The following is a 144179-nucleotide window of genomic DNA, read 5'->3' as shown; positions in this document are numbered from 1 at the left end:
TGGGCATAGAACCATCTAGTCTTTAAAAAACCTCAAATAAGGATTGTGATAGAGGAGAGTCCCAATTTCACCTAACAATCACCTTAAGGCAATTTCCACCAATAAAACAAAGGAGTGAGGCTCACAAGAAGGACTCTGTAGGGAGCGCAAAACTAAAAGAAGGTCCCCGGTAGGTACTATTGAATGGATCACCGTTCTCCTCAGGTGAAAACTCCATAAGAGATGTGAAACCAAAGGTTTTAATAGAAGAATGGAAGGACCCCTAAAAGCTTTGATACCTGCCCACTGACTATACAGGGTGGAGAAAACTGAGAGTTCCAACTTAACAAAAAATTCCGTAAGAACTCAAGAATACTACCCCCTTCACCAGTGATTAGATGAAGACCTTTGTAGGAACACCACTTAAAAATATTTCCTCAGTGCCTTTCGTAGACCCTAAGAATATTATCCTTCTAAGAATGTTAAATAGAGGCACCAATTTCAGGGGAATAGCCTAAGGAAATAAGCATTTGCATATTCAAGCAACATATTGGTGAGCCAGATAGAACAGTTTGGTACTGTTAGAAATGGGATCTCTGGTTGGCTGAGGCTTGAGCCAAAGCCAGGCAGAAACCACCACTCTAGTCAGGGCAAGGGAGTTACACGCCAAAGATAACCCCTGCTCACCCCCTTGGTAGCTTGGCACCAGCAGTCAGGCTTATACCGGAGGCAATGTGTAAAGCATTTGCGCAACACACACACAGCAACAACATCCCAGGCCCCCCCACAAAAGGAACTCCACACAAGGTTATATATAAAAATAGCCTTTGTATTCTCAAAACACATCAGAATATTAATCACAGGATGTACATTGTGCCAACTTGGCATGGACAATATTTACAAGGGATTATGTACACCTGACAGGGCCACATGGACCACTGTCAGGATCAGCACTTGGTAGAGAAAAAGTAAAATAGATAACTTGGAAAAGTGAACTAAATTAGACAAGTAAAATAGGTCATGGAACGTACAGCCAGTAAACACTGATCATCACTGCACTATACTACATTCTGTGACATGAAATCCATCATAGACAGTATCCCACAAGTCTAACTATATTAGACCATAACCACCTAAGTAAACCTTACACTAGGGGCGCAAATCACACAGGGAAGTATAATCTCCCCAACATACACCTAAACAGGTAAAACAACCTCCTATGCATAAATCATATCTAGAGGCATCAACCACAGGGAGCGCAAAACATAGTATACACAGTACATTTCCTAACACCCCAAGCATTAGCACATGAATCACATTAGGGCATGCGCCCTATAAATGTAACAACCCCCCCTGGCCAACTGGCCATCTAGGAAGGGGCTCAAATGCCCTATGTCCACACAGTCAGGGCTGCTGCCTAAGCGGCGAAAGTCCAGGTTGTGCCATTGCGCCAAGACCTAAACGTGGCAGCTGCCCAATACTTCCTGGGCAGCTGAGAACAAGAACTGGGGCCTAAACGCTGCAGCTGGCACTAAGTGCTGAGCATCTGGGGAAGGCCAAAGTAGGGGCAAAGGAGTGTGACTCACTCCTGAGTCCAAGAGAACATGTCCCTAGGAAGAAAAACCTAAACGGTGCAGCTGCCCACTACTATCTGGGCAGCTGTGAAATCAAACTGCGGCAGGGGCTCTTACTGGCCCTTAGAACATTGTGCCAAAACATGGGAGCCCTCTAGGCTTTGAATCATCACATGCCCATCGTTGGAGCCCTTAGGCTCTGGGCAATGGTGGGGCCTGGATCTGCCCCTGGGACACTCTGGCCCTACAAGGAATAATTGCTCCCATCGATGGAGCGCCATGGCTCTGGGGGGAACACAGGCCCCCGGGACCTCAGTACCCCCACGGGCCTTCAGGACAAAAAGATAGCTATCAGTGGAGCGGCCCGCTGCCATCCAAGGCTGCTCTGAAACAGGGCACCACTCTGGTGCCTGCGGGGGTCCCTTCCCTCAATTTAGCACCTTCGCAATAGCCATGCGGCTCTGAAAAGAAGCCGCCATCGGGGCGGCCCCCACTGCGTGCCGTGGTGCACATGTGACCTTCCCCCCGCCCCAGCCTTCTCAGCTTACCGGCTCTCAGCGGGGAAAAAAACTCCTCTCTTGTAGTTGCGGCGGGGGCAGTCACCGGCAATTGCCTCATGCCCCACCCGCAGGAAATCCTCTACGGCTCTGGTGGTGCTCTCCCTCCTCATGGGAACCCCGCTGTCTTCATGCGCCAGTCTTCACTCGGTCCCCCATCTCGGGACCGGGAATTAGGGTGGAACCGCAGGACTCCGGGCCAACTCCTTTTCCGGGGCTCCCTCCTGGTCATGGGAGCCCTGCAATGCTCGCGCCTCTTCCGACTTCCTCCAGCCCAGCCGCCGGCCCCGCCCATGTCGCAGGCAAGTTTGCCAGACTTCTGGGCGGCCGCGGCTGGGCAGCAGCAGTGTTTCCCGGCAGAGAACAATGGGTAGGCTCCCTCAAAGTAAAAAATAAAAGTAGAAATGGGGTGGGCACCCACTAAGGCTCATTAACACGGGGTGGGCATCCGTACTATAAATAATTAAAGAGCGGGATGGCACCCGTAATAAGGCGCAAATAAGCAGGGGAGGCACCCGCGTTAGGAACATAAAGGGCAGGAGCGCTTCCCTCAGTGGAAATGACAGCGCTCTGCCCATAAATCGAGATGAAGCACTCCCTAGGCGCTAGGGGGTACAGAGACCATCAAGCCCTCCCAGGAATGACCCCTATGGAAAGAAGTGGGACCAGCAACAAACACGGCATCACAGGACAAGGCTTTTAGGGAAAGGAAAGTCAGGCCAGGCAGAAGGGCCCCCAGAAAGAAGTACTCCAGCAATCCAGGTGCTGGGCAGGGCCCAGGGAGGCAAGCCTTCCCCTGGACCCCAGCAGCAGCACTCCCCTGGTAGATTCAAGTCAGGAAACAAGAACATTTTCATGGGATCAGAGCCCCTCTTTTATACACAGGAATCCTTTGTTGTCAAAGGTGCAGGCAAGGGGCGAACCAGACGCAACTTATTCTTGAGCAATTTGTTTTGCTCAGCCTCTCTGCCTATTCACTGGATGGGTCAGGGACATCAGACACACCACAGGGGGTGGAGCCAGCATTGGGGAGGGAAGGCCCAGCCCTATTCAGGTCCCAGGTGCACTCCTCCCTCCCATCAACATGCAGATCTCTCCATTCACCATCGGGGCAGACCAATCCTGACTCCTGGAGCCAGGCACACCAGCCAGCTCCAGACAATCACAAGCCAGACAGTCAATTCACATTCACTGCACAGACATGCCAACTTCTAGAAGTATTCAACAACAAGGGGTGGTGATGGACAGAGTTTCTGAATTAAGCAGAATACTCTCACCCAGTCAAGAGATCAGGGCTAGATCCAACACCGTTTTTTTAGCTCACTGCACCATCCCAGTTCAGAACCTGGCTATATGCAAATTAGTCTCTTCCTGTCCCAGTGTATGATGGGAACAGGGCAAACCAAACTACCAAGCCAATTCTTACACTGGGAAGGAAACAAGCTTCCGGGGACCGGTTTCTGGCATTTCAGCCGTCGTCGGCCCGGCTTGCTTGAATCCTGATGGTGCAATGAGCAAGGGACTCACATCTGAGTATACCCTTCCACGCTTAGGGTGGACAAAATATTTAACAACAAGGGGTGGTGATGGACAGAGTTTCTGAATTAAGCAGAATACTCTCACCCAGTCAAGAGATCAGGGCTAGATCCAACACCGTTTTTTAGCTCACTGCACCATCCCAGTTCAGAACCTGGCTATATGCAAATTAGTCTGTTCCTGTCCCAGTGCATGATGGGAACAGGGCAAACCAAACTACCAAGCCAATTCTTACACTGGGAAGGAAACAAGCTTCCGGGGACCGGTTTCTGGCATTTCAGCCGTCGTCGGCCCGGCTTGCTTGAATCCTGATGGTGCAATGAGCAAGGGACTCACATCTGAGTATACCCTTCCACGCTTAGGGTGGACAAAATATTTAACAACAAGGGGTGGTGATGGACAGAGTTTCTGAATTAAGCAGAATACTCTCACCCAGTCAAGAGATCAGGGCTAGATCCAACACCGTTTTTTAGCTCACTGCACCATCCCAGTTCAGAACCTAGCTATATGCAAATTAGTCTGTTCCTGTCCCAGTGCATGATGGGAACAGGGCAAACCAAACTACCAAGCCAATTCTTACACTGGGAAGGAAACAAGCTTCCGGGGACCGGTTTCTGGCATTTCAGCCGTCGTCGGCCCGGCTTGCTTGAATCCTGATGGTGCAGTGAGCAAGGGACTCACATCTGAGTATACCCTTCCACGCTTAGGGTGGACAAAATATTTAACAACAAGGGGTGGTGATGGACAGAGTTTCTGAATTAAGCAGAATACTCTCACCCAGTCAAGAGAACAGGGCTAGATCCAACACCGTTTTTTAGCTCACTGCACCATCCCAGTTCAGAACCTGGCTATATGCAAATTAGTCTGTTCCTGTCCCAGTGCATGATGGGAACAGGGCAAACCAAACTACCAAGCCAATTCTTACACTGGGAAGGAAACAAGCTTCCGGGGACCGGTTTCTGGCATTTCAGCCGTCGTCGGCCCGGCTTGCTTGAATCCTGATGGTGCAATGAGCAAGGGACTCACATCTGAGTATACCCTTCCACGCTTAGGGTGGACAAAATATTTAACAACAAGGGGTGGTGATGGACAGAGGTCCCCGGTAGCTTGTCTCCTTTCTGGTGAAGAATTGGCTTGGTAGTTTGGTCTGCCCTGTTCCCATGATGCACTGGGCCAGGGACAGACTAATTTGCATATAGCCAGGTTCTGAGCTGGGATGGGGCAGTGAGCTAAATAACGGTGATGGATCAAGCCCTGATCTTTGGACTGGGTAAGAGTGGTCTGCTTAATTCAGACACTCTGTTCATCACCACCCCCTTTTCTGAATCATTTTGTCCACCATAAGCGTGGAAGGGTATACTCAGACATGAGTCCCTTGCTCACTGCTCCATCAGGATTCAAGCAAGCCGGGCCGACGAGGCTCAAATGCCAGAAACCGGTCCCCGGTAGCTTGTCTCCTTTCTGGTGAAGAATTGGCTTGGTAGTTTGGTCTGCCCTGTTCCCATGATGCACTGGGCCAGGGACAGACTAATTTGCATATAGCCAGGTTCTGAGCTGGGATGGGGCAGTGAGCTAAATAACGGTGATGGATCAAGCCCTGATCTTTGGACTGGGTAAGAGTGGTCTGCTTAATTCAGACACTCTGTTCATCACCACCCCCTTTTATGAATCATTTTGTCCACCATAAGCGTGGAAGTGTATACTCAGACATGAGTCCCTTGCTCACTGCTCCATCAGGATTCAAGCAAGCCGGGCCGACGAGGCTGAAATGCCAGAAACCGGTCCCCGGTAGCTTGTCTCCTTTCTGGTGAAGAATTGGCTTGGTAGTTTGGTCTGCCCTGTTCCCATGATGCACTGGGCCAGGGACATACTAATTTGCATATAGCCAGGTTCTGAGCTGGGATGGGGCAGTGAGCTAAATAACGGTGATGGATCAAGCCCTGATCTTTGGACTGGGTAAGAGTGGTCTGCTTAATTCAGACACTCTGTTCATCACCACCCCCTTTTCTGAATCATTTTGTCCACCATAAGCGTGGAAGGGTATACTCAGACATGAGTCCCTTGCTCACTGCTCCATCAGGATTCAAGCAAGCCGGGCCGACGAGGCTGAAATGCCAGAAACCGGTCCCCGGTAGCTTGTCTCCTTTCTGGTGAAGAATTGGCTTGGTAGTTTGGTCTGCCCTGTTCCCATGATGCACTGGGCCAGGGACAGACTAATTTGCATGTAGCCAGGTTCTGAGCTGGGATGGGGCAGTGAGCTAAATAACGGTGATGGATCAAGCCCTGATCTTTGGACTGGGTAAGAGTGGTCTGCTTAATTCAGACACTCTGTTCATCACCACCCCCTTTTCTGAATCAACTTCTAGAAGTGGCACTTCCACACTAGACACATTAAATCCGCGCACATCATCGCGCAGCATTTAATCATACGAGTCTGCACATACCAAACTCGACCCTGCACTCCCCACACAACAGGAACTACCATGGACACACATATCACCCATGCATTCCTCTGGGAGGGCAGGCCAATCTCACACATGCACTCAGAGAGCGCACGCTCTTTACACTGGGACACACTGTCAAAGTGCGCAAAGATCAGAAATCACTATAATTATGTAATATTAAAAGGCAAAAAGTTCAGGGGTAAACCTGCCAGAAGGTCCAAGTCCAACAGGTCCCTTGAACCCAACTGTAGCTGAAGGCAGGGGACCCTGCCTTGATGGATTCACATTTGCGTAGCAAGGAAGATGAGCAGATAACAGGGCTGAGACTCATCCTGAAGCCATCGTCAGAAGGGTAAGAGACCACATCTTATCCTTAGTCCCCAGCATTTTGGGTATGGCAAACTGAGAAGAAGCACAAAAAGTTCAACAGAGCGCCCTGCCACTGACAAAAATCTGGCATGTTACCTATTGTATCATGTGTCCGAACTGAGTAGTCACAGGTTGGCCTCGAGGCGTTCCCTCGGAGGTCACTTTTTTATAGTTAGCAAGCTAAGAAGGATGAATATTGTTTATCGCTTGGACCACCGAGCATGACACAGATGGCACGCTTGTCCCCTGGGTGTGATACAGGGTTGAGGCCTCACCGCTTGGACCGCTGGGCATGACACAAATGGTACGCATGGGCCCGAGTATGGTAAAAACAGCTGATATCTGAAAGAAGAGAGAGGAGATGTTAGCTTGGACAGTTTGCGTGACACCGATGGTATGTTAGGTCCCTGGACATGGGGTGCAATTTGGATGTTAGGAAAATATTTGGATCTGGGATCTCAGGTGTAGCTTGAGTTTGGGCAAGAGGGGCCTGTAGTTCTTCAAGTTATTCCTTTCCTTCACAAAAAGAATTGTTGTTTTCTTACTCCAGGAGCCAATATTCATAGACTATCGGGATCACTTAGTCCCGTGTACCTAGCAGGACTTCCGCTAGTCACAAAATAGCATTATTTTCCCTTTGTCAGTTTTGTTCTCATTGTCTTTTTGAAATTATTGCAAGGTATTTGATTTTGCAATGATGTGATGCTGTGGTGCTGGTTTATTAATGCAACTGCATAATGTCTGAATGTTGACTTTTGTTGCTGTCTCAATGTGCTATATGATGGTGTTTTCACAATCGTTATTCCATATCACAGTAAATTCTGCTATTTGCTGCTAAATTTCATTATGTTTTAATGATTGCACTTTCTTGTAGGTTGTGACCCTTCATAATCATTGCTACTTGTGTTTGTGAATTGCACATATTGATGCATCTGTAAAAAGCGTAGAGCTCATAGTAAGTAGTTAGAACCAGCAATTCCTGTGTATAATCTTTTCTCATGACCAGAGTAGGACCGAACAATTCCCAAAAACCTAGAAAACCTAGGGTGTATTTGACACTTAAAAAGTACCCAACTAATCATGGTTTGAACATTTAAAAACATGCAAACCAGGTTCCCCACACAAGCCAAACCACTTAACAAGTATTGCCATGAATGGCACGCACACACTAAGGCATATGCATTTCCCTGGCAAAAAGAAGGATCCTTTGACACAAACATAATCGAATGACTGTAGGGAGGGTTCTCCGGGGTGAGGTTATTGTAAAGGGCTTGTTCATTATCTTTGACCACAATTTAAATACATTTCTTTTGGGTGGGGAGCATTGTGGAAAAAAGACAAAAAAATATTGTCCGATATGCAAGAATTACGGCAAACACGGTCATGGCAGAATAACAAACTTTTATTAAGACAGGCGAGTTAATAATCTTGACTTGGAATGTGAACGGGCTAAGAACAAAGAGAAGGCGACAAAAAATCTTTGAATATCTTAAAATAATAAAGATCAATATTATTATATTGCAAGAAACCCACCTTCTTAATGAAGAGTGGTTTGAAATCATAAAACGTGAAAAATGGGTTGGGAACATTGTTTGTACAAACCAATCTTGTAGTATCAAGGGAATATCAATTATCATTAAAAAATCATCGAATTTCACATTATTAGAGGGATGTGCAGATTAAAGAGGCAGATGGGCTTTAGCTAACATCAAGTTGGGAAATAGTTTTTTCTCTGTGGTTGGGTACTATGGCCCCAACACAGATGATTCTGCACCACTTTAGTCCCTTTATACGCAGCTAATAACAACGTCCACGCCACTCATATTAGGTGGTGACTTTAACATCTAATTAGATCCTAAAAATGATAGGCACCCACCTGGCAGAGCTTTGAATCTTCCCAAAAAGGCATTTGGGGCTGGTTGATATTTAGAAAACCAAAGGGGACCATAGTAATAGATACACCTACAGGAATCACAAATATGGCCATGCATCTAGAATGTAATTCTTTTTAATTGATAAACTTTTAAGGAAAAAGGTGAAAAAAGTGTTCCACTTGCCCGCCCACCTCCCAGACCACTCTTTAGTCCAGCTAGAGATATGTTATAATCTCTTGCAGGGCTAGAAAAGGTGGGCATTAGATCATACTCTTTTTCAAGACCACCAAGTTATAGACAAGATAAGAGATACAACAGCAAACTACTTTAAAGATAACATCAATGGAGAAACATCTAGCCATGTAATTTGGGCGCTTATAAAGCTGTGCTTAGAGGGGTCCTAATTGGTCTAGCAATAAGTAGTAACAAGGAGAAAAGGCTTAAAATCACTCAGTTAGAGGTTTGATATACTGGAAAATAGGTGAGGTGGGAAGCATCAATTTTGAAGGAAGAACAAAGCAAAGCAATGGGAGAAATATTAAAAAAGAACTACGACCTAGCACTCTACTTGGAGGATAGGGTAAGGAAGAGGTAGATCGCCAGTTGTTTATCAAACTATGAGTATGGGGAAAATAGCGGAAAACTCCTAGCGTGGAAGCTTAAAACTGGCTCAAACAGAAATAAAATTATGTCAATATATAAGGGCAGCGAAGGGGCAAAAGTAGAAGATAGGGCAGGCATAGAAGAAGCTTTCGTAGATTTCTTCAGTCACTATATGAGGAACACCTTTCGCCTTCAGCTTCAGCAGTGGACCTCTACTTAAGAGACTCACAAATTCCTAAGCTGGTTGCAGATTGCTGCAAATTATTAAATGCAGTTATCACAGCGGAAGATGTTATGGAGGCGATAAACAGTGTGAAAAGAGGAAAGGCTGCTGGCCCTGATGTTATCCCAAATGAGCTTTACTTAGCTCTAAAGGAATCCTTAGCCCCTAAATTAGCGGACCTCTTTCACACTATCTATTTAGGAGGTTCCCCGCTTCCCAAAAATTGGAATGAGGCGACACTTAGCTTAATTTAAAAACCTGGCAAAGATCCCCTTAAATGAGAGTCGGATAGGCCCATATCGCTTCTAAACAACGACAATCGATATTGCAGTTCAGGAAAAGTCCCCTCTTGCAGTTCTTACTTTTAATGCTGATAAAGCATTTGACCACGTGAATTGGTCATTTCTGCAGGAAGTTATCCTTCACTACGGTCTAGGGGAAAATATCTCAAGAGCAATAGCGAATATAGCTCCTGTGGCAAAAATACTTATTAATGGTCGCTTATCAAAAGGTTTTCAGATCAAAAGGGGTACTAGACAGGGATGCCCGCTCCCCCCCCACCTTTTTAACCTCTACATAGAACCTTTAGCTAACATGATAAAGAGGTCTCATGAAATCACTCCTTTAAAATTCAATGGATGGAATTTGAAAGTGACATTATATGAAGATGACCCAATGATTTATACAAGCGACCTGAATAAATCCCTCAACAGTATAACAAGGCTATTAACAGACTTTGGGAGAATCTCTGGTTACAAAATTAACCATCAAAAGACTGAGGCCATGCATTGGAACACGATCACGCCGATGATAGAATCTAAAAACAAAATCAAATACTTGGGGATAAAAGTTCCCAAAAATATTGATGAAATTGCCCAAGTAAATTTGGACTTAAAAGTTAAAGAGATGAGGAAGTTATTAAAATCTTGGAGCTGTTTATCCCTTACTTTTATAGGGAGAGGCAAAGTTATCAAAATGGCTATTCTGCCAAAGTTTACTTTTGTACTTAACGCTATTCCTTTGTGGAGTTTAAATCACACTGGATAAAAAAGATTCAGAGCGAAATACATGACTTCCTCTGGATCTCTAGAGGAGTAAGGATAGCCTGGAAAAAGCTTTGCCAAAAGAAAAATCGAGTGGGTATGCCGGTCCAGACCTTATGATGTACTATAGAGCCTTTCACTTTGAGAATATTAGGAATCTTTTCGACCATATGAACTTTACTTTGCTTATTGGGAAGCAGTAACTGATCATGACCATTGTGTCTATAAGTTTGGCCACCCTAAGTACTTAAAAAAATTTAATTAAAGGTACCGGGGTCAGCGTACAAACTATGTTACAAGATAAGGAAAATATAGAAGTTTCCGTACTACAATCCACTAGCACCAATATGGAATTCACCGGGAGCACCTACTGTGTTGAACATGGCCTGAGCCAGGCTGAACTGGTTTATGTATGCCAGAGGAACTTTGTTTGTACCAAATTCAAAGGAAAATGTGGTATAAATATTGGGGCCCTGACTTCAGAACTTCAGATTACTGCTGGACCAAGGAAACTACCAGGAAGAAGAACTGAAAGAGCTGTCGGGAGGAGCACTGCCCCCTTGCAGTTGTTGCTTTGTTGGGTTGGCCTGCAGTTGCTGATTCTGTCTTGGGCAGGGAAAGGACTGGACTGTTCTTTCTGCATACTAAGTTTCTCCAAGGGCTTGATGTAGAGCTTGTCTCCTGTTCGATGTCTCAGGGAAATGAAAGACTTGAACATCTTCAGGGTACCAGCTTCTGGAACTGGCGGTTTCAGCCACCTCAGAAGAGAAAGGTAACCAAAACACCGTCAACGATGCTTCTGCCGGCTCCTGGACTTGAAGGTACTGCAAATGGCACTTTGCTGCCACTGAGCCGCTGCTTGCACCATGACCCTTGGGCACTGCACCCCGCATCCCCTCACTTCACACAGTTGCCCTGATATCTCTGACGATGCTGTGACATCGTGACTGGTGCTGGTGACTGCTCCATGACCTGTGGACATCGCTCGTGGAGAATACAGAGCACCATTGTGCTTTGCGGCGCAGCCCTTGTATCACCGACATCGCCACTCCAAACTGACATCGGTGCGACTGCCTGTACCGTGGTTTGGGGACAGTGCTCATAAGTTACAGGACACACCACCCCAACCTACACCGCAGCCTTGGCCCTTTTACGGCAGTGCCATCGACTCCATTTTGTCAACCTACACCACTGTCTGCACTGTGACAAGGGCCCGACGAGTCCTGCACCTACTTCAAGAACTGACGTCTGACGATGCCACTCCTAAGGAGCTAACAGTAAGGTACAACTCCCTGCATCTCCAAGGGTATTGGTACTGTACTTGAACCACTGTCACAATTCGCAGACCAATACCTCAAACCATTAACGCAAAAGACACCCACTTACTTGAGAGACACGAGAGATCTGCTCAACCTCTTACGGGACATCAACTATTCAGAGGAGAGTATGATTCTGGTGGGGCTAGATGTAGAGAGCCTCTACACTAGCCTCCCTCAACAAAAAACCTTGGATACTCTGGAAACACTCGTTTTTAATATGGATTGGCATTATAAGACTCCCAGACACTTTGTACTTGAGTGCTGCAGGCTGGCCCTTACAGAAAATTATTTCCAATACAACGACACCTTGTACCAACAGTGCCATGGAACCTCGATGGGGAGCACATTCGCACCAAGTGTAGCGGGGCTCTACGTCAGTAATTTTGAGGAGGAGCATATCAACAACGCAAATAACCCCTACCAAAAAAGGATATTATTCTGGCGGCGTTATATAGATGATATCATCTTGATTTGGGAAGGTGACATGGTCAGCCTCAAAAACTTCCACTCATGGATTAACACAAGAGATGAATGCCTCAATTTCACTTACATAGCTGACAAACAGAAGCTTGATATTTTGGACATTACCATCTATGCTGAGAATTACACTTTGCAAACCAAAACCTAATTTAAACCGACAGCAAAGAATAGCTTACTTTCGTACCAGAGTTTTCATCCCCGTCCCCTCAGGGAAAATCTTCCCTATAGTCAATTTTTAAGACTACGAAGAAATTGCAGTAAGACAAAAGAATAAAAAAAGCAAGCAGATGAGCTATGTGAAAAACTAAAAGATCGTGACTACCCCCAAAGTGTTATCAATAAATGCAAGAAAAGGGCAAGGAATCAAAATAGGGATAGTCTATTGGAACCAGCACCAAGTGAGCCCGAAGCAGATCTTATGACATGTGTAACCACATACAGCACTGCGACAAACAAAGTAAAAAAGATCATTAACAAGAATTGGAGAATCCTTACTTCTGCAAATATAGATTGGCCTATACCAAGGTTCGCCAATAAAAGGACACGTAACCTTAAAGATATGCTGGTACATACAAGACCACCTCCAAAAAAACACTTAGCAGTCCCAGCTATGGGATCAACGTACAGTAACTGGACATTTTCCCTGCGGATCATGTTCAGTCTGCCCACTAACCAAGACAGTGAAAGAAGTGCAACTGCTACCAGATTTGAAATGGACAATGAGGAACCATACCAACTGCAATACAAGTGATGTGATCTATATGATCACATGGCCTTGTGCAAAGCGCTATATTGGAACGACGTGCAGAAAGGTGAAACAGCGCATCTGCAAGCACCGCAGTAATGTCAAATGCAGAAAGAGTACCACCAAAATGTCAACCCATTACCTAGAGGCTGGCCATACCATTGAGGAGCTAAATTGGATTGTTTTAGAAACCCTCAGCAATAAGGACCACAATGCAGAGAAAATCCTTTTTGAGAAGGAACAAAGGTGGGTCCACAGAGTAGAAACTGACTCACAGGGATTGAATGATAACATCCCCTGGTTGAATCTAATAAAATGAGAATAAAACTGCCAAATTATAAAGACTTTGAGGTGCCATAATTGTGAATTGTCACCACTTACTGTATGTACATTTACAGCATTTTTCTGATACATTAAAAATCTCTTATTATTTGGCCTTAAAACCTGTGCCACTCCGGGAATATATGTTAATTACAATTTATTCATCAATTAGATCACTTCATTTATTCGTCTCAATTGCCTTGAATTTGGTCCTCTTCTGACTTCTTAATAACAGAACCGGAAAACAGACTTCCGCTCGTAACCACCAGTCTCTCCTCTATTGCTAACTCCAATCCAATATATCACGGCACCCGGAACAGGTTCCGTCACCCGGGCCCAGAGTGGTGGTGTCAGCACAAGTCGCGACCAGGATGAGACCGCAGGTAGCGGATGGACAGTACAACGCCGACGAAAAACCATAACGTATAATCGTCACCCCTGTTTTTCTCAATCTGTGCCCATTATTTCAGTAGGCCTCCGTGACACACTAGGAACCCGTTGAGGCACGTAATACAAATCACTGAAGGTATGTGCGTCATCCCATTGGGATTGCTGTTACCGCGATTTACCCAGTTCTCACATGCACTAATGCCGCTCCTTCACGCACATTTTAATCAAGGCACATGCGGTAATATGCAGTTAGGGGCTACATACACTAAGATACATTTCTTTAGTAAATTGTTAAGAAAATGAACGTTAAATTCATAGAGTGATGAGCACAATTTAATTTAAAAAAAGACACATCACATTACGTTATTTGCACCTTTGAAATGAAATGAGAGGCATTAATGCACCATACAGACAAATTGAGATTAAGTAGAAGAGTGTCACCTATAGAATGAGTAGAGAAATGTTGCCATGTTTCATTTCACAATATACTTTTTGAAAACCCAGCCCCATCAGTGAGCATACCTGATGAGTGAGAGACTTGATCTTTGCCATGACTTTGTGTTTTCACCTGAAGTATTGCCATTTTACAGTTGCTGAGCTAGAATGAGCTTTTTTAAAGAAAACAGAACCTTCAGTACACGAGTCCGTTTTAATATTCCCTCCCCTTGATTGTTTACGAATTCTGTTTTGCAGGTACTTTGTGACCTAACTCTGAGAAGGACTAATATATCCTTCCCGTCACCTCTCCATATCAGTGGACAAACCTCTTATAGGAAACAACACCATCAGAGATGCCCTCGGTCTCTACACACTATGCACTTTGGTCCGGAAGAAAGCCCACTCGACCTACCTAGGCAACCAAGGTCTGAAACATGTCGACGTATTTTAACCACTAATTCCAGTGTGTGGGAGCCCTAATAACTCTCTTAACACACGTTCATAACTTTTTAACCTTAACTCGAATCCAGACCCATTAAAGACTATTCTCTGGCTGTACGAGTTTTTAATTCTTAGCTTAACACCTCACAAATCACTGATCACTACTGCTTTTAACCAAGGGAAAACCTCCGGCTGGAGGATGCATAACTACTAACCCCATGATTATGCAAACACGTGATCAATTAGCGGAGAATAAAGATATACCGCTTTCTTTCCAACAAAAAACACGTGCATGAGGGTTTTTTATTTGGGACATATCGGTACACGACCTGCATACCCTGGTTATGCAGGACAAGTTATCCTTCCCTACTTGATCTTTATGATTCGAAACCAAGGACGCTGAAAGGATCACGTCTTCCTTCTCCCTCCACAATAGATTTTTTGGTCTTACTTATACCTCATTGAGGTCCTAACCACCACCAGAAAGTGTAGGTAGATCCCTTTATTGGTCCATAAGAATTGCCATCATTAGAATTAAGGCAAGAAACATGTTGACCTTTTTACAGTAGCACACATCCACACATACCTTACCATGGGAGGGTGCGTTTTTCGTTTTTAACCAGGGTAGTGGCCACACTGCATTAAAATTGTTCTGAGTGGACAACTATTCCCTGTTTTAATTCACGCTCACACCACATCACCACCTACACTCATATTACACATTAGGGCACTTACACGCACTGCACCCAGCGACTAACGGAATAAAGATCTCCGCCAAGTAGGCCCGATCACGGGCGCCTCATCAGGTATTGCAGCACCAACCCGAGTAGGAGCAGACCCAATGATGAAGCAAGACGACTGCTTGTTGGGTGTGTGAGGGTCTATTTCCATCAAGGAGGAATCCTGTCTGCTGAACCATTTGTACACCCACACAAAAGGGCACACATATCACGATCATTGACCTCTACCTCCGTTTCTCATTAGGAACTTCATACCTTGGTTTGCTATATTATGTTTGGGGCATGCATGTTGGACCTTTGAAATAAAAGCCCACCGTTTCCCCTCTTTGGAATAATAAATAATGTAGCATCCACGGTACCATCCCCATAAACACTTACTGGACCTACAGACGAATCAGATGTTCACCGAGGAAGACATGCATCAAAAGAACCTCTGACTAAACTCTTGTTCAGGCACAGGGCACATGAAGCTAAGCAAGGTTTTTCTTCCCTGCATTTGCCCAGCTGACCACTTCCAACGGGACCTGCCCTTGACCCTGCTTTTGACATCTGCTGGAGTGAGTCTTTTCCCCCAAGAGCTGTCCTCAGGGTCCTGGACTCTTGGCTGGTGTCAAAGTGTACTCCTAACAAATCCTGAAACCTGGGACATAAAAACCTTTTTGGTCAGAGAATGGGAACAAACCTGCTAAGATAATCAGACAAAGGTGTGTTGCCACTAGGTCATTTATTATTGTAGCCCGGCTCGGAGCTTTCTTGCAGCAGCAAATCCTTATCAGTGGAAACTCGGGGGAGCAGTCCTACCCTGCTGGAAGAACCTAAGCTCCATAATAAAATGTGATGTGGTCAGAATGCAGAAATCTTCACTGGGAGAAGATACCAATGGTATCTGACTGATGTAAGGATTTTCCTGGGAGCGAAATTCAACCTTTTTTCACTTTGAGTGTTTCCTGCCTACAAAAATGGTTTCACCTGAAGCATGTCTGACTGCTATCCAACATCATGGAACACTCCTCAGCCACAGCCTGCTGCTTGCCCCAGTGAAGATTTCGGACTATAATTTCAGAGAGTAAGGTCAAAGCTAAAACTTCCGACGAGGTCGATCCTTGTCACTGTATCCGAGCTGCGCTCCATTGCTGTCTGCATTAACTTGCGAGTAAGTACTGGTCAAGGGCAACCACAAAACAGTGATTCACATTTTGGTGCTGTCATATGTCCGGTTGTCCTCATTGGATTGTTGTTATTTTGGTGTTGTTTTGTTTATTATCCCCCAAACCATCCTCTGCCATGCTGGGCCTGTGCTGAGGATGGCTGCAAGCTGTCTAGTGCTCCCCCATGGGCCGCCCCTCTACATGATCCCAACAGGAATTGGAGTAGAAATGCTTCGCTGCCACCTCTGCCCTTCTCCGTCGGTGATCTGATGACATCGGGGCACAAGCTGAGCGCCACCGTAATCAGATCTGGCCAGAGGCACTGGAAGCCATTTGCTTCCAGCGCCTTGCAAAGAAGGAGGTGTTGCAGAGTGCAAAGAGGCTCTGGGGGAAAGGAAAGAGTTTTTCCTGTCCCCCGCTGTCTCTTTGCAGGGCATTCTTGCTGCACAATAGCGGGTGGGATCTAGATTGTGCAGCAGGAAAGCACCCATTAGCATGAGGGATGTTTATTAGCAATGCTTGTGTAGGGGAATGGCCCCTTGAGCAAAAATCATCTCCCAATAACTTGGAAAATGTTTTGCCCATATTCTACCAGTTGGGAGCCAATTGGCCATATTTTCAGGCCCATCTGTCCCCAGGGGGGTAGAAAGCCACTAGACACCAGCGATTCACTTATTTGAATGTTAGGGAGCGATGCTTTGGGTAAAGGTCACTCACAATTCTGGGGGCAATATTGGCTGTTTTCTGCCCCCCCTCCCACTCCCCCGGGACGGATCAGCCATATTTCTCAGGCACATTTGTCCGTAAGGGGGGCAGAAAGCTACTAGACACAAGGGATTTTTTTTTTATTGATATGTCTGGGAGCGGCCTCTAGGACAAGGGTTGCATCCCATTAAGGGGACAATATTTTGGCCATTTTCTGCCTCGGCCCTGGGGCATTGGCCATATTTACAGGCCCATCTGCATCCAAGAGGGGTAGAAAACCCCTAGACACTAGGGACGATGTTATTGATATGTCAGGGAGCGACCCTTGGGCAATGGTTACTCCCATTTTTGGGGCAAAATGTGGCCATTTTTGGCCCCTCCCTTTGGGCAGATCACCCCCATTTGTTGGCCCATCTACCCCCAAGGGGGTCGAAAAACACTAGACACCATTGAAAATATCTGGGTGTGTGTGAACTGGAGTTTGGCTGATGGTCTTTTTGTAATGGTGTTTTTGCTGGCTGTGTGTTCACTGGCATTTGGCTGATGGTATGTTTGAACTGGGGATTTAGCTGTCAGTGTGTGTGGCTTGCATTTTTGTGGTGGTGTGTGTGAGGTGGTGTTTGGCTGGGGTAAGGGTCACTCTGCCCCTGCAGTCAGACTTCAATGTTTTTTTATTAATATTAACTGTTTTATTTCCTGTTATCATTTGTGTTTCTGAGTGTCATGTTTTATTTCTCTTTATTATTCTAGTACAACATTTTTGATCTTCTTTGTGGCGACTCCTGCTTGTGGTTTTGGCACTGGAAGATCTGCAATTTGTCTAGGTGTCATGTGTTTGGCAGGAAAACTTTTTTGTACTATTTACTTCCAGCCTCCCTGTTCACTAAAGTGTGCAACATATATATGTTACCATACTGTACGAGCCTCGTCTTCATTACTACAATCTTTCTATTGGAGGAGCAGTAGCTTGGGTGTTGGCATCAGCGATGTGATCAGTGATTTCATCACTGATTTCCTTTAACATGTCACATATTGGTAATCAATATTTTGTCTATAATATTTATGTTGGCCAGTATAGCATCCAGAGTATTCCTGTACTATACCTTGTCCGAGGGTCCTTCACTCACCTGCTTGAATCATACTGTTTCTTTTTATATCCTCAGGATCTGACTGGACTTCTGGACATGTCTGAACCAAGGGGACTTTGATTCCAGGCACTTGACGCCCAATCCTGGGGTCCTGATCCTCGCCTGAAATAAAACAACATTAAAATCAGTAGAATAGACCCACCAGCTGCACTGGACAAGAAGCCCCTTCAGTCCCAGTGACACTGTCTGCATCCTAAAAGCAGGAGGAAAATAGCATTTTTTTTAACAAAATGGAGAAAAACTGCTTAGAATAGTACCCAGTAATCTCATTTTGAGCAGTTATTCCACAATTTAGGGAGGAAAAACTAGCACTGACCAGAGTTTGCAGTGGCGATACTGGCCAGTACACTGAACTCAAACGGCCCACTATCTCCTTTCAAAACTCCATTCATGTTGTACGGAAGCAGTAAGTATTCCTCATTAATGTGCAGAATTGTTTAGGGATATCTCTAAAGCATATGTGCCTGGATCTCAAGGGCTCCTCCCACACTCACTGGCTTTGCACAGCCTGGATTTAACATAATGTTTTAATTTCAATGGATCATGGGTTACCATTTCCTAGTGAGTTATGTGAGTTGGTAATGACACAAATTTCTTTTGTCAACAGCCTCTTTAAGACTTATATTTATACAGCGCATAAACTACCCTGAGGCCTCGCAGCGCTGGTAGCTAGAATCAGAGAAGCAACAGAGCAAGTGCTAGCAGATGGTTCCAAACAGATGAGTTTTTAAAAGCTTTCTAAATGCCAACAGATTATTATTCTTTCGGAGGGTAAGGAGAAGGGAATTCCAAATTTTTGCGGCATTGAAAGAGAACAAGCGACCACCCCAACGGGCCTTGTTTATTTTGTTGGATGTGGCCAAGTGTAATGAGCTAGAACGCAAAGCTCTGTGGGGGTGGTAGGGAGTGACTAGAGGGTGCATTATAACTGGGCCAGTCCTCCATATAGCTTTCTAGGTCAAACACATAGCTTTAAACTGTATCCTGGCTGCAATAGGGAGCCAATGCAGTTTCTTCAGAGCAGGTTTGGCGGACCGCCAGGGTGGTATTTGGTAAAGTAATCGGGCTGCACAATTCTGGTTGACCTGAAGCTTGTGAATTGCAGCCTGAGGGGCTCCCAAATAGAGAGCATTACCATAGTCCAGGCGAGAGAGAATCAAGGCCTGAACCATGATTCTCCTCGCCTGAAACGGAAGTAAAGGGAGAATCTTCCTTAACATTCTCATCAGACCATAACAGGTATATGAGGTTCTGGTGGCCGGAAAAGTAAAATCAAGGGAACTGTCCAACCAAATTCCCAGGCTCTTTATCTGTGTCTTGGGGGAGGGGAGGGGTCCCAGACAAGTTGGCCATAGAGGGGCGAGAATGTTGGGCGATGGATTGCCTAGCAACATGATTTCTGTTTTATCCCCATTTAGTCTGAGGCAGGAGAGCTCCATCCATCCGGCTACTGCCTCTAGACAGGGACCCAAAGTGCTAGACGACTCCTCAGCTTGGTTTAATGAAACCACAAGCTGGGTGTCATCTGCATAGGTGACAATTCTAATGCCAAATGGATGGACTAACTCCGCCAGAGGCCTCATATAAACATTGAAAAGTGTGGGGCTCAGGGCAGAGCCCTGAGGAACCCCACAGCTGAGTGGCTGCTTGGTGGAAACAGCCTCTCCCTCAAAGACCTGAAAGAAGCGTTCGTTAAGAAAGGAGACAGGCCATGTCAGCGCTGCGCTCGACACACCCATGCCACTGCGTCGATGTACTAAAATGGCATGGTTAACCGTGTCGAACGCAGCACTGAGATCTAACAGAATAATGGCTGCCTACCCTGCCCGGTCCAGTAGACTCCTTGTTTCCTCTGTCACTGCCAACAGGGCTGTCTCAGTCCCTTGTTGGGGACGGAAACCCGTATGAGAAGCACACAGCAGGTTATTAGATTCTAAATACTAAACTAAGATGTTATTTATGTGCTTCTCAGCCAGTTTGCTCATCCAGGGTAAGAGGGAAATAGGACGATAGTTGGATAAATTGCAATGATCCAGATTGGGCTTCTTTAAGAGAGCCCTGACCAGTGCACATTTCCATGATGTAGGGACTACGCCCGAGGCAATAGAGGTGTTGAGGACATCAAGGATAGCTGGACGAATCAAGTCAATGACTGACATGAGATACTGTGGAGGTGCTGGGTCAATAGGGGAGCCTATAGTGACTTTGGGGATTATTTTATCCAAAGAAACAATATCTAAGGGGGTGAATTGTTCCAGCATACAAGTGGCTGGAATATTGGGACTAACTATTGCAGCTGCATCTAGCTCAGAATTATCACGGGCAAACGTGGCATAGATAGTTTGGATCTTCTGGTATAAGAAAGTTGCTAGATTATTGCAACGTACAAGAGCTCCTTCTGATGGTACTGCTTCTTGGGGGGGCGGTGATCAGCGATTTAGCTATCTGAAAGATTTCCTTAGGTGAGTTGGCGGCTGTATTAATTTTTGTTTCATAGAAGAGAGCTTGTGCGGCTTGATTTCGGTTTTGTATAGCCTAATTGTTGTTCTGTATTCTGCCTTCCTGCACTGGGAACGGTCTTGTCTCTAGTTCCTCTCTAGCCTGCGGCAAGATTGTTTTAGGTCCCTCAGTTTGGGTGTGAACCATGGGGCTCCTTTTTGCCTGTTTATGCAATGCATTGATTCCTTAGGAAGGACAAGGTCCAGGGAGTTTTGGATCCAGTTGTTAAAATTACTACTGGCGGTGTTGGGATTAGAAACCTTCAGGGGTTTAAGGTCAGCGAGGACAGATTCCCATTGAGTGGAGGAGAGTTTGGACTACTTTCTACCCCACTGTTTTTTAGGATCTTGGACCGATAAAGATCTCCCAGTTACCCAGGTCAAATTTATTAGGTAATGATCTGTCCAGGGAAGGGGAAAGGGCATTTCAGTGGTCAGGGTTTCGATGTTACTAAACACATGATCTAGGAGATGACCTTTATTGTGTGTTGGAGAAAACCCTTTTTGTACCAAGTCAATCGCTTGGAGGCTCAACCGGAGATTATTGGCTGAGAGATCAAGAGTTATCTAAATGTAGATTTAGATCACCCAGCACAGTGAAGTTGGCTGAGGTAAGCGCTAAATTAGCAGCTAGGTCAACAAGGTTCGAAACAAACTGACCTAAGGCTCCTGGCGGTCGGTAAATTAAGAGACCTGAAAGGGTGTTTATCGGGGAGAATTCTAACGAAAAAGACATACTTTCACAGTCTGAGTGAGTGGTAGAGATATTACGACACTTATATAGATCTTTATAAATAATGGCTAGACCGCCTCTTCTACCTGTAGTGTGGTCGGCTCTCTTTATTGTGTAGCCTTGGGGGACTGCCCACACAATAGCTTCCAGTTGGAGCCAAGTCTCTGTGAGAAAAAGTACGTCTGGCTTAAGTTCTTCTATTAATAGAGCTATCTCAGTGCAATGTTTCGGCAGTGATCTGCAGTTAAGAAGGAACATTTTCCATAAGCTGTAATTGAAGGGTCTGCCAGTGGTAATGGGTGACAGCTTCCAATTACAGTATGTGCAATGGGTCATAGCGTCAGTAAGGCACATAGAGTGTAAGCATTTTGAATTGACTTAAGGTCTTAACTCGCATAGGCGTGAGGGGTCATAGGTAATTAGACTCCCGGCCACAAGACCAGGGTTTACGGCCCCTGGACCCTTATGCATCAGTTTAATACGCACAACAGCCTGTTTCAAGATGCAGTGCAGGTTTCTTCTGAATACCCAGTCAGGTGTAGCTTCAATTTCTAAATAGCAGGTCTTATAGTATCTTCATCAGGTAAAAAGGGATTGAGATAAAACATAATTCATTACATGATGTTACCTTTGTTCTTCAGTGGCTTCTTTATTGAATGCAACTTCACATTTTCACACCTGAAATAGACACAGGCACATTAGAACTAGATCAAGTCTAGATTTAAAAAGGACATTTATTAGCTGTATTAGCATTTATTAACAGTTATTAGCTTGATGTGAAGCCTGACCTCAGTGAATGGCAGGGCTGTCAGGTTGAACCTTAGTCATGCACAGCACTTGCCTGAGTCATTTCTGAAGGGAAGGGATACCTGTTGTGTCCTGCCTTGGGGAGGGGGCTCATTTGGAACTGTGGGGGCAGTCAAAGAGTGGGGCTACATCAGAAGGTGCTCTGGAAGGTTGCTCATATATAAAATGTAAAGGTAATGTTCTGCTTATGTCCTGTTATTTTATTCACTTTGTAATTTTTGTTACAGTATTTTTATGTTATGTGTATGAACAGTAGGCAAGAACCTTAATTAGCTAAATATACCAAAACACAAAAAAAAATATATAAAGCATCAAAGATATTAATTTTCTAATGATTCTTTTTTCATTTCATTTACATTATTTTGAGGTTCATTATGTTTGGAAAATATAAATAAGCATGTAAAAACAATCTAAATTAACTGTGAATATCATAAAACCCAAATACAAGCTAAATAGCAGGGTGGGACTCAAAGATGCATGTTTGGATGTGTTCACATCTGTGAGGCATTCACAAGAGGGCCCTGAAGACGGATGTATGTCAGTACAACGCGATCTTTTAGATCGCGGTACATGACAATGCTGCCATTACAACGCAAGTCGTTACAACGACTTGCGTTGTAGGGCGTGGATTGTGGAATATTATAATTTTATATTCCAACACCAGTCCACGTAACAGTAGGGGAGGTGTTGGAATATACAATTCCAATATTCTTTATGCAACAGCGCCATCCAGCGCAAGTCGTATTAACGACTTGCGTTGTAATGGCATCGTTGTAAAGGCAACGCAGTGTTTTCACCGCGTTGTTAACGATGTTCCCCCTGAAGACATACATGAATCTTTCACCCACTTAATGAGACTAGGAAGAAGTATCACTGACACCGGGGAGCAGCGAGACATCGGTGGCAAGGTTTGCCTTGTACTTTTAAGCCCGCCCACAAAAGAAACAAATGAGGACAGGATGTGCTTGAAACGCTGGCAACATAGCGCTGTCTTCCTGGGTTTGATCAGTGTCCTTGATACAACTTCCTTGCCTGAAGTGCCGGATAGGTAGCTCGGACTATCAGACTGACGGATAGCACTTCCCTTGCTTGACTTTAACATTGCTGGTTGGGGTATAAACAGTTAGCAAGCTGCACTTCACTCACTCTAATGACCAAGAAGGTCCCACAGTCTGTCAGGGCTTGAAGCGCCGGAGAGATCCTCTTTCCTCACTTGAAATGGCAGGCAGAGCAGTTTGAAGGGGCATTCAGCAAAGTATACCAACCCTATGTAAGCCTTCTAGCCAATAATGTAGCATGCAGAATGTATAAATGTGGAACATATAATAATTTAAGGTGGGCATTTTCCTGCTGTAACTAGCCACTAAAAACAATTTCACTAAAGAGGGCTGTACCTCTTTCTGTGAGGTAAACTACTAAATACAAATTGAACAATATTTTTACTAACTTTGATTTGAAGAAAGCTATAAAGTAAATCCAACTACTGTTTTTAATATATATTTAAAATAAAACTAAAATGGTATAAATTAGTTTTAGATAATATAAAGGAAAAGTAAAGTATAAAAAGTAAGACTTTGCCTGCCTGAAGCTCCAGTTGGCTAATTAGCATTACTCTGTCTGCAACCACACCCCTCGTCATAGCTTTCTCATTGATGAGGTGTAAAAGTTAACCTTAGATCAGAAACAAAGACTTAGACCATCTGGCAGGATGATCTGCGTGTGAATTATTTTACTAATTATTTCTCAGGAAAGCCAGATGGGTTCAGAACGAAGCCTGCCCCTTTTCACACTTAAGTGTAAAGTGTGAACTACGAAAGGGCGGAGTATTTTGATCCCAGGTCCAACTGTAGCTAGTCTTGATCTATTTGAGTGCAGAGGAAGCTCACCTCAGGTCAGTTTGGCGCGACTCTGGAGGAAAGATCTGCTTATTTCCTTAGAAACACCTCAGGTTATGCCATCAGCCATCTCCAGAGGCAGAAAGTTTGCCATTTTGATTTTCTATGATAATTGTTCTTGGAAATTACCCTCTCTGCAGGGTAATCCCCAAACATTTTGCCTACCTCCTCCTACTTTTTGCGGGATATTTGTTTGTTGGGTTTAGAACTCTGTGTACTTTACCACCACTAACCAGTGCTAAAGTGCTTGTGTTTTCTCCCTAAAACATGGTCAAATTGGTTTATACCCAATTGCCATATTTATTGTACTTGTAATTCTCTTTTTGAGTGGTATACCATACACCCAGGGCCTGTAAATGTAAATACTACCAGTGGGCCTGAATCACTATGTGTCACTCACTTAAGTAGTTCACCCACTTAAGTAGCCCTCATAAACATGTCCTAGGCCTGCTGTTGCAGTGCCATAATGCCATGTTGACTTGGCATTTAATCCCCTTGCCGAACATTAAACTCCCCTTTAATTCCATCTCTAAGACAGGTCCTACGTAGCCTAGAGGGCAGGGTAATATGTAATTAAAATGTAGAACATGTACTTTTAAGTTTTACATATCCAGGTAGTGAAAAACTGCCAAGTTTGTTTTTCAGTATAGTGAGGCCTACCCTTCTTTTAGGATAACATTGGGGATTCCTTATTACATTTAATACACTGTAATTCCTAAATGAGTGGAGGTTGATATGTCATGTTTGGTACTATGGACTTGTAATGAGAAACCCTCTTTAATGGTAAAGTCGATTTTATCACTACAATTTCAAAAATGCCACTTTTAGAAAATGTCAATTTTCCTGCCCTTAGCCCTTTGTGCCTGCCGCCAGCCTTGGGTCATATGCCTGGGTGTAGCTGACAGTTAGGACTTTGTGAATTCCTCTTAGAAACCAGAGCTACAAAAGAAACATCTGAAAAAAGCATTTAATTTAATTGAATGGAGATATATCAAAGGTGTTCTTGCGTACTGCTTTTCCACTACAGATTGTACATTTATTAAGAAACTAACTACATTGTTAGATTATGCTTATAGTCGTCTTAAGTAAGTGTGATCAAAGCGCTGCTCTTATGGAATATTTGCAGATATGTTTGTGATTTTAATGTTTTCTTTCTAATGTGATAACTATTTTAATATATTTGATACAATAAACATGCATTCATTTAGACAGTAAGGCAATAGTAGGATTAGCAGAGCCTAAATCAGTCAATAACTGGCTTGAAGGGTTGTCGTGGGGCTGAGCACAACCCCACTTGCACTTGAGTAGGCTACGCCCTGTCTCCTCAAAATAGCCTTAATGACCCTGCATTGTCAATGCAGCCAGATTGGTGCCAGGACAGAGAAGACAGGGACATTCCAGAACTTTAAGTTTTCCAGAAACATCTCCCACTTTCTAGGAGTAGGGCACAATGGTATAAATATAGGACTGTCTGACCACTCTTCAGTTCACTACTAGACCTCTGGAAGGACTTTCAGAGGACTACCTGCTGCTGTGACCTACTGTGCACTGTACTAGAGCTCTGCTGTACATGGACAGGCTCATTTGCTGCATGGAGCATGCCTTGAATCCTCAGAGGCCAGCCCTGCTCTTGAGCCCTGCATCTTCACCTGCACCTAAGACTTCCAAAAGCGACTCCTAGGGCTAGTGTGCTGGCCTCCTGTTCTGAGACACATGAACACAACAGGCTCCCACCATCTTGAGCCCAGACCTGGACCCAGCCTGAGGTAGTCCTGAACACCAATGAAGTCTCCATCCACTCTTGGGCCCTTGATTGTGGTGCTAAAGGCCTCCAGATGACCATATTCCAAAAGTGCGAAAAGGCACAATTACGCCAAAAAGTGATCTGAGAACCAGGTGGAGACAGTCACCAACCTGCTTACCTATCTGCTCATCGTGCATCACTGGTTGGATTGACTTTGCAGCTTCTCCCGCTAAAGACTTCTCTGTAGCAACAAATCTGTTTCTGCAGCTGCTTCACCAAAGTGGTATTTTTCTTCGGCACAACTTTCTGCTTCGCCCCGCTGGAGATTTTTGACTTTCATCTTGATGACTAAGGGCCCGATTATGATGCTATCTGGAAAGGCTCCGAATGGCATCCGATTCGGTAGCATCCGAATCAGAAACCTTGTTTCTGACCAACTCAGACATATTTCGGAACAACCGATCATGATGTCTGGAAGTCGTTTGAACTGTCCGACTCGGTTCCGAGTAACATGTTGGTCGGAACTGACATGTACAGGTCTACGGGCTGCTTTTCCGGATGAACAATTAGGATGTAGGATTCGGACAGCCCTTCCAAATCGGTTGTCTGGCACAGATCAGCTGTCGAAATCGGACTTTGGGGGCCTGTAGCAGGCCTCCCTTCACCCGGGGCCCTCTGATTCAGGGCCTTGGGGGTACCCATGGGTCCTCCCTTTCCCTGCATGCAGAGTGTGGCAGGCACCATGGGTGCCTGCCACCAGGTGCAAGGTTTTCCCCAACCACCCCTTTTTTCAATGAGAGCCTTTGTCTCCATTAGTAGCAGAGGCTCTCATTGGAGTCAATGGTTGTCCAACCATAAGGTGTTTGTACTCACCATAATCAGTCGGTTGGACTTCTCGAACCTGAGTCTTTTGGAAAGCATTCAAGATCCGTTTCAATTGGACTGCTTTCCAGAAGACATTGTAATCAACCCCAAAGGTAAGGATCTTCACCATGTATTCTCTCCACGGCTATCCATGATGAAGCTCTCTGCTTGGAAACTTCTACGGCCTAGCCCCACTGAGCTTCTACCTTCTCAGATACTTTTTCTTCAAGAAAATGCTGCGTCCAAAGGTTAGCTCTGATCGGGCACAATCCACTTCGTATATTCCGTCCTCCATCATGGCCGACCTTAGTTTTTGACTTTGCCCTAGCCGAGCATGACAGGATGCCCACGGTTGGCGATTTTCCTTTTATTTGCTATACTGAACATTAAACTTTAATAAATCATAACTCTGGTGATACTGATTGGATTTCCGTTATTTTATTGTCAAATTATTTATTACAATTAACTCTATTTTTCAAAAATGCTTAGGGATTTTCCTTGTGTTGTGTTTTCACTTTATTAATGTTTGTATGCGCGATAATTAATTTAGCATTGCCTCTAAGTTAAGCCTGAATGCTTTTTTTGCCAAGCTACCCAGGCCTAAGAACAGGTACATTTGATAAGTTTGTGGGGCTCTCCCTGACAGGTATTGTGTCTATTGCTTGACCAGGGCTCACACCCCAGTCAACCAACAACCCAATTTCATGGTGTGTAATAAGGCAAATAGGATGTGCTGCAAAAGTGAAACATTTGCTCTTGCATCTCATCTTGTGGGTATTCAGGAGAGTATCTTCTATTTGTGTCCTCCTTGGAGACCTGAAGGGTTGAACCTGCTCTAAATGTACTGAAGACTGAAAAGTGAATTCCCAGGGTCATTTGGCTGAACTCCTGCATGTCTACAGGGGCATCGAATACTACAAGAGGTATTTACCTGAAGTGTGTGCTGACCAGTTACAACCTGACTCTCAATGGGCCCTACTAGGGGTCCCTACTGAAGTGCTGCCTAAGGTCTTGGTAATTGACCAACAACAACTGCTCCAAAAAGAAGAGAAAGTTGGCTCTTAAAATATTTTTAACCTTCAAAGACTATCTTCCAAATTACTTGACTTTGGCGGGCAAAACATCAGCTCGGTCCCACTCAGAGCATTTTACCACCTGCAAAATTTCGATTTCAAAATCTTCACCATGAAAATGTGGGCAAAGTATCCAGATGCTGAAAGGACTTCAGAAGATGAGAAATTAGATTTTTTTTTTGCACAGGATTTTTCTGCCAAACCAACATCTTCATTGGGACTTCATTCCATAACTATCCGACTTGGAGAGGACTTAAGCAGATGCAGTCTTTAACCTTGCACTGCTTAATACTTTTGACCTCCATAACAAAGGAAGGAAAAACCTTTACCTGGATAACCTCCTGATGAATAAAATCTAAGCCCCAGTATGGTTGGCTTTAAATTGCACCTAGGTCCAGACCAACTGTGAAGAGTGACTACTGATAATAATGAAACGCTGCTCCTTTTTCTTGGCAGTCTTATGCCTCAAACAATTAAAAAATAATATCTTCAGTTTCCCTAATGGGTATTTGATCATATTTTATCTTTTTTTTACCCAACAATTTGTCTTGATTTTCAGAAATTAGCTGTAGGAGTTTTATTGTGTTGTTTCGACTTTTATATGTTTTGGTAATGCTAGATATTATTCATACTTTTACCGGAGTTGTGCCTGGCTGCCCCATGCCGTTGTCACCAGAGAAAAGTTCAGATTTATTTTCTTAAACTTATTTGTTGGACCTGACAATGTGAAGGACGTATCTCCTGGGAAGTACTCACATCTCCCCAATTAATAACTCATGTTCTTACGGCAGACTTTCAGGGCCTGAAGCATTGACAGGATGTGCTTTTCTGGCTTGGAATTCCAGTAAAAAAGAAAACATGTGACATGCTCTCCTCTGACGAGTTACAGGCTGGACAACGACAACTCCCCCAGTGGCCCATTTTGAGGGGAATGTTCTCGTGCCCACTCTGAAATGGAAAATATATCTTCTTGTCCAATGTGACAGACAACTGATCCCCGAAAAACTCGTACCCACAGAAGGAATTAAAATTAAAAGCATCTCCATTATATTTGAATGTCCAGGGATCTTGCTAAAGTGGTCAGCTTTCCAGGTTAATGGACTGCATGATGTTTTTTCTTCAGTGGATAGGTTGGGTAACGACTTAGCACTGTGACATCCCCTAGGTGATAAGTGTTGCACTTTAAAAATACGCTAAAGAAATATTAACACATTATTTCATTGCGGGTCACAACATAGGGGTCGATTCCGATCTGGGTCGGAAAGCACTCCGACTGCTCCAGATCCGGGGTGTTTTGCGACCAATCCGGACTCCTGCAGTCTGACCATGCGAGTACGATGCAGTCGGGCTCGGTTCGGTTGGACTCCCATAGAAGCCAATGGGAGCCGGTCATACAATACATACATGGGCTCCCATTGACTAAATGGATACGTCGCGGACAAGTGTGCCCCCTACAGTGGGTACGTTTTGGTGCCATCCGCACCGTACATGCCTATGTTGGGGAGATTCATGGGTCTCCCCCTGTGTCTGAGTCGTAAGGCTAAGGGTAACAGGGGGTCCGAGGCGGACCGCCAAAGCCCAACACCGGGAGCTATTGTGAGCCGGACGCTCCGACTCGATCCGGCTGTCCGAATCGAGCATCGTACTAGCTTGGTCGTGAATCGTCTCCATTGCCCACCACGGTTTGCTTGTGACCGAGTCGTACGGACCGGTTCAGACCTGGAATTGTCTCGTACAGAGATTTGGCGGTTCTTTGCATCGTACTTCGTCATCCAGACCCGTGTATGACTTGGACGGAAATTCAGTCTCCGAATCGGATCCGCTAATGCCAAACCCGATTCGGTGCCCTTCCGACCGAGATTGGAATCGGCCCCTTAGTGGGTGAGTTCAGTAGACGGCTCTATTACAGTAATGGGTGCAGCGTGATGTTGTCCACCATCCCCCTTACTCCTAAGTTCAAGAGGAGTGTATACAGAGGAGATCTCAAATAGAGAAAAGCAGGATTTCTCACAAGTTTATTTTCATCTCTAGGTAGTTCCTCTGTATTGGAGAATCCCCACAATCCTGCCGCGTCAAGGGCTGAACCCAGTGCCTTGGCCTCATATATTGGAGCACTGGTGTAATAGGTTTGGTTTTGAAGTACAATATTCATTGAGTTATGCACCCAAGATCTAGTGCCAATATCTCAGGGTCCTCAAATTAATTTCAATGATCCAATCAGGAGTGAAAAAGTTGTCTTTGGTGGCTTTATGATACTGCTAAAAGCATATGATTTAGGAATAACTGAAACGTGGATGAGTTTGGTTGGAATTATTTCATAATATAAAAATATGTTTTTAATAAGATTTGATCCTGTGCTTGTATTTAATGACTTCTATAGTGTTGCATGATGGTGGGGCATTGTGAATGGCTTCAGAATTTCTTGAGTTGACCATCAGCCCTTCTTTCATGAAGGCACAGCAAAAAAACGTGGGTTCTTATTCATGAAAAGTGTTGCATCACTAATTAAAAAGAGTGATGTGTCACTTTTCATTGCACCATCCTCTTTGTTGTACTATGACACTCAATTATTATAATTTTTTTTTTTTTGCAGAGTTTTATATAGCGCGAACTAGACCCGAACCGAATCAGGTATCAGAGCGCTTTACATATTTTTCCAGTTACGTTACATTTTCCAGTTACTTTCATTTTAGGCACGGGGAGATTAAGTGATTTGCCCAGAATCACAGGAGATTTTGGCGTCGTTACCGAGACTCGAACCCAGATCCCCAGGTCCGAGGTCGAGCGCCCTAGCTGTTAGGCCAACTCCTCTCCCCTCCTCTCTCAATGACGCGTGGAGTCAACAGATACGTTTCGAATCCTGACATATCTGATGACGTAATAATGAAACACTGCTGGAGTGCGTCTGGAAACGAACGCAACTCCAGTAATGGTGTCAGCACACATGGGCAAGTCCCATATGAAAAGCCCTGTCTCAGTCCTTACGCCTGCTTAAAGCAGGCTTATGAATTTGATGCAGTGAAGTCGAAGAATGGTGCAGTTAAATCTCATAGATTTTACTGCGCCACTTCAATGAGCATTTTTTGCGTGGGAACGCCCAGAATACATATATTTTACCTGATGCAGGTATAATATAGTGCACAGCTTTACAAAGTGACACATCTGCCTAGATGCATCACTTTGTAAATAGGGGGCAGTGTGGTGGGTTTTTAACGCTGCCGCAGCTCCACAAAAAACTGACGCAAATGGCAGCATAGGGCCTCATAAATAAAGGCCCCGATCTGCAGTTTGAAGATGGAACACTTCTTCCAGAGCAGCAGTCCAGCAGGATGCACTTTTGGTAGCAGTACATCAGTACTTCTTCCTGGCAGAGTTCTTTACAGGTCCAGTAGTGTACTGTCTTGGTTGGGTCAGAGACACTGAACTTATATCCAGTTGGGTGAGCAGTTAAAATATCAAAAATAAAATATCGACCTACACTAATATCGAGGTGACAATATCAAAGGGACAGAATATCGATGTTAAGAATATCAATGGATAGAATATCGACCCTTTGGTAAGTAATATCGATTTTTTTTATATCGATATAAGTAATATTGAAGTTAGTAATATTGATATCAAATATATCGATGTTACTAATATCGATGTTACTTATATCGATATTTGTATTATTGTTATGTTTTTTATTCTGAATTTAATATATATGTGCTATATGTGTGTTGTTTAGTGTTCTGCTGGTCTAAAAATATATGTATACAATTTTTATATGTAAATGTTTATTTAAGTTAATTTGTGTTTTAGTACGGTAGCGGGTTGTGGGTTTATGGGGGAATATTGGGGGAAGTAATTTAATTGTAATTAAGCAATAATTTATGTTCATTAATTGGTATTGATAATTATATTATTGTTAATTAATTATTCATTGCTAATTAATTGTTATGAATTGGTAATTAATTTGTATTAATTGATTAATTGATAAATATGTTAAGTGTATTATTTTAATATTGGAGTGTGTTGTGCGTTTGTATGGGATTAGCGTTGGAAATAATTTAAATCTAATTAAGTAATCAATAAGTGTATTGTTGGGTATTGATTAATAATTTATTGGATATTAATTGGTAATTATTTCAAATTAATTTGGTGGGGTTTTGAAAAGTAATTTATTGTTGTTTTATCATTAATTGGTAATTAAATATTATTAAATATTCTTTGATATTTTGTTATGAATATATTAATTAGTAATTAATAAATGATAATTAATGTTTAATGATTATTATTTTTGGGTATAAAAAAGTATCTAATTGTTCAATGTTTATTATTTGGTAATTATTATTTATTAATTAGTATTTATTGGTATTCATTATTAATTTATTGTTAATTAGTTATTCATTGCTAACTATGTTTTTCATAATTATTTATTGGTATTTGTAAATAGCTTAGAGTTATTTAATAATTTATTAATTAATTAATTAATTAATTAAAAAATATATATTATTTATAAGCATGCTATTTTTAACTTCTAAGCTATTTAACACTTTCCCTACTGTTGCACTCTATGGAGTTGGAATAGTAATGTTGACCCTTACGCTATCCAACACTTTCCCTACTGTTGCACTCTCTGGAGTTGTAATAGTAATTTTTACCCCAACGCTATCCAACACTTTCCCTACTGTTGCACTCTCTGGAGTGGGAACTGTCATTTTTACCCCTACGCTATCCAACACATTCCCTACTGTTGCACTCCAACACTTTCCCTACTGTTGCACTCTCTGGAGTTAAAATTGTAATTTTTACCCCTACGCTATCCAACACTTTTCCTACTGTTGTTTTTTTGGATTTGAAATAGTAGTTTTATTCCCTCTGATAGTTAATATTTTTTGTATTCATTTAGTTAATATAGTATATAATTGATTTAAAAAATATTAAAAATTATTTTTTATTTTATGTTATTATACATAATTATTTAATTTGTATTTATGTTATTATGTTATGTGTATAGATGTACTAGTAATTTATAATATTTTTTAATAATTAATAAGTTATTTAAATAATTATTAAAACTGCTTAAGTAAGAATATATATTATATATTATATGTATATGTTTAATTCATGTTTTATTAAATTATATATATTACTTATGAATTTTAAACACTATAAAATATGTATCACTCTTTATTTTATTTATAAGTATTATATAGTTTATTTTACATATTTTTTTAACTAAAAAAATTATTTTTTTTAAAATGATATTTTTGACATCAATATTTTTTTAAAGACATTTTTGTACTTACCATGTTGTAGATAGGATGTCGATATTCTTGACATCGATATTCTTAGTCCGATAATTTTGTAGGTTGATTTTTTGACCTTCGATATTTTGTCAGTGATCCATCCAGTTGTGCCTTTGAAATTGGAGTGACTTCAAAGAATGGTATTTGCAGTGCACAGAGGTCCTTTCTTCCCAGTCATGGCTCCAGACTATCATTAGGGGGTAATAAGCCCTTTCTGTGGTAACAGGACACTGCATATTCACATGTAAGTGTCAGCCCCTCCCTACCTTCCTGCCGGGGAAGTGCCATCAGAATGCATTTGAGTATTCAGACACATCATCATCATCACTGATGCTGTGTAGGGTGGCTAGGAAGCAGCAGTGATGTCGAGTAGGTTAAAATATTGTGACTAATATTCATCAACCATTGTGGGCTTGATATGGTTTATTAAATAGTGTTTTGGAACACCCCCACCTCTGATGATTTTCTAAAATTGAGTCACTTGTATTGATGTAGTGCTAGGGGTGTTGAAAAAATTATGATGGACCAGCTCTCAGGGTCAAGTGCAGGTTGATGGTAGCTGACAATGAGATCCAACTTTGAGAACCACTGGGCCCAGAAGAGCTATGGATCCATAGAGTGAGGGCGATAGATAGAGTGAGGGCGATAGATAGAGTGAGGGCGATGGATAGATAGATAGATAGATAGAGTGAGGGTGATAGATAGACAGATAGAGTGAGGGCGATAGATAGAGTGAGGGCGATAGTTAGATAGAGTGAGGGCGATAGATAGATAGAGTGAGGGTGATAGATAGATAGATAGATAGATAGATAGATAGATAGATAGATAGATAGATAGATAGATAGATAGATAGATAGATAGATAGATAGATAGATAGATAGATAGATAGATAGATAGATAGATAGATAGATAGATAGATAGATAGATAGATAGATAGATAAATAGAGAGAGGGCAATAGATAGACAGATAAATAGATAGATAGATTGATAGATTGATAGATAGATAGATAGATAGATAGATAGATAGATAGATAGATAGATAGATAGATAGATAGATAGATAGATAGATAGATAGATAGATAGATAGATAGATAGAGTGAGGGCGATAGACAGATAGATAGAGTTCGGGCGATAGATAGATTGATAGATAGATAGATAGATAGATTGATAGACAGATAGATAGATAGATTGACGGTGATAGAAACAGTGTGCTGGGGGAAGAGAGTGCACAGTTAGTGCCAGACAGGCAGGGGGTGTTAATTAAGTCCCTTGTGAGGAAGAGCCTGTTGAGGTCACTCAGTGTGGCATCCCATGACAGGGAAGAAAACACAGGAACATTATTGATTGCAAGTAACCCCCTCCCACATTCTGCATGTCTCCTCCCCAATCTCTCCCTGCCCCCTGTGGCTTCTGCTTCACAAAGGAAGAAAGACAAAAGCAAGAGTGTGGGAGGGGGCAAGGGGCGTGCTTTACAGATGGGTGCAGTGAATGGTGAGCGCTCAGAATAAGTGAACGAGAAGGGAATCATATGAGAAGGGGGGACACAGGAGTGACACAAGAAACAGAACTAGAAAATGGGATTTAATGAGTGAAACGGTATAAAATAAAGGAAGGGAAAGAGAAACACAGTAGTAAGCAAACAGATAAACTGACATAGAATGAAATAGAATGAGAGAATGGATGAAGTCAGGTGACGATAAATATAAATAGTTGGAGAGAAACACAGAGGAGGAAAAACTGTCAAGAGAAGTAGAGACGGGAAAGGAACAGAAGGGGATCGACTGAAAACGAGAACGCTACGAGCAAAACAGTTTAAGTAAATATCTTAAAAGCAATGTAAATCACAGTGCGACTATACACAAACCAAATAAAACGACGGGCGGGGGGGTGGGGAGGGGGATGGAGACGGTGCACACAAGTGAGGGCGCAGGACATGGCTGTTGGAAACATCTATTATCTCAAGTAAAACCTCCAACAAAATATTGATGAAAATGTGCAAAGGGATGTATTGACTAAGTGCCATGCAGAGGGTTGATAATCATAAAAGACATTATAAATGAAGTGTACAGTTCATAATACCTATGTACAATGTTGAACATTCACTTGTATATTTCCTTTCATAGTAGGCCATTTTGGCGTTCAATGAAATTTCTGTCTGCAGAGAACTTCAACAAAGCCTTGAAGTGTTGTGAATGCATGTAGCCTGTGTTGTAATGTATTTACCAGAGTTTGCACCCCCCTTGCACTCCCCCTCCTCCACACGCTAAGCGTGCTGCCCTACTGGAGTGGAAAAAAAATCGGGAAATCTGAGAAAAATAGTATAAAGTATGTCTATATCGATTTAGGATGGTATAGTGATAACTTTTATGCTTAACTGGATTGAAGACAATTACTAAAATGCCATTACAACCTAGAAGGTAGTAAAAAGCTGTGGTGACTTTGGGACACACTTCAGATGTAGTTATCTCATATGTACCTAATAATGTGTAAGTTAACCTCAGAATTGTTTTATTTGTTCCCAGTTGTGAAAGGTTGCTAGTTAAAAAGGACTAACTTCGTTGCCAATGCTGCAGAAAGCTTAAGTATAAATAACAAGAATATAGTTTTCGGTTCCTTTTTGGGAGAGTTAGCTTTTCCTCCGAGATAATGTTTTGAGCACAGCAAACATTCCTCACTGCCTTCTTGGTATGTGACCGCCTGTGTTGTAATGGTAATCGGGAGAGATACATTTGTTCTATGTGTGCACTATTTAAAGGCTGCATTTACTACTTAACTCTGCGTGTTAAACGGGAAACAAACTCTGCAAACAGTGCTCCTAAAACCTCGGTCCGTTCATTAAGTGAAAGTGTGGCCCGGGAAAAACAACAGAGCAGGGAGATGGACGTGGTGGGTCAAAAGCAGCTGGGGTGTTGTGTGTAAACAACAAGCTCTCAGCATTGTGTGGCGGGTGAGCGGATTCCTTTGAAGTGTGAGTGCCGAGTGAGGCTCACAGGTTGCCAAATGGTGTTTGATGTGCACGTGCCTGCACACATGCACTGTAGGCAATCCACCTGCTTGGGAGAATTTTTGAATGCCCCTTACTTAAGTCTCGCTGAGAACGCATGCGCGTCATCGCAGCGAGACCTAAAAATTATGACGACCTGCCTCAATAGAACTGGGGCTCAATTGGGATTTCTAATTCTAATTCCTTCTGGTGTCCTCATCCCACCGAAACATCAGTTTTATTATTAACCATGAACACATTGCCCTCTGACTGTGCTGTTACCTATAAAGCCAATCCTCCTCCTGACCACACCACACCATTTGATTATTCCCCTACCAGATACTCTTGTACTACTATTGGCGCTTTAATCATAAGCCATCACTACAAAAAATGGTCAATTATTTTTGCACCTATGTACTGGGATCTTAAAACAGCCAAAATCACCAGTCTAGGCAATGCTACCTCCATATTATCCTCTGATATGTTAGATAGATTTCCTCTTATGTGTCTTCCACACAATATTGCACCATCGATACCACAGCTTCTTCACACACTGACATAGTGCCCTTTGCTCCCACAATCAGGATATATAGACTTTTTGGCATGAAATGTCCAGCATTCCTTATCTGAACAATGACACCTTGCCAACAGCCTCAACACACGACACTTTCAAGTACCTCTCAAGTACCTAGCTTTTATTCACACGTGGTCTTCAATGCTCAACTTTACTTCACATCTCATCCATTACAAAAAACTTTCTTGTGCATAGCTATGTCCCACCCACGATGCTCGGGTGCACTCCCAACACTTTGATGGTTGGCGTCCCGTCTCGCCTTCTAGACACAAACGATAGCTTGAGTCCCGGCACTGCATCCATTCAGTTACTATTTTGTCTGTAATCCAGAAACGCTTCTGGGCTTTCACAAGTGCACCTAAAGATTGTGATTCTCAGCGACAGGTTCTACAACATATGCGTTGAACTGGGCTCATATGCCCTAGGAGTTATTGAAGCAGTCACAAATGAAGCAGCACTTTTGAAAGTCTGGAAAAATTAACCTTTATGGAAGGGATCTAGAACTTGTGGAGAGTACCACAGTGAGGCTTCATTGACTTCTAATGCCATGGTTTGTGAAGGGACATTTCTATGCATTGTAATAGTACATTATCTGAATTGCTTCTCAGCATTTCTGTGCTTGCCAAGTGGCAAGCATTACACCATGAACATTTTGCAGTGCCAAACTTACTAAAAGTGTTGCCCAGCTTACAATCAAGGAGATGTTTCACATCTGTACCAATTATTCTGAACACTTGGTAGACGAGGATGTTTTCAGACTCTAGGGGGTCGATTATGATGGCAGACAGACCTGCGTCCGTCCGCCAACCCCGAGGTGGAGGGACCGTCCGCAGGGGCAGCGGCGCTCCCTCCGTTGGAATTAGGATGCGACCGCCACCCTGGCGGTCACATCCCATATATTTAACATTGGGGCGGGTGCTGCTTTAAGCAGCACCCCCGGCAAAGTTAAAAATGCATGCTGTGCATTTGCAGGCACCGCGCGGTGCCTGCCGCATTGTGCATGCAAAGCGGCGGACGGTCTTGCCGTCCGCCGCGGACCCCCCAGCCATCGTAATCCGGCGGGGGGGTCAATTCAGGGAGAATGGCGGATTGCCCCCGCCAGCCCTGCGGAGGCAATCCGTCCGCCATCATATTTGACCCCTAGGTTTTTGATTATGTCCAGTGCTGCAGTCATGTTTACCTGTAAAAATCTAAGAATGCAGTAGAGTGTACTTTTTTCACATCACAATCAATATGCAACCAAAGATCCTCACATTTCTTTCCTTTGGCATCATCACCAAGCAACACTTCTGTAAACGGTTGCCACATGAATACTATAGTATTGACAGCCTCTAGGACTAAGATCAATCGGCTTAATGACCCACTTGGGATGATCAGAATGGACTACAAAGTCAATAGCATTCTTCATTAACTCTGAAGATTGCAAAGATGCTTTCAGCATACCATCTAGCAAGTGGCAAGGATCTATTACAGGGTAGCACTTCAGCTCTGGGGTAAATTTTTACAGGGCAACACACAATTTATTCATATACCTAGGTGAATTACTGTTAATACAAACAATATCACTCCAATCTGTGTTGAACTTGGTAAGAATTCTTTGCAGCAGCGTTCCACGTTTTCCAAAAGTCTGGTGTAATTTTTTCACCCCTATCCCAGATGCTTGGTGACAACTCTCTTTTCAGAGTTATACCTGTCACTACACCTTGCATTGGATTTTTAAAGCCTGAGGTGTTTGGCAAATCACCTACTAGCAATACTGACTCACTAGAAAAGGGCGCTGATGTTTCAAAGGGTTTCACAAATTCTATCTGTAGGTAAATGTGATGGTACATATTGGGAAAAATTCTTATGAAATCAGCCATTTTACCTATCAGTGAATGGATCAAATGTAGCCAAAATATCAAATATGATTTTGATATTTCCTGATTTTCTTCAGTTCATAAAATAATGAAATAAGACCTAAAACATGCTTCTAAACCCTGCATCTTTAGACCCTAGACCACAAAACTGAAAAAAGCTAATAGAAGAAGAAACATTTTTTTTGTGATACCCCTAAACAACAAGACTCAGGCAGAATAATGTTAGCCCAGTCTTTCTTGCTGCTACCTTGTATAACAAAGTACATCGTATTGACCGTTTCAGGAAGAAATAAAAATGACTCTTTCAATCTGCTTTTCCTTTCTTTGATTGGCATTTAGTTTGTTGTTGTGCAGGTGTTTGCAGTGGTGAGGGCTATTTCCATTTTGGTGGGGTTTTATCAGTTAATATAGGATTAAATCTAAAACAGGATAGAGGAAATATATGTCACCAGGTATCACGTGCTGAGGTATCAGCATAACAGTGCAGACCTACCTGCTCAGGGTGCTTCTGACATCCTGCAAAAGAGAGAGAAAGGGAAAGAGATCAGTTTCCAATACACAGTTCAGAAGTGCTGGCATAATGTCACGCATAATATAGGAATACATGATTAGTGTTTATCATTAGTTTATGAGCCCAAATATTGCAAAACATCTTGTGCTTCAAATACCCAACACATGGAATAATTCAGCACAACACCTTTAAATGAGATAAAGTAAAGAGTCATCTCTTAGTTCTTTGATATACAAGTATGGACAGTTTCCAAGAGCTTTCAATCTCCACCTAGGAGTTTATTCTACATTACCATATGAGTGTGCTTTCTCTTTAAAGGATCATTTATTGCTCTTTAGAGTTAGAGTCAGGGTCAGATGGAGTCATGGCCAGAGTTGTAGGGATCCTGGATATAAGAAACATTATTCAGCTCTCTTCTACTTCACCAGCTTCAGTTCCTTCCTTATCACCCAGTGTAATCATATCCTTCTCCCAGAACCTCATTTGCATGAAAGGAAATATGTGGGTTGCTCATCTCTTCTCTGGTGTGTGTAGCTTCTCTTCTTGGACTGACCATGATATGCTTGTTCTAAGGAACAACTCTCAAAATGTCCTTCCTTCAATCACTGCCCTTTCTTGCTATTTGTCTTAGGCAGTGCTTAGAATGAAAAGATGAAAGTGCAAGTACTCCTTGTGCCAGAGTACCTGTCCGGTGCTGAGAACTGCTGGTCCATTAAAATCATTAAAACATTGTTGAGAAGTGTTAGTACTATCCCTTCCAAATTAAAGTGCAGGTACTGAGTACCTAATAGTACCCGTCCATTTAAAGCACTGGTCTTAGGAGAACAATACACCTTGATTTCTTATAGTCTCCACTAGTAGTTGGTTCCACAGCACCTCCCCAGGAAACTGCCTCTGCCCCTTCTTCTGCCAGTGATTGGTTCCATAGTAGCTCCCCTGGAGACTGACTCCGCCTCTTCTGCTGCCCGTACCTCTTGAGCTTTATGGTAAGTGAAGTCCTTAGGACCTGGTGAGGTGTTTACCACCACTCTGCCAGTAGTGGAAGCCGACAACGTCTGATACATTAGTGTTCCCTCACATTGGCAAGTTTCAGTGAGTTTCAGTGATTTCCATTACAGTTGAGGTTTCCTCACAAGCAGTTGCCTGAAAGTTGTTTCCCTTTTGTGTGACTGGGACCTGTTCTGGTTCCATAGATAGTCCTCCCATTTGAGGTATTTCTGATCCGCATGTAAATGAAGAGTTGCCAAGGAGTGATGATCTGGCAATGGCTGTTTGGACACACAGGGTCACAATATCCAAGCTGTTTTTTTTCAAAGTAACTACACAGTATATATTTATCTTTAATGAATCTATATGGGCATACCTTTTTCACGCTCAATCATTCTCCTTAAAGCCTAGGTTTAGTAAGTCAGATGGACCCATTTTGAACAATCCTGGAATAAAGTTGGTCATGAGACAAGCTTGTGCTCTCAGGGTTCATTTATGAACGTTACATACCAAGGCAAATTTATATATATATATGATAAAGTACAGTATATGGCCTCTTGACTTAAAATAGAAGAACAGTACACATCCTGTACACATACAGAGGTGAGAACCTTTAACAGTATCACTCTAACTTCCATGTGTGAAGGGAGAGGGGCTTTTCTGTGACCTGTGCAGAGCTGTGGGGCTGTACGTGGAGGTCCTCCGTGCTTCCACTCGTGGTGTGGTAGAATTACTCCCTCTTTAGTAACTGACTGAAGTAGATTGATAGGAGAACAAAGGCGATACAATGGTGAGTCTAAAACTAGGATGATAATGCCAACCAGCAAATTGGAGGGGCAGGGATATAGCCATCTCAGAATACTATAAGAGCTGCCCTATATAAGTCCTTATATCCTGCAAACAATGTCAAGCATCCAACATTACACACTGGATATCATTATTATTATTATGTTTTTATTATTATTATTATTATTATTATTATTATTATTATTATTATTAGTCGTAGTAGCATAGTAGTAGTAGTAGTAGTGGTAGTAGTATTATTTTTATTGTCATCATCATTTTATTTATTTGTGTTTTATAGAGCTCAAACCTGACCCGTTAGGGTATCTGAGCGCTTACAGGATTCACTTGTTGTATACAAGAGACTTAGAGGGGGAGGTGGCTACATTTGGGATAAACACAAGAAAAACCATTTACGAGAAACAGGAAGTCCCTGATCCCAGGGTGGGATGCCGGGAGGTGCCGGGTGGATAGCATCCGGTTAGACCAATGAGAAGCAGTGAACGGAAGCAGGACAAGGTCGCTGATGTGATTTCAAGGCAACATTTAGGAGAGAAATTTGCCCATTAGGAAGGTTGTGGCATCCTTTCTAAAGACAAAGATGGAATTCTTCTGATGGCGGGTGAGAGTGAGTTCCATCATCCTCTCCCAGGAGATTCGAGGCGTTGAGGATTCTTAGCAATGACCAAAGTGATAGATCGGGCACTGCAGCAGGTATCGGTCACGAGGATCCCGGGGATCTCTTCTTTTTCTACAGGTTCATAGTTCTCTGCTGGGGGCCTCTGTTCTCTGTTCCAAAGACAACAGTCCAGCAAAGAACAATTAATGCTGTTGTTTATAAACAGGTTGAGCTGGATTCCCAGGCATGGACGTCTACGGTTGTCTTGGTGCTAAGTGTTCAAACAGACCTGTATGTATAGGTGGTTTCTGGGAGACAAGACAACAATACTCCCATGCTGCTTTTTTCAACCGACTGGGAGGGTGTTGCATTGAATTGAAGTTGATCAGATGTTAGGTCCTTCTGAGAGACAATAATGAATTTTATGAACTTTGCATTGTGACTATTAATGTCATAAAATTCTAAAAGAGAGATAGCTATAAGACGTGTATTATTTCAATTTGCACCTTCTGATTAGCTTTTTGAAGCGTCTTGTGCTGTTCATAAACTGAGGTGAATTGATGCATTTTTATGGATATTGAGAGAAAACATGGGGGCTTATTCACAAGCCCCTGGCACCACCGGTGCGTCACTTTTTGTGACATTCCATGGCGCAGAAGCCTGCGTGATATTTATAAGGCAGCACTATGCCACTTTTTTTTGGCTTAATGCTGCCTGATAAATATCAGTCCATTTAACGCGGTGTTCTGCATTAAAGGGGCGTGCAATGGGTGTTACTGGGGGCGTTCCAAGAAACATCCATGGCCTTTTGACACTGCCCAAGCAGGAAGGCCTGCTGCGCTGCCCTACGGCAAAACCTCATAAATGAGGCCCTAAGGGTCTATTCAGAAGCCCCTTGCGCCACCGGTACGTCACTTTATCCCATGTTGAAAGTGACACACCTGCGCCATAATGGTCTTGTAAATAAGCCCCCATGGTTTAATTTCCGGAATCTTGAAGGAGAATGGAATTCCATATTATGGTGGCTCGAACTAAAAATTGGATGGAAACAATGGCATGTGGGGCAGTGGGAGTTTGATGCAAAGGCAGACAGAGAAGACAAAAGGTGAAACCAAGCACACCCTTTCGGGTCATATCTAGGAGTAGATATTAGCAGCCAGAGCAGAAACTAAAACTTTATTTTTCATACTACTTCTCCTGCCCAACCCTTTATGGAGATTATATTTTCCTTTGTTACCATTTGCTCGTGTGCGCAGTTTTAAACAGCCATTTCAGCCTTGCAAAATGAACCTTTCACCAATCCTTCCTTTTTAATGCATATAACTCACCCCAAAGGTAGGTCCTGGACATACCAGAGTGCTGGGTGTAGTGTGTTTAAAAAGTAGGACATGTAGTTTTAAGTTTTACATGTCCCATTAGTGAAAAAAACGTTTTAATACCAAATGACCTGCTGTAGAATAACATTGGAGTTACCTTATTACATTTGTATTTTTGGAGATATTTTTTACTGAAACGTTTAAAATTGCATATCTCCAGGCATACCAAGGACCAGTAGATACATACCATTGGTAAGCTAAATAATTATTATGATTATAATTGTGTTGCTGGTACGGTTGGCAATGGCTGCTCCTCTTGTATCCCTGCCATATCACCTAAGGTGAGGCTCAAGTTCCAAGATGTATTTGGGAATATTTCCACTCCTTTGGAGTTTTACCCAGTCCTTTGATACCCATGGCAACAGTACCAGAGCTGCATTTTTCTTTCTACCCTACTCTCTGTAATGGTTGGTTATTAAGTATATACGGTGATAGGAAGTAGATTTTATCCCAAAGGGGGAGGTATATGAGAGCTACATTCAATTATAAGCTTAAATGAGGGGAATTCTCTTGATGCTTGTGGGGTGCTGTGTATTGTCAGTGCAACACAATGAGTCTCTTGTACCAATATTAGGCATCTGACAATACTCTCTTTCTTAGCATTTGTTTTATGGTTTTATTAAACCCTTCCACCACTCTGTTGGTCTCTAGGCGACAGCTATTGTGATGTGTTTAATTTGCAATAATTTACACATCTCACAAACAAATGCAACAGGAAATTTGTCAGAGGTTGGTGAAGATTTGCAAAAGATTGCCTTCTGACCAAAGAAAGCATTAGGATTTTGCAAACATGGGGAGCTGGTATTTCTCAGAGTGGAACAGCTTTGGAATTGTTAGTAGCACAGTTCATCAGAATGAGCATTTAGCTTCTCAGGTGCTATGGATGTGACCTTTACCTGCATAGCGCTCCCAACCAGGAACTGTGGAGGTTGTGGTCATGACACTGTGGTTGAACAGAGCACCGAAGCAGCAGTTTAATTTTACTCCGCTATCCCACGTTCCACACCCCTTGGTCAGAACAGGAGACTTTTCCTCTCAGGTCCAGCAGGGCATGACTCTCCTGCCAAAGACTGAGTCATGCCATTGGCAGGCTGGCAACCAGGATATTAGTTCCTGTTGTCCTGGAACTGCAGAGTGGGCTGAAAACAGCCTTGTCCTCCATGCCCACAGAGGATTGTGTCAAAAAGGGAGATAAAACTCAGATTTCTAGTGAAAGCTCCCTTTAAATGTTGAGCACCAGGCTTTTTCAGCAGGATGTGATCAACTTTCATATCCCCTAGTCATCAGAAATGTTTTACAGGGGGAGCAGTCCCTTAGGCATGGGCTTGTGCTCCTCCCACCAACCCTAACACTATCAAGGGCAGATTTAGAATAACTGGCGCATCCCTGCATATTAACAGGGATGCACCAGTTATTTTGCGTGATGTAAAAAAAACCTTGCAACACGATGGATGCACCGCATTTGCAAAGGATGGCCAGATGTGTAACACATCTGTCAGTGTAAAGGAGACGCAGTGCTGGAGTCGTGTCGCAAGTGCAACCCAACTCCAGCACTGCTCAGGGGCTGCCTATACTTGCTGTGCTGCATCACTCCTTAAGGCCTGCTACAAGCAGGCGTAAGGTTTTGACGCAGCGGGGTCGTAAAAGTGACTCAGTGAAATCTTGTAGATTTCACTGAGTCACTTTTACGAGGCTTCCTTGTGACGGAACGCCCACCTTGCATACATTATACCAGATGCAGGTATAATGTAGAGTAGGGCTTCACAACGTGACGCATCACACTAGATACGTCATATTATTAATATGTTGCATAGTGGCACATTGTTTACAGTGCCGTTGCGTTACATGAGTGATGCAACGGTGTTGTAAAGATGTCGCAAGGGGCTTGTAAATCTGCCCCAGAGTTCTCGGGGTGCAGCGTGAGGTGATTACCTCCAATCTGCTCCTCTAGCAGGGGAACAGAATGCCACCAGACACCAGGGCTGAGTTAAAAAAAAAATTAAGGGGTTGGGGCAGCCTATAATGTACAGGACCATGTCACCACCCAAAAAGGGCACACAATATTTCTGCCTCCAGGGGGAAAGATATAGAGGTGAGCCTCCAATCCACCCCCTGGGAGTGGGGGACAAAAAGTCCAATTGATAGCAGGGAAAATAACCACACAAAAAAAAGGTATGTTGATGGGGGCCCATCATGCACAGGTCAATGCTCCCACCTCAAAAAGGGTTCAGTCATTCTTCCCCCTGTGAGGCAGACTGGAGGTGCTTTCCCCAGTCTGCCTCCCCAGGAGGGGCATAATGCCGACTAGAGAGAATTTGGGCAAAAGGGGCAAGTGTGACAGGGGTGAGTGTCTGAAAAGTTCCAGCGTTCCGTCCATCATCTCTTTGTCTTTGCTTTGGCCGCCATAAGTGTGGCAGGGTATGCCCAGACGTGGGTCCCTTGCTCACTTTGCCGCTGGATTCAAGCTAGCCTGGCTGATGAAGGGTGTTACCCAGGAAATTGGTCCCAGCATGCTTGCTTCCAGTCCAGGGAATACCTGGCATGGCAGTTCGGGCTGGACTGCTCCCAGGAGGCACAGGGTCAAGACTGAATTGCATATAGCTGGGTCTGAACTGAGGTGGCGAAGGAAGCTTAAGAATGATGATGGGTTCAACCCAGATCCGTCACTCACATTGGGTTTTTGAGACTTTTGTGTTGCAGATGCTAGGCCCACACACAAAAGTGGGGTAACATTTTAATCAGGAGACATTTGGTAATATTTGGTGGTTCCCAATTTCAGAACTTTCCCTCACAGAAATTCAGAAAAATGTGTGTTTTTATTCAAAGTATGAGGTTTGCAAGTGCTCCTCAGTGGAAAAAGAACCTGGTTCATGTCTCCAGGGATGTGTACGACAGCAAGTTTGCACTTATTTGGGGTGCCACCAACATAGTCAAGTTAAAACAATTCCATACAGGGTACGTGCGTTATCATTAGCTTGACTCCTTGTGGCATAGTTTCAAGTTTTCGGGGCCGTACATGGTAATAGAACGTTGCCCTGGATTGTATACCATCCGTGATATTGTAACTTGCGCGTTGCTGATTGGCCTGTCACGAAGGAACCGGAAATAAAAATGACTTTGAGATGACTTCATGATATGTTGCATTAGATGGGGTTAGCTTACCAATGATAATCGATCCAGGTGTCGGTTTTTCAGCATAGACCCTGCAAAGATAAGATCGGGGTCGCACTGTACGTAGTTATGACATCATGTCTTGGGCAGACATTCGTGAACTCCTGGGCTATATAGTTAGGAAGAAGGAGTCTGGCTTTTGATAATGCACCTTATGGCCTTCCAATTTGCTGATTCTGGACGTGGGCTGAAGAGGTAGAATCCATTATGATCTAGTTTACAGCGTATATAATATCTCAGTGATCTATACGGATTTATGTAGTTTTAGAAACAGCTATGTGCAATGAAGATATTGTGGAATACTAGGCACCTGCATTGGACGTCTACTGACAGTTTACATGCAGCATGACCATCACTTTTGATGAGCTACGGATGGTGGGCCTGTGGAGGACTATTGTGGAGAAGAGTCTTGCCGGTGGCAGTGGCAGGCTCTATCTACTTGGCGCTTTTACCCTGATGGTCACACTGTTTGCGCTGCTGTCATAGCGTATTGTTTTTAATGTAGCGAGTGAGGCTAATTTTAAAAACGTTTCTTTGTGTGTCACTACTTTTTAAAATTGAAATTGCACCTCACCTCCAGGCTGAGTTAAGAGCTTGGGGGACCACGCAGTCCGCCCACTCCCGCCCGGTCCACCGCGTCCAATCATGGGCGTTTGAAGCGGAGGGTGAGGAGGAGCCCAGCACTTCCGGGCTCAGGGCTCACAGGTCAGCGCTCTAGCGACCCCTACTTTCTCTACAAATGTGTTTGGGTCAGCGACCGCTCAGCGGACGCGTGCAGCGGGCGCGCCGGAAGCGCGCCGAAGTCGAGCCAAAGTCCAGCCCGTCTGCGCCCGTCCGCGGCCGGACGGGGCGCGGGGCCATACACCCTGGCAGTCCTAAGTCCTACGACATACGGTATGGCAGACAAGAACTGTTTGATCTGTGTCCCATCACCTCCCCCCTTGTAAACACTCTATGGAGGCTCTATCGCTACATAGCTGTCCCTCATGTCCCTTTACCCCGGAGTACACTTTTACTACATCTATCACTAAAGGGATGCTAAAAGCGGCACTGCTTAATTGCAGATCCCTTAGGAAGCACTGCACTCAAATATATCACCTGCTTGAGGATGAGGATCTTAACATCTTGTTTCTCACCGAGACTTGGTTAGGTGAGCATTCTGACCCTGATATAATACAGGCCATGCCACCCGGATACTCCCTCTCCAGGATCGATAGGAAGGATGGTAGAGGTGGGGGGATCGCTATCGTAACTAAAGCTCCCCTAGAATGCTCCCTATCACCTATGACTATTGATCATAGTGAAGCGGGCGCTTTCACCATCATAATAGGGCCGAAACACTCGCTCTCGGGTGTTCTAGTGTATCGCCCCCTAGGAAAGCTATACGATTTTACTGACAGCCTTATGGAGGCTACTACTCATCTAGCACTAAGAAAAACGCGATTGCTAGTGTTGGGAGACTTAAATGTTCATTTTGACGATCCCTGTGATAAAGAAGCAGCGGACATTAAGTCTTAACTACTCTCCCTACAGCTAGAGCTTAAGAACCAGGACCCGACACACCAACAAGGACATCTGTTGGACCCTATATTTGGAAACTGGACTGGAGTGTATACCCTGTCCCCACAACCGGTACCTTGGTCGGATCACTTTACAATCCCGATGCAAATCCAGATAGCTGAAACAGAACTTAACACTGATAGGGCTTATCGATACCAATGTAGGAAGTGGAAAAAATTTTCCTTAGACACCTTTATAAAATCCCTTGAAAATGCTGAACCTCCAGGAGGATCTGACTGTGAGACAGCCTATAATAAACTACAGAAATGTATCACTACGGCTCTAGATAGTACTGCCCCTATCCGGACTCTAACCAATACTAAGAGGACTAAGAAGACTACCACGTGGTTCACTCAGGAACTACAGTCAGCCAAATCTGCCTGCAAAAAACTTGAGCGGGAATGGCGCACTAATTTTTGCCCAGAAATCAAAATCCTATATAAAACAGCACAAAAAGAATATAACAAAAAGATTCGAGTAACCAAAGCATCCCATTTTAACAAACGTATCGTGGAGGCGGAGAACTCCTCTAAAGAGCTTTTCAAAATCTTTAGGGAAATCTCTGTAATTACCACGAACAATACTTCCATAATGATTCGGTGGACACATGCAATAAAATTGCTAAGTACTTTGCCGGCAAAATCACTGACATTTATGCCAATTTCTCTGGTAACATTCAATCAGGCCTTGACTTTGCTGAGAGGGAAGATGCGTCCAGCACAGAATCTTGCCTATGTAATTTGACCATCCCCCCACCGGAAATATTTATGAAAACCTGCCAAAGTATCAAATCTGGCTCCCCTCGGGACCCTGCTCCCCCCAGAATATTAGGAGCTAGTATAACGGTTCTGGAGCCTTATTTCAGACATGTGCTTGAAGTTTCCTTTGCCACAGCCTGTCTGCCTGTGGACTGGAAATCTGCCATCGTACTTCCCATAAAGAAAAAACCTAATGTGAGCCAGGATATCCTTGAGAATCTACGACCGATCTCTTTATTACCATACTTAGCTAAAGTTGCGGAAAAAATTGCCAACTCTCAACTTATGGCACACCTTGAATCCCATAAGGCCCTACATAGCTCTCAGTCTGGCTTTAGGTCGGGCTACTCCACGGAGACAGCTCTCCTCAGAGCGACCAAAACATTACGGGAAGGAGCCGATGAGGGTAAGACCATGGCACTTATTATGCTAGACCTCAGTGCCGCTTTTGACACTGTAGCACATTCCATCTTGCTACAGTGTCTAAATAAAGCGGGAGTCACCAAGGAGGCACTGGGGTGGCTGAAAGCCTTCTTAACCAACAGATGCTTTCAGGTTCAGAGAGGCAACTTTCTCACGGATAGCATTGCCTTAGAACAGGGGGTACCTCAGGGCTCTGCCCTGAGTCCCACCCTGTTCAACTTGTATATGGCTCCACTGGCAGATGTGGTCCAATCGTATGGCGTAGTGCTAGTCTCTTACGCCGATGATACTCAACTGCTGATCTCCCTGTCCCAGGCTCCCTCTGTGGCTGCTGAAAACTTTAAAACCTGCATGAGTGATCTCGCAGATTGGATGTCCAAACACTGCCTCAAACTCAACGGCTCTAAAACTGAGGTTTTAGTAATAGGAGGTAAGGACACTAGCTGGACCAAAGACTGGTGGCCACCCTGCCTGGGACCTCTTCCCACTCCTGGTAGGGAAGCAAAGAACTTAGGTGTCTGGGTGGATACGAAGCTTTTGTTTGACAGCCATGTACATAAAATGGTAGGGAAATGTTTTGGGGTTATGAAAACCCTCAATCGTACCCTGGACCTCCTTCCCCTGGAGTCTAGGCGCACCATGATTCAGGCCCTAGTAACCTCCCGAATGGACTATGGCAACGTGCTCCTTCTAGGTACCTCGGAAAAAAACATCAGGAGGCTGCAGGTGCTACAAAACTCAGCAGCACGACTAGTGCTGAGATTTCCTAGAAGAGTGCCCTCTAAACCTACCTTAGCTACCCTTCATTGGTTGCCTATTAGGAAGAGAATCCTATTTAAAGCACTTCTCTGGTGCTATAGGATTATCTCTGATAAAGCACCGTCCTACTTGGCTGACCTCGTCGTTCCCTATGAGCCTAACAGATCCCTTCGTTCCATGGGAATGGGTTTGCTCAAGATCCCTCGTATAAAAAAAGCAAGAATGGGAGGTCGATCGTTCCGCTCGTTGGCAGCCAACAAATGGAACTCCCTCCCCACCAACATTAGGCTAGCGAATAATGAGCTCACTTTTAGAAAACTACTAAAAACCCATTTATTCACCCTGTAGTTCTCTTCCTCAGACACCCTGATTCTTCTCCACAGCGCGGGGATACGCCCGGTGGCGTCACCATGCGCTTTATAAGCCCCTTTAATAATAATAATAATTGTTCTTCCTTTAGTGTTTGTAACGAGGACACACATTGGTAATTTGGTAGCGGGAAAGGGCTTTTGGAGTGGTCATTCTCTAACATCTACTTTAATTGGCCCATTTCTTGCATGAAACCCCCTAGCTAGACAGGGGACTCGGTATATACAGGTCGATTGCTTGTAATTTGGGACCCTGACACAGAAGAAGGAGTTTAGTATGTAGAAGACGTTGCTTACCCTTGCTTTACGGGATAATAGGATTGCAATAGAACTAACATGGGGACGTTAGTAGAAATCATATTTGACTATGTGATTCTGAGTATAGGAAGATTATTGTAGAATGATCCAAAGAAGGCTGAAGAGTAGTATTATGCACTTATTAAATCATTTTTATACGAGATTTGATATGAACAAAGGAGTTTTTTGCACCTAAAAAATAACTTGGATTCAACAGAGATTGGATTACATCTCCAAAAGGCGCATTTTTTTTAATTACAGTTGATCATAAGTTTTGCTGGAGTCCTGCTTGCACACAGGTATTTCACATGAGACTAGGCAATGTCATTGGTAGGGAAATCTGGTGGATTCTAAGCTTTTTTGTAAAAATAATTTGGCTAATATTGGATACATGGAGTGCACATGATTCAATGATACTCTTTATATAATTGTAGTTTAAATAGGGGGTGCTTTACTACCCAACCCCCATGTTTGAACTTTTCTCGATGCTGTTTTTTTGACAACATTGTACACTACGAGAGATAGGGATTTTTGATTCATCCAAGTGAGTGTCTGTTTTATAAATTCCTTGTAAAATTCGTAAATATAGTGAAAATAGTTTTTAAATAAAAAAATGTATATAGGTCGGGATTCTTGTGTAGTTGGTGGTCTAGCATTTTAAGATTGATGTAAAATGTCAAAACATTGTGCATTTAAATTAATTGTAAATAATGTGTTTGATATGTGACATATTTTTTATGTATGGTTTTAATCTCAAATCCCTGATGAAGTCCTAAGGGATGAAACGCGTTGACTGGGCTGATGTAAATCAATCAACCAATCATAACATTTGTAGACCACACTACTCACCCGTGAGGATCTCAAGGCACTGAGGGGTGCTGCTACTGCTCGAATAGCCAGGTTTTAAGAAGTCTCCTGAAGGTTAGTAGTTCCTGGGTCTGCCATAGGAGGATGGGGAGGGTGTTCCAGGTCTTGCCGGTGAGGTGGGAAAATGATTTCTTGCCGGTGGTTGCTCTTTGGATGAAGGGGACGGTGGCGAGGGCAGCGGAGCCAAGCAGTCGGTTCGGGGTGTAGAAGGTGAGTCGTCTGTTGAGGTATGTTGGTACGATGTTATGGAGCGCCTTGTGTGCGTGGGTGAGGAGCTTGAAGGTGATCCTCTTGTTGATGGGGAGCCAGTGCAGGTGTCTCAGGTGGGCGGTGATGTGGCTGTGGCGGGGGATGTCGAGGACGAGGTGTGCGGAGGTGTTCTATATGCGTTGGAGTCTTTTCTGAATTTTGGCTGTCATTTCTGCGTAGAGGACGTTGCCGTTGTCCAGTCTGCTGCTGACGAGGGCCTGGGTGACTGTTCTTTTTGTTTCGGTGGGGATCCACCTCTACATCTTGCAGGGCATGCGGATATTGCTGAAGCAGGAGGATGAGACGGAGTTGACATTCTTGGTTATGGAGAGAGTAGAGTCTAGGAAGAACCCAAGCTGCATGCGTGGTCGGTGGTAGTCGGTTCTGCTACCAGTGCGGTCCGCCACCAGGAGTCGTCCCAGGCTGAGGGGGTGGAGCCGAGGATGAGGACCTCTGTCTTGTCCGAGTTCATTTTCAGACAGCTGTTCTTCATCCACTCGGCGACGACTTTCATTCCTTTGTGGAGGTTGTTTTTTCCGGTGATGGGGTCCTTCGTGAGGGAGAGGATCAGCTGGGTGTCGTTGGCAAAGGAGATGATGTTGAGGTCATGCAGTGGGGCGACGTGGGTGAGCTTGCAATGTAGACGTTAAACAATGTCGGGCTGAGGGATGATCCTTGCGGTACACCGCAGGTGATCTTGGAGGATTCGGATTGGAAAGGGGGGAGGTGGATGCTCTGGGTTCTGCCGGAGAGGAAGGAAGTGGTCCATTCCAGAGCCTTGTCTTGGATTCCTGCATTGTGGAGGCGTGTGCGTTGGGTGCAATGTCAGACAGTGTCGAAAGCGGCTGATAGGTTCAGGGGGAGCTCTCGGATCACTGCATTGTGGAGGCGTGTGCGTAGGGTGCGGTGGCAGACAGTGTTGAGGGAGGAGGATGAGGGCCGCGGTTTTGCCGTTGTCCAGCAGGGCCTTGATATCATCGGTGGTGGCGATGAGGCAGTTTTGGTACTGTGGTTGCTGTGGAACCCAGACCGGGACGGGTCCAGGATGTTCTCTTCGAGGTAGCGGCTTAGCTGTCTGTTGACGGTCTTCTCGATAACCTTTGCCGGGAATGGGAGCAATGAGATGGGCCGGAAGTTCTTGAGGTCCTTTGGATCTGCCTTGGGTTTCTTTAGTAGTGTGCTGATCTTGGCGTGCTTCCAGCTCTCCGGGAAGGTCGCGGTCTCGAAGGAGATGTTGATGGTCTTGCAGAGATGGGCTGAGATTGTGGCGCTGGCATTGTTTGAAGATGTGGTGTGGGCATGGGTCAGACAGAGAACTGGAGTGGATGGTGTTCATGATTTTTATGGTGTTGTCATTGTTTATGTTGGCCCAGGTGAGGAGGGGATCGATGTGGGTGGTGGCCGCGGGGTCTGATGTGTCTGTGGTTACCGGGGCGGTCAGGTTGATGAAGCTGTGATGGATGTCTGCGATCTTAAGATGGAAGAAAGTGTCAAGGGAGTCGCACAGGTCTTGTGATGGTGGGAGGTTGTGTTGGAACTGGGGTTGGAGAGTTCATTCACGATGTTGAGGAGCTCTTTGCTGTTGTGCACGTTGTTATCGAATAGGTCCTTGAAGGAGGCTCTTTTGGCGGACCGGACGAGGTGATGGTGTCTGCGGATGGCATTCTTGTGGGCTGTGTAGCTGTCTGGTGTCAGTTCGCGGTGCCATTTCTTCTCTAGTGTACGGCAGGTTTGCCTGGTGGCCTGGAGGCCTGCGGAAAACCAGCAGGCTTTCTTGTTGGTGTATCTGTTGGAGGGTTTTCTTGAGCGGGGCAAGAGTGTTAGCGCAGTTGTTGATCCATCGTCTGAGAATGCGGGCGGCGGTGTCATCGTCGGTGGAGTCTGTGGGAGGGCTTCGGGCGAGGGTGGTGTTTACCTGGTCTTTGGTGATTTTGCTCCAGCTGCGGTGGGGGATCTGTTGAGTGCGTTGGTGGGTGGTGGGTTTCCGGAAGTTGAAGTGGATGCAGCGATGGTCAGTCCAGTGGAGTTCGGTGGTGTGGCTGAAGGTGACGTGGGAGCTTGCGGAGAAGATGGGGTCGAGTGTGTGGCCGGCGAAGTGGGTGGGCATTGTGACGAGCTGTCTGAGTCCGAGGTTGGCGAGGTTGTCAATAAGGGTGGTGCAGTTGATGTTGTTGTTGTTCTCGAGGTGGAAGTTTAGGTCTCCGAGAAGGACGTAGTTTGTGGAGGCCAGGGCGTGTGTGCTGACAAAGTCGGCGATGGAGTCGCTGAAGTGAGGCCTGGGTCCGGGGGTCTGTAGACGAGAGTTCCTCTGAGGGTGGTGTTGGGATCGGTGTGGATCTGGAAGTGCAGGTGTTCGGTGGTGCTTAGAGTCGTCGGTGCTGGTTGAGATCTTGAGGGTCATCATATGGATGATGGCAATTTTCCCTCCTACTCCGTTGGTGCAGTCCCTGCAGTGATCTTGTAGACGTCCGGGATGGCTATGGCGATGTCGGGTGCCAAGGTCTCTGTCAGGAAGGCGATGTGCAATTCTGTCTGACCAAATAATTCAATAAAGGTGGATTTGAACATACATGCAAGACTCATGAGGAATTTAATTGAACTTTGATTATGGACATTTATGGCATCTTTTTGAAATTCCTCCTAATGCTCTAAATTGAGATATATTTATGATACATTGTATTCACCTTTTCATTTGTCTGGTTGTAAATGCTAAGTTGACATGGCAGTTTGACAGTGCATTCAGACTGCAATGGCAGGCTTTGGATATGTTTTGAAGTGCTATTTAAGTGGGTGGCACAATAAGTGCTGCTGGCCCAATGGTAGCATTTAATTTACAGGCCTTGTGCATATGGTATACCACTCTACAAGGAATGTGTATGTAAATGAAGTAAGCCATTAAGTATATGCCAATCAAACCATGTTTAGGGGAGTGATCACATGCACTTTAGCACTGGTTAGCAGTGGGAAAGTGCGCAGAGTCTTAAGGCCATCAAAATCCGAAAAAACTGAGGCAAGAAGGCAAAAGATCGGGGAGAATTTGGAACATGTTTTGTTAATATCATTGTTCTTGTGTAAGTCAGTAAATATGCGGAACAACATTGGTGTACTTGCAGTTGTTCAGCTTGACTTGCAGCCCCTCTAGGTCAGGTGATGTTGGTTGATATATGGGCCAACCTATGCTGTACTTATACCGGTTTTAAGAGGATCCACAGTCCATGCATCTGCCGCAACCCGCTTCCAGCAGTTGCTACCCCAGCCACTATTGCTGTTTAGCAGAGTGCAACTGTCCAATATCTAATACAGCATTCAGGAAGCGTCGATGTCCAGACAGAAAAGCCAGAATTTGAAAACTTAGTGAAGCATGCCAGTGGTCAGGATATATCGCCACCTCCCTGGCCTTTCCGCCACACCCTGCACATGCCTGCCTCAGAACCACAGTTGCAATGCCTTACAGTACTGCCAGCTATGTAAACATTGGACTGGAATCCTGAAAAATAAATTTAGCAGGAAGTGCACGTGTTATAACTCTTTCTGCTGCATGAAAGAGAGCCTACAGACCATGAAATATGTCATCACATATTAGTATAATCTGTGTAGGTCAAGAATGTGGTAAACAGAAACTGAAATATCTGAGCATTACTGGAACATTACTGACTAACTCAGTATCAGTGCCCACCTTTCATCCACTTCTACCCGCATGAAGGAGTAAGCCAGTAATATGGCTTGAGCAATTGCTGAGAACAGATTATGGTATTTTACAGGAAAAGTCATGTATTTGTGAATTAGACTCTCACCTCCAGGAGCTCCTCTGCCGGCTGCTTGCACTTCATTTCCAGCTCTGTGATCAGGTTTTTGAGTAAGGACATTTGACCAGACAGTTTTTTTATTTTTGTATTTTCAGCCATGATTATTGTCTGTCGTATCTCTTCCAGTCTCCTGAGCAGGGCATCCTCTTGCTCCTTCAGGAGTTGGTGAAGTCCTTGAAACATAGTCACAATTGTCCGCCTCTCTTCTTCCAACTTATTCTGTTGAGAATAAGGAAAGTAATTCAGTCTCTCCAGATATGTGATGGCATTGATGAGTCAAAAAATCTATATCCACCTGCCTGTACTGGAGATCAGTTTCTTCTTCTTTCTAAATTATGCTGTTGCTATTATGCCCTTCCATTTAATTTCCAAACTATATAACATATATATAATTTATATATGTATAGCTATATAACATATATATACCATAGAAGCCCCGAGAAGACATTGCCCTTTTCAATGCGAATCCTAACACTACCCATCCTTCAGACTCATGAATAGACAGACTGGTAAAATTCCACTTTTCATTCTATATAATACTGACCTCACCCCCTCTTATTTAACCTGGTTTGTGAAAGGCCTTGACCCTCGGTCGAAGCCTTCTGAGCTGTATCGTAATGGGCTCCTCAGTTTACTTTCCCACTGCCGCATATTGTTGCTGGTGGTCGGAAAGTAAACCAGCCAATCTAGCTGGTTTAGAAGCCGGCCAGTAATCCCAAGGGCAGGCCTTTCCACCCTTGGGATTACGATGCATGGTTTCCGACATTTATTTGAATGACATTTTTTTTCTATTTTATTTATAATAATATTTGTATTTATTTACTTTGTTTTTGAAATAAGTTTATTTTGTTCAAGATGTTTTATTTGTTTTTAATGTTGCACTGACTGGAGTGGGAATAGTAGATGTTACCCCTCCACAGTTTCCTTACTGTTGTGCAGGCTAGAATTGGTATGATAAATGTTACCTATCTGCAATCAAAAACTTTTAATACTGTGTATTTACTTCAGGGAGATTTGATAATTAATTATGTTAATTGGGTTAATAGTTTTTTGTTAAATTGTATGAGTGTGTTGTGTATTTTGTGGGTCTATATTGTGGAAAATACAATAGTTAAATTATTTAATAATTAATTATCATTTGCTATATGATAAAAATTGATATTAATATTGTATATAATATTTTTTGTTACGTTTTAGGTGCAGGTTGAGAGTTTTGTGGGGTTATAGGGTGGGAGGAACCACAATTACATTCATGTAATGCACATTATTTGAATGTCTAAATAAAAATGTTTACTGTATGAAAATGATTTATGCATTTTATTTGTAATAATATTTGTAGGTATTTGTGATGTGTATTTAACATTTGTAATATGTTTTAATTTTTGAAAATGTTAGTATCAAATATATTTGTATTTTCTATTCAACTTATACATTATATTTTTATTTATTTACTTTGTTTTTGAAATAAGCTTATTTTGTTAAAGACATTTTATTTGTTTTTAACGTTGCACTGACTGGAGTGGGAATAGTAAACTTTACCCCTCCGCTAACCAATACATTCCCTACAGTTGTACTGACTGGGGTTGGAATAGAACATTTTACTCCTCCGCTGATCAACACTTCCCCTACTGTTGTACTGAGTGGAGGGGGAATAGTATCTTTTATCACTTCGCAATCCAACACTTTCCCTACTGTTGCATCGATTGGAGTGGGAAAAGTAAATGCTACCTTTCTACAATACAACATTTTCCCTACTGTTGTACTGACTGGAGTGGGAATATCAAATTCTACCCTTCCGCTATCTAACACTTTCCCTACTGTTGTATTGACTGGAGTGGGAATAGTACGCTCTACCACTCCCCTATCCAACACTTTCCCTATTGTTTTGGCTAGAATGGTTTTAGTAAATATTTCCTTTCTGCAATCAAGCGCTTGTATTACTTTTGTTTTTACTTGAGGAAGATTTGTAAATTTGACATAGTTTTATTATTTTTGGTTTGTATGTAGTGGGCATAGTACGTTTTTATATATTTACTATAATAGTTTGCATAGTTTTGCATAAATTGTAGTGGGAATAGTATATGTATTACATTTTATATTTTAAAAACTATTTTATATTGTTATCATTTATATTATTATGTTTATTTATTAATGTTTTTATTGTGTCAAATAATTGTTTTCTATATTTTAAGAATTGTAAGTTGTTTACTTTTTTAATTCAATTAGAATGGTTTGCTTCTAAAAGATTTAATTTAATTGGTACATGTATGCAAATATATTTATATATATATATATATATTACCTACTGGCGGTCGCCAGTAGGTATATATAGTTAGGATTTTTTCTCTATGGGTTTTTTGAAAATTCTATGTCTAATAACTTTGGCGTTTGTGGACGGAATTGGCTGAAATTTTCAGGAAAATGGCACATTTTGTTTCTGAGCAGCCCTTGAAAATTTGGGGGGGGTTCGTCCAGTGGGGGCCGAGAAAAAAGGGGGGTCCCAAAACGTGTTTTTAACATTGAGTTTTCCATAGGGCGGTTGGCCTCACTTTTAGCCCGAACGGCTGAATGGATTTGCACGAAACTTGGCAAAATTGTAGGGACTGGTAGCCCGATGTGCCTTTTGTAGGTCTCAATATATGTGCTCCAGTGGATTTTGAGAAATTAACGTTTAAAAAAAGATATATATCTGTAACAGCGGACCGGTTAGCGCTCTGGTTCGCGGACTTTTCGCGCAACGGAGCTTTGTGAAGCGAAGCTGATTGGTTCTCCGGCGTCTGTCAACATTCCAAACAGTCCGTAGCGGCCGCCATCTTGTCTCTCGGTAGGATCGAGAGACAAGAGGAGGTCAAAACAAAGGGGGAAATAACTATAAGGGGGCATAGTAGATCCTCGCTGACCCCCTAGGTTTGATGTGGAGGTTTTAAAAGGGCCCCGCGGGGCAAAAAAAAATAATAAAAATAATAATTGAACGGCTGAATGGATTTGCACGAAACTTGGCAAAATATTAGGGACTGGTAGCCCGATGTGCCTTTGCTAGGTCTCAATATATGTGCTCCAGTGGATTTTGAGAAATTAACGTTCAAAAAAAGATATATATCTGTAACAGCGCTCCGCTTCGCGTAACGGAGGTTTGCGAAGCTGATTGGTCATTCTGTCACTGGGCTATAGTTGGGCTACATCTGGCTGATATTTGGGCTACATTTGTTTTTTTGTGTGTCTGGCGGCCATCTTTGGGCTACATTGGGCTACATTGGGCTTCATTGGGCTACATTCGGCTAATTAGCAAATAGCTCATCGCAAACTAGGAATGGTAAAGAATCGCTATTTATTCCTTAAAGTTCGCTATTTAGGAAATGCAAATAACTTTGATGATACATATGGCGGTTCATCTCTAACAAGATAAGAAGCATAGGGATAGATTTATGATGACTGGCGCATCACCAGGGATGTGTTAGTCATTCTGTGCCGCTGTTCCGTCACCTATGGTGTGCTGCATTTACAATGCGGCGCATCACGGGGCAAAAACAGCACAGATGCGTGATGTATCTGTGCCGTAAAGGTGGCGCATTGCTGGAGTTGTATCGCAAGTGTGATGAAGGTCCAGCAAGGGTCGGGGGTGCCCCTGTCGCAGGGTTTCTGTTCTCACACAGAACTGTGGACAGAGGATTGGAACCTCGGCGAATTAGGGTGTCCCAAAACTCACGTTAGTAATCAAAAACTATTTAGCAAGCTAGGTACAGTGTCACATTGGATATAACAAACTCTCAATGTTTAGACAATCCATAATATGAACTTATAGTACCTCAGGATACGTGGAACTCATGAACAGTCGGTCGTTATATATTTCTTAGAAACCAGAACATGGAGTTAAGAAGAACACATGTGTATTTGAAATGTTTATTTACTAATGCCGTCTTCTCAGGCGTAGTACCTTAGATAATAAAAGTACACATATTATCAGTAGCAAAATTACCAGCATAGTTACTAGTACATAAAAAGTGAATGGTGATAGTATGTTAACATGCTGTAAATGAATAAGAGTTAGCAACACTTATAAGCAGCCGCGGGCCGTGGAGGGAGTTACGGTGAGGCAGGGAGGCGGGGAGGGGGAGAAGCAGGGTGGAGAATACAAGTACACATATTATCAGTAGCAAAATTACCAGCATAGTTACTAGTACATAAAAAGCGAATGGTGACAGTATGTTAACATGCTGTAAATGAATAAGAGTTAGCAACACTTATAAGCAGCCGCGGGCCGTGGAGGGAGTTACGGTGGGGCAGGGAGGCGGGGAGGGGGAGGGGCAAGGTAGAGAGGGCTCCACCCTGCTTCTCCCCCTCCCCGCCTCCCTGCCTCACCGTAACTCCCTCCACGGCCCGCGGCTGCTTATATCTCACCCTCCCTAATACACATATTATATTATTTGCTAAGAAGGTCTCTTTGTGTTGGTTTAGGGCGTGCCCATACTTTAGTGTCTTAGATTTGAAGGAATCACATCAGCATACACCAGCTCTCTCTTCATGTGAACCGCATCAACTGTTGTGTATGTGTGTTCGGCAAAGCAATATAAAACCCGCCTCATGCCCAGAATTGGCAGAAGTTGCACTTATGTTATGAGTATGAAGTCGTGGAGATCAGACCTCATAACAATTCTGTATCGTGTTGTTCTTGAAACTTTAGCACTCGCTGTACAGATATAGTTTAACAAGTAAAGCAGATAGTAGACCAATAACATATTATTCTCATGTAAACCACGATGAACTACTAGGTGGAAAGCTAAAGCAACAACTAAATGTCGTGTGCAGAAGTTGCAAAAAAGGAAAAATGGCGTTTAAACCGGTAATGAGCCCATGCTAACTTAACACGGTGTAAAGATATCCAGGACCTAGATGACACCTCCTCATGATCCGGAAACGAACTGAATAAGATAATAGAAGTGCCATCTCATGAGAGCAGATTGCAAGTTTATATGTGGACGGTCCGCAAGGTAAAGCATTAAAAACTAGGAAAATTCAATGCTAAAGAAAAATAAAACAGCCAAGTACTTTATCGAGTCTTAAGCCAATAGGCAAGGTAAATAATAAAAACTTGACAATTAAGTCAATGAATTGTCAATGAAATGCTAGTACTCAGCATATGAAACATGAAAAAGGTCTATGACATAACTGTGTATGCAAAATAAGCTGCAACAGCCTCCAACAGGAAGTCACCGTCTTCATCCGAAAACAGTTCAGCCATCCAATTTAAAAGCGGAAAAGAACATACGTGCTCTCCCAGCACCGGATCCTCTATCACCATCAGAGGACAGCTCGGTGGGTTTTCAAGAAAGCTGTGTTCCAAGAAAGACTGTGCTGCCGCCAGTAAATTCCAGGGACCAAGTAGTCCATGCATCAATGCCACAGCCATAATCCTTTCGCCAGGACAAATCAACTCGTGAGTAATGATAGGAGTCATCAGCTGATTAAAGTCGACGTCAGGAGAAACCGGTCCGCAGAGACACAAATCAATGGCCCAATCGAAATCACAGGTCAGGCAGTGAAATACAGGCTGGACACAGGTGAAGTAGGAGAACCGAAAAGATAATCCATATGCCGTGCTTAATATCGCCAACGGCATTGTGCCATAATATTCTAGCATGCGATTGCGGAACAGTGTCAGCAGCTGCAGGGTCGGAGGTTGCATAGGAGGGACATCCATATTTAAAAATGTAAAAAAGCACAAGAGCGTCCGCTGGTAATGCAAGTAAAAATGCAATCCACGAACCAGAGTGGAGAAAATGGAATGAAAGGGAGCAGGGATGACTCCAAAGATTTTCTCAAATGAAGTCACGAGACCACTGGTAACAACTTTAAAAAAGTGTGCCAGGGATTTTGTGGAGGATGCGTTAAAGATAGTCGGAAACATGTTGCTGAAATTGAAAGGCAAACCTGTGTACGGGTGTTCGCTATGTGAAGTACGAAAGTTTCACGGGCCGAACTCAAGGCCACCTCTCTCTGAGACAAAAGAGCTCTTATTCTTGTCATGCCGTTGAAACGTGTCCCAAGGTTGGTATTTGTGGCCAGATTGAAAACTCCCTATGTTCATGTGTGGGAGGAAATAGAACATTTCTGCAGCAAATAACCCGTTCACTTACTGTTACGATAAAAGGAATACTTTTAATTAACTCAGAACAATCTTCATTATTGAGCATCAAATAACTACCATTTTTCAACAACTTGAACGTGGGGATGATAGCAGGAACTGGCGTGCCTTGCAACACGCAAGCCATATTTGGTCGGTGTTTGTTGCATGAATCGTGTAACTGTATGTGCCTACACATTAGTGAATGATCTGGCGTCTCAGTGCATTCCTCTCCATTCAGATAAACTTCTTGATCATCTTTGAAACATCTGTATGTGTATGGAAGCGACCAGACCTCATGAACAAAAGCACTACCTAAAGGTTCATAAAGACCTATTGGTATATATTTCATACAATTTGAAAACTTATATAAAGCAAAAGGCAGCGTTATTAAACCGTGGATAAGGCATGTTGCCAAAAAACCCGCAATCCTCTGCTGATGATGTCACTGAGCATGTCATGAATGATGTAATATGTGACATCATCAGTAGTGGATTATGGGTAATAGTATCTCTAGTTTACTCCCCTATAGCTGTCTTTCTTTTAACATAAGTGTGTGTTTCCTTCCCTTATACTTACTGTTTTTGGTTCGCTTCCAGTTCGCGTACCAGCGAGCGAACTAGGAAGCGAACTAAGAGAAATAGAGGTTGGCACAGTTCCAAATATTGTACCAATTTTTTAATAACGGGGAGGTAGTTCTGAAAAGAACTTTTTTTTTTATTTTTCTGAACATTTTTTTAATGTTTTTGAATTTTTCGGAACAGTTTTATATTTTTTTGGGTTTTTCTTGGAGGGGGCAATGAAAACGATTCATTGTAAAGGGCTCAACAGGAGCAACAAAACAAAAAAAAGAAGTATTTATTATTTTGGGCGTTTCGGACAAACTTGCATATGATAGTCAATAGCTCTGTTGATCAGAGTGATGCTTCTTTCTCCGTAGGAAATGAATCCATCGCAAAATACGCAGGTGTGTTTTACTTCACCAAATCTCATTTGTATATTTGGCACCATCTCCCTGCCCTCTGGTCCCGTTACTTCCGGTACAACAGATCTTCTGGCCATAATAGGGAGATTATCTAGGTCGTTCCGAAACTGTGCAGCACTGTAGTTGTTAGGATGCCACCTAGTCATATGGCGATGCATTGTGTAGTTTCCGAAACTGTATTTTTTGTCGGTCCCTCTGGACAGTCTATCTTGACATATAAGGCAAGTTACGTATCTTGCATTTACTTTTTTCTGACCTTTGGGAATTTTAAAAAATTGCCAAATGAAGTTTTCTTTCCGGTGAGACGTCTTGGGCTGCTCAGGCAAAAACTGCCTCTCTTCGTGCTCGTCCTCCTGTTCCTCTTCTTCTTCTTCTTGTTGAATTACAACTTGAGCAGGTGGTCCACTCTTCCTTGGATGTGGTGGAGGTGGTGGGGAAGCACCAGCTGAAGCTACTAAAGAAGCCATTGCTCAGTGATCACAAAGGGTCTTTCTCTCACAATGATGAAAGTCAGAGTGAGGAAAGAAGGAGGGATTTTCATCATTTGGGAAAAACAAGAGTTCTCAACCAATCAAAAGTGTTCATTTTAGATTATATGACCTAGTCTTACATCATTAGGAAACCAAAAGTGAAATGAACCAATGAAAAGTGTTATTACCAAGTCACATGACTTGCTGTGTTTACGTTAAGCGCTTTGCAGGGCCTCCCGGTTTGCTTCCAGAAACCTGCGCTTTGGCACTCGCTTCGCGTACCAGTTCGCTAACGTAGCACGTCATATGACGTATCACGCGACAACGTGGAACGTCATGCGGACGGGAGGCGTCACGATGTTGTTTTCTAACGCGGCACTTGCGGTAAAGAAACGTTTACCGGCTCGCGGTCTATTTCGCGGCATCAAGGTCAGCTAACGGGAAGCTTCCCGATTCGCGAAGCGGGAACGAAGAAAAAAAAATATTTTAAAAAAAAATTATTCATAAACATATAAAATATATTTTTGGATTTAAAGAAGAATACATTTTACAGCTACAGATATTAGCTGTTAAAAAAACAATGAAATTCACAGAAAAAACCATAGGTTATAGACCATATATAGTTAGGAATTAGCATTTACAAAACCTTGAAAATTCACTGAAAAAAACCATAGGTTATAGACCATATATAGTTAGGAATTAGCATTTAGAAAACCTTATTTCACTCACACAAAACCATTGAAATTCCATATATAGTTAGTTGCACTAACTATATATCGCGCACCCGCAATCCACTGCTGATGATGTCACATATTACATCATTCATGACATGGTCAGTGACATCACTGATGACATCACTGATGACAACATCCAGTGATTATGTGTTTCTGTAAAGTTTAAATATGTTTTACATATTGAAGAATGAGTGGATGTATAAGTGTCTGAATGAAGGTTTTAGTAGGTGCGTGATTGACTGTATGAGTGAGTGATTAAATGCGTCTTACTAAATGCACGGGTTAGTGACTAAACTGTCTGAAAGTGTGCATCAGTATGTCTGTTGTTGTGCAAGCTGCTGCATGTGTTGATCAGTAGCTATATAAGTAGCTATATGGGTTATTGATTGGTTGCACAAGTATTTGTATGGGAGACTGAGTGTGTGTATGGCTGGCTGGGAGGTGTGTGACTCTGTGCAGATCAATGTGTACTTGTATCAGTGATTCTATAAGAGAATAAGTATGTGTTAGTATATGTTTGAAAATGTAAGGTACTCTATGTTTAACTGTGTAGATTAGAAAATGGAAGTGTGATTGATTCTTTACAGGACTGACTAGGTGTGTGAGTAACTCCATGGATGAGTGGCAGAGTGTGAGTGTCTGTATAGGTGTATGAGTGCATATGATAGTGTTGTAAAGATGAGTGATTGTATGTATGAATGATTGTATGGGTGAATGAGTGAATGTGTGTGTAGACGTAGGAATCAGTGAATGCGTATGTAGTAACTAGTATTGGTGTGTCAATGGTTTCAAAAATTATACTCTGTATTTAACACTGGGTGTAACAGAGGTTATATTAAAGTTGAGGAGATGCATTGTATTGTCACATTAATGATATCATCATTGATGTGACCATTGATGTCAAAAGAGATATCATCAGTGATGTCATTTGAGATGTCATCAGTGATGTCATCAGTGATGTCACTGACCATGTCATGAATGATGTAATATGTGACATCATCAGCAGTGGATTGCGGGTGCGCGATATATAGTTAGTGCAACTAACTATATATGGAATTTCAATGGTTTTGTGTGAGTGAAATAAGGTTTTCTAAATGCTAATTCCTAACTATATATGGTCTATAACCTATGGTTTTTTCAGTGAATATATATATATATATATATATATATATATATATATATATATGTTTGCCATATTTTTATATTATTTAAAAATTATTACTTTGATAAAAAATTAAAGAGATATATGTAAATAACTTTTTTTAAATTTCATGTATTCATTATATTTGTTAAAATATATATTAAATCTATTTTATCTTTTAGTTAATGTTGATATTTAATATTATTTTTACTTTATATATATTTATAAAACAATATTTTATACATTGATATTAATTGCATATATATTTTTTTCTAAGGTTTTTATACTTACCATTATAAGTAAAGGATGACAATATTTTTTACATTGATATTTTGGTCACAATATTTTTGTATGAGGATATTTTTAGTGGCATATTTTGTAATTGAACTCACACATGATTGAGATATTACTTTTACAAAGAGTTCTTGCTTTGCCACAAATCCGGGCATGTAATATTTGTGTGATTGTGTGTGATAACCAGGCACAAATTTCAGGTGAATGATCCTGGTGAAGTTAAAATGCATGCAAGACAATTACGATGTCTTCAGGAAAGGATTCCCACAAATCGGTTCTGGAATGCTTTCCGAATGACTCAGATCGGGGAGTTCGACAAAGTGATTTGGATGCATCCAAATACGATCTGGTAAGACTCCCATTGACTTCAATGGGAGCCTGTGTTCCGAACGTAAACACAGGCTCCAATTTACAGAAGGGGTAGTTGGGGAAAGTAGTGCATCCTGTGGTGGGCACCCCATGGTGCCTGCCACACTGTGCATGCTTGGGAAGGGGAGCTCAAGTGTACCCCACGGGCCTGATTCGGAGGGCCCTGGATGAAGGGGGCCTGCTATGGGTCTCCAAAGTCGGATTCCAACAGGCGTATCATCTCTGCCAAACCAATTCGGAATGGCTGTCTGAACTGGTCATCATACTTGGTCGTTCAGAAACTGTCTCCATTGGGCTGTACGATACAGCTCCGAATGACTCGGACTGCCTTAATCCCATTGGAAACCGATTCAGACAGCCTGGTGTTGGGTTCCATGTATTAAAAATACATTATGTACCTTTAATATGTGTTTACCTTTGAATGTGGGCGCATGCCATGCTGACATGGGTTCCATCTCGAATGTGGATTGTAGAAGGTTAGAGGGCAGTTGTACTTCACTCATGCTCTATCCGGTCGTGTATGCTGATCATGCTTTACATAAATAAAGAAGTAATATTATTGAAATATTGAGTTCTCTTGCTAAATATTTACAACCTTAGATATGTCTTCAGCATATCATCAGATTACACTAAAGAAGGAATATTGTCATCTCTCATCCTTCGTTACTCCTGCTGGTGCATATAGATTTAAAAGAATGCCCTTCGGGTTAGTGTCAGCCTCCGCTGTTTTTCAACGAGTTATGGAATCCATGTTTTCTGGTGTGCCAAATGTTAAATGCTTCCAGGACGACATATTAGTCTATGGTAAAGATACTGAATCTCATAACAAACCTTAAGCAATTGTATTATCTATTTTATCTGAGGGTGGTGCAACTTTAAAGGCTGAAAAGTGCAAATTTGCTGTTGAAGAAGTGAATTATTTAGGATACAAGTTATCAGCCAAAGGTATGGAACCCAAAGAAGATTTGGTGTTAACCATAAAATCCTTTCCCACCCCTCAAAACAAAGATCAATTAAGATCATTTTTCAGGATGTCAGAATTTTATGCAAGATTCATTCCTAACTGCAGCAGTAAAACACATAATTTAAGATTACTTATAAAAAAGAATCAACATTTTCTTTGGTCATCTGATGTAGAAAAGGAATTTCAATCCATAAATTTAGATCTATGTAAAGCTATTCCTTTACAACCATTTGACACACATGACAAATCCATTGTCCAGAATGCGGCGGCTAAGATGGTTCTTGGTCTTCCCAGATTATCTTCAGCATCTTTGGCGAGAAGAGACCTGCACTGGCTGCCAATCCAGTCTAGGATCTCTTTCAAGATTCTATGTCTTGCGCATGGGGCTGTGTATGGGACTGGAACAGATGATATGAGATCCCTTCTTCACCCCTATATCCCCACGAGATCTTTACGCTCATCTAGTAAAAATCTTCTCAAAGTTCACAGATTTACAAAGGCAACATGGGGAGGTAGAGCCTTCTCCATCTTAGCCCCCAGACTGTGGAACTCTCTTCCACCTGATCTTTCAGGACAATCCTCATCTGTGCTCTTCCGTAAAGCTTTGAAGACCCGTTTTTTACTGAGGCATACCAGTAACGGTACATTTAGGGAATTTCATCTTGATGATCTGTTTTGCACCTTGATGCCCTTGGGCTAAGTTGCGCGGTAAAAGTCGCCTTTCATTCATTCATTCATTGTGGTTACCGATGCCAGTCTGGACAGTTTAGGTGCGGTTCTGCAGCTTATAGAAGGAAAGGATGAAGTCGTGGCCTTTGCTTCTCGTACTTTCACAATTCACTTTTCTGAGTCCAGTGGAAGCTATTCCTGTTCCTGACAAACCATGGGTCAAGTTAGCTTTGGATGTCATTGGACCCATGTTTGTTTTGGATGAAAGGAGTAGGTATGGGTTGGTGTTGATGGATTATGGCTCTAGATGGCATGAAGTAAAGGTTGTAAAGTTGGCAACTACAGAGGAGATTATTAAGTTTCTTCAATCTTTATTTTTAAAGGAAGGTTCCCCAGCGGAACTGGTTACCGATAATGGAGTACAATTCATGTCCAAAGATTTTCAGGAATTTCTGTCACATTGGGGAGTCAAACACATCACTACTTCTTTATATCATCCCCATAGCAATGGCTTAGTAGAACGCTGCAATAGAGTGATAAAAGACAATATTCAGTTGTCTGCGGTCAATGGGTTAGACTGGAGTAAAGACTTGTCTAATTTATTATGGGCTTTGCAGACCACACCCAATGCTGTCACCAAAGTTTCTCCCTTTACCTTATTAAAAGGTAGAACTGCATCTTCCAAGCTGGTTAGACTCTGACTGTGTGATCTTAGTACTCCTAAGGTGGATTTTGATCAAGTAAAAGCTGAACGTCTTACGGCCCAAGATAAGTATGTCACGAATGAACCAATTAAAGGGAGGAAACAGTTTGCTTTTAAAGTAGGTGATTGAGTTAAGGTGAAACTTCCTGGTTTTACAGCTAAGGGACATTTCAAATTTTCAAATGCTTTGCAAATCACATGCATTAGGAAGAGATCTGTTAGACTGAGAAATGGGAAATGGTGGAACATGGAAAGATTATCCAAACAAACTTTACCTGGTAACCTTAATGTTGAATCTGGTTCCAAAAATGTTTCTGGAAACATCCATGGAGAATCTGGTTCCAGAAATTCTGTAAGGGAACGCAAACCTCCTATTTGGTTTAAGGATTATGTTCAATTGTGATTTGTATCAGTTTTTTTTTTAGATGCATTGTTATTTTAATTAGTTTCTGTTTGTTTTGTTTAAGGGGGAAGATGTGTTGGGTTCTATGTATTAAATATATGTTATGTACCTTTAATATGGGTTTGCCTTTGAATGTGGGCGCATTCCATCCTGACATGGGTTCCATCTAGAATGTGGATTGTATAAGGTTAGAGGGCAGTTGTACTTCGCTCATGCTCTAGCCGGTCGTGTATGCTGATCCTGCTTTACATAAATAAAGAAGTTAAACCTTCCTTCCAGGAATCATCTTTTTTTCACCTGGACGGCTCCCTTGCATCATTTTTGGTCGTCAGGAAAGGTGACCAATTCGGTCAGAAACAAGCCTACCGAATCAGATTCGACTGAATCGAATGCCGTTCAGAGCCTTTCCTAATGACATCGTAATTGGCCCCTAACAGTGAGACATACATTATGATAGATGGAATACTAAGGCATTCTGCATAGCCATTGCATAGTTAGAATATTCACTCCTTCACAGAAAGAATGTAACCAGTCCTGATATTGTGCATGTGCATCTGTGTTAAACCTGATGTCATGAAGAACTGACCTGAACACTAGCTCTCACGCTTCATTTTAACAACATAGGGCCCGATTATGGTGTGGGTTAGTGTCGGTGCAGATCCGCCCAACATTGGACTCAGCAATCTTACCTTCATATTACAATGTGATAGGTCAGACCACTGCAACCTGGGTGAAAGACCAACACCTCTGACAGGATTGGAGATCTTGTTGGGCTGTCGGCCGGACATATAATTCCCAAATGGCAGTGGGATTATGATTGGGCTGTTTTTTAATCGTTGAAACTGGGAACTGTGTTTTTATGAATTTGGGGCAATTGTAGGGTCTTTTTAATACTTGTTTTCGGAGTGTGTTAAACTCCTTGCTCCTTCACTACCTGATGCCATTTGGAGGGAGCCACATGTCTTGAGCGGTTAGCGCTCCAGTTTTTAGACACCTTTTTGCACGCTGCACGCCCATTATTCTATTTAATGGACTTGGGACAGGTGCGCAGCGGACGCGCGCAGCGGGCACGCCGATGGCGCGCCAAAGGCAAGCCCATCTGCGCCCATCCGCGCCAGTACGGGCCTAATGGCCACAAGCCCTGCTCAAACTTCACCGGCCCATTATTTTTATTCTTCTGAACAACTGTTAGACCTTCGTGTCGACCCTGACATGGATTGTACTTTGCTGCACCCCCTTTCTATGGATAGTGCATCTGGAAATTGTAATAAATGTGGGTTTACACTGACCCCCCAACCCCTAAAATACAGCCTGACTTTAATAACTCCACTTATACCAACAGATGTGAGACTAACAGTACTGCTAGTAATTCTTCCCCTAAGGATGTTGAATTTACTTTTTTTAGTGTTAATTGTCGCTCACTTCCAGAACATAAAGCAGATATATTTGACCTTTTAAATTATGAACATCCAGATGCCATCTTTTTAACGGAAACATGGCTCCATGAAAGCTCAGGGTCTGATGTATCGGCTGCGCTCACAACTGGCTATTCTATAGTTAGAACAGAACGTGAAATTAAAACAGGTGGTGGGTTGGGTATAATTTTTAAAAATCAGTATAAGTGCAAATTTGATCAGCTAACCTGGAAAGATAGTGAGGCTATGTCATTCAAACTTGCCCTCAGTCCTCAGTTTACCTTCTCAGGAATACTACTTTATCATCCACCAGGCCGTGCTGGCCTGTGGGCCTCTACTTTCCCTGATTTGGTCACTTCCAATTTACTCCGTGCAGCTAATTTTACAATTTTAGGTGACTTAAATATTCATTTTGATGATCCCATTTGCCCTGCTAGCATATCTATAATTTCTGAGCTAGCGGCTATGAATTGTGTGCTGACTAACTCAGGACCGACTCATGTAGCAGGACATTTATTAGATCCAGTTTTTTCGGATATACTCAGCTTGCATTGCGTTTCAGCCCTCCCTGTCATCTGGTGTGATCCTTTCATAGTCGCCTGTAGCGTTATGGTAGAACAGATTAATCAAACTTTACCCAATTTGGGGAATAAATGTAATTCTAGAAATTGAAGCAAACTTGACATGGATCTTTTTAACCATCATTTAATGGATACCATGCCCTCCATCAATCAGACCTCTATGACCGATTTAGGGACTATTATGAATCGGATTTCTAATTCTGTTGATATCTGCCTCCCTCTTTCCTCCAAGAAAGTAAAAAATCATCGTCCTCCAGCTCCCTGGTTCTCATCTACTTTACAAAAAGTGAAGAATAAGTGTAGAGCATTAGAGAGACACCGGAGGAGAGATTATGCCCCAAAATACCATTCTCCCTGTAATACTGCCTGAGCCAGGTATGTAAATACTACTATTTCTAATGCTCAAAACTGCCCTAAAGTCCTGTTCAAATTGGTTAAGGAACTCTCTGGTACTGTCTGTCAAGCTCCACAACTAATTATTAGAATCGCAATGTGAGGAACTTGCGATATTTTTTCTTGATAAAGTGGAGCAGATCTATTCCAGATTAAATACCTTTACGATTTCAACTTTACAACAATGCATGGCTACTCCTGTTTTACCTAATCTTAGAATTCAGTCAGAGGTTCAGGAGGAGACCAGCATAAATAAACTTGAACAATGGACTCCGTTTGATACAATCTCTTTTAATCGTATTTTAAAAAATATTAAATCAGGTTCCCCTCGGGACCCGCTTCCTATTACTATATTGCAAAAAATTGACTTATCTGCTTTACAGATGATTGAGGAGCTGCTTAATGCCTCCTTACGCAAAGCCCTGATCCCTCCTGAATTGAAGCATGCAATGGTTCTTGTAAATGTAAATGTAAATGTAGAGGTACTTGTATAGCGCACAACTACCCGGAGGCATCTCAGTGCTTGTACGAATACCGCTGAGGAACTCTTCCTGGCCTTTCCCTGTGAAGTGCCAACTCCTGGGTACCCCCCAGGGTGAAGCCAAGCATCCTAGAGTTGTTGGGGCCATTGTGAAGATTAAGCAAGCTATTGCCCTGAGTTGCAGCATGGGGCCCATGATTAGAATAGGCACCGAAGCGAGAATTAACAGGTCCGAGGAAATTGAGCCCAAGACCCGCCGAGGCGGGAATTGAACCCTGGTTCCGGGCCAGAATTCTGCATCAGGGTATGCCACTCTAACCATTGAGCCACACTTCTCCACTTCTTCCGCTGTTACAGAAACCTAATGTTGACCCAGCCCAATTATCCAACTTTTGACCCATTTCCCTGCTCCCAGTTTTCTCCAAGTTATTGGAGAAACATGTGAATTCGCAACTAACTCACTATGTGGAAACCCACAAGCTCTTACACCCATCTCAATCGGGGTTTAGAGTAGGGTACTCCACAGAAACCACACTTCTGGACTTCTGGGAATTAGTGAAATGTTGCGTAGTCGTTTGGATGTTGGTGACGCTGTGGCGCTCATATTGTTAGATCTGAGCGCTGCATTTGACACGGTGTCCCATACTGTGCTTTTGCAAACGCTCCGATCCATTGGTGTGACTGGAGTTGCCTTGAAATGGCTGGCAAATTTATTGTCTGATCGTACGTTTCAGGTTTCTTCCTCAAAAGCATTCTATAAAATCCATGCCTCCCCCACAGGGTTCAATTCTTAGCCCCTTATTGTTTAAAATTTATGTTAAACCATTGGCTGACATTGCTGAGGAGGCTAAACTGTCAATTTTTTTCCTACGCTGATGACACCCAAATAGTCTTCTCCCTTTCTGCTAAAGGAGCTTCTAGGCCCTCTTCTCTTCAAGATGAGCTGAGTAAAATCATGCAGTGGACACAAGTTAATTCACTTAAGCTCAATGGGGAGAAGACAGAGGTGCTCATCCTAAAAAAAAACAAAGAGCTTTGGTGCCCCCAACATTAGCCCCCTGAATTGGGTGCCACCCCTCAGCCTACTAAACAAGCCCGTAATTTGGGTTTTATAATCGATGATCATCTCTCGATGAGGCCTCAAGCCATAGAGGTGGCTGCAACATGCTTCTCCATACTTAGATGGCTCAAATAGATTTTATGGATGTTGCCAGATTCCACAAAAAGAACAGTAATCCAGGCTTTGGTCACCTCTCCCCTGGATTACGGCAACATCCTTTTTCTTGGAGCTAATAAGGAGGTTAATCGTAAATTGCAAATTGTCCAAAATGCTACTGCTTGCCTGCTCTGCCAGATTCCTAAATTTACATCTGTCTCTAGTTCCTTGCGCGACCTTCACTGGTTAAAAGTGGAGAATCGCATCAAATTTAAGACCTTAACTTATATGTATAGGATTAAAATAGGCAAGGCCCCTCAATATCTGAGATCCATTGCTCAATTGTATGTCCCTCCTCATCCTCTGCGCTCAGCCAATCAGACAAAATTTGTAGTCCCGAGATATAGATTATCCAGGGTAGGGGGTCGATCCTTTTCTTATTTGGGTCCTACTTTGTGGAATTTTCTCCATCTCCCTTTGAGGAATGAGCCTAGCTTTGTGCAGTTTCATAGGATGTTGAAAACCTGGCTTTTTATTCAATAGGTCTGCATCTTTCATTTGTTCTCTGACCTTCTTCAGGCGGTGCCGGGAAACCCTTGGGTAGCTGAGTGCCTTATAAAAGGCTGTCAGGAAGTAACCTTGGCAGACACCACATCAATTTTTCAATTGTAGCTTGTGCAGCGGGCATTTTCTGCCTTTTCTGCACAAGCTGCAATTGTAGGATGGATGTTTACGACCACCCATAGGGATTTCACCTCCAAATGCAACGGGTGGAACCGCCAACCTATGGTCGGGAGTTTCCAATCCGCTATGATGTCCATCGGACACTCGTCCGATTGACATTATAATTAGGCCCATAATGTCCAATGTTCAAATGGTAAAGGTCTTCTAAGACAATATCAAAAGTATTATATTGTGCTGCATTCATATCTTCTTAGCAATATAGACTTGCCCTGCATTCTCAAGGTAAGTAGTAAATCTATAATACTCTAACTATTCTATATTAACCCGTTGACCGCGGCCGTAATTCCGCCATGGCGCTGGGGGGGTCGCGCGGCACCGCCATGCTTGTGACGGAACCACTCCATCACAAGCCACGGGAGTGCTGTGCTTATGACAGAGTGGTTCCGTCACAGCCCCGCCCGCTCATTAATTCACCCGCGCAGGCAGGGAATTGATGCCGCGTGGGCGGAGCGGCCGCGACATGACGGAACCACTCCGTCATGAGCATACAGCACCCGTGGCTCGTGACGGAGTGGGTCCATCACAAGCATGCAAGGGGTTAACAATATGTTGGAAGTTGATATTGTCGAGTTGATATATGCAGAGGTCAGAATTTCTGACCTTGACATTGGCACTTAGTTGGAGCCCACCCTCACCTTCAGAGCCCTGTATTCCTCCTCTTCTTTTAGCTTGCTGTGTAGGACACCAGCCATTTCTTGTTTCAGAGGCTGCAACCAATCCTGGAGTACACCCTGCAGAGAAAATTATTTATAAATTATGCTTCTGAAGAGGTGCACCAAGGGATGGTGACCAACTTACACTCATTTTTGATATATCAATGCATATTATATGCATACAAATTGTTAGAAATACAAAGTAAAGTTATCTGATTTGTATCTCAGGTCCAGACACATAGAAATGCATAAAACATATGCAAACTGCAAAATATCCTTTAGCAATATATTCTATCACGGTGTGTGTCCGTGAATCAATTCTTGACATGAGAACACATTTGTGCTAATAAAAGAGTGGAAACACAACTGGTGTTAATAACAGCTGCTACAGTCCTGGTTGTTTGTGTTGTTTTCACACTCTTGTGCCATCATTTTTGCCAGAAACAGAATCATAATTACACAGCATAGTATATTGGTGTCATTTGGGGAACTTCACGTAACATAATGCAAAATTTCCAAAATTGCCTGAATTCAACCTACCAAATTAGAATTTCACCCAGACTTAAACAAAAGGCTCACAATCAAGGCAGACCACTGAAAAGCCTTGCCAAATTCAGAATCTTTCAATATTACTGTGAAGCTTGAATAGTTTAAAATTAATTATATAGTAGTAGGCGGGATTGTGTAGCACTGAATTTTAATACAATGCATTTGTCTTTCTCAATATCTCCTATTCAAGAGTGAACTTTTAATTCAGCAGGTTCTATGCTCTATTTTGTAGTCACTTTTTAGCCGTGGCTTTCAATGATTTTTACCCGATTAATATTGCTGTTACTGACATCAAAACAATAATTTCCTCCTGAAAGGTAATACATCAACTTTGATTACAGTGCATCCCTCCACATTAACACCTGAAGGCTCTAAACTCTTTCATTCATAAATGTAGTCAATGTGTGATTGAAAATTCTGCATTTATCATTCCAGACATAATATTACAGGATATTTCCATTCTATTAGATGGATGATGATGGATGATGGATGCAGGAGGCAGAGCCGCCCTGATCCTGTTGGACCTTTCTGCGGCCTTCGACACGGTCCATCACAAGTGGAATTCAAGGAAAGGCATTGAAGATCTTACAGGCCTTCCTCTCCAACAGAACTCAGTCGGTGGCCCTGGGAGACTTTGAATCGCGTCCTTTTGTGCTTCCCTGTGGAGTTCCCCAGGGGTACTCACTCAGTCTGACCCTTTTTAATGTGTACGTCGCTACCCTAGCCCCGGTTATTCGATCCTTTGGTTTTAATCTTACAGCATACGCAGACGACACCCAGATAGTGGTGTCACTGCTGCCGGGCGAAACAGGTAGCACAGCAGACAGAATAAGAAGCTGTATGCGAGAGGTGGGCAGTTGGATGGCTCATAACTGTCTCAAACTTAATTCCACAAAGACAGAAGTGTTGCTCTTTGGTTCCAAGGACAATCTTTGGTCCCCTAGATGGTGGCCTGATGAAATGGGACCCCTCCCCTCCCCAGTGGCAAAGGTTAAAAATCTGGGTATACTGGTGGACGACTCTTTGTCCTTTAAACCACAGATCAATGCACTGTCCTCCTCTACGCACTACATCCTCAAAACAATCAGGAAAGTTCTTCCTTATCTGGAGAAGGAGCATAGGAAAACTGTCGTTACTGGTCTGGTCCTCTCACGCTTGGACTATTGTAACAGCCTGATGTTGAATGCCCAGCAGGGCCTACTAAACAAACTCCAGATCCTGCAGAACGCAGCCGCCCGCCTGATCACTGACACCCCTAAGTTTGCCTCGGTAGCTCAGGACTTGGTGAAACTCCACTGGCTGCCAGTGCGTAAAAGAATAGTTTTCAAAGCACTCTGTGTGGTCTTCAAGGCCCTGCATGATCTGGGCCCTAGGTGTATGAAACTGCTCTTCCACTGGCATAAACCAGCAAGAAACCTGAGATCTGGGGAGCAGGCGCTATTAACAGTCCCCAGAGTTAAGAAAGCGCATTGGGGAGGCAGGAGTTTCTCTCTTGGCGCGGCAGAGGCGTGGAACAGACTGCCACTCAATCTCAGACAATCTCCGGATCTGATGGCTTTCAGAAGAGCGCTCAAGACCTGGCTCTTTACTCACTAAGCTCTAAACCACCCACATACACTGGCTTAATCACGTTAGCGCTAGGACACCTCCGGGTAACAGAGTGCTCTACAAATGTGAAAATAAATAAATAAATAAATAAATATTAGGAGCAAAATATTACAGCCCTTGACTCATTTAAGACCATAATGTATGCTGGGACTTGTAGTCCTGGTTCCATTTAAGTGAATTAATTGGATTATATTTGGAGATTTCGATAGATTATTGATGCCAATCCTGGAACAGGATCTGTTGTCCCGGATTGCACTGAGCCCCCTGGTGACCTCTTACCTTGTACTCCTCGGCCGCCTCCTGTGAGGGCATGAGTGTGTGCGACTTGTGTGCTGCTGAGAGGCTGCACACCAGGCAGATGGGCTTCAGGTCCTCCTTGCAGAAGACTTTCAGGGGCTCCTGGTGGTCCTCACACAGATTCTGTTTCCTGGCTCCACTTGGTGGCACAGGGATCTGTATAACCAGCTCTACCATGTTCAGAAGTTGCCTGTTAGGTCTGAGGTTACCCTGGGTACACACTGCTCTGCACTGGGGGCAGGGGGTGCGGGGTCCTGCTCCCTTCCAGTACTCAGTGATGCAGGAGCGGCAGAAGTTGTGTCCACACTCCGTGATCACTGGATCTTTATAAAACTCCAGGCAGATGGAGCAGGTCCCTTCCTGCTGCAGACTCTGCAGAGGGTTTGCAGCCGCCATCCTGTCCACAGAAGGTGAGAATGAAGAGATGTTTCCCTTTCCTTGAGTGTCTAACAGAGGTGTGGCCAGAGCTCTGAAGTCACTAGACCTGGTTCTGCTGCATTCCATCTGTCCTTTGGCCTCACATGCCTGCTCCAATGAACAATACAATCTGAGACAGCTCTATCTGAGGCAGATTTAACGCAAACTGACAGAAAGTATTGATTTAATATTTGCTTTCCAGGGTAAATCTTTGTTTTGTGCTGGAAAGTAGCCTAAAAGTAACCAATGTAGTGGTCTGTGCTGTGTCACTGCTGGTTCTGTGCATGGTGTGAGCCCTGCTGGGGTCTGTGCTGTGTCACTGCTGGTGCTGTGCATGTTGTGAGCCCTGCAGGGGTCTGTGCTGTGTCACTGCTGGTGCTGTGCATGTTCTGAGCCCTGCAGGGGTCTGTGCTGTGTCACTGCTGGTGCTGTGCATGTTCTGAGCCCTGCAGGGGTCTGTGCTGTGTCACTGCTGGTGCTGTGCATGTTCTGAGCCCTGCAGGGGTCTGTGCTGTGTCACTGCTGGTGCTGTGCATGGTGTGAGCTCTGCAGGGGTCTGTGTCACTGCTGGTGCTATGCATGGTGTGAGCCCTGCGGGGGTCTGTGCTGTGTCACTGCTGGTGCTGTGCATGTTATGAGCCCTGCGGGGGTCTGTGCTGTGTCACTGCTGATGCTGTGCATAGTGTGAGCCCTGCAGGGGTCTGTGCTGTATCACTGCTGGTGCTGTGCATGTTCTGAGCCCTGCAGGGGTCTGTGCTGTTTCACTGCTGGTGCTGTGCATGTTCTGAGCCCTGCAGGGGTCTGTGCTGTGCCACTGCTGGTGCTGTGCATGGTGTGAGCCCTGCAGGGGTCTGTGTCACTGCTGGTGCTCTGCATGGTGTGAGCCCTGCGGGGGTTTGTGCTGTGTCAACGCTGGTGCTGTGCATGGTGTGAGCCCTGCAGTGGTCTGTGCTGTCACTGCTGGTGTTGTGCATGTTATGAGCCCTGCGGGGGTCTGTGCTGTGTCACTGCTGATGCTGTGCATGGTGTGAGCCCTGCATGTGTCTATGCTGCATCACTGCTGGTGTTGTGCATTGTGTGAGCCCTGCAGGGGTCTGTGCTGTGTCACTGCTGGTGCTGTGCACGGTGTGAGCCATGCAGGGGTCTGTGCTGTGTCACTGCTGGTGCTGTGCATGGTATGAACCCTGCGGGGGTCTGTGCTGTGTCACTGCTGGTGCTGTGCATGGTGTGAGCCCTGCAGGGGTCTGTGCTGTGTCACTGCTGGTGCTGTGCATGGTGTGAGCCCTGCAGGGGTCTGTGCTGTGTCACTGCTGGTGCTGTGCATGGTGTGAGCCCTGCAGGGGTCTGTGCTATGTCACTGCTGGTGCTGTGAATGATGTGAGCCCTGCTGGGGTCTGTGTCACTGCTGGTGCTGTGCATGGTGTGAGCCCTGCAGGGGTCTTTGCTGTGTCACTGCTGGTGCTGTGCATGGTGTGAACCCTGCTGTGGTCTGTGTCACTGCTGGTGCTGTGCTTGGTGTGAGCCCTGCAGGGGTCTGTGATGTGTCACTGCTGGTGCTGTGCATGGTGTGAGCCCTGCGGGGGTCTGTGCTGTGTCACTGCTGGTGCTGTGCATGGTGTGAGCCCTGCGGGGGTCTGTGCTGTGTCACTGCTGGTGCTGTGCATTGTGTGAGCCCTGCAGGGGTCTGTGCTTGGTCACTGCTGGAGCTGTGCATGGTGTGAGCCCTGTGGGGGTCTGTGCTTTGTCACTGCAGGTGCTGTGCATGGTGTGAGCCCTGCATGTGTCTATGCTGCATCACTGCTGGTGCTGTGCATGGTGTGAGCCCTGCAGGGGTCTGTGCTGTGTCACTGCTGGTGCTGTGCATGGTGTGAGCCCTGCAGGGGTCTGTGCTGTGCCACTGCTGGTGCTGTGCATGGTGTGAGCCCTGCAGGGGTCTGTGTCACTGCTGGTGCTCTGCATGGTGTGAGCCCTGCGGGGGTTTGTGCTGTGTCAACGCTGGTGCTGTGCATGGTGTGAGCCCTGCAGTGGTCTGTGCTGTCACTGCTGGTGTTGTGCATGTTATGAGCCCTGCGGGGGTCTGTGCTGTGTCACTGCTGATGCTGTGCATGGTGTGAGCCCTGCATGTGTCTATGCTGCATCACTGCTGGTGTTGTGCATTGTGTGAGCCCTGCAGGGGTCTGTGCTGTGTCACTGCTGGTGCTGTGCACGGTGTGAGCCATGCAGGGGTCTGTGCTGTGTCACTGCTGGTGCTGTGCATGGTATGAACCCTGCGGGGGTCTGTGCTGTGTCACTGCTGGTGCTGTGCATGGTGTGAGCCCTGCAGGGGTCTGTGCTGTGTCACTGCTGGTGCTGTGCATGGTGTGAGCCCTGCAGGGGTCTGTGCTGTGTCACTGCTGGTGCTGTGCATGGTGTGAGCCCTGCAGGGGTCTGTGCTATGTCACTGCTGGTGCTGTGAATGATGTGAGCCCTGCTGGGGTCTGTGTCACTGCTGGTGCTGTGCATGGTGTGAGCCCTGCAGGGGTCTTTGCTGTGTCACTGCTGGTGCTGTGCATGGTGTGAACCCTGCTGTGGTCTGTGTCACTGCTGGTGCTGTGCTTGGTGTGAGCCCTGCAGGGGTCTGTGATGTGTCACTGCTGGTGCTGTGCATGGTGTGAGCCCTGCGGGGGTCTGTGCTGTGTCACTGCTGGTGCTGTGCATGGTGTGAGCCCTGCGGGGGTCTGTGCTGTGTCACTGCTGGTGCTGTGCATTGTGTGAGCCCTGCAGGGGTCTGTGCTTGGTCACTGCTGGAGCTGTGCATGGTGTGAGCCCTGTGGGGGTCTGTGCTTTGTCACTGCAGGTGCTGTGCATGGTGTGAGCCCTGCATGTGTCTATGCTGCATCACTGCTGGTGCTGTGCATGGTGTGAGCCCTGCAGGGATCTGTGCTGTGTCACTGCTGGTGCTGTGCATGGTGTGAGCCCTGCAGGGGTCTGTGCTGTGTCACTGCTGGTGCTGTGCATGGTGTGATCCCTGCAGGGGGTCTGTGCTGTGTCACTGCTGATGCTGTGCATGGTGTGAGCCCTGCAGGGGTCTGTGTCACTGCTGGTGCTGTACATGGTGTGAGCCCTGCTGGGGTCTGTGCTGTGTCACTGCTGGTACTGTGAATGGTGTGAGCCCTGCTGGGGTCTGTGTCACTGCTGGTGCTGTGCATGGTGTGAGCCCTGCAGGGGTCTTTGCTGTGTCACTGGTGGTGTGTTGCATGGTGTGAGCCCTGCGGGGGTCTGTGCTGTGTCACTGCTGGTGCTGTGTTTGGTGTGAGCCCTGCAGGGGTCTGTGCTGTGTCACTGCTGGTGCTGTGCATGATGTGAGCCATGCAGGGGTCTGTGCTGTGTCACTGCTGGTGCTGTGCATGGTGTGAGCCCTGCGGGGGTCTGTGCTGTGTCACTGCTGGTGCTGTGTATGGTGTGAGCCCTGCGGGGGTCTGTGCTGTGTCACTGCTGATGCTGTGCATAGTGTGAGCTCTGCGGGGTCTGTGCTGTGTCACTGCTGGTGCTGTGCATGGTGTGAGCCCTGAAAGGGGGTTTGTGCTGTGTCACTGCTGGTTCTGGGATCCTCTATGGTTTCCATTTCATTATAGGCAATGGGCAGTTACTGGGGTGCCTGGAGCTGACTGATGACGGATAAAGGTGAACAAACCACTCCGGGTAAAGCAGGACCGAGAACACAAGTTTCACTTTCCTTCTACGTTTCAAAGTGCAAACATCGACTCCTGCCTGCTCAGAGACAGCCGAGAGCATGTGTGGATGTTTGGCTCACCCTTGTGACATATGATGGTCAGTGAGTGCCTGCTGTCAGTGAGCACCTACTGTCAGTGAGTGTCTACTGTTAAGCAGTGCCTGCTGTCAATGAGTGCCTGCTGTCTGTGAGTGCCTGCTGTCAGTGAGAGCATGTTATCAGTGAGCGCCTGCTGCCAATGTGTGCCTACTTTCAATGAGTGCCTGCTTTCAAGGAGTGCCTTCTATCATTGAGTACCTGTTGTCACTGAGAGTGCTTGCTGTAAGGAAAACAGAGCAAAATTTTCAACTATGACCAGTGCAAGAGCTCGTTAAAAACCCACAAAAACAGACACCAGAAGAACCACAATCTCCAATCAAAACAAATCAGAGAGCAATCTATAGTTGGCACAGCATTCAATAAATCAACTAAGTGACCGCATGACCACAGCCTAAACAAAGAGACAGTAGAAGTGAGCCATGAACGCCAGAAAGAACCTACAGCATATAGGAACGGATTGTCATCATGTGAAGAGACCACTGGTTCCTTTAACCCCTTCCACGCTCATGACGAGCTGGGCTCGTCATGCAGTAGCCTCCTCGCACGCTCATGACGAGCCCAGCTCGTCATAAACCAATGAGGATCACGAAATCCCAGCACAGCAGGGGAATTCCCATAGCATCCAAGAGGTTAAGGTACGCCCTGCGCGCCCGCGCACCTATGTGAATCTGAGCGCACAGTGACTTTGTGAAGAGCACACACCACCAGAGGCAGGTATTCATGTTAATCACAGCGCCCTGTAGAAGCATGATGGGCGCTGCAATTAACATGAATACTGTCAAAAAGGCACATAGTCTGTTGTATCTATCAACAAAAGGCATTCAGCAATCATAACAACAGGACGTGTGCTTTCACAATCCCTAATATGTATTAGGGGTTGTGAAAGGCTGTTAGGCTTGCTGTGTGCCTTTTGTTGATAGATAGGGCGACCAGAATCTCAAAGCAAAACCGTGACATTTCACACAACAGAAAATGTACTACACATACTGGCCAAGGTTTCAGATTGCTATGTGTGACATTTTCAAAATTTCAGAGCTATTTGGACACAAGTCCTAAAAAAAAGAAGTGGGGAAACTAATCTAGTTAGGCAGAATGAAAGTGACATCACGGTTCGCGACATCATGGCGCGCAACATCACATCACAGGAATCGACATGGCATCACAGGAATTGAAATCACAGAAAGTGACATCACACATGGCATCACAGGAATTGACATCACGGAAAGTGACATCACACATGGCATCACAGGAATTAACATCACACATGGCATCACATGAATTGACATCATCAAAAGTGGCATCACACATAGCATGACAGGAATTGACATCATAGAAAGTGCTATCATACATGGCATCACATGAATTGACATCATAGAAAGTGACAATACACATGTCATCACATGAATTGACATCATACAAAGTGGCATCACACATGGCATCACAGGAATTGACATCATAGAAAGTGGCATCACAGATGGCATCACAGGAATAGACATCATAGAAAGTGGCATCACAGATGGCATCACATGAATTTACACCATAGAACGTGGCATCACAGATGGCATCACAGGAATTGACATCATAGAAAGTGGCATCACATATGGTATTTTTTGGAGAATGAATAGCCCTACCTGTGAGGAATTTGTGAGTTGGATCCATCTCGGAGACAGATATCCCCTTCCTAGACCTGAAGAAACACATTGTATAGAAAACCCACTGATCGCAACAGTTTACTTCTATACAACAGCCACCATCCAAGGGCGCTGAGAGATAACCTACCCTTTGGGCAGTTTTTGCGCATCAGACATAATTGCAAGACAATCTCTGTTTACAAAACAGAAGCTAGCTCTTTGGTCGTTAACCTCAGGGCAAGAGGCTACCCAGAACAATAGATCATGGACTTCATGAAACGAGCCAGGAATAACCCCAGAGAGACCCTCCTTGAGGTACAACCCAAACCAACTCCAGACATGTTACATCATTCACCCCAGATTCAGCCCGCATCAAGAAAATTATTCTAAAACAATTGGCCATTTTAGGTACAGGTCACCTATGCATCCCTAGGCCTAGGTTTGCATAGAAACGGACACGTAATCTCAAGGATATTTTGATACACAAGGCCCACACAAGCTAGACAAACTACATAAATAACCTTGTGGGGATTCCTGCTGGTAACAGGGCACCATCCGTGTGGCTCTTGCGCAGTACGCAAATTGACATATGCGGTAAAGGAGATCTCTCTCATTGCCAACTTCAAATGAACATTAACCCGCCATACTAATTGGAACACTACTCAATGCATTTACATGGTCACCTGCCCTTGCGGTTGAGATATACAGGGATGACAATGCATACAGTCAAGACCCGGATAACAGAACATAAAAGCAACATACGATGTCAAAGGGTCACCACCAGACTGTACACACACTTCAAAGATGCCAAACACACCCTGATTCCCTAAGGGGGTTATCTTCAAAGCACACACACAGATCTTGCAGCCATCTCTATTCAGAATAGAGCAGGGATGGGTTCACAGACTCTCAACAAACAATGAAGGGTTTAAATATGATATCCCATGGGGTTCCCTGACCTAGGTTGTATCCTATCCACGATACGTATTGTATGTGTTTACAAGAGGCCAGAGTCTGCAGGATAGATTAATGCGGTCCCATGTGTTCGCACACAAAACAGTCCAAGACAGTCGACATTGGAACATCACGACCTTGGATACAAACCTCGTTTACCAACTGCAACAGCGATAACCTGGTCTACCTGATCAATTGTCCTTGTGGGTATCATTATGTTGGTATGACCAATCGGAAGGTAAAAACACGAATGCTGGATCATCAAAGCACCTTTCGGTGTAAGAAGTCTAACACCAAACTAACCAGACACATTGTCGAGTTCAATTATTCCCCTGATGCTTTTTCATGGACGTTGCTAGAAAAACCATACATTCCACCGCATCTAGGTGATAAAGCAAAATATCTATTTTCAAAAGAACATAGATGGGTGTTTAGATTGAGCAGCGACACCAGAGGCCTAAATGATACAATCCCATGGACTTCACTGTGAGGTCGGGATTTCTATTAAGATCACTGTACTCAGAAGGGCCTTTTCAATGATTCTAGATTCCTATATCAATTGTTAGAGCAAAATGGATATGGCCTATAGACAATTTGAATGTTGGGATTTTCTATCATTTGGATAGCAATGGAGTCATGATACACGTACAACATACATTTACCATAATAGTGACAGGTCATAATTTGTTAACATACAGTTATCATCACAAAAACATAGATTAGGGGTTCGGAAATTCCCCTTTTCCTCCTTTTCTGAGGTGAAGAGCCAGGCAACATTAAGATCTTCTTATTCATGAGTTCCCTATGGATAACGTTATAACTTTATTGTTCGCAGGGCTAAAGGACACACATGCTCTGTGTAACACAAAATTAATTCCCGTGTAGTAGTAGATAATGGATTGAGAGGTTGTACTGTGGCTCCATCCAATTTAACAACTGCTGATAGTAAAGAGCAGGCGTCTTGTAGAGTCATAGGTATATATGAAAAAAAACTTCCATCCCGGCATCTCAACGCTATTTTGGGGCAGTTGATCGTCGCGCATTCTATAATTCCAACAAAGAGCCCGAATTGTCTTTCAATTAAGTATTTCACAATAATAATCTTGCAAACATCTGTGGACACCCACCATATTATTTTTATGAACTATTTCGCTAAACCTAATACAGACGCATAGACAATGAGAAACTACACGCTTGCTAAGCGTCACTTCACTTTATAGTTCTTCGGAACTGCACGTCATGTGACTCGGCGTTCTTAGTTGGCTTTCAAATTATAACGATAGCGGCACCCTCGGGCATTATAAAATTCCAATATAGGGCCCATAATGTTTTCCAATTAGTTTTACAATAACAATCTTGCAATCATCTGTGGAAACCAACTATATGATTCTCTTGAACTATTTCGCTAAATTAACACAGATGCATAGACAATGTAAAACTACACGTTTGCTACGCTCATGTTGTAGTTCTTGAAAACTATAAGAGTCTCTCTCAATGGTCTAATAGGACATTTAAAAGACTCGTTTTTAGGACAACTCGTATGTAGATGAATATACGGTCATAGTCAGAGCCTTAATTAAACTATCAAATGAGAATATTTTCTCTTGACTAATACAACTGTGACCAACCTACTGTGGAGTTGGAGGGTTAATTAGCATTCTACTATTGAATTTGTGTGGATTATTTCACCTCTATGTCGAGATTGCATTGATTATTTGTTTTTAATTTGAGAATGTTTTCATACAGACTCAGTTGGGGTTATAATACACAAGACAAGCATTTCTTTGTATCTCCCTTCTCCCTCAAATAAGTATACTTTACCTTATTTGCAGAGTGGGGTCTCATACACCTGAGAGTCTACCGGGTGAGGTGAGGCCAATACCACATAGAGGACAGGTGAGTGGATCCATCAATTCTATATACTTTTATGGAGTCATTGTTGAAAGTAGTATGTAAAAGACAGAAAGGAAGTTGTTTATTGATATCATATATCCTTATGACTATATTGTTGTCATACGCATTGTTTGTTTTGTAATTTTGTCTTTCAGGTGTGAAAATCACTATGCCTGTATGGCGGTAATATGACAATTACATTTTAATAAGCTTTATCACATATGCAGTAGCAGATTAAGGTCCTGAAGAAAGCCTGGACAAGTGGCCCATCAGGCTGAAACTAGTCGACCGAATTTCTTTTTAAGAGCAGCGGCTTATTTGTTTTCACGCCGCACCTGCACAAATTTTTATTAGGTTTGGGAGAGATACTCAGAATAAATAAGTTTGTTCTCCTCCATATCCTTTTTAAACCACTATTTCACATGCACTGCACTCTTTCTTTCTTCTTTCTTCATCAAACAGCCAGTGGATATTGTGTAGAGACATTGGATAACTATGGTATACAATTGGTTATTGGACATCCTTTATAACTCTATATAACGGTCACAGAGATCCATACATACTTTGTACCACATCACCTCCCTTTTGTATCAGAAGCCTTGAGTGGTATAGAACAAAATATACCCACATGATGACACTGGCCAGGATTGGCAGTTGATGGAGATCTGGTTGTTCTGTAATGTTCTCTATGCACACCTGTGTTTTTGGTATGTGTTCCGAGTATGGAATGAAATTCTCCATTCGGTACTCTCGCAAACAATATATGATATATGTTTGACGCTGTGTCTCTCTCTCTTACACTTTTGTGGACCACCAGATGTTGTTGTTTTTTGATTTGCAGATAAGTACTGGCCATCTCTATACATGTGTTTCCGGATTATTATCCGTCGCCAGTAGAGATTAGGCATTTCAAATATTTGGGGTTGCTGAGCAGGCTGCCAAAGTATTCTCGGGTCACAGTACCTCTCAAGGCATGCAGGTGCCTCTCCACAAGCTTGTTAGCTCAAATCTCTCAAGGGAGCCTTTTAAACAGGAAACCAATGTGGGATCACACTGCTTCACCTCTCAGCAGGTTCGCCCCTGAGCATTATGGTGCATGCAGTTCGCCATGCATGTTTACTTGCAAAAGTCGTTTGAGTATTTCACCAGGTTGGTGCAGATAAGTACTGGCCATCTCTATGCACATGTTTCTGGATTATTATCCGTCGCGAGTAGAGATTAGTTATTATGGGGATTGTCTAGGCTATATGGCACTATCGCCAGAATCCAATGTGTAACTGCATACATATAAACTGATTTGTTTCACCAAGATGGCCCGCCAGAACTTACGTTTATCCTTATTGCGGCCAGTTCCATTAAGAATTTGCAATTTTTCTAGCCCTGCAAAACACTTGCAGTTTTAACCCACCCCGATTACAAGACTGATTATACACCGCCACGTCAATGTGTGTACATACATATTCTCTCCATGAGCACGGCTTACTGACTTATTATGCACTTCCTTTAACTAATTCAAGATGGCTGCGCCATCCTCCGGAGGTCCGGAACCCCTTCCTTCCGCTGTCTCAAGTCTCGCAAGAATTCCATTACTTGCGGGAATGCTCTTCTGATGCCCCTGACATGGCATAACCCACCATCCTGGTTTCGGAGGCAGGGTAGGTAATGAGGCGGATGTTCACGGAATGCTGGTAAGTAGCTTTCTCAGACTAAGGATTCCCTTGACGCCATGAACTACTACATAGCTGAGTTTACACAGCGGGGCGATTTGAGGTGCCGTGTTCCCATCCTTAAACTTCCTCTGAGGCCAACAACCCATGCCTCACCCTCATTGGTGGTTGTAGCTATTGTGGCCTTGGCGCTTTGGCAGTGTGCAATTTACTAACATCACTTGTACCGCTCTGAGCCACACAGCACATAGCCCCATTCTACCTGTGACACACAGGCACTCGTTTGCCACTATGGGGCAGGTCAGTCTGGACTGGACCTTCGGCACCTCCCACCTGTTAACTGCCGTTCGAACGTTTTTGTCGCCTGGGCCCGCTTGGCTTGTGCATTAGATATGAGGTTGTTTTGAATAATGCATTCAGGATCTTCTTTCTTCACCTAATTAATTTAGGGCACAAATCGGTGTCCTTATGACCGCCGGATACTGTTGCGGGCCCCCTTAGACAACAGTTTTGATGAGCTCCGGTTCTACCTTATCTGTTATTTTATCGTTCAATACCATTGAGCTTATCCTAGACTCCTGGTATTTTTAATACGCATCCAGTGAATGAATTTTTATCCTACAACTACTCCACAAGCACGGTGTAGAGCATGGGTGTATGACTTTGTAATACACCAGTACACTTTAATGTATGTGTTTTTTTCACAGATTTATGAGATACCTGAAAAATGTGTTGCTAACAAATGCCTTTTGTCCCTGTATTTAGGTTATTTACCTGAAAACGTGGTATGTAGTTTTTCCCTTATCACGTTGTGTAGATAGCATTTTGCTGGTCCTGAAGAAGTGCATTGATCCTCCTGACACCCAGGGCATGAAACATGTTGACCTACTGAGAGTAGAGTGTACACAGCTAGATACATAGCCTCTAGTTCACTGCCAATCTCGCTGTTTCTAATCATGCAGTTTACCTTCCTGAATAAATTACTGCTAGGGCTAACTGGCCTATTCTAATCCACTCCCTTCACATCTACACATACTAGGCCTCTTACCCCCACTGCACCCAATGGCAGGAACAAAAGATTCCCGCTAAAGAGCCCCGTACTGGGTATTGCAGACCCGACCTGACGAGGGGCAGGCTCATATACCTAGCTTGCTAGGTGTGTGAGAGACCTAGTTCCATAAGGGGAATTCCTCCCTCTGTTTGTGCATAGTGTGGAATCGCCATCACTGGCTTAGATCCCACCTTGTATCTCACTGTTCATTCACTTTGACTCAGAGGAACTTCATACCCTTTTTTCCTCATCACACATGGCATCACATGAATTGACATAATAGAAAGTGGCATCACAGATGGCATTGCATGAATTGCCATCATAGAAAGTGGCATCACACAAGGCATCACATGAATTGACATCATAGAAAGTGACATCACACATAGCATCACATAAATTGACATCATAGAAAGTGGCATCACACATGGCATCACAGGAATCGACATCTCTCATGGCATCACAGGAATTGGCACCACAGATGGCATCACAGGAATTGATATCATAGAAAGTGAAATCACCCATGGCATCACAGGAAATGACATCACCAATGGCATCACAGGAATTGACATCATTTATTTTATTTATTTATTTATAAAGTTTTATACAGCGCAAACTTGATCCCGAAGGATATCAGAGCACTTTACAATTTGAGGCAAAGGTAACAAATCAGAACACCAGTCCAAAATTGGGAATCCAATGGGCATTGAATCAACCTCAGCTCAGAAGACGAGCTTCGGAGATCGAGTAAGACATCCAGGGTTTACACGCCAAGTGATTGCCACGGCGGCACAGAAACACAAGGATCTTCCCACTGGCTGGTGTTGAAGACCAATTACAAATTAAAGAAGGACTTCATACCCTAAATGAGCTGGAGTTTGTCGGCTGACATCCTTTGCCTTACAGTTGAAGCCTTTTTTGTTGATACAATCTTCTTTCACAAGGCTGTCCAACCTTTTGCAGTCCTGATGAAGACCCACTTTTAGATGCAGACAAATCAGCGCATCCTATCTAGGGTCGAAACGTCGACGTTCTGTCTATGTATCGGTCCGCACTGAGTTTCAACGAACTAAAGAAATAATGAATCAGCTTTGAAACAAGTGTAACTAATAGTGGACACACGTGATTCAAATATTGTATATATAGGTATGCTTATGTTTATGTTTACTGTCTAATGTCACATGAATTGCCATCACAGAAAGTGACATCACACATGACATCACATGAATTGACATCATAGAAAGTGGCATCACACATGGCATCACAGGAATCAACATCACACATGGCATTACAGGAATTGACATCACAGATGGCATCACATGAATTGAGATCATAGAAAGTGACATCACATATGGCATCACATAAATTGACTTTTAGAAACAACAAGGGACCCCAAATTAGTCTGCTCGGGACCTCGGGGAACAATTTTTTACAAACAACAATGGTCCCATGCAAAGAAAAATTACACAGTAACAATAAATATAGACGTGAATCCAATCTATATTTTAGAGTGACGTGTCCAGCCGGACAGAGGTCATTCAAGTTTACTTAATAAACAAGTTTCCAAAATATAACAAGAATACCTTCCACAGTGCCCCTGTGCGGTACACAAGCCTGTGCCCAACACTTGCGGGGTGAGAACAGTCGAAAAAGTGAAGGTAAGGGTTTAAGGCAAAACAACGTTTTTCTGCTTATACATTCATTGTACAGAAAATATCAACTTGCACCATTACATCAATTTTACAATCAAATATGTTTGTATAAGGTGCCTGAGCGAGTCGACGGCGTTTCGGTTCCCTTAAAGGGTAATAGGAACCATCATCAGGACAAAGAAAATAATTGCCTTATAACATTAAACCTCAAATTGTTGCCTAAAGGAAATTGGGAAAGAATAAGAAAATTGAAAATTGACATTCTTTAACAAAACGGACAGTAACATTAAAAATTAAAATTAAAATTAAAAACCAATGAAGTGACTCTTGGTGCAGGGTGTACTAGCATACTCCTATCATGCACAGTGAAGTTATTCTGCCGCATCTCAGAGTGAACACTTGGTGTTGGTCATGATGTTTAAAAATAGATGTAGTGCCATCTATCATTCTAACGTGAACAGGGAACTCTTAGTAGGCAAACTACCGTCCAGTACGCAGTGAGCAGGCTCATTCAGGTGAAGTGACCGCGGTACTATGGAGCTGCAGTGCCTATTTAGGATGGTGGGCGGAGGCGGAACCTTCGAACGACGTGCTTACCGAGGTAGTGTCAATGTGGACCATGGCGAGGCAATGCTCAGTGTGGTCCGGAGGGCAAGCCTCTAAAAGTCAATGAATAAATAAATCTGACGTTAGAGGTCGGGCATTGTAATGCCGGAGATTAAAGTGAAAACAGCAATTGCGTATGAGCTTACCGAATGTCGGGCTGCCAGGGTCCGAGTTACACAGTCGTAACTGGACGGCGCCAGGGTCGGCCTGCGGGAGTCAGGAGAGAGGTATTACGATCCCGCCCTGTTACATTAAATGAATTAAAAGGGGGCGGCCAAGCTGTAATTCTTACCTGAGTTGGCGATCATTGATGTGTTCCCTGGCGTGCTGTTGTGCACAGCCCAGGAAGTGAAAAAGGGGCGGGTGTGTCGTGATTGGCCAGTGCCCGTGAGGGATAGTAAAAACAAACAAGGGGTGTTCAGTGCAGGAGCCATCTTAGGTGAAATATAAGGTGATATCCATGCACAGTGACATTACAGAACGCATAATTTACTAGAATTGATTTCGAGACAATAAATTACACGGCATTCATTCCAGAGTCTTGTAATTATTCCTGAACAGTCTAAATTAGAGCAGTCCATTCCTCTTGAAGGTTTAGGCCTGAATTCAGGCTGTCTGTCTTCAATATCCATTTTAGTTCTTCCCTGTTAAGCATACGCGTCAGATCGCCCCCTCTTGGTGGTATTCTGATCTGTGTGATGACCATCCAGCGAATCTCATTCTCAGTATGCCCTTTGCTTGCAAAATGTTCAACCAGTGGGGCATTCGCAGTCTTACACCTGATGCGGCTCCGATGCTGGGATATCCGTTGTTTAATTTTTTGTTTTGTCTGGCCAACATATATTAGGTTGCAGGGACATAAAATAGCATAAACGAGATTAGAGCTATTACAATTCGTAAAAGTGTGCAGTTCATTCTTAACATTTTTATACACAAACTCCTTGCTTTCAATTGTCAGGTCACAGACCACACAGGAGCCACACTTGAAATGGCCCAAAACGGGTGGTAGCGACCAATGGTCATGTAGAGTAATATTCCTGCCAGTTGCAGCTGGTAATGCCGCCCTCACCAATTGATCTTTAAGATTTTTACTTTTCTTGAAAGCAAATAGTGGTGTTTCCCAGTTGAGGGGGCCTGAATTCAAAATGTGCCAGTTCTTTTTTATGCACTGTTTTACCTGGTTGGATATCGAGGAAAATGTTGTCACACACACTACTTTGTTCTGACTCTCACTTTGTCTGGGCTCTAGTAGGACGTCACGAGGACAATACCATGCTCTTTTCATTGCGTGTTTTATAAGACGCTTAGGATAACCTCTAAACCTGAGCTTCTCAGATAGTATGTCTGCCTCTGTAAAGTAGTCCTCTCTCTTGAAACAATTCCTCCTTAACCTCAAAAATTGTGAGTAGGGTAGACTATCTCTGAGAGCTCTCGGATGACAGCTATTGTAACTCAAGAGGGTATTCCTCTCAGTGGATTTGCGAAATAGAGACGTGTATAAGAGACCCTCATGATGTTGAATATTAAGGTCTAGAAAGGGAATACTTTCTTTGTTGTAAGATAGAGTAAATGTGAGACCATTACAGTTGTTACTCAGCCAGTGTGTGAGGCCCGGTAAATCTTCAGTTGCGCCATCCCAAATTAAAAAGACGTCGTCTATGTAGCGCTTCCACACGTGTATGCCCTGATGAAATGGGTTGCTGCCTGACAATATGGTGTGTGTTTCCAGCCAGTCCATATATAGAATTGCCAGGGTGGGAGCAAAAATGGCGCCCATGGAGCAGCCACGCACCTGCTGATAGTAATCGGAGTCATAAAGGAAAAAATTCTGTGTAAGACAGATCTCCAATAGCTGTATTATGAACAGGGTGGGCACCCTGTGGGGGCGAGTCCTTGTGTTTAGTATGCTTTCCATTACAAGCAATGAGTCTCTCTGAGGGATATTAGTATATAGGGACTCTACGTCTAATGTACATAGAGTCTCATGTACAGGATCAAAAGGAAGGTTCTCAATCAAATTAATCATGTGCATGCTATCTCTAATATAGCACGCAGTAGTTGGCACAAAATCTTTCAAAAAGAAATTAACATAGTGGCCCAAAGGTTCCAACACTGAGCCACACCCAGACAATATTGGTCTACCCGGGGGATTGTCCATCCTTTTATGGATTTTAGGTAGTGTATAAAGGACAGGAGTTCTTGGGGTGACAGTATTCAGAAAATTGTATTCATGCTTGCTCAAGATACCATTTTCAAGCCCTTCCATGGTGATTGTTTTAATAAGTTTCTGAATATCCTTAGTAGGATTACAAGGTAATCTACAGTAGTGGTCAGTATTAGATACCTGGCGCAAAAGCTCATTCTTGTAGTTTTCAAGGTCCTGAAGCACTATACCCCCTCCCTTATCTGCTGACTTAATAATCAGGTTGGTATTGTTTCTAAGGGAATTGATTGCCAACTTCTCTTCCAACGAGATGTTATAGGGTATGAAGAGATGAGATTTCTCTATATTGGAGATTTCCTGCAGAATCACTTTTTCAAAAGTTACAATTTCTTTAGGAATCATGTTGGACGTAGGGGAAAAGGTGGATGGAGGGCGAAATGGAGTCGTGACACTTTTGGGCTCCATTGGATTAAGCTCGAAGTAGGAGCGTAATCTTAATTTCCTAAAGAATGCAAGTAGTTCAGATTGCAGATTTAGGAAATTCGGGTAGGTGGTTGGGACGAAAGATAACCCTTTACTAAGGATGGACAATTCCTCGGTTGACAAGACATGGTTGGAAATATTAAAGATCGGGATGACATTTAGATTAGTAGTGTTTGCTACCACTGATAAAACTTCTGCCTGGTCTGGCGTTCCCCCGGGGGGTTCTGCCATCGTTTCTGTTGCTTCACCCTGCCTCTTTTCGGGGTTTCTGGATTGCCCCTGGATAAAAAAGGAACCTGGTTAGGTCGATGTCCACTTCCCCCTTCACCAGGATCCGAACTATCGGATGAATCTGCTGAGGAGTCGGTGAATCCCACCACAGTATTCCTCCTGTTAAACCGGCCCCAAGGTCTCGGGTTTTGCTGATGTTGCTGAAAGTTACGATTAGTATAGAAGTCTTTATTTAAGTATGGGTAGGCACGTTCTAGAGTGAAGAGTCTGATGTCTTTTTTAACCTTGTTTGATTTCTTAGTTTGCTCAATACGATGAGATTCAGAGATTGTTTTTCCAATTTTTTCTAATAAAGCCTTTGCATCAGTGATAGTTTTATCGTCAGCTATTTGCTTTTCTAAATCTTGAATAGTTCCTTCAAGTTTTTTGAGTTCCTCGCCTGCAATTTCTATCCCTAGCACTAGCCAGTGCCTGGAACAGGTGGTGCCTATGCCACTAAAACCCGATATATATTTTGGATTGTCCGTAAAGACTCCTGGAATGTTTCTAACCTGGAGACCGAGGGGAATCGTGTTCGATTTAAGGTATTGGGTAAGCATTAAGGTCATCAGCTCAAGTCTCACATGCTTTTTCTTTTGTTTTTCAAGTTCATCAGAGAGATTAGTACTGCTTGTAACATTGGTTTCGTCTTGATCAGAGAATAGGGATGGGCCTGCACAAATTTTGTTAATATACTCAAGTGAATATAATGGGGCTGTATCAGACATTACAATAAGAAGGAAGATAAACTAAGGGAAGGTGAAAACCGCTTGTGCAAAGGTGGAGAAGCTAGTGACCACTTAGGAGAAGTGGGAAGGAGGACAAAGCCCTTGCAATCTATTGATTGCGCATGATTACTTTTAGAAACAACAAGGGACCCCAAATTAGTCTGCTCGGGACCTCGGGGAACAATTTTTTACAAACAACAATGGTCCCATGCAAAGAAAAATTACACAGTAACAATAAATATAGACGTGAATCCAATCTATATTTTAGAGTGACGTGTCCAGCCGGACAGAGGTCATTCAAGTTTACTTAATAAACAAGTTTCCAAAATATAACAAGAATACCTTCCACAGTGCCCCTGTGCGGTACACAAGCCTGTGCCCAACACTTGCGGGGTGAGAACAGTCGAAAAAGTGAAGGTAAGGGTTTAAGGCAAAACAACGTTTTTCTGCTTATACATTCATTGTACAGAAAATATCAACTTGCACCATTACATCAATTTTACAATCAAATATGTTTGTATAAGGTGCCTGAGCGAGTCGACGGCGTTTCGGTTCCCTTAAAGGGTAATAGGAACCATCATCAGGACAAAGAAAATAATTGCCTTATAACATTAAACCTCAAATTGTTGCCTAAAGGAAATTGGGAAAGAATAAGAAAATAGAAAATTGACATTCTTTAACAAAACGGACAGTAACATTAAAAATTAAAATTAAAATTAAAAACCAATGAAGTGACTCTTGGTGCAGGGTGTACTAGCATACTCCTATCATGCACAGTGAAGTTATTCTGCCGCATCTCAGAGTGAACACTTGGTGTTGGTCATGATGTTTAAAAATAGATGTAGTGCCATCTATCATTCTAACGTGAACAGGGAACTCTTAGTAGGCAAACTACCGTCCAGTACGCAGTGAGCAGGCTCATTCAGGTGAAGTGACCGCGGTACTATGGAGCTGCAGTGCCTATTTAGGATGGTGGGCGGAGGCGGAACCTTCGAACGACGTGCTTACCGAGGTAGTGTCAATGTGGACCATGGCGAGGCAATGCTGAGTGTGGTCCGGAGGGCAAGCCTCTAAAAGTCAATGAATAAATAAATCTGACGTTAGAGGTCGGGCATTGTAATGCCGGAGATTAAAGTGAAAACAGCAATTGCGTATGAGCTTACCGAATGTCGGGCTGCCAGGGTCCGAGTTACACAGTCGTAACTGGACGGCGCCAGGGTCGGCCTGCGGGAGTCAGGAGAGAGGTATTACGATCCCGCCCTGTTACATTAAATGAATTAAAAGGGGGCGGCCAAGCTGTAATTCTTACCTGAGTTGGCGATCATTGATGTGTTCCCTGGCGTGCTGTTGTGCACAGCCCAGGAAGTGAAAAAGGGGCGGGTGTGTCGTGATTGGCCAGTGCCCGTGAGGGATAGTAAAAACAAACAAGGGGTGTTCAGTGCAGGAGCCATCTTAGGTGAAATATAAGGTGATATCCATGCACAGTGACATTACAGAACGCATAATTTACTAGAATTGATTTCGAGACAATAAATTACACGGCATTCATTCCAGAGTCTTGTAATTATTCCTGAACAGTCTAAATTAGAGCAGTCCATTCCTCTTGAAGGTTTAGGCCTGAATTCAGGCTGTCTGTCTTCAATATCCATTTTAGTTCTTCCCTGTTAAGCATACGCGTCAGATCGCCCCCTCTTGGTGGTATTCTGATCTGTGTGATGACCATCCAGCGAATCTCATTCTCAGTATGCCCTTTGCTTGCAAAATGTTCAACCAGTGGGGCATTCGCAGTCTTACACCTGATGCGGCTCCGATGCTGGGATATCCGTTGTTTAATTTTTTGTTTTGTCTGGCCAACATATATTAGGTTGCAGGGACATAAAATAGCATAAACGAGATTAGAGCTATTACAATTCGTAAAAGTGTGCAGTTCATTCTTAACATTTTTATACACAAACTCCTTGCTTTCAATTGTCAGGTCACAGACCACACAGGAGCCACACTTGAAATGGCCCAAAACGGGTGGTAGCGACCAATGGTCATGTAGAGTAATATTCCTGCCAGTTGCAGCTGGTAATGCCGCCCTCACCAATTGATCTTTAAGATTTTTACTTTTCTTGAAAGCAAATAGTGGTGTTTCCCAGTTGAGGGAGCCTGAATTCAAAATGTGCCAGTTCTTTTTTATGCACTGTTTTACCTGGTTGGATATCGAGGAAAATGTTGTCACACACACTACTTTGTTCTGACTCTCACTTTGTCTGGGCTCTAGTAGGACGTCACGAGGACAATACCATGCTCTTTTCATTGCGTGTTTTATAAGACGCTTAGGATAACCTCTAAACCTGAGCTTCTCAGATAGTATGTCTGCCTCTGTAAAGTAGTCCTCTCTCTTGAAACAATTCCTCCTTAACCTCAAAAATTGTGAGTAGGGTAGACTATCTCTGAGAGCTCTCGGATGACAGCTATTGTAACTCAAGAGGGTATTCCTCTCAGTGGATTTGCGAAATAGAGACGTGTATAAGAGACCCTCATGATGTTGAATATTAAGGTCTAGAAAGGGAATACTTTCTTTGTTGTAAGATAGAGTAAATGTGAGACCATTACAGTTGTTACTCAGCCAGTGTGTGAGGCCCGGTAAATCTTCAGTTGCGCCATCCCAAATTAAAAAGACGTCGTCTATGTAGCGCTTCCACACGTGTATGCCCTGATGAAATGGGTTGCTGCCTGACAATATGGTGTGTGTTTCCAGCCAGTCCATATATAGAATTGCCAGGGTGGGAGCAAAAATGGCGCCCATGGAGCAGCCACGCACCTGCTGATAGTAATCGGAGTCATAAAGGAAAAATTTCTGTGTAAGACAGATCTCCAATAGCTGTATTATGAACAGGGTGGGCACCCTGTGGGGGCGAGTCCTTGTGTTTAGTATGCTTTCCATTACAAGCAATGAGTCTCTCTGAGGAATATTAGTATATAGGGACTCTACGTCTAATGTACATAGAGTCTCATGTACAGGATCAAAAGGAAGGTTCTCAATCAAATTAATCATGTGCATGCTATCTCTAATATAGCACGCAGTAGTTGGCACAAAATCTTTCAAAAAGAAATTAACATAGTGGCCCAAAGGTTCCAACACTGAGCCACACCCAGACAATATTGGTCTACCCGGGGGATTGTCCATCCTTTTATGGATTTTAGGTAGTGTATAAAGGACAGGAGTTCTTGGGGTGACAGTATTCAGAAAATTGTATTCATGCTTGCTCAAGATACCATTTTCAAGCCCTTCCATGGTGATTGTTTTAATAAGTTTCTGAATATCCTTAGTAGGATTACAAGGTAATCTACAGTAGTGGTCAGTATTAGATACCTGGCGCAAAAGCTCATTCTTGTAGTTTTCAAGGTCCTGAAGCACTATACCCCCTCCCTTATCTGCTGACTTAATAATCAGGTTGGTATTGTTTCTAAGGGAATTGATTGCCAACTTCTCTTCCAACGAGATGTTATAGGGTATGAAGAGATGAGATTTCTCTATATTGGAGATTTCCTGCAGAATCACTTTTTCAAAAGTTACAATTTCTTTAGGAATCATGTTGGACGTAGGGGAAAAGGTGGATGGAGGGCGAAATGGAGTCGTGACACTTTTGGGCTCCATTGGATTAAGCTCGAAGTAGGAGCGTAATCTTAATTTCCTAAAGAATGCAAGTAGTTCAGATTGCAGATTTAGGAAATTCGGGTAGGTGGTTGGGACGAAAGATAACCCTTTACTAAGGATGGACAATTCCTCGGTTGACAAGACATGGTTGGAAATATTAAAGATCGGGATGACATTTAGATTAGTAGTGTTTGCTACCACTGATAAAACTTCTGCCTGGTCTGGCGTTCCCCCGGGGGGTTCTGCCATCGTTTCTGTTGCTTCACCCTGCCTTTTTTCGGGGTTTCTGGATTGCCCCTGGATAAAAAAGGAACCTGGTTAGGTCGATGTCCACTTCCCCCTTCACCAGGATCCGAACTATCGGATGAATCTGCTGAGGAGTCGGTGAATCCCACCACAGTATTCCTCCTGTTAAACCGGCCCCAAGGTCTCGGGTTTTGCTGATGTTGCTGAAAGTTACGATTAGTATAGAAGTCTTTATTTAAGTATGGGTAGGCACGTTCTAGAGTGAAGAGTCTGATGTCTTTTTTAACCTTGTTTGATTTCTTAGTTTGCTCAATACGATGAAATTCAGAGATTGTTTTTCCAATTTTTTCTAATAAAGCCTTTGCATCAGTGATAGTTTTATCGTCAGCTATTTGCTTTTCTAAATCTTGAATAGTTCCTTCAAGTTTTTTGAGTTCCTCGCCTGCAATTTCTATCCCTAGCACTAGCCAGTGCCTGGAACAGGTGGTGCCTATGCCACTAAAACCCGATATATATTTTGGATTGTCCGTAAAGACTCCTGGAATGTTTCTAACCTGGAGACCGAGGGGAATCGTGTTCGATTTAAGGTATTGGGTAAGCATTAAGGTCATCAGCTCAAGTCTCACATGCTTTTTCTTTTGTTTTTCAAGTTCATCAGAGAGATTAGTACTGCTTGTAACATTGGTTTCGTCTTGATCAGAGAATAGGGATGGGCCTGCACAAATTTTGTTAATATACTCAAGTGAATATAATGGGGCTGTATCAGACATTACAATAAGAAGGAAGATAAACTAAGGGAAGGTGAAAACCGCTTGTGCAAAGGTGGAGAAGCTAGTGACCACTTAGGAGAAGTGGGAAGGAGGACAAAGCCTTTTAATTCATTTAATGTAACAGGGCGGGATCGTAATACCTCTCTCCTGACTCCCGCAGGCCGACCCTGGCGCCGTCCAGTTACGACTGTGTAACTCGGACCCTGGCAGCCCGACATTCGGTAAGCTCATACGCAATTGCTGTTTTCACTTTAATCTCCGGCATTACAATGCCCGACCTCTAACGTCAGATTTATTTATTCATTGACTTTTAGAGGCTTGCCCTCCGGACCACACTGAGCATTGCCTCGCCATGGTCCACATTGACACTACCTCGGTAAGCACGTCGTTCGAAGGTTCCGCCTCCGCCCACCATCCTAAATAGGCACTGCAGCTCCATAGTACCGCGGTCACTTCACCTGAATGAGCCTGCTCACTGCGTACTGGACGGTAGTTTGCCTACTAAGAGTTCCCTGTTCACGTTAGAATGATAGATGGCACTACATCTATTTTTAAACATCATGACCAACACCAAGTGTTCACTCTGAGATGCGGCAGAATAACTTCACTGTGCATGATAGGAGTATGCTAGTACACCCTGCACCAAGAGTCACTTCATTGGTTTTTAATTTTAATTTTAATTTTTAATGTTACTGTCCGTTTTGTTAAAGAATGTCAATTTTCAATTTTCTTATTCTTTCCCAATTTCCTTTAGGCAACAATTTGAGGTTTAATGTTATAAGGCAATTATTTTCTTTGTCCTGATGATGGTTCCTATTACCCTTTAAGGGAACCGAAACGCCGTCGACTCGCTCAGGCACCTTATACAAACATATTTGATTGTAAAATTGATGTAATGGTGCAAGTTGATATTTTCTGTACAATGAATGTATAAGCAGAAAAACGTTGTTTTGCCTTAAACCCTTACCTTCACTTTTTCGACTGTTCTCACCCCGCAAGTGTTGGGCACAGGCTTGTGTACCGCACAGGGGCACTGTGGAAGGTATTCTTGTTATATTTTGGAAACTTGTTTATTAAGTAAACTTGAATGACCTCTGTCCGGCTGGACACGTCACTCTAAAATATAGATTGGATTCACGTCTATATTTATTGTTACTGTGTAATTTTTCTTTGCATGGGACCATTGTTGTTTGTAAAAAAAAAAAAAAAAAAATCACATAAATTGACATCATAAAAAATGCCATTACGTGAATTGACATCATAGAAAGTTTCATTACACATGGAATCACAGGAATCAACATTAAACATTACATCACAGGAATTGATATCACAGATGGCAGCACAGGAATTGACATCATAGAAAGTGGCATCCCACATGGCATCACATGAATAGACATCATAGAAAGTGACATTACAAGCCACAACTTTACAGGAAGTGGCATCACAGGAAGTGGCATCATAGAAAGTTGCATCACAAGCCACGACTTTACAGGAAGTGGCATCACAAGAAGTGACATTAAATAAAGTAGCCTCACAAGCCACGACTTTACAGGAAGTGGCATCACAGGAAGTGACATCAGTTCTAAAACCTTCAAATATATGTTTAGCAGGTCTATCATGTTGTTAAGGAAGACACAAAGTATACCCAGGAAACTTCCACATCACTGGACTCATTAAACTCTATGTCAATAACCATGAGTGGGTATTGTAACACCCAGAACCCATGGGTGAATGTCCAAAACTTACTTAACCCTGCTCATGGAGCGCTAACGGTAGAAAATAAACTAAGTGCTCAAAGTGCACAGGCCTCAACGAGTGAAGGGAATATTGTCCAGCAAAAAAAGGAAAAAAAAGAAGTCGACACTGCAACAACACAAATCAAAACTGAGGGGACGTCAAACAAGGTGAGTGACAAACACATTAAATTAAAACTGGTAAAAATAATCCCCACAAAAAATACCAATAGGATTGAATATAAGTGAGACGTAGCCTGGCAGAGGTGCTCTTAAACAAAGATTGAGCAAAATGAACTTCTAGTAATAAATGTTAAACTATACAAGGTCAATAAGAAGACCCAAATGCCAAGGCATCAACATGAGTACACAAAGCCAGGATCCCACACCTGACTGCCCACAAAGACCCACGAGTGGAATAATAATTCCAATAATCTGGTTATACCAACACCCCAGTATGTATGACAGGGTCACCAAGACTGCCTCAACAAAGGAAACAACTTGAGATTGATGGCAGAAATACCGATGCGAAAACAACTCCCCTCGACCAACCTGCTATCAATGAAGTTCATCGCTCAGGGAGAGAAGAAGCAGACGGAACAAACCTTGTCTACTTGGAAGACTAAGGAGATGGTATAATTCATTTTAAATGCAGCTCAAGAGTTTGAAGCCTGGGGCATAACACTTTCAAAGCTCAAGGTAAGGCTATACATTATCCTAGCTACTTTAACACAGAAAGTATATCTCCAACCCTGGTTCAACTGCTGTATACTTGGTACTACAAAGCACTGGAGGCAAAATGGGAGACACTGAGCAAGAACTAATCAAGCAGTGGGGGAATCAGAATGAATATAAATGGCACTGGATTGCACCATCCCTAAACGGCACTGCATGAGAGACCCGTTAAAAATAGAGCTATAATGGTAACCAATCATCATTAAATGTTCTGTCCTGGAACATCAGTGCGCAAAACTGGAACTGCAAAACAACAGCCCACCAGACAATTGGAAAAAATATGAGAACATTGCCATCCAAGAGACTTGGTTGATTACCCTAATTCTAGTGGCTGGTTAAAGTCCCCACCATGTCAAAGCAATGAAACAACAGCTGTATGGGTGGTCAAAGGGTGGCCTTGCAGTTTACGTCTTCACTGCATTCAATATTACATCTAACCAGTTGCCTAACTCTACAAGAGATTGCAAATAATTAAGAGCAATTCATGGCACAGTCATACAACATGCTCAATAATGTTGAGAAATGTTTATCACATCCAAGCAAAAGGAGAAAATTAGCGCTATTTGACAAACTAACTTCAACGATAATGGAAATAAGGTTTGAGAACCCAACATTGGAAATAGTTGCAACAGGCATCTTCAATTCCAATTTAGTTCATACATCAGATAAAGACGAACATCCAGCAGCTGAAAAATCAATATGGTCAGTTACCTCTCATGCATGTTTGGAATTCAAGCAACCTGATCTGAATGGACAAAAGTTAGTAACAGATCTGGAACATCTTGATCTGAGAGTTAGAAACCTCCGATCCGCTGACCTCTCCATCGCCGAAACCCTGTGCATCTGCAGAGCCAGAACAGGCGGAAGAACCTTCTCCTACATCATGGCCAAGACCTGGAACAATCTCCCTATCGACATCAGATGCGTCCCCTCCCTGAACATCTTCAGAAAGACGCTCAAGACCTGGCTCTTTGACTGGAAGGAGTTGCTTACCAGCGCCCTGAGACCCTTACGGGTGAGTAGTGCGCTTACAATTCTGCTGATTGATTGATTGATAAATGGTAGATCCAAGCAGGATAAACCCCTGAGCTATACTTATCACAGAGCTAATGCCCGCTCAGCAATTGATTACACAATTCTCATATTTCCATTCCTCGCACACGTCAAGAAGTTTGTCCTCAAATACACTACAAGAAGTGACCACTCATTCCAACATCTCAAATTAAGCATCTCTCCTCCCAGGCACTCAATACCACCATTTATACTGGGGCAAGTAACAACATTCAATTTGAAGCACCTTAGAAGGTCAAGTAACTCTCTCCCTGAATTAGCAGACAGGCAGACCATTGACTTTCTGGATATCACAATAAAACCATTGGATCATCATCTGTACACCACATTATACAGAAAGTCAGCTGAACGCAATACTCTGCTGAGATACACCAGCCATCACAACCGGAGCCTCTGTGACAACCTACCATTTGGTCAATTTCTGCGGATCCGGAGGAATTAATCCCTGAAGGAGCACTATTTCCAGGAATCCGAAAATCGAATCACGTGCCTGACGGTGAGAGGATACCCTAGGAGACTAGTTAAGAGAGCTAGGAAACGGGCCTGGTACAACAACAGAGAGACATTACTGACACCTAAACAACACCAAACGAACAACAACAGAATGATTTGTGTCACAACTTACTGTACCAGAAGTGGGAGAGGTATACTGCTGTATACTTGGTACTACAAAGCACTGGAGGCAAAATGGGAGACACTGAGCAAGAACTAATCAAGCAGTGGGGGAATCAGAATGAATATAAATGGCACTGGATTGCACCATCCCTAAACGGCACTGCATGAGAGACCCGTTAAAAATAGAGCTATAATGGTAACCAATCATCATTAAATGTTCTGTCCTGGAACATCAGTGCGCAAAACTGGAACTGCAAAACAACAGCCCACCAGACAATTGGAAAAAATATGAGAACATTGCCATCCAAGAGACTTGGTTGATTACCCTAATTCTAGTGGCTGGTTAAAGTCCCCACCATGTCAAAGCAATGAAACAACAGCTGTATGGGTGGTCAAAGGGTGGCCTTGCAGTTTACGTCTTCACTGCATTCAATATTACATCTAACCAGTTGCCTAACTCTACAAGAGATTGCAAATAATTAAGAGCAATTCATGGCACAGTCATACAACATGCTCAATAATGTTGAGAAATGTTTATCACATCCAAGCAAAAGGAGAAAATTAGCGCTATTTGACAAACTAACTTCAACGATAATGGAAATAAGGTTTGAGAACCCAACATTGGAAATAGTTGCAACAGGCATCTTCAATTCCAATTTAGTTCATACATCAGATAAAGACGAACATCCAGCAGCTGAAAAATCAATATGGTCAGTTACCTCTCATGCATGTTTGGAATTCAAGCAACCTGATCTGAATGGACAAAAGTTAGTAACAGATCTGGAACATCTTGATCTGAGAGTTAGAAACCTCCGATCCGCTGACCTCTCCATCGCCGAAACCCTGTGCATCTGCAGAGCCAGAACAGGCGGAAGAACCTTCTCCTACATCATGGCCAAGACCTGGAACAATCTCCCTATCGACATCAGATGCGTCCCCTCCCTGAACATCTTCAGAAAGACGCTCAAGACCTGGCTCTTTGACTGGAAGGAGTTGCTTACCAGCGCCCTGAGACCCTTACGGGTGAGTAGTGCGCTTACAATTCTGCTGATTGATTGATTGATAAATGGTAGATCCAAGCAGGATAAACCCCTGAGCTATACTTATCACAGAGCTAATGCCCGCTCAGCAATTGATTACACAATTCTCATATTTCCATTCCTCGCACACGTCAAGAAGTTTGTCCTCAAATACACTACAAGAAGTGACCACTCATTCCAACATCTCAAATTAAGCATCTCTCCTCCCAGGCACTCAATACCACCATTTATACTGGGGCAAGTAACAACATTCAATTTGAAGCACCTTAGAAGGTCAAGTAACTCTCTCCCTGAATTAGCAGACAGGCAGACCATTGACTTTCTGGATATCACAATAAAACCATTGGATCATCATCTGTACACCACATTATACAGAAAGTCAGCTGAACGCAATACTCTGCTGAGATACACCAGCCATCACAACCGGAGCCTCTGTGACAACCTACCATTTGGTCAATTTCTGCGGATCCGGAGGAATTAATCCCTGAAGGAGGACTATTTCCAGGAATCCGAAAATCGAATCACGTGCCTGACGGTGAGAGGATACCCTAGGAGACTAGTTAAGAGAGCTAGGAAACGGGCCTGGTACAACAACAGAGAGACATTACTGACACCTAAACAACACCAAACGAACAACAACAGAATGATTTGTGTCACAACTTACTGTACCAGAAGTGGGAGAGGTGTGGTGCCGCGGCCAGGGCGACTGACGCTGGAATCTGGGGATCAGGGTTCGATCCCCGGCTCCGGCGGCAGGTTAGCCCAGCACCATGTGACTCTGGGCAATAGCTCACTTAATCTTCCCGATGGCCCCCAGCGCCTAGAGACCCTGATTGTGCGCTTTACAAATGTGGATTATTATAATGAGATCAAAACAATAATCAATGGGCATTGGAAGCTTATATCAGATGACCTTGCAATACAGTAACCACCTATGCAAGCCTTCAAAAAAGCGAAAAATATCAGAGACCACCTGGTCTGCTCTCTCCTTGATACGCCATTGAAACCGACCATCCAAACGATGTGGAACCTTCTCGAAGTGGTGGGACATTTTAAATGGACACGATGTAAGGCTTGCAAAATGGTGATTGAAACCAGATCCCTTTGCTACAAACATCACACTATTGAACTAAAAGCACACACAAACTGTAATTCAAGTTACGTAATTTACACCATTGTATGTCCGTGCAACCAACTATTTGTCGGTCAGACAAGACAAAATGTTAAGACACGGATACTGCAGCACTGCTGTAGGATTCACTGCAACCCCCCTGGTGCCACATTAGTGGAACACCTTAGGACACAAACACACTCACCAGATTCCATTCAATGGTTGGTCCTTGAGAAAGTGTCCTTGGGAGCAAGGGGAGGGGATTTGCATCCCTTCTTGAACCTAGGAGAATGAAAGTGGGTGTACCTCTTAGACACAGTTAACAATGGGCTCAATGAACTAGATGGCACCATAGAGCAACTGGCAGGTCTGATCACTCAAAATATATGGACTTGATACTGTTGAACCTCATGGCCACCGAGGCCGGTCATTTGGAGCCTAGACTGTTGATCCATCGTCCCACAGTAAATCCTATGTTATATTATACCAACTGCTGTTCATAATGCCACATGTGAAATGACAATGCAAGGATTTTAGGAATTTTGTATACATTAGACATAGTTAGCAACGGTTTGCATGAACTAGATGGCACCCATGCGCAATGTGAGGGTCCAACCACTGAACAAATATGGTTTGGATACTGTCGAACATAGGGCCACTAAGGCTGGCCATTAGGAGCCTCGAGTGTTGATTTATCTTATGTTATGTAAGACAGTATGCTGTTCTAAATTGGCATATGTGTAAAGATGGGAGACGCGCGAGCGCTCGATCCAGGATGGGCCACCGCTTGAGAGCCCTAGCATGTTTTAAGCCAGTTTTTCGGCTTATAATGACGAATTTCAGTCAGAAAATTTCGCTGGACGAGGTAGCTACATTAATAAAGGCCTTACCTTCATTGTGGAACAATTTCCTTGGATTTCAAACAGCGGAAGTGGGTTATTTCATCACCTGGTTCCTGCTCCCAGCTCAGCATTCAGGTACAACCAGGCTTTCAGTCAAGGGGGCGGAGTGAAATTTCAAGAAAGGGCCTGGCTCGGGCCTAGCCACTCCCCCAGCCCATTTTAGTTTCTGCACCAGTCATTTCTTGGTTATTTCCACAGCTTTCACTTTATTTCACATTAACTCGCTTCTGCAATTATAAATCTGAATTCTTTTACATGAAAAATGGAAAACAAAGGTCAATTTATAATAAAAGGAGGCAGCAAGGTTCTCCTCCTCCTGCTAAATCAAAAGTAGTAGAGTCTACAGAACCCTCACTATCTTTAATATTAGAAGAAATTCAGGCACTTTGTGTTAATACAGACACAATTGCATCTGAAGTAAAAAATGTACGCAAAGACATGGCCAGTCTGTCAATGAAAATATCGGATAATTCCATCAAAATACAAGATAATAAGGATAAAATTGACACATTTACTCCACTTGTGGCAAAAATGTCACCTATGTGCTCAACACTATTGGGCATGGAAAATCGTATCAGACAATACAATCTACGCATATTTAATTTACCAGAAGATGTTGAGGGAAATAACTGTAGATTATATTTGGAGAATCTAATACCTGGCCTTTTACAAATTACAAATTAAATTTCCAGAAAAGTTTGAAGTGGATAAGGCTCATAGGATTCCCTCGGATGTATGTCAGTACTTTACAACGCGGTTTCTACAACGCAAGTCGTTACAACGACTTGCGTTGGAGGGTGCGGAATGAGGATTATTATTATTTTATATTCCAACACCAGCCCATGTAACAGTAGGGAAGGTGTTGGAATATTAAAATATTCCTTAACCAACAGTGCCACCCAGCGCAAGTCGTAGTAACGACTTGCAATGTAATGGCAGCGTGGTAAAGGTAGTGCGGTGTAAACACCGCGTTGTAAACGATGTTTCCCAATTCCCTCACATAGGAACCCTCAACACATAAAACCGCGACAAATGATCTTTAAAGTTCTTCGTCACCACCATTTGGTTTTAATCAGAAAAGCAGCAAGAGAAATACCTTCATTGATGGTAAATGGGAATAAAATATTTATGTATCAAGACTTCGTGAAAGAAACTGTCTGAATTTGCAAAGAATTTACTGCTCTTCGTCCTCAATTACGAAGTCTGGGTTACAAATATGGTCTCTTTGATCCATTTGGAAGGATACTTTCTCAAAATCTTTTCAACGCCCTGAAGATTTGAGACATTTTTTAGATCATCAGTCACAGTACTCCATGGATACCAATGACTCTGCTACTTGATTTCTGCCAGTTATGTATTTTCTGACACAATACTGAATTTCTTTATAATGGGCTCCAGCGGTTCCGGTCATGCTTGTAAAGCGTGTGTGCGTTTCATGTTTCTCATTTATGTCTTCTGTGTGTCGTTTTTTTCATGTTTTTTCATTGTTCCTTTCCTTCTTCTTTCTCTGGAGCTACCTTTTTCTTATCCTCTTGATCTTCTTTTATTTTCCTCTTCTTGATCTCTTTTCTCCTTCCTTCTATTATGGCTAATACACACAATATTAAAGTAGTTTCATTAAATGATTGCGCCATCCAGTTAAACGTACAAAAATTATAGATTATTTAGGTAGTTGCAAAGCTGATATTTGTTTTATACAAGAGCCTCATATAGATCATAACATTTTAGATTATATGAAGAAGAAATGGGTAGATGCTATTTTCTCTTCTCCTGCTAATGGTAAAAAAACTACATTGTCAAATTTTGAGTAAAACTTTTGATAAGGATGGTAGATATATTCTCTTTTTATTAAATGTTTATGGTCCTACAGCAGATGACCCTATTTTTTTTACTAATCTTACAACAGAGGTTCTAAGGATGGGTAATGTCCCTTTAAGTGTTGGTGGTGATTTTAATGTTATCTTTGACCCTTTATTAGATAGATGATCTCTTACTAAATTTCACCCTTCTAAAGTTTATTTTGCTTTCAAATCATTTATGCAAGCCACTGAGTTAGTTGAATATCTCTTCTATTCAAATTGATACTTTAAGCAGAATGAAGTCTATTCTTTTACAGACAACTGTGCCTTTAACCTCATCCAAAGAGACGTATGATCCGCAAGTTGCAAGGACAGCGGCAGAGATACATACCCTATTATCGACAAATTGCCCCGTGCATTTCGTAGAAATGTTAGGTCAAATCTTAAACATGTCTGATACCAGTGGGTTCGCACATGTATTTAAGACAATTTTTTCGGGACTGTTAGCACCCTTTGAAACAGTTCCGGGCATTTTCCCGAATTTTGGGCATTCTTTATTCGGCGGCCTGCCTCTTCTTTTGGGACTCGTAGCAGGAATTTTATTTTTGATCCTTCCGCTCCGATATGGCAAGCCAAGCCACAGACAAAACTCTAGCTACGATGGAAAAAACGATCCTAGCAATACGCTACCGAGACCGAATCACTAGAGTCCTCGGATTAGCCCGGCTAAGAGATCTGAATACAACTTGGTTTCTTTCATTCAGACCAATCTGGCAAGATTGCATCTTACCTGTGCTTCAATGTCTGCTATGCGGAGAAGAATGCGTGTTGGACGTCTGTCTTACACTACCATCAGCAGTACCAATGGATATCGATACTTTGCTTGGTTCGGTAACGGCTCATGCATCGTGTTGTCCCCAGCGGCTACCTATTCTGATGACGGCATTCGTTGAGACTTCACCTTTACGATTAGGTGGCGGTGAAGTACGAGATGAAAGCAGCACCACACAGGTACAACCTTCTGTGAGCATTGCTGATCCCGACATCGATGATGGCAATGATTCTCACATATGCATTATTGCAGCTTTTTCGAACTTGGTCGAACTTTCACCTACTGTTGTAGACCAATTTTTCGCAAGCCTCTCTGATATGATGTTATGTTAAAATGTTATGTTAAAATTTGATAAAGCGCGACAGCTGCCCCAGCAGAGAGGCGTCCCGGTGCTTGGGAACCACAGAAAACTGTACGGAGGAAGGGAAGAGAGGAGGGGTAAATTATTAAAGGGGGGGGAACAGATGGGTCTTGATAGCTTTCCGGAAGGCAACCAGGTTTTCCAGAGAGCGAATGTTCAGTGGCAGGGTGTTCCAAAGCTTAGCCCCCAGAACCTTAAAAGAGCGACCGCCAGTATGGCAGAGCTTTGTGCGAGGGATGGTCACAAGGTGCTGGCCTAATGAACGTAGGTTGCGCCGAGGCACGTACGGTGTTAGGAGAGGGCGCAGGAGTTCTGGGCGCCCAGATTTGAGGATTTTATGTGTCATAACAAGAGTTTTGAACTGGATTCTGGCTTCGATGGGTAGCCAGTGCAGTTTCCATATGGTAGCTCTGACGGAGCATTTGCGAGGTAGACCCGTCAAGGCTCTTGCCGCGGAATTCTGCACACGTTGCAGTTGCGCAATCTCTGCTTTGTTGGCGCCGAGGAGTAAGACGTTGGCGTAATCCAAACGGGAGAGAATTGTGGCCTGGATGATGAGTTGTCGAACCTTGGAGTCGAAGAAGCCGAGTATGGGATTGAGGCTCCTCAGCAGTGCCACACATGTAGCTGCCACTTTTTTTGTGTGGGTCTGGAAGCTCAGTTTGGAGTCCATCCAGACACCTAGGTTTTTGACCACGGATTTGGATGGTGGGATTGTACCCAAAGACGAAGGCCACCAATGCTCATTCCTGTAGTTAGTGTTCTTTCCAAGGAGCAGTACCTCCGTCTTTCCTGCATTAAGCTGGAGGCAGTTGTCCGTCATCCACTGAGCCACTGCCGTCAGGCCATCCCTGAAACGCGTGGCCTGGGCCTGGGCAGATTAGAAGAGTGCTGTGGAAAGGAGCTGTAGATTTTTTGCACTTTTTCTATGAAAAAAGTAGCCAGGTTTTCGCAGTGCTGTACAGAGGTGATACTGGGGGAGGGGGAAGTGCTGCTCTGTAGTTCTTGTACTAGTTTAAAAATAGTTTTAGCGGGGTTAGGGCTAGAGTTGATTTTATCTGCATAAAAGGATGCGCGCGTGGAGCAGATAGCTTTATGATACATTTTTTGTTTGGCTAAATATAAGATTTTGTCACTGTCCTTATATTCTCTTCTCCAGGCTCGTTCGGCCTTTTTACACTCTTTCCGCATGGATTTCAAGGTGTCGTTATACCACAGATTAGACGGGGAGCTGCGCCCCTTGGTCCATTTAGCTGGTACGAGGGCATCTAGTCCACGGGTGATCCAGTAATGGAAGGCATCATAAGTCAGGTTGATGTCCATATTTTCCTCAGGGTGGAATTCACCTAAAGTAGAGTGTAAATCGCTGGTGAGAAGTTTATGCCAAGGTCTCTTTAGGCGACGGGTAGGCTCCGCCCTGTTGAACGACTCTCTAACCAGTATGGTGATTTTGATTAGAAAGTGGTCAGTCCAACCCATAGGTTTGGGCTCTTCTATCCCAACCTCCGGGATGTTGGTAAAGACAGGGTCCAATGTGTGCCCGGCTGAGTGAGTAGCAGCTTGGAGCAGAGATTTTAGTTGTAGGGCTACAAGATCGGCCAATAGGTTTTTGATGGTAGAATCTTGGGTTTGGTCGAAATGAAGATTGAGATCTCCTAGTATAGTGAAGTTAGCCCAACTTACCACTAAAGAGTTTGCCGTATCAAGAAGAGCTTCGATGAATTTAGAAGCTGATCCAGGGGGACGGTATATATAGAGTCTGGATAGAGCAAAGTGGGGGCCCGTCGTGATCTTAAAGCGTGCACATTCACAGCCTGAAATATCTTCCTTGATGAAGGAACAGATAAATTGCTTTTTATAAATGACTGCGATGCCGCCACCTCTAGCATCTCTGTTTAGAGTCTTCATTAGGTAATCACCTGGTAGTGTAAGGTTAGGTATACTAGTCGTATCATCACGAAGCCAGGTTTCGCATATGAAGAGTATGTCAGGGCTCTCGTCAAGTAACAGGGTGTTTACCTCTAAATGATGTTTAGTGAGAGACCTGACATTCAGTTGTAGAACGGTAAGAGGGGTAAGTTTAGGAGAGCCTGATCTATGGCCGGAATGGCCGGGGCTAGATGTAGCAAAGTGGCAGGACTTACATTGGAGGCATGTCTGTCCGAGGTCGTCTAATATCTTCGCACAGCTCTGGCCAGGATTCAGGGCGATGAGATGTTCTCTATTGTAACGGTGGTATTCCCGTGACCAGGGGGTCGGGCGAGAGGCGATGTCTTGGCGATGACGGGCGTAGACGGGCTTGCCTTAGGCGCGCCTTTGGCGCACAGACGGCGCGCCCGCTGCGCCCATCCGCTGCGCGTCCGAGGTATACACATGTTTTAATAGAGGAGGGAAGGAGGGATGGGCGTGGCCTCAGAGGGGGCGTGGCCTCGCGGGTCACCGGTAATGGCGTCAAGAAATGATTTTGTTTCCCTCGAGTCCGCGGCAGCGCTCAGTCGGCTGCGCGGGTAGTTTAGGACCAAGCTGGGCCCTGATTCAGCAGCGAGGAAAGTGAGGTGAGGTTAAAAATACAACAATATTAGTGACTCTCAAATTTAAAAAAACGCTCCCGGCTTCCGCCTCAGGAGTGTGAGTGATTCTAGTGAGGCGCTTGCAATCAGCATCTATTTATGGAGCGAGCGGGGGGCGTGGCCTCAGAGGGGGCGTGGCCTCGCGGGTTGCCGGTAATGGCGTCAAGAAATGATTTTGTTTCCCTCGAGTCCGCGGCAGCGCTCAGTCGGCTGCGCGGGTAGTTTAGGACCAAGCTGTGCCCTGATTCAGCAGTGAGGAAAGTGAGGTGAGGTTAAAAATACAACAATATTAGTGACTCTCAAATTTTAAAAAACGCTCCCGGCTTCCGCCTCAGGAGTGTGAGTGATTCTAGTGAGGCGCTTGCAATCGGCGTCTATTTATGGCGTGAGTGGGGGGCGTGGCCTCAGAGGGGGTGTGGCCTCGCGGGTCGCCGGTAATGGCGTCAAGAAATGATTTTGTTTCCCTCAAGTCCGCGGCAGCGCTCAGTCGGCTGCGCGGGTAATTTAGGACCAAGCTGTGCCCTGATTCAGCAGCGAGGAAAGTGAGGTGAGGTTAAAAATACAACAATATTAGTGACTCTCAAATTTTAAAAAACGCTCCCGGCTTCCGCCTCAGGAGTATGAGTGATTCTAGTGAGGCGCTTGCAATCAGCATCTATTTATGGCGCGAGCGGGGGGCGTGGCCTCAGAGGGGGCATGGCCTCGCGGGTCGCCGGTAATGGCGTCAAGAAATGATTTTGTCTCCCTCGAGTCCGCGGCAGCGCTCAGTCGGCTGCGCGGGTAGTTTAGGACCAAGCTGTGCCCTGATTCAGCAGCGAGGAAAGTGAGGTGAGGTTAAAAATACAACAATATTAGTGACTCTCAAATTTTAAAAAACGCTCCCGGCTTCCGCCTCAGGAGTATGAGTGATTCTAGTGAGGCGCTTGCAATCAGCATCTATTTATGGCGCGAGCGGGGGGCGTGGCCTCAGAGGGGGCATGGCCTCGCGGGTCGCCGGTAATGGCGTCAAGAAATGATTTTGTCTCCCTCGAGTCCGCGGCAGCGCTCAGTCGGCTGCGCGGGTAGTTTAGGACCAAGCTGTGCCCTGATTCAGCAGCGAGGAAAGTGAGGTGAGGTTAAAAATACAACAATATTAGTGACTCTCAAATTTTAAAAAACGCTCCCGGCTTCCGCCTCAGGAGTGTGAGTGATTCTAGTGAGGCGCTTGCAATCAGCGTCTATTTATGGCGCGAGCGGGGGGCGTGGCCTCAGAGGGGGCGTGGCCTCACGGGTTGCCGGTAATGGCGTCAAGAAATGATTTTGTTTCCCTCGAGTCCGCGGCAGCGCTCAGTCGGCTGCGTGGGTAGTTTAGGACCAAGCTGTGCCCTGATTCAGCAGCGAGGAAAGTGAGGTGAGGTTAAAAATACAACAATATTAGTGACTCAAATTTTAAAAAACGCTCCTGGCTTCCGCCTCAGGAGTGTGAGTGATTCTAGTGAGGCACTTGCAATCAGCGTCTATTTATGGCACGAGCGGGGGGCGTGGCCTCAGAGGGGGCGTGGCCTCGCGGGTCACCGGTAATGGCATCAAGAAATGATTTTGTTTCCCTAGAGTCCGCGGTAGCGCTCAGTCGGCTGCGCGGGTAGTTTAGGACCAAGCTGTGCCCTGATCCAGCAGCGAGGAAAGTGAGGTGAGGTTAAAAATACAACAATATTAGTGACTCTCAAATTTTAAAAAACGCTCCCGGCTTCCGCCTCAGGAGTGTGAGTGATTCTATCTAACTACGAGAATAACTTTTAAAACAACGAGCACACAGCGTTCCCTGAACTCTGAATTCGGCCTTCAGTTTTTGATAAACAACACTACTGAAAATAATTGGAACTATTTTTTCCCCTGAAAGCAAAATTATTTTTTTCCATTTCCAAAATATTTACCTTTTTTTAGCACATGCTACTCTGCTTAAAGTAGAACTATTCTTAGAGAACAGACCTTCTATTTTTATAGACACTAGAGACAATAGTTTACCTCAGCCTCTAAGACATGTACAGCATTGTATAAATATGTGATGAAATGGTCTCGACCTTCTTTTCTGAATTAAGAGCCATTTCATAAATGTAATTTTCGCAATTCATTCAGCAAATATTCATATATGCATTTTCTGAATGATACCACTGCTTGAACAAACGTACAGTATAAATACTCATTTTCGTGTATATACCATACACCATTTCAAATGCAATTATGTATTTTGGGGTGGGTTGGAAAACACACATGCATCGTTATATGTTTAGTATTGCTTAGTATTTAGTAATGATGGACATTATACGTGAAGTGGGTGTTGTGAATGTATCTAGGACCCTAATTAAATATTCCCGATTCATGCCCTTATGTGATTATAACAAAACATATCCTTATAAAGGCATAAGAATCATGTCCATATTTTGTCATAGCCAATGCAGTCCAAATACAGCAAGGCTACTCCCATAGACTCCTAGAAAATGCAACGCGTTCTTTAAACAAACCAAGCCTCCAGCAGCCCGGGAATTTCCCCTGCTTTTGTTTTGATTTGCACAAGAACTCCTGGAGTCCAGATAGAACTGTAAGTTCTTAGTGACGTCTTATGTCCAACCTTACGTCAAACCCGGCACCTTCCAGGTATAAATATACCAACGTCTACTTGCCCGACGCCCAGCTGATGCGAGTGCCGAAGGAAGCCGACCCTTCCATTTGACGCACTGAGAGAGATGCTGTCTTTTCTCCTGCTGAGAAATCCAGCTCCGGTGTTTCCAGTCAGCCTTGCGGGATGCTGGGAGATCGAGTCCTGAGAAATAGATACAAGACCTATTTCATTCTAAAACCAAGGTACGGAGCTGATTAGATCCTTAGAGAATTCTTGATTCAGATTCTTGGCAAAAACCTAACTTAACTTAAACTGTAACTTACTTACTCCTTCCCACGTATTAGGCTTAGGTCAGGTACACCGGGGTAGGCGTATCTTAGAAGCACCAGTTGAGTACGTTTAGTCAATGATTTTATGTATGTATATATTTTATCCATTTTAAAGTATCATATGGCTCAGAAACCATATCAATGCTTTTACAGTATTATTTCATAATACTACTTTTACTGTACGCACTTTACTTTACAACAAGTATTGCAATTGTGGCAATTCACTTCTCTTGCACGAGAAAGAAGACTGCTCAATAAATAACACCTTTTATTGAAAACGCCCGTCTCTCTATTTCTTTGCACTCCTGGTGAAACTAAGTATGCACGATTGACTGAGTGAAATAGCTATCTATTGTTTTCACACGACTCTGGGGATATACTCCTTATTCTGGAGGGAGCAAAGTTGTCATGTTCATGCGGTTGTCAGAAACTAATCCCTTCTTGTCTAATTCAGGAAAGTTAACTCCTTCCTGTTCATTCGAGAACGTTTCTAGTGACCTCTGAGCTAGCTGGCATACCTAATTAAGTCTAACATATTCAGTAGAAACCTAGATGACCTCAGTCCTACGTCTAAACTATTGTTTATGTTATTCCAATGCGCAGAGCCTATTGGGAATATAGGAACTATACTACAAGACCTCCTGGAGAGGGAGGCAGGCGAAGACACATTGGCTAGCCTTGAAATAAATTAAATGAAATTAAAAATACATTTATATAGCGTATGGCTACCCGGAGGCATTCCAGCACTGGTAGCAACAGGTGAATAGAGTTCGGCCAACTTAGGGGAACAACCAGGTCTTTACCAATTTACGGAAGGCCAGATGATTAGTTTCGTAAGTGGAAGGGAAGGACATTCCATAGCTTTGCTGCATTATATGAGAATAGCCAACCCCCACTTCTGGCCTTCCTGGGCCTGAGAATGACGAAAAAATTAAAGGCCTCTGAACGAAGACATCTGTTAGGCCGGTAAGGCGCAAAGATATTTTGAATGATGGAGGGACCCTTTCCCACTAATTACTTGTGGACGATGCATAAGGCCTTGAAACTGACTCTCTCCATAACAGGGAGCCAGTGGAGGGATTCCAAGGTGGGTTTAGCGGATTGATGTTTGGGAGTGCCCAGGAGAAGTCTTGTCCCCCAATTCTGTGTAATCTGGAGTCTAGAGAAGGTTGTAGTGGGACTGCCCAAATAAAGGACGTTCCCGTAGTCCAACAGTGACAAAATGAGATCCTGAACTAGGTTTTTTCTTGCTTGGAATGGGAGAAGGGGAAGGACCTTTCCTATCATCTTTAGGATGCTGTGGCATGCAGCTGCCATCTTCCTTGTTTGAGTCTTGAAAGAAAGATCTTGGTCCATCCAGACCTCATCCATGATAAAGGTTATATTGTTGCACTGAATTGTTTTTTAACTGTATTTTCAAGGGTCCATACTTTGATATAAGTGCTTTCCTGGCTCCAGGGTTTAGGCCGGCTCTTCAACACAGGTTGTTTTTTAAAGAGTGAGGGTAGTTCTATGATGAAGCATAACACTTCTGGTGTGCGAGGACATCGCGTCATATTTTTGAGTATGTCCAATACTAGGCTCCCGTAACATGAGCATGGTGCAAACATGTGTTGATTAAATAACTTTAAAGTTTTTTCATCTGGAAGGCTCTTTCGTGTGCAACAGACACCAATCCCTCCCTCTACAATGTCCTACTGTGAGTATAAAGTGGCCCAGGTTTGAATTACTAAGTACACAGGGATGAATGTAGAAAGTGTGAGACACGTCAAATAGCAGAATGCCTCAAAAAGCCTATATCATGGCAGAAGGTTCATTTGAAGTGTTTTGAATGTTTTACTCATAAATAAACACAGACACAAGTAAATAAAAAGATAGAAATGCCTATGAGCATTTCTTACACATCTCCCCCCAAACTGATCAGATGTCAAACATAATCCTAAATACAACCAAACATATCCCACAATGGTGCTCTCTAAGACAAGTGAGGGCTCTCATAATGCTCTCAAAATGTATGTAGTCCATAAAAATCCCCAGATCTCACCAGACCCTGATATTTGGTTTCAATGTTGAACCCAAAAAATCAAAACACATTACTGTGATTAAGGCTCTAAAATAAATTGGCTGCCCAGGTGTGTATGGATGGATAGCCAGGTCCAGGTTTTGCGGTGAGCCGAGATTAGTTGTAGACCGAGCAGCAGCAATAGAGCGGTGGCAGCAGCTTTGTGTTGTGGAGCCGAGCTGCACTGCGCCCCACCGGGAGCCACTGCAACGAAAGTCAAGGCGGCGGCACTAAAGAGTGGATTTGAGAGCCGCTCCGCTCCGGGAGCCACAGCGCCTCAGCGCTGCTTCAAAGGCGGGGGAGTAGCGGTGACGAAGAGCGGTAAAGAGGAGACCGCACCGGGAGGCAGAGCCCTCTGCGCATCAGCAATGAAGCCGCTGAAACGAAAGTCAAGGCGGCGGTGAAGCAGTAGCGGTGGTGGCAGGGGGAGTTCAGGTGAGCCGCGAACCGCGCAGTGCCTTAGAGAAGGAGGCGCTCACCCGTAGCTGAAATCCCAGTCCAGGGTAGCAGCAGCAGTAGAAGGAGAGCCGCACCAGGTCCTGAATCGCTATAGCACCACAGCAAGGAATTGTAGCAGGAGTGGCAGGAGAGCCGGCCTGCAGTAGCGCTCTGGATCGGATTTGAAACAACAATAACACCTATGACCTAGCTGTTCCCAGTGGTTGGTGTTTCAGCTCCAGTGGCTCCCTTTGAATTTCATCATTCTGCCTGGATTTCTATTTGAGAGTGTGGTCACATAAACTGCAACCGTAGGCTAGGCCACTAGAGGAAGGAAGCAAGGTGCAAGGAAGCCAGAGACTGTCGAGGAAGCAAAGCGAAGTGGGGAAAGAGAGAGAGAAGCCGGCGAACGTGCAGAGTGTGGTCTGCTGAGGCCGGCAGGAGCCAGAGAACCTGCCAGTGGTGACGGTGTTGGCATGTGGTGTTTGCTGCGGTTTGGCTTTTGGCATTTGGTGTGTGGTGCGGTTGGCGGAGCCGCGGGATCAGAGGTGTGCAGAGTCGTGGACACAGGAAGCGACCGCAGGAGGGGCGTGAGGTGCAGTCTAAACTCTGTGCGGTGCAAGCAGTGAGGAGCCGGGAGGAGCCGTGACCGCAGGATCTGATGATAGCGGTGGCGGCGTAAGGAGCCGTGCCAGCCTGCCAGAAGTCGGGAGCTGGAGCCGGTAGCTGGAGGTGAGGAAATCCTGTGAAGCGTGCAGCGTGAGACAATGGGCATTATTCGAACGGGTCGATCAAAGAGTGCAGCAAGGTGGAGGAGAGACGCTGGGGTTAGGGGCTCATTCTTTACTCCCTTGCTCCCCTGCCGGGTACATAGAGGAAAACGAATTCCCTGCCTCCTTCCATGTTAAAACACAGAGGGTGTTAACGCCGAGCCTGGAGTAGACGCAGCTGAGGGATTCAGTGTGGGCAGTAGCTACGGAGGTGAACCACTGGGAGCCATGAAGGCCACATGAGCATGAACCTCCACATCCAACCCACAATTCAGAGGCAAATTTGAGGCAAATTATTCCAGACCCAGTGGTAATTAGCAAAATTGCAAGCTAGCTCTTTTGAAATTCAAGAGCATGTTTCAAGTATAATCAATTGTTGATTTATGTCAAAGTGCATTAGTACCTTGTGTTAAGCATCAGTCTACAATTATAAGCATTCTTCTGCTTGCTGTTCTTGCTGTTCTATAGCAGTTAAATCACAGTTGTTGAACGGAGCATGGGTAAGCAGGACAGAACTTTCTAAAGCAGACACAGGAAATCACAGTAAATCTCAGACAATAACTCTTAAGAGGTGGTACTTCAGAAAAGTGATATGAGTGCAATGAGATCAGGACGGGTCAGGCAGGTGCCCCCGCTACAAAAAACACATAAACAAAAGAAATCACAAACAAACTCAACTATAACAAGGGGGACATCCCCAAAAAGACCCCAAGGGATAGGAAATTATCTTTCCTCAACACCATCTCAAATGGAAACTAATCCTGTGAAAAACAAAAGGCCGGAACAAAAAATAAACAAATCTTTCTTTCTGAAAGACTCAGCAGCAGCCACCTTTTCGGAAACAGGGAACATCAAGGGTTTGCTTACACCCCTTGCTCCACAAAAACTAAAAGCTGCTGAATTGCAAGAAGTTCCAAAAGTACCTCATGTATTGGCAACCCACATAGGGCCTGGATATAACGAAAGTGTGGGAATAACAGATCAAATAACAAAGGAGTTAAGAAATGATACAAATTCACCAACAGTCCATCAAACGAAAAGTGTGAAAAAAAAACAATTGTCCAGGCAATTATACATTCAGTTAATAATAATAAGAATGATTTGGGAGACACTAAGCCAATATGCATTGATCTGAATTTGGAATCGGATAAAATAAATCCGCAACAGGACGATACAGCAACAAGAAGCAAACTTAAAATATCGGAGCATTTCCATTCGACACTTTACAGGGACAAACAAATACAGTATAATCAATGCTTTGACCCCATTGTAACTTCGCGTGATATAAAGGCTTCAACCTCATGGTTACACTCAACACTAATAATGGAGAATGTGGAATTGGTTGAAGTCTTGGAAACAAAAACATCGAATCAACCTAATTCGGGAATTATCCAGGTAAATATGCAAATAGATTCTGTAAAGCAAAAAGATGGAAAGCAAAAAAATACCACAAGTCTCTCCAAAAAGATCTATTGGTATTGAATCAAACCAGGATCCAAGCTCAATTATAGAAATATCAAGTCATTGTTCTACCCAGATTGCTACGGAGGGAAAGTATGATTTACCATATGGTCCGCTAGGTATTATAAGGCAGGATCCAATTGATCAATCCAAAATTCAAACAGAAATAAGTGTAAGTCCTTCGGCCCTTTAGCAGGATAACCCGAAAGCAAGAGGATTTTATGCAAGTAAGCTGAAAGAATATACCAACCAAATGGAGATAGATAACTTATCCTCTTTATATTTTTTAATTTTTCAATACCTTGCAAACATCGATATCAGTATTAAATATGCAATCAGACAAATTGGACGTCCAGATTGATCTTATGAATATTATGGCAACTCACGTCTCTAGTATTAATACCAAAATAGATATGTTGACCAATCAAATGAGGAAATTCCAATCACTAAAGAGTACAGATCCACAATGCAGCTGCACATGTGATCAAATAATAGATAAATTAAGTACATTACCAGCTATATTAATTGATATATTGAAAGAAAGAAATTACAAGTCAACTATAGAGAAAAACCCACCGGAAGATAAGCAAGAGCAATTGCAGCTAATAGGAAACCTACCAAAAAATGACATTTATAAGCAACAGGTTGGGCAACCGAATGAGCTAATCTGTGAAAATATACATGAAATCCAAAATGACATGTCATTGATCCTCTTTTCGAATAGTGGCGAAGAATACATTGCGACGAAACCCAAAATGGTTCTTACTCAAGTCTTAACAAAAAGGCAAAAAAAAACATGCTAGAAAAGAAAGGCAGAACACGAATGGTCCTATGCCAAGTGATGCAGAGGTCAATACGTGCTACCCATTGTTTAGCGTCATGAAACAAAAGAAATCTCTTCCAGAATTAGAAACCACTAAAAGAAAGTGTACTTTGGTAAATCAACTGTCGGATGGCACCATGCACTCCGGCTCTAATTCTACAGAAAATAAGGTTAGTGAAAATAATGTGAAAACCTGGCACGCCAGTCAGAAGGGCAAAGACAAACTCACCCAAGTGAAATTAGTTTCGTTTTTGAAATAAAGTGATACAAATGAAAAAATTAAAAAAAGGTTGCACATTTAGACAGCTTGCAGATAGAGATATCGACAACAGACAGAAAACAGGATACATTAACAGAAACTTCTATAGGGCAAGATCAGATCAAATGCCCTGAGGTACCATTTTGTAAATGTTCTGAACAGAATCAAATGGAAAGCCGAAAAATTACTAATAACAACACACCAATAGTCCTAACAAGCAATTGCTATAAGAAATATAACAATCACGAATGCACAGTAACTGCAAGCGTGGATAAAAAAATAGTGATCACGTGTTCTCTAGTAGACAGTAACAACCAATATGAGCCCCATTGTATACCAGCCAATATACAGCTTGAATAGAAAATTAAAGGAAAAAATTCCTCCCATAATCCTGGGCAAACAAAAAATAAAATTCCAACGCAGAATCAAGCAAGAGAAGAATCATCTGAACATGCCTCCTTAACTGAAACAATGAGTTCTGGTGACCAGTGGCAAATTACATTAATACCGCTATACACGTCAAGAGGAAAGCAAGATAAAATTAAATAGAGCCAATATTTTGAGGTGATAACATTACAGTTTATTGAAACGACAGATTTACTTTCAGTCAAGTTCGTGCCAAACATACATAATCCACTCTCAGAGGCAACAATATCTTCATGGAAATTTGAAAAATTGGTCAATCAAATCTTGCTAAGGAGTAATTTGAAACTTGGGGTATAACAATACCAAAATCAACACCGCAGCGTTACCCTGCTCCATTCGCACAAGGGGTCAATAAGCTGAGTACACACTCTCCAGTGTATTCGATTCTGCACAATGCCCGAGGTCCAACAGGTACTGATACGGTGTCTCCAACAAGAGGCAGGAGTAACTATAGGTATTGGTCACCATTAACACACAGTAGGCAAAGACCAGTTACTGAAGCAAAACCTGCTTGTCAAAATGAGAAACTAGATATACTTTCCTGGAACATTGCAGGTGCAATTACAACGCTTACAGATGGAACTCTAATGGAAACCTGGGCCCCATATGATATTATAGTACTGCAAGAAACCTGGCTGACAGAATTAATTCAGCTACCTTGATTCACAGTACATCAGGTGGATGCAGTAAAAACGAACAACTATGGAAGAGCAAAGGGTGGTCCTTCGGTATACATATCAAATAATTTTAAGGCAGAATCTGAACAAATGCTGACAACTTCAAATAATATACAAATGATAAAACTTAACATTGCGAGCGGTCACTGGATAACCTCACTAATTTTGTTTAATATCTACGCTCACCCAAATGCCCAAGAAACATTAACAACATTCAAAAAGATAATCAAGGAAATAACCAAAGTAAGATACAATACTCCAACCTGAGAAATAGTCATCACAGGTGACTTTAATACTCATCTCATCTGTATACCAGATGAAGACGACCAGTTATTTGTAGAAAATGAATTATGGTCAATAAAACATCAAACTGCCCATCAATGGAGGGAGCCAAACAAAGTGGGCAAGGAACTAGTTACAACCCTGGAACATTTGGGTTTGAGAGTAATCAATGAGTGAACGTCGGATGATATTCCACCAAGTTTAACATAATATGCCCCAACCACAGGGTCCGTCATTGATTACACAATTCTAAGCTTGCCATTAATCCAACAATTAAGTTTGTTCAAAATTAAGTGTAGCATGGAAAGTGATCATTTGATGCAGCAAATAGTAATAAACACTAATTTGGACAAATTTCAACCAGTACCAACATTGGTTGATGGAAGTGTATAACCGCCTATAAAAGAGTGAACTGGTCAAATGAACGACTACCTGAACTTGCAGCTAAAGCCAAAGCAATACTGGAGGATAGTATAGTGTTACGGCCTTCCATGTTAAAAGCTTGGAGTAAATTTGTGCTCGAAGTAACGAAACAGAACTCAAAATTAACTACTGAAGGGATCACAAATCATAATTACTTACCAGCACTATAAATTAAGGGGCTAAAAAAAGAATTGAGAAGAGAAATAAGGAAGGTAAAAAAACAAGGTAATAAATCAGATGCTTGGGACAAGCTAAAATACTGAAAAAAGAGTTTAAGAAGCATGTCTGGCAAGAAAAACGAAAAAGAACAGATGAGATTTTGGAAAAGATGGTCTATAACTGCAAACAATCAGATGCTAAAGCATTTTGGAAAATAATAAATGGCCTAAATAAGTCTCTTAACACAAAAGTATCAACAAACATAACAGAAGAAGCTCGGGCTGTGTATTTAGCTGAAAATCAATTGAGGATTAACGAAAATAACAACATTAATCAAACTATTGAACTATCATTACATCATGCCCATGTACCTGAACAGTATGATACATTGAGCACTAAAATTGAAAAGGATATTAAATCAGCAAGAAGTGATAGTGCTCCCAGACCAAATTGCATCCCACCAGCCTTGTTCAATACTGACCCAAAATATTGGGCCAATCCCATAATGCTATTATTCAAAGAGGTGGAAAATACAGGTTCAATTCCTGATAGCTGGAGAGGATCGATAATAAACCTTATCTATAAGGGTGGTGATAAAACAAATCCATCCAATTATAGATTAATAGCACTTACTGATACAGAATCAAAATATTATGCATCAATAATATTGGAAGAGCTAATAGAGTGGTCAAAAGACAAGAATCTGATTCCATTTCAGCAAACAGGATTCTGGAAGGGAAACAGTACTACAATTAACATGCTAGCAGTATCAGTAATGGGGGAAAAAAGCAAACATCTATATTTATATACGTTTTATAGACCTCAAGACTGCCTTCGACCGGGTGAATCGTTCACCCCTTTGGGCCAAATTAAGAAGTTGGGGCATACAAACAAATGTACTAAGAGGAATCAAATCATTATATACAGATATGTGGATTCAAATTAAAGTAGGGGATGGGACCAAACTGTGCTAGCCCCAGACCTGTTCAATCTATTTATGGAGGATTTGTCTCTCCACCTGGATTCAGTTAATGCACATGCACCAAGACTAGGGTCATTGACGATATCCCATTTAGCATATGCCAATGATATTCTACTGCTGAGTCAGACGGAAATTGGTCTCCAAAGACTAATTGAAAAAACAGGGACCTATACAAAACTTAAAAAATTATAAATAAATATCTCCAAAACAAAAGCTATGCGTATAGGGAGGAACATTGGCGCATCTTTAAAGATCAAGTTGGATGATCAAACCATAGAAGAAGTCACTACCTACACGTACTTGGGGTTTAAATTCGATACAAATTTTTATTTTCAAGCGCAACAGAATTGCCTGGTTAGGAAAAACAAAGCTTTGATACATGCATTCAGCTTGCTAGCAAAACAACTAGATGGCCCCTCCTATCAACCACTGCTTACAGTAATTAAAGCAAAGCTGCTCCCTTCGCTAACTCATGCAAGTGCGGTGATGTATGGTAGGGATGCTAAATTGTTAGACAGCTTACAAACTAAAACCTATAAACAGGTTTTACATCTACCCTCTAATGCCTCCCCAGCCCAAATCCATCTAGAATTTGGAGTAAAACTACCTTTACAACGCATCCCATTACATCGCATACTACCTTTACAACGCATACCATTACAACGCATACCATTACAATGCATAGCATTACAACACATAGTACCCTTACACTATCCAACACTTACTCTACTGTTGCAACCCCTGGAGTTAGAATAGTAATTTTTACCCCTACACTATCCAACACTTACCCTACTGTTGCACCCCCTGGAGTTATAATAGTAATTTTTACCCCTACACTATCCAATACTTACCTTATACGCAATGTAATGTTATGCGTTGTAATGGTATGTGTTGTAAAGGTAGTATGCGATGTAATGGGATGCGTTGCAAAGGTAGTTTTTAAAAATGTGTTGTAAATGCATGCTATGTATAGGAATGCGTTGTAATGGATGTTGCGTTGTAAAAAATGCGTTGTAAAGGTAGGCGTTGTAAAAGTATGCGTTGTAACGTCATACATCCGTTGTTGAAGTATTTGCAAATTCACGACAAAGCAGTAAAACAGGCTGTAGGAAGTATCCAAAAAGGCAAGCTATAACAGTGTATGACATTGATAAGGAGGTTAACATTGTGGCAATCTATGACATCATGAACCATAGAATCATGCTTGCCATATATCCTAAGTACCCCCCACACAAATAACCTGTTAAAAACTGTAAAGTACTTGTAACTATGGTCTGAATATATTTTACGAAACTGTATTATAACTCTGTTATGTGATGTATTAATACATATAACATTTTAATGAAGATGGAGCGACAGCCTTTTTAAAAATGTGTTTAAACTGTATTTTGTATTGTGATGGTTTTTATTAACTAAAAACAATAAACAACAAATGTATTATTATTATTATTATTATTCTTTGCATTTCTAAAGCGCATCAGCTACCCACAAAGGGTTTCCCGGCGCATACAATGAGTTTCTTTGGTGTTGTAGTTAACAAGCGAATTAGATGTTAAAGAGCCAGGTCTTCAAAGCTTTTCTAAAGCTCAAATAATTGGCTTCATTTCGCATTGTGGCTGGCATAGAATTCCAAAGAGTAGGTCCCAAGAAGGAGAAAGATTTTCCTCCTATACGCATCCGTTTAATTTTAGGAGTAACAAAACTCTTTGCCGCAGCAGAGCGAAGAGTACGAGAAGGGCAATAAGGACGTACCAAAGTTTGAAGGTATTTTGGGGCTTTTTTCATATGGATTTTGTGCATAAGGCAGAGCGATTTGAACTTAATTCGATTTTCAATTTTTAACCAGTGCAAGTCTCGAATATATTTGGAGGTAGAGGTAGTACTGGCAATTTTGCAGAGCAGTCTGGCTGCGGCATTTTGAACCATCTGCAACCTTCGGATCGTGGCTTTCTTTGCCCCCAGATATAAAACGTTTCCATAATCAAGCCTAGAGGTGAATAAAGCATTGATTACCATTTTCTTGGTCGATTCAGGTAGCATCCAGCAGATCTTCTTAAGCCATTTTAGAATGGCAAAGCACGTGGATGATGTTTTCACAGCTTGCTGGTGCATATTGAGCGAGTCGTCAACAATGATGCCCAGATTCCGTGCTTGCATCACTGGGACTGGGAGCATGCCCATTTCCTGCGGCCAATGTTGTGAGCCCCATAATTCTTTATTTTTACCCATAACTATCACCTCAGTTTAATCCCCATTTAATTTGAGGACATTTTCCTGCATCCATCCAGCTATTTTCTTAAGTCCATGTTTTAATGTAGAAGGACTTTCCCTATTTTCTGAGGAGAGCGCAAAGAACAACTGGGAATCATCAGCATAGGAGTACATTTGTAGACCAGTGTCTTCTACCACCTTCGCTAGTGGGCTCATATACAAGTTGAACAGTAACGGACTAAGTATAGAGCCCAGTGGGACTCCATGCTCATAAACCTGAGTATCTGAACTCGTTGAGCGAGAAAAGACTTGGAATGTTCGCTCATTTAGAAAAGATTTTAACCAGTTTAATGCAGCGCCTCAGATGCCTAGGGAATGTAGTGTGCGCAATAATACAGTGTGTGATACCGGATCAAATGCGGCACTTAGATCTAGTAATACTAGTGCCACTGTTTCACCATCATCCAACAGATGGCGAATGTTTTCAGTGACTCCAGTAGGGTCGTCTCAGTTGAGAAACCTGCCCTAAATCCTGATTGGCAGGGAGGTAGTAGGTCATGAACAGCAATGAATTCGATTAAAAAGCGATGTACATGCTTTTCCAAGATCTTTGAAAATATCGGTAGTAGGGAAATGGGTCTAAAGTTAGAGGTCAGATTAGGATCTGCTCCAGCCTATTTTAGTAGAGGATGAATCATGGCATGCTTCCATTCTTTCGGGACGGTCTCTTCCTGTAGGGATAGATTTAGAAGGTCTGTAATTGTTTCCATTGACTTTTTATCAAGTTTTTTAAGTATGGAACAGGGTAGAGGGTCTTTTGGAGACCCAGATTTTATGGTGTTAAGTAATTCAATCACATTCTCAGTAATGAGTTTTGGCCAAATCTCTAACAAGCTGCTGGGGTTGTAAGCAGTCATGCTTTTTAGAGATGTATCAGTCAAGGAATATAACGGAGTGGCAACTGTTTGGCAGCTATTGCTTTGGTGTTTTCCTATCCCTTGATAGATTTTATCCACTTTACTAATGAAAAAAGTGGCCAATAGATCACATTGCTGCTTGCTTAGATCTGGTAGAGTTGGTAGCGTTTTTGAGCCTGCCAGTTCTTTCACCATTTTAAATAGTGCTTTTGACCGATTAAGCACCCCCACAATAGTGGCGTTCACAAAATCAGATCGAGCCTTACTACAAAGTGCATGGTATATGTTTAGTTTGTTCTTGTATACCTTTTTTGCGTCTGATGAGTATGTTTTCCTCCAGATACGTTCGAATGTTTTGCACTCAGTTTTTTCTAGTTTCGGCGCTTCTGTGAACCATGGGGCAGGAGGTCTGTGGCCTTTACATTTTAATTTTGTTCTTGGTAAGCAGGTGTTAATTGCTGTCATAAGCCATTTCTGTACTATTGTAGATAATGACTGGACAGATTGTGCAGAGCATGGGGTATGCGAGTTCAAAAAAGTATTCAGCGCATCAATATCCAGTTTCTTCCAGTTCCTAATAAATATAGGTTGTTCAGATATGTCCCCCGTTTTTCTTAAAGTGATTTGAAGTGAAAATCTGACAACATAGTTGTCCGACCAACACAACGGTAGTGCAGGGAGAACCTTTAAATCTTTGATGTTAGAAAAAACTGGGTCCAGTAGATGACCTGCAGTATGCGTAGGTCCCGAATTGAGTAGTTTAAGATTCAGAGAGGCTAAGTCGGCAACAAATTCTGCAGCCTTTCAACAGTTAGGATTTTCCAAATGCAGATTGATGTCACCAATCAGGGAAAAGTTTGATGCCTTCATGACTAGTGGACCAATGAGTTCTGGGAGAGCCGTCGTCCAGCTAGTTGCCAGCCCTGGCGGACGATAAATAAGTGCCCCTGTTAGCATATAAATGGGGGTAAGAGCGAGTTTGTAAATTGCTGCTTCACAGTTAGGACATAATATCTGGGTAAGGTCACAGCTATATTCCTTTTTGAAAATGATAGCAATCCCCCCCCTACTTTATTTTTTCGGTCTAACCTTACCATTGCATAGTGTTCTGGCAAGGCCGCTGCAATATCAGGTCCCGAACAATCTTGGAGCCACCTTTCTGTTAGGAACAGGGCATCCGGTTTTTCATCTGACAGTGTATGAAAAATATCCAATTTAAGTTTGGGTAGAGATCTGCAATTCAGACTAAGAAAGGAAAAGGTTTCCATTTTGGATTGACAAGTGAGTTTCTTATCCAACCCCTTAACTCCAATAAACTTACTGGCTTCTGATATTGCAAAGTTACACTCGTTACAAGGTTCAATATCACCACTCAAGTGTAGTAAACTACAATGTGCTAATCGTGGAGTTCTTAAGGCCATCAGTTGTTCTGAATTATATGTAATTGACACGCACCCATTTTCATGCGTTGTGATATCTGAGGTCATTACATCTACTCGTGCCTCAGTGTCTTTGACATTCCTAGGTGGCAGAGTTGGGGCTAAGGCCCTGGGTCCGGTCCCGGCGCGGACGGCGCAGACGGGCTCACCTTCGGCGTGCCATTGGTGCGCCCGCTGCGCGCGTCCGCTGCGCGTCCAATCAAGGGGAACCATCTATACTGAGCTACGCCCAGCAACTAGCCCGCTACTCGCTCCGAAATACCCATAAGATGGCGGCGGTATTCTGCGGCGGTCTCCGGGTGATTTTTAAGGTTCCTGACCTGTCCAAATCGACAGATCCAGGTACGGTGAATGGACTTGTGCAAATAGGCTCAATGTGCTAAATGGATATGTGCAAATAAGCTCAATATGCAGAATATAAAACCAAGCGCAAAATTATAACATCAGCCACAATTTAAACAGTTTTTAAAACTCTAAAAGCAAGAACCCCCGGCTTTCCGCCTCATGGGTGATTCACTCGTAGCAGGAATTGATCAGGGCAGTGTGAATAGGCGTCTTATATACTGAGCTACGCCCAGCAACTAGCCCGCTACTCGCTCTGAAATACCCCTAAGATGGAGGCGGTATTCGGCGGCAGTCTCCGGGTGATTTTTAAGGTTCCTGACCTGTCCAAATCGACAGATCCAGGTACGGTGAATGGACTTGTGCAAATAGGCTCAATGTGCTAAATGGATATGTGCAAATAAGCTCAATATGCAGAATATAAAACCAAGCGCAAAATTATAACATCAGCCACAATTTAAACAGTTTTTAAAACTCTAAAAGCAAGAACCCCCGGCTTTCCGCCTCATGGGTGATTCACTCGTAGCAGGAATTGATCAGGGCAGTGTGAATAGGCGTCTTATATACTGAGCTACGCCCAGCAACTAGCCCGCTACTCGCTCTGAAATACCCCTAAGATGGAGGCGGTATTCGGCGGCAGTCTCCGGGTGATTTTTAAGGTTCCTGACCTGTCCAAATCGACAGATCCAGGTACGGTGAATGGACTTGTGCAAATAGGCTCAATGTGCTAAATGGATATGTGCAAATAAGCTCAATATGCAGAATATAAAACCAAGCGCAAAATTATAACATCAGCCACAATTTAAACAGTTTTTAAAACTCTAAAAGCAAGAACCCCCGGCTTTCCGCCTCATGGGTGATTCACTCGTAGCAGTAATTGATCAGGGCAGTGTGAATAGGCGTCTTATATACTGAGCTACGCCCAGCAACTAGCCCGCTACTCGCTCTGAAATACCCCTAAGATGGAGGCGGTATTCGGCGGCAGTCTCCGGGTGATTTTTAAGGTTCCTGACCTGTCCAAATCGACAGATCCAGGTACGGTGAATGGACTTGTGCAAATAGGCTCAATGTGCTAAATGGATATCTGCAAATAAGCTCAATATGCAGAATATAAAACCAAGCGCAAAATTATAACATCAGCCACAATTTAAACAGTTTTTAAAACTCTAAAAGCAAGAACCCCCGGCTTTCCGCCTCATGGGTGATTCACTCGTAGCAGGAATTGATCAGGGCAGTGTGAATAGGCGTCTTATATACTGAGCTACGCCCAGCAACTAGCCCGCTACTCGCTCCGAAATACCCCTAAGATGGAGGCGGTATTCGGCGGCAGTCTCCAGGTGATTTTTAAGGTTCCTGACCTGTCCAAATCGACAGATCCAGGTACGGTGAATGGACTTGTGCAAATAGGCTCAATGTGCTAAATGGATATGTGCAAATAAGCTCAATATGCAGAATATAAAACCAAGCGCAAAATTATAACATCAGCCACAATTTAAACAGTTTTTAAAACTCTAAAAGCAAGAACCCCCGGCTTTCCGCCTCATGGGTGATTCACTCGTAGCAGGAATTGATCAGGGCAGTGTGAATAGGCGTCTTATATACTGAGCTATGCCCAGCAACTAGCCCGCTACTCGCTCCGAAATACCCCTAAGATGGAGGCGGTATTCGGCGGCAGTCTCCGGGTGATTTTTAAGGTTCCTGACCTGTCCAAATCGACAGATCCAGGTACGGTGAATGGACTTGTGCAAGTAGGCTCAATGTGCAAAATGGATATGTGCAAATAAGCTCAATTGCAGAATATAAAACCACGCGCAAAATTATAACATCAGGCACAATTTAAACAGTTTTTAAAACTCTAAAAGCAAGAACCCCCGGCATCCGCCTCAGGGGTGATTCACACGTAGCAGGAATCAATAAAAATTGAAATAGTCTCAAACAGGTGAGCGGAGGGTTCCAAAAAGACCAACACTTAGACTTGTCAAACCTCAACAAGCCTTATCCTAGGTCTCAACATATTCACAGAAATGCATTTATTAAAATCCAGCTGTCTCCTTGTGATTGGTCCATACAATTGTAACTCTCCAGCACTGTCTCCCTGTGATTGGTCAATACACATATAACTCTACAAAACTGGTGTTTTCTCTTATTTGCAGCTCTTTTAGATGCACTGCCTTATTCTTTTGCCAGCCGAGGGCTTCAAAAATCACACATTTTTCAAGAGATGCATAGCTCCAGGCCATGACCAGTATAAATGTAAATGTGGGATACTTGTAAAGCGCACTGTTACTCTACCCGAGTGTCCTGGCGCTATACAACCATTACAACAACAGAAATAGAATGAAACTGGTTTTCTGCACTAGGCAGTAATTAACATTCCAAGGCATGTCTGATGCACAACAAGGAGAATGGAGTCATTTTCACCAACCACAGTTTGTGCTGTCATCACTATGACAGCTTAATAGCTATGTATTAATTTTAATGACTTGGAAACCACAAGAGCTGCACAACACCAGGTTTCACTTCAATGGCCCAGCAGAAACCTCTTGCAGAGGGAGTGAAGTGAAGGCAGCAAACCTAGATAGACGTCTCCAAACACATGAATGTGTCAGTTTAAATTGTAATTATCAGGTTCCCATGTTTGTAAGGCACCAAAACAACAATGTATCTGTGTGACAACAGCAACAGAAACTAGTTGTGTAAAAAAATACTCTGCTTTACTGGGACATGTTAGGTTGTATTGTGTGTGACTGCTGGGTGACCTGTCCACCTCTTACAATATCTCTTGCTGCTGCTAAGTGTGTCACAAATCAGTTGTCAATTGGTTTATAAGACAAGGATGCTACTGTGCACTAAGCAGGCCCAGAGTCATCACTGTGCATGTCAGGTGGCACACCCAGCTCTAACTGGAAATTGATAGCAGAACTGGGTGCAGAAGTGATCAGGTTGGTCACTGGTGAGTACAGAGTAGAAGCTCATCAGTTTAAAGCCTTCTATCATTAATGCTTTTTAGATATTTGAAAATAAATATAGAAAGAAAACCTTCTGTGTCCTGTCCTATTCATATTGTGTATAAACGTGGGAAAATTTTTAATCAGTGCTCGCCGGAAGCTCACAATGATGTCACTAAACCTTTTTGGTTGCGATTGCAAAGTAGAGGCTTGCAAAGGAGAGCAACTCTACCTCCCTATATATGCAACCCCAAACTGCATTTTATTGAAGGATCCTATGTCCAATGAGATTTTTAAAAAGATGTTTCCAATTTTGGAAGAAACTGGGAGAGGAAGCAGAGGTTCTTTAGCCAACTGCCTGCAAGTCCATCCCTCTATGATCACTTACAAGATCCTAAAGGGAGGAGGCCCCACAGAGAACACTTCCAGTTCCTGCCCCAAAAAGGATATCTTAAGACACAATACTTCTGATGTTTTATGTGAGCTTTCTTTGACAGGTGTATACTCTTCCATTGTTGATTCACTCGCTCTTAACATAACTTCCAAACCGTGTATATGTTGTCTGATTGGACTACACAATAAGGCATCCATTTATAGTTCTGCTGAATTGTACAGTTGTGTCAGGGGAGGCCAAAGCAGTGGTTGCCATCTTCTCAAGCACTGGGTTCTTCAAAATAGTGTTTTATGGTTGAAGGTAATCTCCTTTGCAAGCTGCATGAAGGCCATGTGGGTCTAGGTGTGTGTAATTCACATAAAGTCCACTGGACACAAATCAATGGACTAGTGGGGAAATGCAATGACCCTCAAGAAGCAAGAAGGCTGTTTGTCACCACTGAAAAAAAAAGTCAGGGCTGAAAGACTATAACACTGCAGTTTCCTGTACCTGTGAGCAAAGTGTCAACTATCTCCTGTATAGGAGAACACACTGCAAGTGCCAGAATGACTGAATGATTGAATGATTGGTCATATTAGGTTCAAAGATGGTGAGGCTCAGATTTCATTTATCCTTTTATGGTTGATTGAAAAGCCAAGTTGTTAGCAGTTTTCTAAAAATGGAAAGTGATGGTGCGATTTTCAGTTCATGAGGACGATGGTTCCAATGTAGAGCCGTTGATCTGAAAAAGCTTCTTCCGCCCACAAGAAGCGTTTGAAAGCAGGATCCACTATGTATGATAGTTAGAATGAGGAGCACGTGGTCACGTAGATGCAGGTTCAGGGTCTTTAGACCCAACATCTTCTTAGTCTTTGTTTTCAAATGATGTAATGTTTAGGTATATTTGCATCCACACAGAACTGTTCATGCTGTCTTTAGGGTATTATAGGATTTTAGTTGATGAAATATCAGTTTTCCCAAACACAATATTAATGTTGATACATTTGCAAAAGAATTAACAACATTTACCATTATATACAACAGATAGAACTATGAAAAATATTAAATACTGCAACAATTGGGGCGATGTGTACAAATGCTTTTGTGCGGTCATAAATGGCCTGATTGGCACAGTCTTGTAATTTCTGACACAAAAATGTTTTTACACAAATTGTAATTCAGTAACATGTTAATGCCACATAATTTGGGTTTATCCATTCGTTATTTGGAAGGGGCGTAGTAAAGGGGCTCCTTTGAAATACTTTATTGCTCTGCTATGTATGAATGTTTTAATTTTTAATTGCAGAACATTCATTTTTTACTGACAACTCGAAGCTGGTTGTAACCATTTGCAAATGGGAAGGGGTCCCCACGGGTCATTACTTTGTTACTTTTTTTTACTTGTTACTTTGCCACGCGAGGAGCTGGGCATTTGAATGACCGCGACTGGAGACAATAATAAAGGAATTCAGAGCTAAGAGGACACCATGAAAGTCCCAGTAAAGAACTCCTGGGGGCCAAGTCAGCTGTACACAACTCACCGAGAAGCGGGCACACTGGGAGGGGAAACGCTCATGACTGCCACAACAATGGCACAGTTAGAACGGAATGGAAACAAGCACATGGCTCCTTGAGGAGCCGGAAAGCTTCTGTGGAAGGGGGGGATGGGTCGACATTTTTAAAGTATTTTTTATCTGAATACTACAAACTTCGGCCTATGAATCGAATGCAACTTTACAAGCCAACATGTGGAGAAGTGTGGCTCAATGGTTAGAGCGGCAGACCCTGATGCAGAGGTCTAGCCCGGGACCAGGGTTCAATTCCCCGCCTCGGCGGGTCTTGGGTTCAAATTCCACGGACCTGATAATTCTTGCCTCGGTGCCTATTCCAATCATGGGTCCCACTCTGCAACTCTGGGCAATAGCTTGCTTAATCTCCACAATGGCCCCCACAATGCTAAGAATGCCTGACCTCCACCTTGGGGGTGCACAGGAGTGGACACTTCACAGGGAAAGCCAGGATGGGTTCCACAGCAGTATTCGTTCAAGCGCCTTGAGACCCTTGCGGGTGAGTAGTGCGCTATACAAGTATTGATTTAACGTCACTGCTCGTCAGTGTGAGAGAGTGGATTATTAGGGTGGATGGCAGCCTTCAGCTGGATTAGCTCTTTTCTCGAAGGCTGCACTCAAGCGGTACGTTTGGCCTCATTCACTGCACCCAAGCTAACTATCACCTGTGGGATCCCACAGGGATCATCACTATCGACCTATTGTTAAGATCTCATGTCGGTGCAGTGGTCTCGTCCTGTTTCTTTCAGCTTCGAAAGATCAGAAAGATCTGCCGTCTGCTCACTCAAGCAGCGCTGATACAGGTCTTGATAGCCATGGTGCTATCACACGTAGACTACGCCAACTCAATCTACCTATTTTTATTCTATAAAGGGGTTTTGTCCTTACGGGAGCGAGTCGGACAGATATAAGTGTAATCAAATAAAGATTACTCGGTCTCGGATTTGTTTCAGGCCGCTCTATTTATTTTTGAGAGCCCTACAGTATTTAATCAAATTCTTCTTAGATGCCTGCATTGATCCAAAATGATTTCATCGTTAAACTTAAATACATTTATACAGTTTCAATGTCCAAGTCTTGACTCACCATAGTACATATAGAAATCATATATGACTGAAAAAATTCAAATCTAAACAATGATACATAAACAGATTAATTTCAACATTCTTCATACTCTTCGAAATTCACATTAACAGTGAGTACACCAGTACTTTTTTGAACAAACTATCAGTCCAATGTATTGTATTGAATCTTTCTGTTTTTAGGACTGAAATAGCGGGGAAAATATACTTTTTGAAATACAATGTCCTTGTGGGACCCTCTGCGAGAAAAGAGGGTCCCACAAGTAACAAATAATAAATTGTCGGGTTTTTAATGAAAAACCCGACAATTTATTATCGGATTTGGAAACGCGTCGACTGTTTCTTTAAATTCATCTTTTCTCGGGGTAGAATCCAGGGACACATCTTGCAAAAAGTCAAAATCACCTTCCAAAATTCCCTGACCTGGTATATTAATTAATACCTGTTTTAATTCTTTTATGGGGTTAGGGAATATCTAATGGTGGCATTTAAGAGTCAACTCCTGCCAAGTTTTGGAGAATGTTACTGGTTAGAGGCGGCAGACCGTGAAGCAGAGGTCAGGCCCGGGACCAGGGTTCAAGACCCGACGCGGTAGGATCTTGGGCTCAATGTCCGCGGACTCGATAATTCTCGCCTCGGTGCCTACTCTAATCATGGGTCCCACTCTGCAACTCTGGGCAAAAGCTTGCTTAATCTCCACAACGAACCCCTACAACACTGGGATGCTTGGCCTCACCTTGGGGGTGCCCAGGAGTGGACACCTCACAGGGAAAGCCAGGATGGGTTCCACAGCGGTATGCGTACCAGCGCTTTGAGACCCCCCTGGGGGTGATATGTGCGCTATACAAATACAAATTATTATTATATTATTATTATTATTACTATTTATGAGGTGAATTTCCGATAAAAGCAAGATGTCTGTGGGGTATTTTCCTAACCATATATCGACTGACAGAGTTTCACGCTTATTATAATGGCCATTAACGTTGAATGTTTTTACCTTCAAAGCTTCTTTATGCATCCTGGTTTCATTTGAATGAGAATTAACTTACCTTCCCTCCTGAATCTACCTGGGAAGAAACATACAGCAGCCATATTTGTGTTTTGGATGTAAATACGTGACTCGTGCCTTCTGGAATTTTTGTTTTCTCTCGGAAGTGTGTCACATACACTATCAAAAATAGCAAAAATACATATGTTTGGATGTAATATCCCCCGGACCTCTAGTCTCCATTGTTCCAGACAAAGTGCCATGTCCATTGAGCTGCCTATCCATTTAAAGTGGTCTCTACAAAGCTCTTTATATGACCTAAAGTGCATTGTACGGCCTAAAGTGCATTTAGTGACTTTCTAAAACCCTTTTATCTTATTCAATGCTCTCTTAAGCTTCCCTTCTACCCTCCACTTTGTCTTTAACCTTATTAACTTTTGCTGTTGCTTTCACCTCAAAAGATCTAATTTAGTTATGTTCTGGCAAAAAGGTAATTGTGTGTACTTGATCTCTCTTTTTTCAATTTGCGACACCTCCACATACCCCATCCCTGTGAATCCTGTAGCCTCCCCTGAAAACGGATTGCCCACGCTACCGTATACACACCATCTATAGTCTGGATGTCATTGTGGCGCACCCTTTGAGCGCTCACCCTTGATGCGCTCGTCTCCCCCCTCCCCCGCCTGAACCACGTGTGTTTTTAGGTCTCGCCTACGCAGCACACATGCACTGCATAGGAAAAGACCTTTAGCAATCGCTTCAGCTTTGCTGCCAAAAACGTGCTAGCATTGCGTTGCTTTTAATGCAACGCGTGTACGTTTGGCGAATCACTTGCGGGAGTGAGCTTTCAAACCATGTGTTAATTACAAACATATGGTTCCTGCTCGCTCCTGCAAGGGACTTAGGTGCAGCCCCCCCTCTCCCTCCTCCCCCTGCTGCCTCCTCCTCTTCTCATCTTTTTTATTCCCGTTCAGCGCGAGGCGCGCACTTGTTCTTTTTTGCATCCATTTCTAACTAAATGAAAGAAGGAAAGAGAGGTTGTGAATTGTTTCTTCAAGTCACGGTTTTCAGTAAGTGAGAAGCAAGACAGAAAGAGAAGGAATAATAGGAAGAGGATGGGGGGCAGCTGCCAGCACAAAAAAGAAGAGGACATTGTCCGTGTCTTCACTGGGCAGTAAGGAAGAGACAGAGTCCTTTTCCTTCTCTGCCCGTCGCCGAACGTCCATGAAAGCCGAGCCTTATCTGAATACCTTTGCTATTTCTGCCATCCTGGGACACAGTTTTGAAAAGAAAAAGTAGGGGAACGGAATTGTTTTAATAAAAGAAGTAGGGTCACGACGTGCCCTTCCAATCCCGCCCACTTCGACCACTGGTTGAGATGCACTCCGTGCACGGAACTGACTTGGCAGTTTGACTCCATTACATTTTTAGGAGTATCGGTGTACCATGACCCGCAAGACGTGCTAGAGTGAAACTTGGGGAAGGCAGTGACAGTGGTTCGCTGCTCCCTCCACTTCTGGACCAGGCTGCCATTGACCCTATGGGCAGGATAACTATCGCCAAAATATTTGTCCTGTCACAGGTCATCTGTTTATTTGCGGCCCTTCCATTGATTATGCAGAACACATTCTGCACAGACCTACGGAGCATGCTGTTGGACTTGATTTGGGGTGATGGGTGGACTCATGTTGCTCATCATAAGCTATTTACCCCTTTGACCGAAGGAGGCTTCTGTGCCCATGATTACGAACAATAATATGCTGCAGCACAAATGCAGTGGTATATGCGGTGGCTTGCAGGAGCGATGTCCCTTGAATATGTAGGCATTCTAGATGAGCTTTCAGGAAGACCGTTGTTGCACAGGCTCTTTTTCACAGCGCCCCCCTCAACATACATACATGTTATGAATGGTGTCATATATCTGGAGGCGCTTCGCAGATGACTGGTGGCGTCGTATGCTCTATGCACCCAGTCTTCTGCTCTTGGCCATACCGGAATGTGCAGGCTTGAGACAGCGCATCGAGTCCAAAACTTGGAAAGAAGCGGTAGTCACAAACTGTGCAGGTTTGAAAGGGGGGTGCGGAATAGCACAAAGGCCATTACACACGTACACCCCACTTTACAGGGCAGACCGGCTGGGGAACAAACAAAACTACTGGATTATTGGAAATTTACACTTTGGAATGATATCACAGATAAACAGTGGGACCATTGCCTGCAATCGATCAAACAGATAACTCGGAAAGTGCTGTTTCATCTCATTCAGTTCCAATACCTGCCCTATGCATATCCCACACCACAAATGATCTGTGGGAGTTTACCCCGGAGCCCCTAACACATGTCTGAGGTGCAGGTCCGATGAAGCTGTCTTCCTTCACATGGTGTGGGTTTGCACGCTGATAGGTTCCTTTTGGGAACAGGTGACACAACTGGTGTTAGAAGTGATGAAATGTTTTTCACCGCCGTTACTGCTTTGGTGCTTACTAGGGCATATAATTAAAAACAAGCATTGGCATAGCCAATAGGACTAGCTTTCACGACCTTATAAGTTTTTAGTTATGCAGCACAATATCCTTAGTGTAACAACATCAACTGTTGCATAACCAAACACTTATAAGGTCCCAAAGGCCAGAACTATTAGCAATGCAAATGCTTGTTTACAAGTGCAACTGTGCAACTCAGATCATTTTAGGTCTGCTATCGGTCTATTAATCAATAAGCAGTGTTAAATATTCTCGGTTGACAATTTTGGAAGTAATGCTTCAGCCTCTCCTATGTCTGTAAACAGAAAAGAATGACCTTTTACAAGAATTCTGGACTATTGATGCCTGAGCCCCTTTTGCTAAAATAAGTCAATTTTCACAAATTATTTTCCTCAACGTGCCATTGCTGCTGACTTGTCTGAACTTTTCTTAAATTGTATTACTTCGGGGGATGAAAATTTTCTCCTTGCAATAGCTGTGCTTAAAATTTGCTCCTTAACTCAATAGTCCGAAAAAGTTCAGAAGTATTGTACGCAGGAACTTTGCATTTGCTCTCTCTGCGCCGGGACTCTGTGGCCTCTTGTGAATGTTAAGCCCCCCTCCGGCTCTGGCATGACTTTCTTTAAAAGGGATTCAGTCCATTTAAGTACTTGAGTGCCCTCGCTACCTTCTGGTATTCCCAGTAGGTGGAGGTTGGAACATCTATTATAGTTTTCCAAATCCTGTAGTTTGGTTTCTGTCTGGTTCTTTGCCACAGAAGGAACAACACAGGGAGGGGTTTGGATTGAACATGAGGGGTGTGGTGCCTCAAGTTCGGAATCAATGTTGGTGTCGACCTGGCAGCTACGATGAGGGGGACAGGTTGCAGGGAATGCAGCTGGAGGTGCAGGCACAATTAGTCACCTGCAAACAAGAGAAGGAAGGGAAAAAGGGAAGAGAGTAAGATCCTACGTCTAAATCTCACATACTAAAGGCAAGCACAAATCCTATCTCTTTATGCCCTCACACACCCCGAAGGATGTCATGCTTCATCGTCAGGCATTTGCTCCTCCTTGGGCTAGCGCTGCAATGCCCTACGGGTTTTCAAAAGGGTCACTTTAGTGAGATCTTTTGTTTGTACTGCCATATGATGAGTGTTGGTGTGAGAAGAGTTTTTAAGAGAACAGTGAGATTGATAAAACTGGCTAAGGGGTACCAGAGTGAGTAAAAGTTAATGTGTAGGTTCCCTTGTCAGGTTAAAAAAACATGTTGGTTGTGAGTTACTGATAGGGCGCAATGTGCCTTAGTAACTAGAGGTCAGTCGACATGTTTCGGCCCTCTAGGTGGTCAGAACAATCCCTGGCGCTTCTTCAGGACTAAATAGCATGAGTAGAAATGTGAGTGGAAGTAGTTGGGTCAAGAACCCTACTCAATGGGAGCAGTCCACCCTGTGTGCAACTACAAGGTGGCAATAACTTAATTGTATATCTGTTCCTGTCACAACCTAGGAGTAGATAAGACAAAAATAAGACAAACATAAGAGGAGTCATTATAATCCTCTCCAATGGCACATGGTTGAGTGCATCCAGTGTCCAAAGACATTTACAAACAATGAAATTGACATGCAAAACGTCCAACACATATTAAAGAATGGCTTCATTCTGGGATAAAATCATAGTTTTTCTACAGCATGAGTGTATTGTATTGTCTTGTATCGACATTTATGAAGCGCGCTGTAACCCTAAGGGCATCCAGGTGCTAAGATACGAGTAAGATGCTGGCGGTTAAGCAGGGTGGCTGAACCAAATGATTAAGGTCTAGGGAAGAGCCAGTCTTGACTTTTGTTCGAAACAACAGTAGGTCCTCCATTTGCCTCAGTTCCAAGGGAAGACTATTCCAGAGGCAGGGAGCTGCCATGCCGAATGCTCGTCCCCCCATTGTAGATCTCTTTATCCTCCAGATAATGGCAAGATTGGCTGACGAGGACCGTAAGCTGCGTGCCGATGAATACCATCCGAACCCACCCTGAAGTGGTTTAGGTCCAAGTCCATTTAGTGCTTTAAAAACAATGCACAGAGACTTGAGCATTATCCTTTGGGTCACCGGGAGCCAGTGCAGCTCCGCTAATGCCTGGGATATAGATGGCCGAGGAGGTCTTGTCAATGCAAGCTTCGCTGCTGCCGCGTGAATTCTCTGGAGCCTTGTGATCAAATAACTTGGGGACTCCAGTAGCAAGGCATTCCAATAATCCAGGCGGCTCCAAATGACACTCCTAACTGCTGTAGCTCTGGCCTGAGAAGGTAGCAGTGGCTGCACCTTCTGAAGACCTCTGAGAGTGTAGCAGCTTCCAACCAGCTTATTGACATGAGATTCCAGATTCAACTTGTCATTGGAGCTGACCCCCAAATTGCCTACTGTGCTCACTGGTACAAAGGGGGCATCTGTGGGGATAGGCCAGAAGTCAATAGGTAAAACTGGTGGCACTCTGCCCACCCCACAGTGCAGAATCTCCGTTTGTTGTGTGGTATACTCCATAGTGAGTGTGGTACACCAGCTATAGGTCATGCCACGAGGGTGGCAAGGACATATGTGGTGTTGCTGAACACCCAACATAAGAGCACTACCTCTGCTGGGAGAAAGCTGTTATGATATATGTAATAGTGGGAGCTACGCGATCACATCAAGGCTTTGGTGCTTTCCCCTATTAGCAGCACCTCTAGCTGCACTGCCTTCTTTTGCCACACGAGGGCTTCAAACATCACACATTTTTCAAGTGATCACTATACAACCATTATAACAGCAGAAAGAGAATGAAACTAGCTTTCTGCACTAAGCAGTAGTTAACATCCAAAAGCACATCAGATGCACAACAAAGAGAAGTGATGAATTTTCTTTAACCAAGGATGAATTTGTCAACACTATGACAGCTCAATAGCTATGTATTATTTTTAATGACATGGAAACCACAAGAGCTACTCAATATCATGTTTTCACAACAATGGCGTAGCAGACACCTCCTGCAGAGGAAGGCATGCAAAGGCAGCAATGTTAAAAGAAGAAATCCAAACACATCTCTAAACTATGCACCACAAGAAGACAATAATTAGTCAGTTTAAAATATAATAATCAGGTTCCCATGATTGTAAGGACAGCAAGTAAAAACATAACAGTGTGAAAATAGCAACAGAAACTAGTTGCAGAGGAAAATACTCTGCTTTACTGGGACATGTTAGGTTGTACTGTGTGTGGCTGTTATGTGCCCTCTTCACCTCTTAAAATAGTTCCTCGCTGCTGCTAAGTGTTTCAAACCCAGTGGTTCAATTCGTCTATAAGAAAAGGAGTCTACTGTTCACTAAGAAGGCTCAAAGTCATGGCTGTGCCATGTCAGGTGGCACACACAGCTCTAACCAAAAATTGCTAATAGCAGCACAGGATGCCAAAGTTGCATAGGTTGGTCATTAGTGTGTACAGAGTAGAAGTTCATTAGTATATGATTACACCTACCAGGATTTTACCTTTTATGATATTTGCAAATAAATATAGACATAAATTGTTCTGTTTCCTGTCATGTCTGTATATGAAAATGCAATCATATAAAATAAGTATTCAATTGACCAAACAGGATTTGGAATGTTTCACCATCCACAACAATAACATTGGCCATGATGTGAGGGACACCAGATAATACATGGGCCGATGCACAGGAACGCTCATGCACTGCCCATGTAACGCCTACCTGAAACAAGGTAATGCAAGGCAGTGCTATGCGCTGTATTGTGTTATTATTTTATTGTTTTACCAAGCCACGTCGTTCAGCACAGGCGCAGTTTGTGCCAGAAGAGCTACTTTAAGCTAGCAAGACCAGGCTTATCTGTGTCATTCTTGAGATGACTCATCGTGATAACTGAAAACACTCTCACCATAGAGTGCTTCCAAGAAACACCAGTTGATGAGGATGGTGGAGGCATAGCAGGAGGGATGACAACAGGGCACACTGGGTTTCACTCTCTTTCACAGCTGCCAGCTGTCTCCATGCCATGCTGGTCACACTCTATCAATCTTTTTTTAAACTAACAGAGTATTGCAGGGGTGCTTCAGGCCAAAGAAAACAGCTTTAGGCTACCCTCTCTTGGGTCACGTTAAGTCATGCAGAGGCACTCACTGCTCGATGCTTGAGTTCGATCAAAGTGCTTTTCTTCAATTTTCACTATCCTGATTTTTCCTCAATTTTTCTGTGTGCCTCCTCCTTGCTTTTCTCTCGTTTTCACTGCTCTCTTCTTTTTCTTTTCCACTTCATTTGCATGCCTCTTCCTTGCTTTTTGCCTGTCTTTATGTGCAGTCTCCCGACACAACTACAGACCAACACCACTCTCTTTCCCTCCTGGATCTCACTCACAGGGCCCTCCTCCCCTCAAATCATACCTCAATCTACTTGCAAGTTTGTTTAATCTTTACATGCTCTGCAATAGAATGTTAAGGTCCCCATAGCAATCAAGTGGCTGACAATGCTAAACTGAAGGCCAGTGCTTTGGTCAAACTAAGGTAGCTCAGTCAGCTTAAAAAATCTGTGACTTGATCTTTATTTTCTGGTCCAGTCTCATTTTTTTTTTTAAATGTGACTGCTAGCTTGGTATGGAACCAGGGAACAGAGTACTTTTGTTTGCATAACCATTTTGCTTTAAAAAAATGTCCACCTACTTCCTCAACAGTTTATGTAGAGTAGAGTGTAGGCTAAGTTGGTGTTGCTGTAGCGCAAATTTCATTTTTCATTTTTAAGGGTGCATCATAATCATAGGTTCAGGCGGGAAACATCCTTTACAACGTAACTAATACAACAAGGTACCATTACAATGCAGCTTTAACAACGAAAGTCGTTACAACGACTTTCGCTGGAGGGCGCTCTAGGATAGGGAATAGTTTAATTTACTATCCAACACCTTCCCTACTATCCACGGGGACTGGAGTTGGAATAGTAAATTAAACTATTCACTATCAGCGCCCCCCCAACGCAAGTCGTTGTAACGACTTGCGTTGTTAAAACTGCATCGTAAAGGGACGCGTTGTAACGGTACGCGTTGTACCGTCATACATCCGTTCAGGCATTGTATGCCTGGCTGCATGTGCGCTGTCAGCATGCTCAGCATTGGCGTGTTGGGCTTGGCTCAAGCTATGCAGAATCATCAGGTGAGAAAATTCTCATACTTGCCCACGTCACACTGGTGTGCAGTCATCCTTGGCCATGCATTATAGCATTATAGCATCATACATGTTTTTTTAACTACTAGCATTGGTTTCAACAACGTTGTGAGGGATGCAGCTCTCTATTACTGGCATTTCTCATTCTTGATGTGGAAAATGTACTGACAATTTTTATTTCTGTTTCTTTACACACTATTATAAATACCTTGACAATCATATACTGTGTTCCACACAAGCACTAGATCCAAAAGATCGCTAATCTACAGGTACATCGCAAGACTGCTTTCTATCATAAATTGGGATGATCTTGATAGATTACCAGACGAGGCACTTTAGCTGACACTGAGGGTCCCTGCCTGCTGAGACTTCACCGCACAGAGGTCTGACATCTCCATGAGGGGGTGTACCGTTCATGACCAGGATGGGCTCCCACATTCTCTCCAACCAGCTAATAGGGCTGGGTCATTCTTTTGGGGGATTCTTGGCTTTACACCTACCCACACCATAGGTATACTTAGAGTAGGGATTTGCATAGTAGGAGTATGCCTGAATACTGCCTTGTTTATATACCTGCATATATAGACTGTTTTAGCAACATTGTAGAACTATATCTCCTAAATACGCGTTTTCAATAAATATATTGAAAACATCCCACTGTGAATTCTGTAGATTTCCCTGAGTACTAGAAGCACGAGTGACTGAGCAAAAGATTCTGAACATTCACCAAGATCCCTGAGGCGTCAGGTTGTCATGTTCAGTGGTTGCCAGAAACTATTCACTCCCTGGTAAGGTTAGGGGGGTTTATGGTGGCACTCTGATCTAGCTGGTATCTAGACTAACATATCCTGCGATGTGTAGAGAATCATTCTAAGCAACTCACCCAAAGTTTGAGTTGTCCAACAAAAATGCAGATCCTTCTGACTGGTAGAAAATACAGACCACCTCATCGTACCATGATTGGAGAAGAGTGTAAGAAATGTGGCATTCTTTGACATTTTTTCTGTGAATGTACAGCCTTGAAAAAAGAAAAACAAATGTAAAACCAAAGGGTCAAATGTGAATAAAGTGAGGTTTCCAGTGATAGAGATCGTAGGTCACCCGACCAACAATTTCACCATATAGTTTTCAGGCCCATAAATTTTAATTCACCATATTCATTAATCAGGCGACCTTACAAATCTCCACCATCAACCCTGATTCCTTCCTATTTAATTCTAGTGTACCCGACTTACCAATCCACCGTTACGGGTACCTATGACCACAATGGATCAGGGAGCTAGCTGTAAAAGAAGGCAGGCAAAGTACAAACCCAACTTCATATAACTGTGATATTCATAAAATGACCACGGACAACTGGAAAGTTTTAAAAGCTTTATCTAGATTTCATTTTTTAGAGAGCTTACAATTTATAATAAGAAGGCAGTCTATAATTAGAATAACAAAAGCACATAACCAAAAAGGAAAAATATAAGGGTAACCATTTAAGGATTATGAAGAGGAGAAAACAGGGAACATACTAAACAGAATATAGAAATGGAATTCAAGAATGGACATCTATGAATGGGCAAGCTTATGCACGTACTAGACTTATACTATGGGACGTACTTCATGAATATAAATTGGGAAAATAGGATTCCTATACATCTATAGGAAGGGTAAAGAAAGTGGAACACACTATAACTCTAATAACGCTACTTTAGATCAGTTTTTGTAAGAGGAAATTATAAACCACTTTTATAATTCAAACAGTACGGAGAGTTGTACTAAAAGGAAGGGTAACATAGGAACATGCTATGAAATATTTGCAGAATCGTATGAGCTTTTCATTCAATAGCTTTGCGAAAGCATGGGAAATAAACATATGCAAAGGTATGTCTTTACTAAAGCAAAGACAGAAATAGAAAGGTGCAGTATAGAGTTCTCAGCACTATATATATTTACCTAGACTGGTGTGAAGACCAACCCTGGCCACGGATCAGTCAAGGACAGGAAATACCCCAAGGAAGGACAGTCATCAATGGGACAGCAGGTGCAGAATGGACACCCCAGGACAGGACAGGGAAACCAGATTAGGATCAGGACAGGACCACCAAGGAACGACCAGCACCCGCAGTTTGGAAGCAACGCCTGCGCTCCACCCTCTCTGCAGCTATCAGTCAGAACCCCGATTGGGTTAGCGAACTCCCCAGCAAAATGCTCCGCCAGCACTTAAGGTTTAGTAAAACCTTTGAGTCTATGGTCAAATTCGGACAGAGTGCTCCGCAGCGCTCTGTAAATTCAGTCACCTATTGAGTGCGTTGGGTCAGTGACAGGTCAGCTTTTCAGACAAGTCGGACAATTTCTCCAGCTAATCCTAGGCTAGATATACTGTTTTCGGGTCAGTGTACCACCCCCCAATGTTGCAAAGTGTCAGAATCCCCAATTTTGATTGGTCCCCAAGTAGGCTAGGTCAACACACCAATCAGAATTTACGTCTACAAGCCCCTATTTACATACTTAGGAACCGCCTAGTTGAATTTGGGGTTCTCATGAGAACTTCT

The sequence above is a fragment of the Lissotriton helveticus genome, chromosome 4_1 (assembly GCF_964261635.1).
Source record: "Lissotriton helveticus chromosome 4_1, aLisHel1.1, whole genome shotgun sequence".
NCBI classification, from domain to species: domain Eukaryota; kingdom Metazoa; phylum Chordata; class Amphibia; order Caudata; family Salamandridae; genus Lissotriton; species Lissotriton helveticus.
This window is presented reverse-complemented; position numbering follows the sequence as displayed.